Below are 137,420 nucleotides of genomic sequence, written 5' to 3'. Positions count from 1 at the left end.
TGAGGCTCTTGGCAAGGGCAGTCAGGATTTCATGGGGACCCCCAGGGGAGCCCTGGCAGATGCAGCAGCTCAGCCTAACCCTTTCCAGGCTGGTTTGGGGTGAGGTTTGTCTGGCCTGGTCACAGAGGTGAACTGAGGCTGGGGTTGCTGGGGAGGGTCCTCACTTTCTCCATAGCATCAGCACAGGCATCCATAGAATGGTTTGGGTTGGAAGGGACCTCAAAGGTCATCTAGTTCCAAACCATGGGCAGAGACACCTCCCAGTAGACCAAGCTGCTCAAGGCCTTAGTCATTTATCCCATCTTTGGGATGTGATGAGCCTCATAGGATCCCAGGATGTTAGGGGCTGGAAGTGAGCTCTGGAGACCTTCCAGTCCAACCCCCTGCCAGAGCAGGAGCATGGAATCCAGCACAGGGCACACAGGAACACATCCAGATGGGGCTGGAAAGGCTCCAGAGCAGGAGACTCCACAACCTCTCTGGGCAGCCTGCTCCAGGGCTCTGGCACCCTCACAGTGCAGAAGTTCCTCCTCCTGCTGAGCTGGAACCTCCTGTGCTGCAGTTTCCATCCACTGCCCCTTGTCCTATCCCAGGGTGCAGCTGAGCAGAGCCTGTGCCCTCCCTCCTGACCCCCAGCCCTCAGCTATTGATAGACACTGATCAGATCCCCTCTCAGTCTTCTCCTCTGCAGACTGCACAGCCCCAGGGCTCTCAGCCTCTCCTCACAGGGCAGTGCTGCAGTCCCTTCAGCATCCTGGCAGCTCTCTGTTGGACTCTCTCCAGCAGATCCCTGTCCCTCCTGAGCTGGGCAGCCCAGAGCTGGCTGCAAGATTCCAGGGGAGGTCTCAGCAGGGCAGAGCAGAGGGGGAGGAGAACCTCCCTGGCTCTGCTGGGCACACTCCTCTGAATGCAGCCCAGGATGCCCTTGGCCTTCTTGGCCCCCAGGGCACATTGCTGTCCCATGGATGATTTGTTCTCCACTGCTGTTGAGAAGAGCAGCAGTGAAATGGAAATCACTCTTGGGTGTAAAAAGGTGGAGGGTGTGGAGTCTCCTTCTCTGGAGCCTTTCCAGCCCCATCTGGATGTGTTCCTGTGTGACCTGTGCTGGATTCTCTGCTCCTGCTCTGGCAGGGGGTTGGATTTGAGGATCTTTGAAGCTCCCTTCCAGCTCCTAACACCCTGTGATCTCCTATGACCCCCCGAGGCTGCAGTTTCCACCAGCTGGCTGAGAGGTGAGCCAACTCCTGGTTCTGGACTGTTTCCTTTTTCATGCTGCCTTACTGGCATCATCTGACTACAGGGAAGAGTGGGATGTGAACCTCTCCAGGCCAGCCTGCAGAAAGTGAAAAGCCACAGCAGTAACCACAGTCCCTGCCTGCTTCCTTCCCAGGAGGAAATGTTGTAGACTCTGTAATTACTCTGACCTTTAGCTGATGGAATTTGTGGCTTTGTAGAGTGATGCCAACATATTCCTGGCTCAGGAAAGCCAGACACACCTCTGTGCTGCTCCTTCCAGGTCCCTCTCAGTCTCTGTGGTGGCTTAAGAGGACACAGCAGAGCAGGAGGGCACTTCATGCCCAGCCTGAGCAGCTCTCCATCACAGGCACCATGTCCCTTCCCATCCACATGCCCCTCACCTGCTCTGGTGTCCCTGCCCAGGTGCTACTCTTCATACTCTCAAATGAAGCAAGGAAGAGGACTGAACAAACAAACCATTAATTTGATTTCCCAAAGTTCTGGACCACTCAAGGTAGAAAAAAGGAGGGCAGGGATGGGGAGGATGAAGCAAGGCAGAGTAGCCAAATGTTGCTGGTTTAGGCTAGCAGCACAAGGTGCAGCCCAAGTGCCTGAGATTAATGCCTGCTTTTTAATGAAGCTTTTCAGCCTTGCTTCTTGGAATAGCATTTCTGGCTACTTCCAAAGTGCCCTACATGAAAGACAAAAGGTTGCACAAGAGGTGAAACCATTCCAAAGACAAAGGACAAAGCCCTGCAGCTTGAGTGAGCTCACAGTAAATCAGTAGCTGCTGCCTCTCATCAAAACCCTCCCCAAATCCTGCCTCAACTTGACCACAGCAGATTTCTCTTCACTGCCCTGCTCCTCCAGCACTCTCTCCAACACCCAAAATTCATCATTCAACAGTATCTAATTCTAGGTCCATCCTCAAAGGGCACAAGAGTTGCACAGCCGCCTCACATGCAGCAGGAAACTCAGTGGCACTGCCCTGTGCACCACCACCCTCGTCCAGCAAAGCTCCATCTCAGGGCCTCTAAAGACAGAGGGGTTCTGAACTACCAAACAGCACTGGGGCATGGCCTGGGCTGCTCATCCAGCTCCCTGTACCCCCCTGCATCATTCAGTAAGCAACTTTAGCTGAGCTTTCCTAAGCTGGAGTGAGGAGCAAGAAGCTGCTGCTGGGTGCCTGTTTTCATAGGAGCACAGATGTCAGGGGCTGGAAGGGACCTCTGGAGATCCTCCAGTCCAACCCCCTGCCAGAGCAGGAGCATGGAATCCAGCACAGGGCACACAGAACACATCCAGGTGGGGCTGGAAAGGCTCTAGGGAAGGAGACTCCACAACCTCTCTGGGCAGCCTGCTCCAGGGCTCTGGCACCCTCACAGTGCAGAAGTTCCTCCTCATGCTGAGCTGGAACCTCCTGTGCTGCAGTTTCCATCCACTGCCCCTTGTCCTATCCCAGGGTGCAGCTGAGCAGAGCCTGTCCCCTCCCTCCTGACCCCCAGCCCTCAGCTATTGATAGCCATTGATCAGATCCCCTCTCAGTCTTCTCCTCTGCAGACTGCACAGCCCCAGGGCTCTCAGCCTCTCCTCACAGGGCAGTGCTGCAGTCCCTTCAGCATCCTGGCAGCTCTCTGTTGGACTCTCTCCAGCAGATCCCTGTCCCTCCTGAGCTGGGCAGCCCAGAGCTGGCTGCAAGATTCCAGGGGAGGTCTCAGCAGGGCAGAGCAGAGGGGGAGGAGAACCTCCCTGGCTCTGCTGGGCACACTCCTATGTGGGAGTGGGGGAGAGGTGGCTTGGAGTTGGCACTGCGGTGCTGCTCTTAGCTCTGCCAGTGCCACCAGCCAGCTGGGTGTGACAGCACTTGGGCCCTTGCCTCAGCCTAAGAAAGGGACAAAGCCTTCATCATGGTGACCCAGCGCTGCTGGGGTGACACCAGAACCTCACACAGCCAGTGAGCCATCGTAGGACTTGCAGCTGCTTTTCTCCTTTCTTCTCTTGTCCTGTGGTCACAGGGGATAGGGGGAGGAGGGGGCAAAGAGGAGGAAGCTGCTGGCAGCCCCTGGCTTTGTCCAGGGGGGGTTCTTGTGCTGTTTACAGATATGTAAATAGTGTATATTTTGTACATGTTCCTTGCATCCCATGTGTCCACACTGTAGCTGTGCTTGCAAACACAGCTGCACTTGCTTCCACCTGAGCTGCTCTGGCAGTTTTCTTTTGGGGATAGTCTCTCCAAAGCAGCTGGGGGGGAGGGGGTAATTTCAACCCACCACCTGTCCAAAGGGTCCCACTCCCTGCTGGTGGGGGGAGGCTGGATGTGCTGGCTGCCATCAAGGCGTAGAGAAAAGGCCTGTCAGTTGGGTGCCTCCTTTCTCAGCCTTCCTCAGCTGTTAATTTCCAGCCAAGCTCTTTCTGCTGCTTTCGTCCTGCATGACTCAGTTGGCAGTTTCTGGACTGCTTCAGGGGAGGTTCACACAGACACTCATTGTGGTGGGGTCTTTTGCTGGGCTTTGTTTGGTTTTTAGCAGAGGCTGGTGGACCAACTGATGATGGACTTCTGTGTTCATGCAGTGAGGTCTCACTGCAGTCCCTGAATGGCCTTTTCCTCTTCCTCCCTTCCCCAGGTGCACGACCCTGCACTACCGCCAGGACCTTCCACCAACCAGCGTCATCATCACCTTCCACAACGAGGCCAGGTCCACCTTGCTCAGGACCATTAGGAGGTAAGGGCTCCTGGTGTGCTGGAAATGCTCTTCCCTCAGGACAGGGTGAAGGGAGCAGAGGTTTTCCTGGGCACAGGCAGAGCCTGCCAGCAGGGCTGGACCCTACTAGCTGTGGTCTCAGCTGGTTTCCAGGAGAAAGTTCTCCACCGAGAGAGTCATCTGTCACTGGAATCCAGATCCTGCCTGTAGTGGGGTCTCCAGAACTGCACCCAGAGCTCCAGCTGTGGTCTCAGCAGAGTGGAGCAGAGGGGCAGCATCACCTCCCAAAGATAAGGAGCAGGAGGGATTTTGCTCTTCTTAGACTCCTCCTAGCTGCTTGAGGGCTTTAATGCTCAGTGAGTGCTGAGGCTGAGCTGTGCTTCAGGCTCTGCTCTGTGCCTTGTGCATGGCTCCTGGGGAGGCTGGAAGTGCTCTGACTTGTGAAGCAGAGGCACCAGCACGTGGCCTGTGCAGCAGCCCTTACACAAGCCCTGTCAGCAGAGTTAGGGACAGTTTGGTAATGAATGATTTATGCTGCCAGAGCTCTTGAGAAGAGCTGCTGGACTGTGTCAGGTCATGGCTCAGTTAAAAGCCTGATGATCTTTGCACAGAATTATAACATTTGGGGTGTGTGTGGAAAGCTGAGTTAATCAAATGCCCAAACCTCTGTAAATGATCTCTCGAGATCAGGAGGGGCTGAGGGACATGGGACTGTTTGTCCTGGAGAAGTGTAGGCTGTGGAGAGGACCTGGTTGCTCTCTACAGCTGCCTGGAAGGAGGTTGGAGTGAGGCTGGTGTTGGTCTCTTCTCCCTAGTATCAGCTGATAGAAGGAGAGGAAATGGCCTGAAATGGTGCCAGGGAAGGCTTAGGTTGGAGATGAGGGAAAATGTCTTTGCTGCAAGGGTGGTCAGGCACTGGCACAGGCTGCCCAGGGAGGTGTGGAGTCCCCATGCCTGGAGGTGTTCAAGGGGTGTGTGGGGCTGGCACTCTGGGACATTGTTTAATGGCCACAGTGGTCACAGGTCGAGGGCTGGACTCAGTGGTCTCAGAGACCTTTGCCAACCAAACCAATTCAATGATTCTATCATTGTGTAACCAGGCTTGTGAGTGCCTCCAAGGGTCTTGGTCATAGGGCATGGGGGAGAAGAGGCCAGGAAGGAGGAGAGCTCTTGACATTCTTTTTACCTTCTCCACTGTGCAGACAGTGCAGACAAACTGCCACTGGGTGCATGTTCAGCCACTCACTTTCTGAATTACCTTGGGCACATTTCTTATCCCTCCAGGGGCTCTTGCACATCTTTCAAGCTCCAGGGCTGGTGACAGCCCCCAAGAAGACAGGAATTGGATCTCATAGAATCACAGCATGGTAGGGTTTGGCAGGGACCCCTGGAGATCATCCAGCCCACCCCTGCTGCCAAAGCAGGATCGTAGGCTGGACTTAATGATCTCAGAGGTCTTTTCCAGCCTCAATAACTCTGTGGTTCTGTGATCACCCAGAGCAGGTTACACAGGAGCACATCCAGGTGGGTCTTGGGAGTCTCCAGAGAAGGAGACTCCACAGCATCTGTGGGTTTGCATGAGTAAAGGCAAGGAGAGAAGGCAGGAGCAAAAGGAGAAAGTAAGCAATGCAGTGGCATTAACAACAGCAGCAAACCCACACCCATTTATTCTTTCCTCTTTTCCCTTCCTGTGCTGGCCTGGGCTTAGGAAGGGAATCCAGCTCATTGCCCAGCTCTAGCTGCCCAGCTCCTCCAGAGGGAGAGCTTAATGATGTCCCCAGGGCCTCTGCAGTCACTGGAGGGGAAGGAGCTGCAGATGTACTCTCATCACCTGGGGCTGTGCAGGATGCCGGGACTGTGCTTAGGGACAGCTACTCCACGGCTTGTTGATGAGAGTATCATCCCCTTTCCCTTGCAGGCATCAGCATGCTCACCTGCCAGATGAGAGCAGTGCTGGGGAGACAGCTGTGCTTTTAGGCTCGATGTGGTGTGGCATCCATGCTGAGGTCTGCGGGGAGCAGGGCTGGGTGCATGCCCCGTGCCTGGAGCGTCCCTGGGAGCAGCATCGAGACAAAGGGGGGAGGCAAGGCTGCAGGCAGCCTGGACTGACCACCAGAGACCACCACGTGTGACCATGTCCAGCCAGGCCATGTGGGGAGCTTGGGGGGCTGGTCAGCACTGGTGCAGGCTGGGCAGGAGGGGCAGGGAGGGAGGCTGTGGCGGTGCTGGCAGCCTGGTGAGCAGAGGGTGAGAGAGTGCTGTTTGCTCCACTGAGTGGTCTTTATTTATTTATTCCTCCAGCTTGCAGCTGGGGAGCTCAGAATAGGAATCAGGAAAACTTAATTATTTACCTCTTGCTGACAAACCAAAACACATCCTCTGGCAAAAGCCCTGATGTGAGTGCTACGAACACCCACACCAGATACTCAGCTGATAAATTAGCAGGGAGAGTGTCACTGCCCAGGGCAGTGGGGGTTGGAACTGGATCATCTTTAAGGTCCCTTCTCACACCTTGAGTCCAGGTCTGGGCTCCTCAATTTAAGCAGGACATTGAGACTCTTGAAGGTGTCCAGAGAAGGGCAACAAAGCTGGGGAGGGGTCTGGGGCACAGCCCTGTGAGGAGAGGCTGAGGGAGCTGGGGTTGCTTAGCCTGGAGAAGAGGAGGCTCAGGGGAGACCTTCTTGCTCTCTACAACTACCTGAAGGGAGGTTGTAGCCAGGAGGGGGTTGGTCTCTTTTGCCAGGCACCCAGCACCAGAACAAGAGGACACAGTCTCAAACTGTGCCAGGGGAGGTTTAGGCTGGAGGTGAGGAGAGAGTTCTTCCCAGAGAGAGTTGTTGGCCATTGGGATGTGCTGCCCAGGGAGGTGGTGGAGTCCCCATCCCTGGAGGTGTTCAAGAAAGGCTTGGATGTGGCACTTGGAGCCATGGTTTGGTTGTCAGGAGGTGTTGGGTATTAGGTCATAGGTTGGACTTGATGATCCCTGAGGTCTGTTCCAGCCTGCTTGTTTCTGTGATTCTTCCAGAAGAGGTTCCCTGGGGGGAATTCCTCCCAGGCACTGAGTTCCACTCTGAGCCCATTTCTGACCCTACAGCCCAGGGCAGTGGTTCTGGTACCTGCAAAAGCATAGTCAGTCCCTTTGTGCCCATCTAACCCAAGCTGTTGCAGGAGCCGCTCCTAACCCAAACTCTTGCATCCATCTGGGAGCCTCCTCCCTTAGGCAGGGGTGGCACCAGGGAGAGCCTGGCCAGGAGTGAGGCCAGCCTGATGCCCGCAGCGAGGCCAAGGCAGGTGTGGCACAGAAGCTGTGTGATTGGCACTCTGGAGGGTTTGCTTCTCTTGTTTTCATTTAGTTTTCTGCCTTTGGGGTTTTTTTTGCTTAAACCCTGGACTGGTTGTTGTTGGTTTGTTTGCTGTGGGTTCTCCCCCCCCCTTAATTTGCTAATCATCTCTGGTGGTGACGGAGCACAGAGCCCTCCGTGGGCTTTTTACCTTTTGATGTTCAGATGAGAGAACTCTTGAATTTCAAAGAGCTTGGTGGGGATTTGGAAGAATGAAATGTGAAAGCTTGCAGCCTAATCAAAGCTCATTATGATTATTCTTGGTGTGATCTCTCTCTTCCTCTGTAATTAGCCATTTTGGGTCGGTGAAGCAGTTCATTTTGGTGGGCAATTTTTTCCCCTCCCCCTTGCTCTGAGTCTGATTTTCCACAGGGTGACCCCGGTCCCTTTCTGACACTTTGTCACACCCCCAAAGGTGTTAGTTTTGTTTCATTTCTAATTGCTTTTCCCTCCTAACAAGACCAAATATGTTGCCATGGAGAGAATTAATGAGCTTGTGAGTTCCTGAGGAACCCCACAGCCTCCTCTCTAGAGCAGCTGCTGTGCTGGGTGATGACTGAAGACGAACCAACCCTTGGTCAGAAGGCCTGAACTCCTCCCTGCAAACACTTTGTGTGTCCTGCATGTCAGGAGGACTTTTGCATTGCTGCTTCATAGGCTTCTAGGGTTTTTTTCCCACTTAGAAAAGGCCTCTGAGGATCATCCAGTCCAACTGTCCACCCAACACCACCATGGCCATTAAACCATGGCTCAATGTCCCACCCCCACAGGTCTCTTGAACAGCTGCAGGGATGGGGACTCCACCACCTCCCTGGGCAGCCTGTGCCAGGGCCTGACCACCTTTGCAGAGAAGAAATTGTTCCTAGTATCCAACCTAAACTTCTCCTGGCACACTTCCAGGCCATTCATTTGGAGAGGAAATGGCTGGATCCAGTGCTTATCCCTGGCGAGGTAGAAAGGAATCCTGACAGATCATTGAGGAGGATGAAAGGATCTTATGGTGAAAACATAAGGTGAGGTCATCATGGAATGGTGTAGGTTGGGAGAGACCTTAGAGGTCATCTACTCCAACCTCCTTGCCTTGGGCAGGGACACCTCTCAACTCAACTTGGTTGGCCAAGGCTTTATCCAGCCTGGCCTTAAAGATCCCCAGGGAGGAAACATCCACAACCTCCCTGGGAAACCTATTCCAGAGTCTCAGCTCCCTCCTACTGAAGAACTTCTTCCTATGATCCATTCTGACCCTGCTCTCCCTCAGCTTCAAACCATTCTCCCTCGTCCTGCTTCTAGACACCCTTATGCAAAGCCCCTCTGCAGCCCTCCTGCAGGATCCCTTCAGGCACTGGAAGGCAGCTCTAAGGTGCCCCTGGAGTCTTCTCTTCCCCAGGCTGCACAATCCCAGCCCCCTCAGCCTGTGCTCACAGCAGAGCTGCTCCAGCCCTTGCATCATCCTTGTGGCCCTCCTCTGGACTCCCTCTAAGAGCTCTGTGTCCTCCTCCTGCTGGGCACACCAGAGCTGGATGCAGTGTCTGCTAAATCCATTGAAACAAAGCAAAACCTCAGCATTAACTTTTCAGGCTAATTCAGCACAGATCTGGTCCCATGGGGTCGAATTAAGCAGAAGCACTTTGTGGTCTAGAGGCACAGAGTTTCCATTTCAATATTAACAGGTCCTTCTGGAGATTTAAGGCAGAACATGTTGTGATCCCTGGCTCAACAGAACTTCAGAGCTGTTGTGAGTTGTTCTGATGCTCCCATCACTGCACTCTATCTACCTAGGTTTGATTTCAGGGGGGAAAAAATGAATCTAAAAATAACAGAGAGAGTTCAGAGCACTTCTGGTATTAATGGTTCTTCTGATTCTTCCTGTGTGAAAGCACAACAGAAGGCCATGCATGCACAGGGAGGAAGAAAGGATAGGGGGAAAAGGAAATCAAAGCTAAGGAAAGGCAAAAGGAACAGAAAAGCTGGCTTTAATTTGGGGGTTTTTAAGTGCTTTTGTAGTCTCTGCTGCAATCATAGCATGGCTCAGGCTGGAAGGGACCTTGCACCTCACCTGCTCCAACCCCCCTGCCGTGCGCATGGACACCTCTCCACCAGACTTGGCTGCTCCGGGCTTCATCCAGCCTGGCCTTGAACACCCCCATGGAGGAAGCATCCACAGCCTCCCTGTGCCAAAGTCTCAGCTCCCTCTTGCTGAAGAGCTTCTTCCTAAGATCCAGTCTAACCCTACCCTCCCTCAGCTTCAAACCATTCCCCCCTGTCCTGGCTCTAGACACCCTCAGGAAAAGTCCTTCTGCAGCCTTCCTGCAGGATCCCTTCAGGTACTGGCAGGCAGCTCTGAGGTCCCTTTGGAGTCTTCTCCAGGCTGCACAGCCCCAGCTCCCTCAGCCCATCCTCACAGCAGAGCTGCTCCAGCCCTTGGATCATCTTTGTGACGTCCCCTGGACTCACTCCAGCAGCTCTGTGTCCTTCTGCTGGGGACACCAGAGCTGGACACAGCAGAGTTTGGGGTCTCTGTTTCACCTCTCCCCGAGGAGTGCCATGGGGAGAGCTGTTTGTAACCTCCTGGCTTTGGAGCCTGGGTGCCTCACTGTGTGGTTAACAGCACAGGCAGGAAAAGCCTTGAGGATGCCAGTTTGGTGTTGCTGAGGAGCTGATGCACTGGCTCTTGGCTGTGATGGGAAACAGGCTGTGGTCAGGGCACTGCAGCCTGTGCTGGGCATCTCCTTATGGCTGCATCAATAGCCTTGTGCCTGCCCAGTTCGAGGGCCTGCTGGTCACAGAAGCACAGAGTGTAAGGGGTTGGAAGGGACCTGGACAAATCATCCAGTCCAACCTCTCTGCCAGAGCAGCATCACACAGGGCAGGCCACACAGGAATGCATCCAGGTGGGTTTTAACAGTCTCCAGAGAAGGAGACTCCATGAAACCCTCTGGGCAGCCTGTCCCAGGGCTCTGCCACCCTCACAGTGACATTTTGCCTGTGTTCATGTGGAATCTCCTCTGCTTCAGCTTGCATTGCCCCTTGTCCTGATGTTGGGCATCACTGAGAAAGAGCCTGACTCCTCTTGACAGTGAGGGTGGTGAGGGACTGGCACAGGCTGCCCAGGGAGGCTGTGGATGCTCCCTCTGGAGGTGTTTGCAGCCAGGCTGGAGGTGGCTGTGAGCAACCTGCTGTGGTGTGAGGTGTCCCTGCCCATGGCAGGGGGTTGGAGCTGGCTGAGCCTTGAGCTCCCTTCCAGCCCTGACAGCTCTATGGTTCTATGAGTCCATTTCAGAGCCTACAGGCCAGGGCTGTGCTGTTGCTACCCTTTGTGCCTCTGTAGAGCTGAGCCCTGCATTGCCCTCCTGGGGGGAGGCAGCGGGCGTTGAAGTTCCCCTGGCTGCCTTCTGCCTCCTCTCCTCCCTCCAGCAGGTTAGTTATTTATTTCCTTGGCTTTTTCTCCCTGCCTCGTTCCTGCAGGTTTCACCAGGTTAGGTTTGCAGGCAATCAGCACTTGTTAGAGATTCCACTGAGCATGGAATTGCTCTGCTGTCTCTCTGCTGACGCTGGGCTGCCCCAAGCTGCTGAACTCAGCTCCTGCACGTGGGGGGTGAAAATAAATACACAACAACAACAGGCCTATTAATAATCATAATTGGAAAACACTTGACAGGTGGGAACAGCACATCTCAGCTGCTCCCTGTGCCCCAGCAGGAGGAGGGCCTTCAGCCACTGCATTTCACAGAGCCACAGAGCTCTCAGGGCTGGAAGGGAGCTCAAGGCTCAGCCAGTCCCAACCCCCTGCCATGGGCAGGGACACCTCACACCACAGCAGGTTGCTCACAGCCACCTCCAGCCTGGCTGCAAACACCTCCAGCCAGGAGGCTTCCACCACCTCCCTGGGCAGCCTGTGCCAGGCTCTCACCATCCTCCTGGGCAACAACTTCTTCCTCACATCCAATCTCAAGCTCCCCACTTCTAGTTTTGCTCCATCCCCCCGAGTCCTATCCCTCCCTGACACCCTCACAAGTCCCTCCCCAGCTTTCTTGCAGTCCCCTGCAGATCCTGGAAGGCCACAATGAGGTCTCCTGGGAGCCTTCTCCTCTCCAGCCTGCACAACCCCAACTCCCTCAGTCTGTGCTCACAGCAGAGCAGCTCCAGCCCTCTGCTCCTCCCCATGGCCCTTCTCTGGACACCCTCCAGCATGCTTTGTGCAGGCTGCTGGCAAAGCTGTGCTGTCTAACCCTGCTTGGTGCCAGCCTGTAGTGGTGCTGGGGGGGCTGCAGCAGTTTCTGCCTGTCAGGATTCCCAGCTGAAGTGTTGCTTTTGGGGGGATTCCTTTTCCTCCCCACCTCAACCTGAACATGCAAAGCATCTGCAGTGAAGGGGGGGAAATCTTGTCTCCTGCCAGGATCTGCAAGTGGAGGAGGCAGCGAGAGTGTTTCCAGGACAAGGAATGGTTGAGAGTGGTTTTTGAGGAGGAAAAAAGGGAGGTGGCAGCCTTGCCCACTTCAGTCTGAGATACACCTCCTGTTTGCCAGGATTTCTGCTGGGGAAAACAAAGAGAAGGGAAAAAAAAGACTCACAGAAGCAAGCTCAGAAACAAACCAACCCCCAGCAATTCATGAGCACACACAGCCTCCACCACACCAACCCCCAACCAACCCCACACAAAGGGCATGGAGGGAGGATCCACTGCAAGCAGCTGCCTCCTGGGGTCCTACTCTCCTTCCAAAATGATCCAGCTCCACTCTTTCCCCTCTGGATGGGCAGATACTCCAAACCCTCTCCTTGCTGGGACAGCCTTGGAGCTTCATCACAGAAATGCTGAACATTCCCAGGTGATGCCAGGAGACTCCTCTGGGCTCCTGCCAGTGACCACCCAGGGATTCTACCCCTGAGACCCCTCTGGATTGGGGCTTGGAGCAAGGAGGTGGTTTGGGGGCTTGGAGCAAGGAGGTGGTTTGGGGGCTTGGAGCAAGGAGGTGGTTTTGGGGCTTGGAGCAAGGAGGTGGTTTGGGGGCTTGGAGCAAGGAGGTGGTTTGGGGGCTTGGAGCAAGGAGGTGGTTTTCCAGGCTGCCAGGCTTTTTGCCAGAACTTGGGGGGCCTGAGAGACAGGGAAACCTGTCAGAAAACACGGGGGGGTATCAGAGGGCACCGGATTGTCAGCCCACAGGGGGGTTGAAGGATTTTGATCTGCCAGCAGGAGGCCTGAAGGTGTTTTTTTCTCTAACCCTGGGGCTGTGCAGTCTGCAGAGGAGAAGACTGAGAGGGGGGTTTAATCAATGTCTGTCAATAGCTGAGGGCTGGGGGTCAGGAGGGAGGGCACAGGCTCTGCTCACTTGCACCCTGGGATAGGACAAGGGGCAGTGGATGGCAACTCCAGCACAGGAGGTTCCAGCTCAGCAGGAGGAGGAACTTCTGCACTGGGAGGGTGCCAGAGCCCTGGAGCAGGCTGCCCAGAGAGGTTGTGGAGTCTCCTGCTCTGGAGCCTTTCCAGCCCCACCTGGATGTGTTCTGTGTGCCCTGTGCTGGATTCTATGCTCCTGCTCTGGCAGGGGGTTGGACTGGATGATTTCCAGGGGTCCCTTCCAGCCCCTGTGATCTGTGATCCTGTGATTGTAGCTTTCAGCCACACTGCTCAGTGTCTATCCACCTGGAGGGAGCTGTGACCCACAGCCTCCAGCCTGCTCTCTCTCCTTGCCCTGGCAGCTCCCAGGCTGCCCTGATCCTCTCTGCAGCCAGCTCACGGCTCCAAGCAGGGCTGGGTCTGGCCGCAGCTGTGAGCTCGCTAAAGCTGGGCTCGAGCTGGGTAATTTTCCCTGTGCTGGCCTTGCCGGTGCTGGACACCATGTCATTAGCCCCAGGAGAGGGGAGGGGGTGGCAGCAGCTTTGTGCTGAGCCCTGTGAGGAAGCTCAGTGTGATGTGCAGCTTGCTGTAAGGCTGGAGAGTGCTGGCTTCTGGCTCTTTCCCAGTGCATCCTGTCTGGAAATCCAAGCTTGGTCTCCTGCACTTTGGCAGGGACCAGGTGGTACTCACAGCCCTCAGGCTGTGCTGCCATCCAGTGAGAGCTGGACAGGCAAACCTCATGGAGTTCAATAAGGACAAGGGCAGGGTCCTGCACCTGGGGAGGAGCAGCAGCAGGCACCAGGACAGGTTAGGAGCTGCCCTGCTGGAAAGCTGCTCCATGGAGAAAGACCTTGGAGTGCTGGTGGGCAGCAAGTTCTGCATGGGGCAGCAATGTGCCCTGGGGGCCAAGAGAGCCAATGGTACCTGGGGGGCATCAGGCAAAGTGTGGCCAGCAGGGCCAGGGAGGTTCTGCTCCTCCTCTGCTCTGCCCTGCTGAGACCACACCTGGAATACTGAGTCCAGTTTTGGGCTCCCCAGTTCAGGAGAGACAGAGACCTGCTGGAGAGAGCCCAGCAGAGAGCCAGGAGGATGCTTAGGGGACTTGAAGAGAGACCTATGAAGAGAGACTGAGAGGCCTGGGGTTGTTTAGTCTGGAGAGGAGAAGACTGAGAGGGGATCTGATCAGTGGCTATCAATATCTGAGGGGTGGGTGTCAAGGGGAGGGGGCCAAGCTCTTTTGGGTGGAGCACAGTAATAAGACAAGAAACAACAGGTACAAGCTTGAACATAGAAGGTTTCAGCTCAACATGAGGAGAAACTTCTTCACAGTGAGGGTGGCAGAGCCCCGGAGCAGACTGCCCAGGGGGGCTGTGGAGTCTCCTTCTCTGGAGCCTTTCCAGCCCCACCTGGATGCATTCCTGTGCAGCCTGCCCTGGGTGATGCTGCTCTGGCAGGGGGGTTGCACTGGATGATCTCTGGAGGTACCTTCCAGCCCTGTGGTGTACTGTGGTAGCTCCTGGGCTGTGCTGGCCTGTTTGCTGGGCTGTTGGGGTGGCCAAGCAGTGTGATGGTTCTCCCTCTGTCCTGCAGCAGTGTGATGGTTCTCTCTCTGCCCTGCAGCAGTGTGATGGTTCTCTCTCTGTCCTGCAGCACTGTGATGGTTCTCTCTCTGCTCTGCAGCACTGTGATGGTTCTCTCTCTGTCCTGCAGCAGTGTGATGGTTCTCTCTCTGCTCTGCAGCACTGTGATGGTTCTCTCTCTGTCCTGCAGCAGTGTGATGGTTCTCTCTCTGCTCTGCAGCACCGTGATGGTTCTCTCTCTGCCCTGCAGCAGTGTGATGGTTCTCCCTCTGCCCTGCAGCACTGTGATGGTTCTCTCTCTGCCCTGCAGCACTGTGATGGTTCTCTCTCTGCCCTGCAGCAGTGTGATGGTTCTCTCTCTGCCCTGCAGCAGTGTGATGGTTCTCTCTCTGCCCTGCAGCACTGTGATGGTTCTCCCTCTGCCCTGCAGCACTGTGATGGTTCTCTCTCTGCCCTGCAGCAGTGTGATGGTTCTCTCTCTGCCCTGCAGCAGTGTGATGGTTCTCTCTCTGTCCTGCAGCAGTGTGATGGTTCTCTCTCTGCCCTGCAGCAGTGTGATGGTTCTCTCTCTGCCCTGCAGCAGTGTGATGGTTCTCTCTCTGTCCTGCAGCAGTGTGATGGTTCTCTCTCTGTCCTGCAGCACTGTGATGGTTCTCTCTCTGCCCTGCAGCACTGTGATGGTTCTCTCTCTGCCCTGCAGCAGTGTGATGGTTCTCTCTCTGCCCTGCAGCACTGTGATGGTTCTCTCTCTGTCCTGCAGCACTGTGATGGTTCTCTCTCTGCCCTGCAGCACTGTGATGGTTCTCTCTCTGCCCTGCAGCACTGTGATGGTTCTCTCTCTGTCCTGCAGCACTGTGATGGTTCTCCCTCTGCCCTGCAGCACTGTGATGGTTCTCTCTCTGTCCTGCAGCACTGTGATGGTTCTCTCTCTGCCCTGCAGCACTGTGATGGTTCTCTCTCTGCCCTGCAGCAGTGTGATGGTTCTCTCTCTGCCCTGCAGCACTGTGATGGTTCTCTCTCTGTCCTGCAGCGTGCTGAACCGCACCCCAGCGCACCTGCTCCGTGAAATCCTGCTGGTGGATGACTTCAGTGACGACCGTGAGTGACCTCTCTCCGTGGTTTAAAGCTGGGGGAGGCTGGGGTGTGTGCAAGGGAGAAGGGGAGAGTCTGTCAGGGGGGAAGGGGAAACATCAAGGCCTGTAGGTGTGGAGAGCCAAGCCTGCTGTGCTGAGCTTGCCTTGCTGTGTGGAGAATCCCCAACTCCAAAGGATCAGCCCTGACCTCCTGGAAATGATGCAAGAGAACTTCCATGCCCACCAGACCTGAGTCCAACCTCCTGCCCAGCTGATGTGTTGAAGCCATGGTTTAGTTAGTCCTGAAGTCTTGGGTGGCAGGTTGGCCTTGATGACCTCTGAGGTCTTTTCCAACCTTATGGATTCTATGGTTCCATTTGCTGGCTCTCAGCTGCAGCTCTGGCTGGGCACCACTGGAATTGCACAGTGTGATGACAGCCTGGCCCTCCTGATGCATGCATGTGTTCTGCCTCTGCTTATGATGTGGGCCAGCAGCTCTGACAGAGGCTTTGCTCACCTGTGTAAGGAGGATCTGCTGCCTGGAGCGCCCCTTTCTGAGGGGCATCACAAACAGTGCTGCCTGCTGCAGGCAGCCTGTCTCCCCCTGCCCTTCTCCTCCTGCTAACAGCATGACTGGAGTGAAATCAGTGGCTCTGATCTCCAGCAGAAGGCAGCAGCTGAAGCCTCGAGGCTTCCCAGGGAACCACCCCAGCTGAGGACCTTGCCCAGTGAGGAGGGCAAGGGGAGCATCAAGGTGTTGAGGGTGAAGTGCTCCAAAAGACAGAGGCACGACAAGGATGATAAAATGCACCTAGCTGGGGGGATCTGTGGCACTTACATTTCAAGGAGCTGCAAATCAGGGGGGGAAGAGGAGGGAAAAAGGGGAGGGAAGAAGAGGAAAAAAGGGGGAGGGGAAGAAAAAAAGGATGGGGGGGAACAAAGGCAGAGAGGTTTAAAAGAGCCCAACACACCCAACCAAAGGATCTGTGCTTTGCTCTGGGGTGTCCTTTGGAAGTCCTAAACAGGCACTAGGGACAGATTCCACAAGCCCCATTTTTGCCTCCCTGGGGTCACTGGAGCCAGGGGCAAGGGTTGCAGTGGTGATGGTGAGCTCTGGAGCATCTCCAGCATGTGGAAGCCAGGCTAGGTAGGGCTGGGGACCAGCAGAGCAGCTCTGGTGGAGGAAGGGGCTGGAGATGCCCTGGTACAGAGCAGTGGTGTCCCGAGGTGGGGGCAGTGAGTGCTTGGGTGTTTGGCTAACCAGACAAAGCTTTTGCCTTCCTGACAGGAGGGGTTTGTGAGAGTGCAGCTTCCCTGCCCCAGCACACTCCGTGGTGAGGACGAGGAGGAGGAACCAGGGCTGAGTTTAAACTCCTCTGGCTGCAGGGGCACCAGGGGAGAGGCTGTTTCCTGCCTGAGAGCAGCCCCTCAGCTACTCGAGATCAGCACTTCTCAGCTCTTACATCTCCTCTCCCATGATAGTCTGAGCCTCCTGGCATCTCCTCTGCATACATTAGCATAAAATGCATACATTTGCATAATACACACACGGGCTGGGTTCCCCCCCCCGGCCGCCCAGCCCAAGCCCTTGGTGCCTTCCTCTTTGTGCCTGATGGTGTCTCATGTCTCACCTCTGTCTGCCCTCTGACCTTTGCTCACTGGGATGCAGTCATTCTGCACCTGGGTTCCTGTTCTTCCCAGCCAGTTCCCATCGTGGATCTGCAGCCAGCCTCTGCCCCTCAGCTGCCTTGGTGCCACAGCAGCTCCATTCCCGAGCTGGCAGGGTGTGGGTAGGGTGAGGGCTCTCGTGGAGGAAAGCCCTTGGAGGGGTGTGGGGTGCAGAGGGGAGGTGGCTGGCATGGGGCACATGCCTCTGTGTGTATAGTGCCATGGAGGAAGAGGCAGAGACGTGGTGGGAGGCTTAAGGGGATTGTGGAGTGGGTAGGTAGCAGACCCAGCTCTTGCTGGGAGAAATGTGCCCTAAGGAGGGCTGCTGGGGCTAGAGGCCACATCCCTGCAGATATTCAAGGTCAGGCAGGACAAGGCTCTGAGCAGCCTGACCTAGTGTAGGCTGTCCCTGCTCACTGCAGGGGGGTTGGACTGGATGACCTCTGGAGGTCCCTTCCAGCCCAAACCCTTCTGTGGTTCTAGAGCACCATGAACAGCAACTGCACGTGGGCTTGCAGGACCTCCCTAGCTCGGGTGCGGGAGGCTGTGAGGTCTTGCTGCTTCACGGAGCTGCTGTCCTGGGCATGAGGAGCCCTGAGGTGCTCCACAGCATGACCAACCCCCACTCCTCACTCAGGGCTGGTAGACCACCTTGGGAGGCCCCTGCCCCGCCGCGCAGACGGGCAGCAGCCTGTGTGTGGCTTTGCAGCTACCAGAGATGGCCATCTGCATTGCTGTGCAATACCCTGAGCCCAGCTACAGCTCTTCTGCTCTAGCCTTAGGCCACCATCCAGCTGCTCCTGGTGTAAAGCTGCTGGGGGGCTGCACCAGTTCCATGGAAACCGCTGCTCTGCCGCCCGGCTGCCGCCCTGCGAGCAGAGCGCTGCCTGCTGTGCCCCAGCAGCGCCCTAACAAAGCCATTAGCCAGTCCACAACGGGCTCCACATTTCCCCTGGGAGCCCTTCCTGCTGTGGGAGGCAGCACTGAGGGCTGCTGGGTGACGTGTCCTCCCCTTGTGCTTCTTCCAAGCCGATGACTGCCGCTTGCTGGGCAAGCTCCCCAAGGTGAAGTGCCTGCGGAACGGACGGCGAGAAGGTAAGAGCTGCCTGCCCAGCACCCGGCTGGGGGACTTCAGGGGGGTGGCACACCTCCAGGGAGTGGGCTGACAGGAAGGGTAGCAGTTCCTGGGGGTGGGACAACCCTGATAAAAGGAAACAGAAAACACCCAGCTGGAAGAAATCCTCATAGATCAACCTTCCACCCAGCACTGCAGGGTCAGCACCAAACCATGTCCCTCAGCACCAGCTCCACAGGCTGCTGGGACACCTCCAGGGATGCTGACTCCACCTCTGCCCTGGGCAGAACATTCCCAGGTTTGAGAACCCTCTCTGTGAAGAAATCTTTCCTAGCATCCAGCCTGAACCTCCCCTGGCACAGCTTGAAACCATTTCCTCTGCTCCTGTCCCTTGCCACCAAGCAGCAGAGGCTGTCCCCTCCTCCCTCCAACCTCCCTTCAGGGAGCTGTAGGGAGCAGTGAGCTCTCCCTCAGCCTCCTCTGCTCCAGCCTGAACACCCCCAGCTCCCTCAGCACCTCCTTGTAGCCCAGGTGCTCCAGGCCCTTCTCCAGCTTTGTTGCCCTTCTCTGGACGTTCTCCATCACCTCAATGTCCTTCCTGGAGTGAGGAGCTCAGAGCTGAGCACAGCACTCGAGGTGTGGCCTCCCCAGTGCCGAGCACAGGGGGATGGTCACCTCCCTGTCCCTCCTGGCCACAGTGTTCCTAATCCAATATGATGCAGGGCTGGGATTTGAGGTGCATCCTCCCCTCTCTAGCTGCAAAGGAAGGGACTATTAAGATATCCATTGAGGCTCAGCTCTAGCTTATTAGCCAGAAAATTAGAGCAGGCAAAACAAAGCCCCAGGTCTTACTTTTGAAGATGTTTGCTCTAATGGAAGAGATGAGCTCTGCTCCAGCTGCTTGGGGGGGCTGGGGGGAGGTGGGGTTCTGGCTTATTTTAATTCATTGTATTTGAAAGCTGAAGAAGGAGGTTCAAGGTGTGCCCTGCTGGGCTGCTGCTGGAGGCATTCGTGGTTGTGCCCCTGTACGTGGCACTGGGCAGGTCACAGCCTGAGTACTGGGGACAGTGTCTGCAAGAAAGGACACTGAGGGCTGGAGCAGGTCCAGAGAAGGGTCTGGAGAACAGGGCTGGGGAGGAGCAGCTGAGGGAGCTGGGGTGGTTTGTCCGGAGAGGAGGAGGCTGAGGGAGACCTCAATGCTCTCTGGAGCTCCCTGAGAGGAGGCTGGAGCAAGGCTGGGCCACCCTTGTCCCAGGGAACAAGCAACAGAACAAGAGGAAATGGCCTTGAGCTGTGCCAGGAGAGGTTGGGATTGGATATTAGGAATCACTATGAGGAATCAGTGTCTTCCCCATAATGGTCAGCAGGCTGTGGAAGAGGCTGCCCAGGGGAGTGGTGGAATCACCACCCCTGGGATGGTTTCAAGGCCATGAAGATGTGGTGCTGAAATAACACAGTTTAGTGGTGAGCTGCTGGTGCTGGGCTAATGACTGGACTGGATCTTAAAGGTCTCCTCCAGTCATTCCAGTGATTCCATGATTTTCCCAGCCCCTCATAGCCTGGAGAGGTGCTTCCAAGTCCAACAAAAGTTTATTCATGCTGAAAATTGAAGGCAGGAGCCCAGGACTCTGCCAGGCTGGGGACAGTGAGGGACACAGGGTTTGTCCATGGGTTCTTTCAGTACATTTCACCTCCCCAAGTCTGCTGTTTAGGGTAGCACAGAATCACAGAGCTGCCAGGGCTGGAAGGGAGCTCAAGGCTCAGCCAGCTCCAAGCCCCTGCCATGGGCAGGGACACCTCACACCACAGCAGGTTGCTCACAGCCACCTCCAGCCTGGCTGCAAACACCTCCAGGCAGGAGGCTTCCACCACCTCCCTGGGCAGCCTGTGCCAGGCTCTCACCACCCTCATGGGCAACAGCTTCTTCCTCACAGCCAATCTCAATCTCCCCACCTCTAGTTGTGCTCTATCCCCATGTTGGGGTGCATATGTGCTCACCCCTAGCACTGCATGCACCTGGAGGTGTTGATGCTCTTGAGTCAGCCAGGATTTGAAAATCCAGGCTGCAGGACTTGCCTCACTTAGTAGGTTGCTGAAGCTGTGTCCTTGGGACCTGAGAAGTTTTGGGGAGGGCAGAGGAGGATCCAGGAGGCTGTGCCTGCTCAGGAGGGTTTAGAAGTTGAAGAGAGAAAGATGCAGAAACAACCTCACTGCTGGAGGCAACCTGCAGATTGCTCCAGGCTTCATCCTCCTGCTCCTCTCCCTCCTGCTCAGAGGCTGTTTGTTGGCCCTTTTCCTCTAGGGAGTTCTTAAATGAAGGTCACTGACCACCTTCATGGACCAGAGGTGTGGCTGCTCCCCCAGTGCTTCCATCTCTCTTGATCTGCCCCCAGCTCTCCTCATCCTGACACTTTTTCCTCTTCATTGAGCAGCTCTGCTCCCCTTGAGCAGCCTGCCTGGCCTCCTGTCTGCCAAACTCTGTCCTCCAGAGCTTGTTTGTGCTCTTGCCCTGCAGTTCACTGGAGCATGGACTGCTGGCAGGAGTGTTGCAGAGCTGGCTGGCTCCTGTATAAATAGACACAGAGCATCTTTAAAAGCAGTGATCCTTTGTCAAGGAGTCTGGTGTAAAGCCCCTGTGTGCAGCTGTTTTCCACGACCTCCATCTCAGTTCAGCTTCCTCTCTCACAAGCACATGCAGCACATCCATCTCCAGCTCTGAAGGACACTAAATTCACCAGCAGGGCCTTGGTGAGCCAAGCAGGCTCTAAGGACCTTGAGAGATGACCCTCTCTCCTTTGTGGGCAAGGTGCTCCTGCAGAGCTGCAGGCCAGCAGTGCTTCCAGGCTGGGGGGAGGGATCTGGGGGGACCCTGGAGCAGGGAAAGGCAGGGGGACAGCAAGGGAAAGTCATCCTGGTTCTGGCTTGCTGTGATCCCATCCTCAGCTCCCCTGCCTCATGTCTCACTGGCTGTGGTCTGCATTAGATTTATTACCTGGAAGGGGTTGCAGAAGCATTTCAGGTCATGTTTTGCCCCAGAAGGTGACAGCAGAAGTAATTGCACAAATTAAGGATTGGCATAAATGCCATAAATCATTAATCTAATTGGAGCCATTTATTTGCTTTGGTGACCTTGGGAAACAGCTTGATGTGCCTCGCAGTGCTGAGGAGGAGGAGGCACTGAACCCAAGCTGGGCCTCACCCAAACGGGGTTTGGATGGGAGGTGTGCAGGCGAGGAGGCAGTGCTGGAGGAGCCCAGGGACAGTGCCCACCCGGCTGGGGGGCAGCTGATGCGATGTGTCCCTGAGCAGGTCTGATCCGGTCCCGCATCCGAGGGGCGGAGGTGGCGCAAGCAGGGGTCCTGACCTTCCTGGACAGTCACTGCGAGGTGAACAAAGACTGGCTGCTCCCTCTGCTGCAGAGGATCAAGGAGGTGAGTGCTCCGAAGAGAGCAGGGCCACCCCCAGGGGGGCTGTGGCTGGTGCCCAGCTCAGAACACTGTGGCAGAGCACTGGAGCAGGCTGCCTGGGGGGACTGTGGGGTTCTCCCTCTCTGGAGGTACTCAAGACCCACCTGGAAGTGACCTGCCCTGGGTGATGCTGCTCTGGCAGGGGGGGGTCAGACTGTGTGATCTCTCAGGGTCCCTCCCCGTCCCTAGCATCCTGTGATTCCTTTTCCCTCCCGATGGGCATGAGGACAGAGCCTGTGGTCACACAGCTGATCTCCCCACCCCGAGCACAGCATCCAGGACAAGAGGTAAGCAGGCAGAGATGTTTGTTGTGTCACACAGCAAGGTTACAAAGGCTTTGTGGCAGCACAGGTGTCGCATCGGCTATTTCCTGCTGGCAAGTGTGTGATTAAGGTACACAGGAGGTTAAAACAACAGCACAAGATTGCAACACATCCAACCAGGGCCAGCCCTCTCTCTCTGTCAGTTTCAAGGTGTTTGCCTTCCTCTCTCAGCTGCAGACTAAACACAGCTTCCTCTAATCCAAACAAAAGCAAACTGCCCACGGCAGGGGGTTGGAACTGGGTGATCTTTGAGGCTCGGACCAGCAGCAGTGGGGCAGGAACATCAAATACTGGGTTTTGGGGGCCTGCCTTACTACCAAAAAGACATTGAGGTGCTGAAGTGTGTCCAGAGAGAGGCAAGCAAGCCGGGGAGAGTCTGGAGAACAGGGCTGGTGAGGAGGTGCTGAGGGAGCTGGGGGTGCTCAGGCTGGAGCAGAGGAGGCTGAGGGAGACCTCACTGCTCCCTACAGCTCCCTGAAGGGAAGTTGGAGCCAGGAGGGGACAGCCTCTGCTCCTTGGTAGCAAGGGACAGGAGCAGAGGAAATGGTTTCAAGCTGTGCCAGGGGAGGTTCAGGCTGGATGCTAGGAAAGATTTCCTCACAGAGAGGGTTCTCAAACCTGGGAATGTTCTGCCCAGGGCAGAGGTGGAGTCACCATCCCTGGAGGTGTTCAAGCAGCCTGTGGAGCTGGTACCTGGGGACATGGCTTAGTGTTGACCCTGCAGTGCTGGGTGGAAGGTTGGACTGGATGAGCTTGGAGGCCCCTTCCAGCCAGATAGATTCTGTGAGTCAGGAGAGCCAAGCTGTCAAGCACACAAGGACCATGGCACAGGCAGGGGTGCAAGATCTGAACACCTTCTCCTGTGCTGAAGCACAGCCTGCCAGGCACACTCACTTACCCCACTCTGTGTTCTGTGGTCTGATGAGATAACCAACTGCATGCAGGCATCTGAGTAAGAAAGCAGTGAGCTTTCAGGGTGAAGAGTAGCCAGCAGGGCAGGGAGGGGATTCTGCCCCTCTGCTCCACTCTGCTGAGACCACAGCTGCACCTCTGGGGCCAGCTCTGGAGCCTCTGTGCCAGGAAGGATCTGGAGGTGCTGGAAGGTGTCCAGAGCAGGGCCAGGAGGATGAGCAGAGGGCTGGAGCTGCTCTGCTGAACATAGATTGAAAGAGTTGGAGTTGTGCAGTCTGGAGAAAGGAAAGCTCCAAGACTTATCAGCATATTATCAGCTAATTTAAAGTGACTGCGACAAGCCCTTATCAGCACATGAGATCAAAGGGTATTAGTGGGCATGAAGACAAGGAAGGCTTTAATAGAATCACAGAGCTGTCAGGGCTGGAAGGGACCTGAAGGCTCAGCCAGCTCCAACCCCCTGCCATGGGCAGGGACACCTCACACCACAGCAGGTTGCTCACAGCCACCTCCAGCCTGGCTGCAAACACCTCCAGGCAGGAGGCTTCCACCACCTCCCTGGGCAGCCTGTGCCAGGCTCTCACCACCCTCCTGGGGAACAACTTCTTCCTCACAGCCAATCTCAATCTCCCCACTTCTAGTTGTGCTCCATCCCTCCTGGTCCTATCCCTCCCTGACACCCTCAGTCCCTCCCCAGCTTTCTTGCAGCCCCCTGCAGATCCTGGAAGGCCACAGTTAGGAGTTAGGTCTCCTATCATTACCTGACACCCTAGTGAGCCCCTTCATGAAGCCCCATCCTCTGGGCTGAAGAGCTGCCCAGCTTCTCCCCAACATCCAGGCTGAACCCACACACTGCTGGTTGTTTGCCCTGGAGGTGTTCCAGCACTGTGTGGCCATGGTGGTGCTGGGGGGACTGCTGAGCTCAGGGTTAGCTGTGAGAGCTTCCCCAGCCTTTGTGAGTCTGTGGTTTCCCCAGGCCTGGGGGGAAGCTGATAGCTTGTGGAGGGTCAGCAGTGGGGAGCTGTGCCTGCCCTGGCTGTGCTGTACCCCCCTTGCACGACATCCCTCCTCCTGAAGGGTCCAGGGCCAGCCCCAGCAGAGCCAGGGGCAGCTCACTTACCTTGGGGGACTGAGCCAGAGTCCAGGTCTGTTGTGTCCAGCTGGAGGCTGCTCTTCCTCAGGCACTTGGCTGTCTGCTCCATCCTGCAGCCTGCCTGGCAGGTTCTCAGCTAAGTGAAAGGGGCTGCAGCAGCCCTTGGGAGTTCCAAGGGTATCAGTGGGCATGATGAGAGCTCTGCCCCACTGAGGAGCCCCAGCCAGCACCCGTGGAGGGGATGGGGGGAGTCAATGTCGGCCCTAACAACCGGGGGGCCAGCAGGCCCCCCGGCCTTTTGTCACCACCACCATCACCCAGTGTGCACCGTGGGCACTGACCTGAGGTGAGAGGAGGATCCTCAGCCCCGAAGGGCTCAGCTTAGGGCTGCTGCCCTTCCCGGGAGGCACTAAATAGTGGAGAGGGTGGGGAGGGCAAAGTGGCCGCCCCTGGGGTGGGAGGAGACTGCAGCAGAGCCCAGGTGCCCTGGGTTTGAGGGGAAAAAGGGGGAAATTGGGGTGGGAGGAGACCAGCAGAGCCCAGGTGCCCTGGGTTTGAGGGGAAAAAGGGGAAATTGGGGTGGGAGGGGTGGCAAAGGGGCAGGGTGTGAAACCAGTGCTCTTGAGACAGAATGGAGATTAAAATGGCATTCAGGTGTGAATTGTTGGCTTGCAGTGATTGCTGGGTGCTTCATGTGGCTGCTCCCAGGCTGTTGCACTCCTCTGGGAGAGGAGAGAATTCATTGGCAGCCCCAGCAGGGTCTTGAGAGGCCAATGATAAGATCAATAAACAAACCCCACACAGCACAGGAGGTGATTGGGTGCAGTCAGCACAGCTCCACCAGGGGCAGGTCCTGCCTGGCCAGTGCCTGAAGGCCATCCCCATGGGCTGGCTGGCAGGGGTCAGTCCTGGGACCTGCACAGGCTGCAGAGCTGGGCCCAGGACAACCTCATGAGGTTCAACAAGACCAGATACGGGGTCCTGCCGCTGGGTCAGGGCAATCCTGGGCACTAATGTAGGCTGGGCAGGGACTGGCTGGAGAGCAGCCCTGAAGAGGAGGATTTGGGGGTGCTGGGGGATGAGAAGCTCAGCAGGAGCCAGCAGGGAGCACTTGTAGCCTAGATTCTCCCCCTCTGTTCTGCTCTGATTAGACCACAGCTGGAGCTCTGTGTCCAGGTCTGGAGCCTCTGTGCCAGGAAGGGTCTGGAGGGGCTGGAAGGTGTCCAGAGCAGGGCCACGAGGAGGAGCAGAGGGCTGGGGCTGCTCTGCTGTGAGCACAGCCTGAGAGTTGGGGTTGTGCAGGCTGGAGAGGAGAAGGCTCCCAGGAGACCTCATTGTGGCCTTCCAGGATCTGCAGGGGGCTCCAAGAAAGCTGGGGAGGGACTTGTGAGGGTGTCAGGGAGGGATAGGACTGGGGGGGATGGAGCAGAACTAGAAGTGGGGAGATTGAGACTGGCTGTGAGGAAGAAGTTGTTCCCCATGAGGGTGGTGAGAGCCTGGCACAGGCTGCCCAGGGAGGTGGTGGAAGCCTCCTGCCTGGAGGTGTTTGCAGCCAGGCTGGAGGTGGCTGTGAGCAACCTGCTGTGGTGTGAGGTGTCCCTGCCCATGGCAGGGGGTTGGAGCTGGCTGAGCCTTGGGGTCCCTTCCAGCCCTGACAGTTCTGTGGATCTGTGTAAAGTGACTGTGCTGGTCTGGCCCCACCAGGAGCCAGGTGGGGTTGTCTCCTTGCCTGGGGGAGCAGGAGGGGGGTGGGGAGCAGGTGGGGGGGAGCAGATGCCTCCCGGGGCAGTGAGGCACTGCGTGGCCAGCCCAGGGGCAGTGGTGACAGCGCAGCAGCTGGACAGCGCTGCAGCAGAGGTTTGAGCTGGGCTGCTGCAGAGGGCTCGGTGCTGATGATTTAAGGAGGTGACAGCTCCTTGAGCAGGGCCGAATTTAATTTCATGCAAATTAAGTGCTAATAAATTGATTTAATAGGATTTCAACTCTGCTGATTTGGGGAGCAGACAGTGACAGCCGCCCCGGGCGACGTCCCTCACCAGACAGTGTGCAGGCAGCCTCCCAGCCCCTTGGCACTCCAGGCAGAGGGAGATGGGTGTTGGTGACCTGCTGGAATGGTGCAGGGGATGAAGCCCTCAGCTCCAGTGTGGAGAAGAAGAGCAGAGTTAGATCAGAGGTCAGGAACAAGTTGTGCACCATGAGGGCGGTGGAACGCTGCAACAGGTTGCCCAGGGAGGTAGCTGAGGCCTCATCCTTGGGGATATGCAAGGTGAGGCTGGACAGGGCCCTGGGCAGCCTGATCTAGTTGAGGATGCCCCTGACCCCTGCAGAGGAAGTTGGATTAAATGACCTTTGGAGGTCCTTTCCAACCCAAACCATTCTGTGGTTCTGGGGTTCTGTCCTCTTCTGGTTCTCCCATCCTGTGGTTCTCCAATCCTCCCATCCTCTCACCCTCCCATTCTCTCACCCTCCCATCCTCTCACCCTCCCATCCTCTCACCCTCCCCTCCTCCCATCCTCTCACCCTCCCATCCTCTCACTCTCCCATCCTCTCACCCTCCCATCCTCTCACCCTCTCACCCTCCCATCCTCTCACCCTCCCATCCTCTCACTCTCCCATCCTCTCACCCTCCCATCCTCTCACCCTCTCACCCTCCCATCCTCTCACCCTCCCATCCTCTCACCCTCCCATCCTCTCACCCTCCCATCCTCTCACCCTCTCACCCTGTGCTATGGTCCTTTCCTCTTGCTGTACCTCTTCCTCCCCGCCTTGCTACACCTCTGGCTCCTGAGTGCTCCCATTCATTTCTCAGTCATTTTAAAGCTAATGAATTTAGTTGCAGCAAGGGCAAGCTGAGCTGCTGGGCCATGGAGGGACCTGCTTGCCTGCTGTTCATGGTGCCCTCATCCAAGGCATTCTGCTTTTCACACTGCTTTGCCTCCCTGCCAGGTGGAGCTCTGGCAGGAGCAGGGAATTCATTCTGCCCTGTGCTCAGTGCTGGTCAGGCCACACCTTGAGCCATAGAATCATAGAATCAGTGAGGCTGGAAAAGACCTCAAAGATCATCAAGTCCAACCTGTCACCCAAGACCAAGTGCCACATCCAATCTCCTGGGTCCAGTGCCCAGCTCTGGGCTCCTCAGGTTAGGAAAGATGTTGAGATGCTGAAAGGTCTCCAGAGAAGGGCAACAAAGCTGGGGAGGGGTCTGGAGCACAGCCCTGTGAGGAGAGGCTGAGGGAGCTGGGGTTGCTTAGCCTGGAGAAGAGGAGGCTCAGGGGAGACCTCATTGCTCATTGGTGGGGTTGGTCTCTTCTGCCAGGCACCCAGCACCAGAACAAGAGGACACAGTCTCAAGCTGTGCCAGGGGAGGTTTAGGCTGGAGGTGAGGAGAAAGTTCTGCCCAGAGAGAGAGGCTGGCCATTGGGATGTGCTGCCCAGGGAGGTGGTGGAGTCCCCATCCCTGGAGGTGTTTAGGAAGAGCCTGGATGAGGCCCTGGGTGCCATGGTTAGTTGATCAGATGGTGCTGGGTGACAGCTTGGCCTGGATGATCTCTGAGGTCCTTCCCAGCCTGGTCAGTTGTGTGGCTCTGTGAGAAGGGCAGTGGTGGCAGCTGGAAGGGGCAGGCAGAGCTGCTTTGCTGTGCAGCTCCAGGGCTGTGCCCCACCTCCAGTGCCCCTGGGGTGGGGGAATGTAGCTGCCAGGTGTGCTGTGCTGCAGGAGTTTCACTGCATCATGGGCTGAATATAGCATCAAATGTAGGTCACCTCCAGGAACAACTTCTTAATTTGCTCTTCTGGGTTCAAGCTCTCTGCAGCTGGAAGTAGGGCAGGCTGCAGGCTTGCACTGCTGCCCTTCTGCTGCCCTTACCCTGCAGTGTCTCGCGGCGCAGGCAGGGAGGGAGACTGACTGTGAAGAGCACTGAGGACTCCACAGCAAGTGCAGTCCTGCTTGATTGCTTTGCAGCTCCTCGCAGAAGCTGCTGGGTGAGGGCCTCGGGGCTGCTTGGCTTCCTCCTCCATTCCATCAGGGTTAAAATATTGATCATCCAAGTGTAGGAAATGTTGCTGCTGCCACCTTCAGGCTGTGCTTCGGAGGAGGCTGCCCTGTCCCACCGCCTCCAGCACCGTTCGCTGCCCAGGAAAACCATTTCCGTACCAGGTTGCTCCCAGGAGCTGTCAGCTTTGAGCCATTTCAGTTGAAGCTTCAAGCAAAGGAGCAGCAAGTGTCTCTTGCCCCCAGCAGCCATCCCAGACGTTGCTGTCTCTTATTCTCATGGGCAGAGCAGCTCTTCCTCCAGCTTCCCATGGTGGAAAATGCTGGGCCCTGTATGTGCCACAGTGCCACCCCCATGGGCACACGTGGAGGTGCCCCTGGAGCACCACTTTGAACTTCCTTCCCTTCTGCCCTGCTCTGGTGAGACCACACCTGGGGTACTGTGTCCAGTCCTGGGCTCCCCAGCTGCAGAGGGACAGGGAACTCCTGGAGAGAGTCCAACAGAGGATTAGGAGGATGATGAAGGGACTGGAACATCTGTGTGATGAGGAAGGCTTCAGAGATCTGAGGCTGCTCAGTCTGGGGAAGAGGAGGCTGGAGGGGATGTGATCAGCATCTGTGACTGCCTGCAGGGTGGGTGTCAGGGAGGATGTGGCAGCCTCTCTTCACTGCTGTCCTGTGAGAGGACAGGCAGCAGTGGACACAGCCTGGAGCACAGCAAGCTCCACCTCAACAGGAGGAGAAACTTCTTTGCTGTGCTTGTGCTGCAGCCCTGGAGCAGGCTGCCAGAGAGGCTGTGGAGCCTCCTGCTCTGCAGGCTTCCAGCACCCATCTGGATGTGCTCCTGTGTGAACTGCCCTGGGTGATGCTGCTTTGGCAGGGGGGGTTGAACTGGATGATCTTCAGAGGTCCCTTTCAACCCCTACCGTTCACCTCCTGCCTGGAGGTGTTTGCAGCCAGGCTGGAGGTGGCTGTGAGCAACCTGCTGTGGCGTGAGGTGTCCCTGCCCATGGCAGGGGTTGGGACTCGATGATCCTTGAGGTCCCTTCCAACCCTGACAATTCTGTGCTTCTATTCCCTGCAGTGTGCAGCAGGCAGCCAGAGGTGCTCTGCTTAAAACCCTTCCCCTGCCCTCGGTCAGACAAAGGCTGCCCGGGCGGTGGGGCGGTGGCAGTCTGGGGGACGCTGGGCAGCAGCTGCGCTGCTGGGTTTGAGAGGCTCATCCCGCTCGGACGCGGCTGGAGCTCCTCCACGCCTTCGGCTTGTCATGGAAATGCCGAGCCTTTGTCATGCTCATGCGGAGCTCTGCTCCGGCTCCCAGCTCGGGTCCTTTGGTTACTCTTCCTACAGCTGCATTTGAATACTTCTTTGTCAGGGCTGATTTCCAAACCCCAGGTCCTCTGCAGCCCCCTGTGCGCGCTCAGGCGGCTTCCCTTGGCCGGCTGTGAAAGGCGGGTTGATCTGGGGGAGGGGAGAAGCTTGGAGCTTGAGCTATAATTGGAGTTTGGGGGTTTTGAAAGGAAAAAGGGAGATAAGAGAGCAGGCAAAGCTGCTGGAGCCTCTTCCTCCTGCAGCACTTTTCCTTCTTAACTCTTTGTGCAATCTCTTTGCCCCTAACAAGATGTTAATTGAATCACCCCCAAGATAGTCAAGAGAATGCAGATGATTTCTTTTTTAACCCTCTCACACCTTGGACAAAACTGCAATTGTGTCCCAGAGGTCTGAACGCCTGGAGGGCTGCAGCCAGCTCTGGAGCCCTCCACACAGCAAGGACGTGGACCTGATGGAGCTGGTCCAGAGCAGGGCCATGAAAATGATCGGCTGGCTGGGAGCCCTCTGCTGTGAGGACAGGCTGAGGGAGCTGGGGGTGTGCAGCCTGGAGAAGAGAAGGCTCTGGGGAGACCTAACAGCAGCCTGCCAGTACCTGAAGGGGCTACAGGAAGGCTGCAGAGGGACTGTTTGCAAAGGCCTGCAGGGACAGGATGAGGGCAATGGTTTGAAATGAGAGCAGGGCAGCTTGAGATTGGATGTGAGGAACAAGTTCTGCACCATGGGGGTGGTGGAACACTGAAGCACACTGCACAGAGGGGTAGTTTGAGGCCACATCCCTGGAGATACTCAAGGTCAGGCTCCAAAAGGCTCTGAGCAACCTGTTGTAGTGGAGGATGCTCCTGCTGGCTGCAGAGGGGGTTGGATTAGGTGACCTTTGGAGGTCCCTTCCAACCCAAACCATTCTCTATGTGTGACTGACTGTCTTCCTGTATGGCTGGCTGTGGGGGTTGGTCTCTTCTCCCTAATGTCAGGTGATAAGAGGAGAGGAAATGGCCTGAAGTTGTGCCAGGAGAGGTTTTGTTTGGAGATTAGGGAAAATGTCTTTGCTGCAGGAGTGGTCAGGGACTGGCAGAGGCTGCCCAGGGAGGTGGTGGAGTCCCCATCCCTGGAGGTGGTCAAGGAAGCTGTGGCCATGGCCCCTGGGGACAGGGTTTAATGGCCATGGGTCGATAGCTGGAGTTAATGATCTTGGAGGTCTTTTCCAGCAGCACAGTTCTGTGATTCTGAAACCCAGTGAGAAGTATTTAGGAGAGGTGGAAGGGGAACCTGTCAGTGAGTGGATGGAGGGCAGCCCGAGCCTCGTGTCCAGCCCAGTGCTGAGCACATGCACAGCCTGTGGGGGGAGAGACTGGGGGTGAAGCCAGTGCTGGTGAGATGCTGCCTCAGCAGCCCCTTCCTCCTTCCCAGGAGAGATGGTGCCTGCCTCCCCAGGCTCCCAGCACTGTCTCTGCCACTTGGTGCTGCTGTTACTGCCTCGGTTGGATTGATGGCTTCAGGAGGTGGAGGTGGTGATGGGCACTGGTCCGTGACATGAGGAGAGCCTGAGGGAGCTGGGTCCCTTTGGCTTGGAAGAGACTGAGAGGTGACCCCATTCATGTTGATAAGGATGTGCAGGGTGAGTGCCCAGAGGCTGGAGCCAGGCTCTGCTGGGGGATGCCCAGTGCCAGCACAAGGGGCAGTGGTGGAAGCTGAGGCAGAGGAAGTGCCATGGGAACAGGAGGAAAGGTTTTTTCCCTGTGAGGGTGACAGAGCCCTGGAGCAGGCTGCCCAGGGGGGCTGTGGAGTCTCCCTCTCTGGAGATATTCCAACCTGCCTGGATGAGCTCCTGTGTGACCTGCCCTGGGTGATGCTGCTCTGGACTGGATGATCTCTCAAGGTCCCTTCCAGCCCCCAGCATTCTGTGATTCTGGGATCACCCCCAAAGCCTCACCCTCTTCAGTGTGCTCCTGTAGGTGGCATTTTGCCATTTGTCCCAAAGATTTCCAGCCACTTGGTGTCTCCAGGAGCTTAGAGCACCCCTTGTGTGAGCAGCAGGGTCTGAAGTCATGGCTCATGTCTCTTCTGCTTTCCAGGATCCCACCCGAGTGGTCAGCCCCATTATTGACATCATCAACTTGGACACCTTTGCCTACGTGGCAGCCTCATCAGACCTCAGAGGGGGTAAGTCCAAGCCACAGGCTGCCCTGTGGGTGCCCATCCTGTGGGGTGAACCTGCAGTGGCAGGGGAGCTGCTGGCTCCTGCTGCTGCCCAAAGCACAGAGGCAGCGCTGCCTGCTCCCTGCTGGGTGCTTTCAGGCTGTTTCAGAGGCAGGTGAGCCTGGCCTGGGGAGAGCTGTTTGCTCCAGTGGATGGAGGCAGTCAAGCAGCAAAGAAGGGTCATGGTGAAGCCACCCTTGGCAGCACTGAAAGCTGGGCTGCTGGCAAGAGGAGATGGAGGCTGTCACCGTGGCCCCCATTAGCACGCCTGTGCGGCGTGGGGCAGGCAGTAGCCAGGAGTGTGCATGTCCCTGTGCACAGGGGGACAAAGAGAGGCTGCAGCAGCAGCTTTCATCCTGACTTTCCCTGCCTTTGGAGTGTTTGACCTTGCCATTGTCATGCAGTGTGCTGTTCCTGGTCCCTAGGCAGTGGGAAAATGTTAGTCATTAGACCACAGAGCCACAGAGCTGTCAGGGCTGGAAGGGAGCTCAAGGCTCAGCCAGCTCCAACCCCCTGCCATGGGCAGGGACACCTCACACCACAGCAGGTTGCTCACAGCCACCTCCAGCCTGGCTGCAAACACCTCCAGGCAGGAGGCTTCCACCACCTCCCTGGGCAGCCTGTGCCAGGCTCTCACCACCCTCATGGGCAACAACTTCTTCCTCACATCCAATCTCAAGCTCCCCACTTCTAGTTCTGCTCCATCCCCCCCAGTCCTATCCCTCCCTGACACCCTCCAAAGTCTCTCCCCAGCTTTCTTGCAGCCCCCTGCAGACCCTGGAAGGCCACAATGAGGTCTCCTGGGAGCCTTCTCCTCTCCAGCCTGCACAACCCCAACTCCCTCAGTCTGTCCTCACAGCAGAGCAGCTCCAGCCCTCTGCTCATCCTCCTGGCCCTTCTCTGGACACCTTCCAGCACCTCCAGATCCTTCCTGGCACAGAGGCTCCAGAACTGGCCCCAGAGCTCCAGCTGTGCTCTCATCAGAGAGGAGCAGAGGGGCAGAATCCCCTCCCTGCCCTGCTGGCTGTGCTGTTCTTCTCCCAACCCCTGCAGCTGCAGGGCTTCTCATTTGGAAGTGGGGGAGATACTCCATCAAGCATGTCTTCTGCAGCCCATATTGCCTCCCCATGCACACACATTGATTTCCCCATGGCACTTCTCTCCTTTGCTTTCAGGTTTTGACTGGAGCCTGCATTTCAAGTGGGAGCAGCTTTCCCCAGAGCAGAAAGGCAAACGACTGGATCCCACCGAGCCCATCAAGTAAGTCAAGAGGAGGAAGGAGGCACTGCTGAAGCACAGGCTGTGACAGGCCTCCCATCTGACCTCAGCTGTGCCACCATGCAGCATGGCAGTGGGATATTCCCTCCAGGACAGCTCTGAGCTGATGCCTCTGCTCAGCACCTGCCTGGCCTGAGTTTTGCAGTGCAGCTTCTCCTCCCAACACTGAAGGCTGAGGGTGCTGCAAAGACAGAAGGGGAGTGTGTAGGGTTAGAATCATGGAACTGTCAGGGCTGGAAGGGACCTCAAGGCTCAGCCAGTCCCAGCCCCCTGCCATGGGCAGGGACACCTCACACCACAGCAGGTTGCTCACAGCCACCTCCAGCCTGGCTGCAAACACCTCCAGGCAGGAGGCTTCCACCACCTCCCTGGGCAGCCTGTGCCAGGCTCTCACCACCCTCATGGGCAACAACTTCTTCCTCACAGCCAATCTCAATCTCCCCACTTCTAGTTCTGCTCCATCCCCACCTGGCTACAACCTCCCTGCAGGGAGTTGTAGGCAGCAAGAAGGTCTCCCCTGAGCCTCCTCTTCTCCAGGCTAAGCAATCCCAGCTCCCTCAGCCTCTCCTCACAGGGCTGTGCTCCAGACCCCTCCCCAGCTTTCTTGCCCTTCTCTGGACACCTTCCAGCAGCTCAACATCTTTCCTAACCTGAGGAGCCCGGAACTGGACACAGGACTCCAGGTGTGGCCTGAGCAGTGCTGAGCACAGGGCAGGATGAGCTCCCTGCTCCTGCTGGCCACACTGCTCCTGCTGCAGGCCAGGATGCCATTGGCCCTCTTGGCCCCCTGGGCACACTGCTGGCTCCTGTTCAGCTGGCTGTCCACCACTACCCCTAGGTCCCTCTCTGCCTGGCTGCTCTCAGCCACTCTGCCCCCAGCCTGCAGCGCTGCCTGGGGTTGCTGTGGCCAAGGTCAGAGCCATGTAGGGCACTGTGAAGCCAGCCTGGGCACAGCAGCCACCCCAGCTTCTCCCAAGCCTCCACTGAGGCACCTACCCAGTCTGCCAGGGAATGGAGATGGGGCTGGTGCCAGCAAGTCTCCTCTGGCTATCCCCTGGGCCTGCCTTCCCCTCCTCCACGGCTTTCTCTGCCTGCTTTTCGTGGCTGCTCTGCAGGGTGAAAAATAACTCTGCTTTGAAATCCCCATCGCACAGCCAGCCACGGCTTTTCAAAGGCCCTTCTGAATCGGCTCTGCCTTCCTCTCCCCGCTGGAGTGGTCTCTTAATGGGGCTGGCTGCAGGCAAAGAGCCCTTCTGAGTGAACAGCCCCCCCCGAGCGCTAAGTGCCGCTGTGATGCCGAAGCCTACAATCAGGGCTGCGACCTCGGGGCTCGGAGGAGCTGTGCATTAGCCTGGTCATTAAGTGCCAGGCAATGCGGTGACTGACAGCGACAAAATCCCCCAGGCAAGCCGAGAGAAAGGCTCTGATGCTGTCTGCCTGAGAGGTGTGGTGTCCTCCTTTGGTGAGCAGGAGATGCAGAGGTGTCCTCCTTTGGTGAGCAGGAGATGCAGAGGTGTCCTCCTGGGAGCTGCCCAGGGCACACAAGGCAGAGAGGACTTCCCCCAAGGAACTGGAGGTGAAAGGAAAAGTCCTGCAGCAGGCTGCCGAGGGGCTTGGGGAGCCTCCTCCCTGGGGGTACTCAGGACCTGCACAGCAAGAAATCAGTTTGCCAGCCAAGGCTGCAGGAGGCTGTAGGCTCCCTCGCAAACCAAAGGGGTAAGAGTTGTCATGCTGGGAGCAGAGAGGAGGGGGAATGGGCTGTGACCTCCTCTCTGGAGACATTCAAGAGCTGCTGATGGTACCAAGCTGGGAGGCTTGGCTGATAGCCTGAAGGCTGTGAGGCCATCCAGTGAGACCTGGACAGGCTGAGAGCTGGGCAGAGAGGAGCCTCATGAGGCTCAACAAGGAGAAGTGCAGAGCCCTGCCCCTGGGCAGGGAGAATAACCTGCAGCAGTACAGGTTAGGAGGTGATCTGCTGGAGAGCAGCCCTGGGGAGAAGGACCTGGGAGTGCTGGGGCAGAACAAATCATCCATGGGACAGCAATGTGCCCTGGGGGCCAAGAAGGCCAAGGGCATCCTGGGCTGCATTCAGAGGAGTGTGCCCAGCAGAGCCAGGGAGGTTCTCCTCCCCCTCTGCTCTGCCCTGCTGAGACCTCCCCTGGAATCTTGCAGCCAGCTCTGGGCTGCCCAGCTCAGGAGGGACAGGGATCTGCTGGAGAGAGTCCAACAGAGAGCTGCCAGGATGCTGAAGGGACTGCAGCACTGCCCTGTGAGGAGAGGCTGAGAGCCCTGGGGCTGTGCAGTCTGCAGAGGAGAAGGCTGAGAGGGGATCTGATCAATGGCTATCAATAGCTGAGGGCTGGGGGGCAGGAGGGAGGGCACAGGCTCTGCTCAGCTGCACCCTGGGATAGGACAAGGGGCAGTGGATGGAAACTGCAGCACAGGAGGTTCCAGCTCAGCAGGAGGAGGAACTTCTGCACTGTGAGGGTCCCAGAGCCCTGGAGCAGGCTGCCCAGAGAGGTTGTGGAGTCTCCTGCTCTGGAGCCTTTCCAGCCCCATCTGGATGTGTTCTGTGTGCCCTGTGCTGGATTCCATGCTCCTGCTCTGGCAGGGGGTTGGACTGGAAGAGCTCCAGGGGTTCCTTCCAGCCCCTAACCCCTCTCCTGCAATAACACAGATTTCAGTACCCTCTGCCTCCCCCTGGGCTGTCTAGTCCCTGGTACAACACCCAGTCCTCAGCCTGTGACCACAGGTCATGTCCTGACAGTGGGAGGCCAAGAGGGGAGCTGCTTGTGTGCATGCAAGTGCTGCAGCAGTGTCTGAGTGTGCTGCAGCAGTGTCTGAGTGTGCTGCAGCAGTGTCTGAGTGTGCTGCAGCAGTGCCTGAGTGTGCTGCCTCTTCCCTCCCTGCAGGACTCCCATCATTGCTGGGGGGCTCTTTGTGATCGACAAAGCCTGGTTCAACCACCTGGGGAAGTACGACAGTGCCATGGACATCTGGGGTGGGGAGAACTTTGGTGAGTGCCTCCTGCTGCCCTCCTCATGCCTGCCTGTCCTGGCTTCTCTTCCTGAGCCTGCCAGCTGGGTGCAAGGTCACTCTGGGCTTGGCTGTGAATGCTCTGCATGGTTTCCCTCCCTTACACTCAAGCTCATGGCTCAAGTGAGTAAGGAATCCAACAATCATGAAGCACAGAGTGCTCTGGGGTGGCCTCCAAAGCTCATCCAGTCCAAGCCCCTCTGCAGTCAGCAGGGACATCCTCAGCCAGGTCAGGTTGCCCTGGTGAGCCTCACCTTGAATACCTCCAGGGATGGGGCCTCAGTCACTTCCCTGGCAGCCTGTTCCACTCCCCATTGCTAAATGGGTGAAGGACAGGGGGCAGTTGCTGGCACCGGGGTGTCCCCTGCCCTCCCTGCTGCTGTGATTTTCCCTAGGGAAATACCCTAACCCATGGAGATTTCAGCTGGGGTGTTCCCCCCAGATCAGAGAACACACCCTCCCTTCTCCCCCCATCCCTTCCCAAGCTTCCTTTTCTCATTAACATCCTGTCATTAGAGTTCTCATTAGAAATGCTGTCTGATGACAGCAGTTCAAAGCCAGGAGCTGAGCCCTCAGGGCCTCCTTGGATCTGCAGAGTGCCTGCGACAGCAGCTCCCTGGGCACGCTGCAGGCAGGGGACAAAGTGTGATGGCTGCTGCTGCACTCCTGCCTGGCTGCACCACAGAACCAGGGAGATGGCTTGGGGAAGATCCTTAGCCACCGACCCAACACCACCACAGACATCAAACCACCTCCCAGAGTGCCATGTCCACAGGTTTCTTGCACACCTCCAGGGGTGGTGGGACACCTGATGTCCCCAGCAGGGCTGGCATCGTGGTCCCCTCTCTGGGACACCCTCCTGATGTCCCCAGCAGGGCTGGCAGCTTGGTCCCCTCTCTGGGACACCCTCCTGATGTCCCCAGCAGGGCTGGCAGCTTGGTCTCCTCTCTGGGACACCCTCCTGATGTCCCCAGCAGGGCTGGCAGTGTGGTCTCCTCTCTGGGACACCCTCCTGATGTCCCCAGCAGGGCTGGCAGCTTGGTCCCCTCTCTGGGACACCCTCCTGATGTCCCCAGCAGGGCTGGCAGCTTGGTCTCCTCTCTGGGACACCCTCCTGATGTCCCCAGCAGGGCTGGCAGTGTGGTCTCCTCTCTGGGACACCCTCCTGATGTCCCCAGCAGGGCTGGCAGTGTGGTCTCCTCTCTGGGACACCCTCCTGATGTCCCCAGCAGGGCTGGCAGCTTGGTCTCCTCTCTGGGACACCCTCCTGATGTCCCCAGCAGGGCTGGCAGCTTGGTCCCCTCTCTGGGACACCCTCCTGATGTCCCCAGCAGGGCTGGCAGCTTGGTCTCCTCTCTGGGACACCCTCCTGATGTCCCCAGCAGGGCTGGCAGTGTGGTCTCCTCTCTGGGACACCCTCCTGATGTCCCCAGCAGGGCTGGCAGCTTGGTCCCCTCTCTGGGACACCCTCCTGATGTCCCCAGCAGGGCTGGCAGTGTGGTCTCCTCTCTGGGACACCCTCCTGATGTCCCCAGCAGGGCTGGCAGTGTGGCCAGCAGGGTGAGAGAGGCAAAGGAGAGCAGCAGCCAGGCGTGAGGGGAGCTGAGCACAGCATCTTAGAGCGGCCTCATCCTGCCCTAATCTCCTTTCCTGGCAGCTGTGATTAAGGCTGCTCCCAATATAGCCCCAGGAGGTGGCCCAAGGGCACCTCTGGTTAATCCCAGCGCTGGGGAGCCCGGGGAGGCTCCAGCTGCAGCAGCTCCTGCCTGTAAACACAGCTGGGAAGGGCAGGGGATCTCTGCAAACAAATCCCTCTGCTCCCCACTCTGCTTTCTCCCCCCAGCCTTTGCTGGCCCCCTCTGGGGGATGGGCTCAAGGCTCCTGTGAGTGCTCCACCGCCCCAGGCCATACTTTTCCAGCCTGGTGGCCAGGATGTCCTTCTCCTTTGCCCCTTGAAGCTGCTGAGCTGTTTGCAGAGGGATGGCAGCTGGAGGTGGAGGAGGAGGACTCCTGTCCATCCTACCCAGCTGGCCTTCACAGAATCAACCAGGCTGGAACAGACCTCAGAGATCACCAAGTCCAACCTATGACCTAATCCCTAACCCCTCCTGACAACCAAACCATGGCTCCAAGTGCCACATCCAATCCCCTCTTGAACACCTCCAGGGATGGGGACTCTACCACCTCCCTGGGCAGCACATCCCAGTGGCCAGTCTCTCTGTCTGGGAAGAACTTTCTCCTCCCCTCCAGCCTAAACCTCCCCTGGCACAGCTTGAGACTGTGTCCTCTTGTTCTGGTGCTGGGTGCCTGGGAGAAGAGACCAACCCCCACCTGGCTGCAGCCTCCCTGCAGGTAGCTGTAGAGAGCAGTAAGGTCTCCCCTTGTTTTGCCAAGATCCAGCCTGGAGACAAGCAGTCCCTGTGCTGGCTCATGTGAGGGGACTGCCAGCAGCAGGAGGTGACAATGGGGACAGGAGGCCTCTCTTGACTCCTGTGGCTAAGGATGGGGGAGGGGGAAGAGTGAAAAGGCATTGTCACTCTTGGAGTGAATGTATGCTGTGTGTAGCTGTGCACTGAACAGATGGGCAGCCTGAGGGGTGGGGAGAGACTGCTTACACAGGCCTGCAGCCACAGGATGCGAGCAATGGCTTCAAACTAGAGCAGAGCAGGTCCAGATTGATGTAAGGAACAAGTTCTGCACCAGGAGGGTGGTGGAGCACTGGCACAGGTTGCCCAGGGAGGTGGTTGGGGCCCCATCCCTGGAGATGCTCAAGGTGAGGCTGGACAGGGCTGTGGGCAGCCTGCTCTAGCTGAGGATGTCCCTGCTGGCTGCAGATGACCTTTGGGGGTCCCTCCCAGCCCAGCCCATTCTGTGGTTCTGTGGGATGTGAAGAGCCACTGCAGAGGCCTTTTCTTTCTGATGTCCTGGCTTGTCCATGCTGGCCCTGCCTGAGCATGACTTGCTGACAGTGTAGCTGCAGACTCTCAGCTTCACAAGGACCAGATGGAGCCTTTGGATCAGACATTCTGCTCACCTGTCCTGCCTTGCCAGCTAGGCTTTCATCCAGCCCCCTGCCAACAGCCCCGGGACTTCTGCTGTCACTTTTCCTCCAGCAGGGTCCCATGAGCCACCCAGGGAGCAGCTTGGGGCTCCCTGCACTGCCAGCTCAGCAGATGTGGGAGACAATCCTCCCCACCACTGGCCTTTGCTTGAGTGAAGCTGCTGGCGCTCAGGACCCGGAGCATGTGCTCGGCAGGGTCAGCTCCTCTCCGTTGTCAGCCAGGTGATGGGTGCAGAGCTCTCTGCTCCCTCTGGAGAGTCAGTGGTGGCTCCAGAGAGAGAATGACAGGTGTAGTCAGTAACTAACAAGACCCCTGGCCTCCCCTGGGGAGCCTGACATCCCTGTAGAGAGAAGTGGCTCTGGACCAGGCAGTGCAGAGGCAGTTGTGGGAGCAGCAAAGTGGCTGTAAGCAGGGCTGCAGGGAAAGGGACCCTCCTTGCCTCCTCACTCTTGCCACTGTGCTGGCACCTGCTGTGCTGTAGGCAGGTTTCAAGTGCACTGACTTCAAACAGATCACAAGAAGCTTTGAAATGAGCTTTTAAGGCACTTGTGCCTGCTGGTAATTGATTTCCCCCAGTTCAGTGTGGCAGAGGATGTGAAGCGAGAGGTACAGAGAGCCAGGAGGATGCTCAGGGGACTTCAGCATCTCCCCTGTGAGGAGAGGCTGAGAGCCCTGGGGCTGTTGAGTCTGGAGCAGAGAAGGCTCAGAGGGATCTGATCAATGGCTATCAATATCTGAGGGGTGGGTGTCAAGGGGAGGGGGCCAAGCTCTTTTGGGTGGTGCACAGTAACAAGAGAAGGAGCAACAGGTTCAAGCTGGAACAGACAAGGTTCCAGCTCAGCATGAGGAGGAACTTCTGCACTGAGAGGCTCCCAGAGCCCTGGGGCAGGCTGCCCAGAGAGGTTGTGGAGTCTCCTTCTCTGGAGCCTTCCCAGCCCCATCTGGATGTGTTCCTGTGTGGACTCCCCTGGGTGATGCTGCTCTGGCAGCGGGTTGGACTGAGTGATCTCTGGAGGTCCCTTCCAACCTGTAATGTCCTGTGACACTGTGACAAACCCCAGGATCCATCCTGCTGTAGGGCAGAGGCACAAAGAGCTGAAGCTGCTTTCCTTGCAGAGATCTCTTTCCGTGTGTGGATGTGTGGAGGCAGCCTGGAGATCGTGCCCTGCAGCCGCGTCGGCCACGTCTTCAGGAAGAAGCATCCCTACGTCTTCCCAGAGGGCAATGCCAACACCTACATTAAGTAGGTGTTCTCTGCTGGCTTGCTTCTGCTTCAGGGGAACAAGGCTTCTGGGGGGGAGGGAGCTGGGGGGGAGGCAGGGAAGGAGGCAGGGAGGGAGGAGAGAGGAGGGGAAAGGCTGGTTGGGAAACATCCTTGGGCGGGAATCTCCTGTGCCAAAGCAAATGCATTGGCTGTGAGGAAGAAGTTGTTCCCCAGGAGGGTGGTGAGAGCCTGGCACAGGCTGCCCAGGGAGGTGGTGGAAGCCTCCTGCCTGGAGTTGTTTGCAGCTAGGCTGGAGGTGGCTGTGAGGAACCTGCTGTGGTGTGAGGTGTCCCTGCCCATGGCAGGGGGTTGGGACTGGATGATCCTTGAGGTCCCTTCCAGCCCTGACAGTTCTATGACTCTATGATTCTCACTGAGATCCTCACACCCTGCACTTCTTAGCCTTCTGCTGCTCCCCAGCAGCTGATGCCAGTCAGGCCTGGCTCTCTGAGCAGCTTGCCCACAGGATTCTCAGTGAGAGCTGCCCAGGATTTCAGCACATCACAAGCACTCATTTTCAAAGCCATGGCTTGCACCTGAAGGCCATCTGTCCCTTCCAACTCCAAGCCATTCTATGACTCAACCTGTGGAAAATTGTCCTAGGCATCAGCCTTGGTGCCAGGGGAGTGTTGCCCCGGAGGCTGCCCGGCTGTCAGCTGTCTGCCCTCTGCCCTGCAGGAACACCAAGCGCACGGCGGAGGTCTGGATGGATGAGTTCAAGCAGTACTACTACGCAGCCCGGCCAGCAGCCCAAGGGAGGCCTTATGGCAAGTAAGTGGCTTCCTCTGCTGCCCTGTGCCCTGCCTGCTGCCAAGGGTCTTCACCAGGCCACCCCTGCTGGGGCAGAGTCACAGAATGGGCTGGGCTGGAAGGGGGATCTCCAGAGGAGCAGATTTAGGTTGGATGTTAGGAACAAGTTCTGCACCAGGAGGGTGGTGGAGCACTGGCACAGGCTGCCCAGGGTGGTGGTTGGAGCCCCATCCCTGGAGGTATTCAAGGTGAGGCTCAGCAGGGCTCTGGGCAGCCTGCTCTGGCTGAGGATGTCCCTGCTGACTGCAGAGGGGCTTGGACTGGATGAGCTTTGGAGGCTTGTGTGACCCCCCCCAGTGGGAATGTTACCCTGGTTAAGGCAACAAAGAACAATTGCACTGTGTGACCAACTCCTGCTGACCTAAGGGTGTGTTGAGGTGCTCTTGGGAATCAAAGCCTTGGGTGATCTGTTCACTCCAACAGCAGGTATTGATCTCCTCATGTACTAATGGGATGAGTTGATGGTGACTGCATGCAGGAGACAGCACACAGGCTTTAAATAACTGCATTTTTCCTTGAGGCTTTGAGCAGCCTGGGCTGGGGAGAGGTTTCCCTGCCCATGGCAGGGGGGTTGCAACTAGATGATCTTTAAAGATCCCTACCAACCCAAGCCCTTCTATGAGTCCTCATGGCTCTCCCCTCTGCTCAGGGCTCTGCAGACTGCCACACACCCCCAGCCCTGTCTGGTGACAGACACTGACTCCTTGTTTACCCCCAGCCACTTCATCCACCATGCTCCATGGCCAAGTGGCAAGGTGTCACCTTCCTGTCTCACCAAGTGAGAGCTGCAGCCAGAGACCAAAGGGACAGAATCACAGAGTGTCAGAGTTGGAAGGGAGCTCCAGAGATCACCCAGGCCAACCCCTGCCAGAGCAGCATCACCCAGGGCAGGCTGCACAGGAATGCATCCAGGTGGGGGTGGAAAGGCTCCAGAGCAGGAGACTCCACAGCCCCCCCGGGCAGCCTGCTCCAGGGCTCTGTCACCCCCACAGAAGGGAGGGGTTGGAAAGTCCCCAGAGCAGGAGACTCCACAGCCCCCCTGGGCAGCCTGCTCCAGGGCTCTGTCACCCCCACAGTTTCTCCTCATGTTGAGCTGAAACCTTCTCCTGTCAAGCTTGCAGCCATGACCTCCAGGCTCACGCAGCAGACAGCGGAGCACAGAGCTGCTGCTGCTCTTGCATTTGTTGTCTGTGCAGGCTGTCTGCTGGGTGTCTCTCAGCCTCCCTTTGTGGTCTTACCTTCATGATTTCCATCATTCATCTGTGATTGTTTTCTTCCCACAGCATCCAGAGCAGAGTGGAGCTGCGGAAGAGGTTGAAGTGCCACAGCTTCAAGTGGTACCTGGAAAACGTCTACCCCGAGCTTCGGTATGGGTGCAGGGCACCCCCATCCCTCCTGCACCTCAGAGCTTCCCTCTGCACCTCCACCTTCCCCAGCAGCACACTCACTCCTAGAGGGGCACAGTGAATTCTGTGCTGGTTTTACAGAGCCACAGAGCTGTGAGGGCTGGAAGGGAGCTCAAGGCTCAGCCAGCTCCAACCCCCTGCCATGGGCAGGGACACCTCACACCACAGCAGGTTGCTCACAGCCACCTCCAGCCTGGCTGCAAACACCTCCAGGCAGGAGGCTTCCACCACCTCCCTGGGCAGCCTGTGCCAGGCTCTCACCACCCTCATGGGGAGAAGTTTTTCAGCTGTTAGAAGAGCCAGGCAGCCACCTCTGAGTGCTGCTGGCAGCACCCCTGCCCATGCTTTGCTCTCAGTGGTTCAGTGCTCTGGCAGCTCTTGCCCCCCTCATTTTCTGAAGGGGAAATGGTGTGACTGCTCCCTCCCTACTCCCCACTGAGCCTCCCTTGGGGTACTCCACATGTCTGGGGGAGTGGGGATCATTAAAAGCATGATCACAGGATTGGAAGGGACCTCTGGAGCTCTTCCAGTCCAACCCCCTGCCAGAGCAGGAGCAGAGACTCCAGCACAGGGCACACAGGAACACATCCAGATGGGGCTGGAGAGGCTCCAGAGAAGGAGACTCCACAACCTCTCTGGGCAGCCTGCCCCAGGGCTCTGGCACCCTCCCAGGGCAGAAGTTCCTCCTCATGGTGATGTTGATTTCATGCTGTTCCCACAGGATTCCTGAGGAGTCTCTGTACCAGACTGGGATTATCAGGCAAAGGCAGAGCTGCCTGGAGTCACACAAACCTGAAGGCCAAGAGTTCCCCATCCTGAGCTTAAGTCCCTGCAGCAGCAGCAAAGGCACAGCAGCAACAGCACAGGTAAGCTGTGTTGCCTGTCTCCAGGATGGGCTCTGGGGCAGGAGCCACGTTTCCTAGGTGTGCTAAAGCTCTGATAGGGGATTATCCATTCTGCCAGCCCCTTGCCTAAGGCAGCAGGGAACTAAACCCTGGTAAATCCTCCTCACCTCCAGGGGAGCCCTGGGCAGCAGCAGCAGGGGATGGTGCAGGAGCCCCAGCCCAGAGTGGATGGCTCTGGGGTTGCTTAGCCTGGAGAAGAGGAGGCTCAGGGGAGACCTTCTGGCACTCTACAACTTCCTGAAGGGAGGTTGTAGCCAGGTGGGGTTTGGTCTCTTCTCCCAGGCACCCAGCACCAGAACGAGAGGACACAGTCTCAAGCTGTGCCAGGGGAGGTTTAGGCTGGAGGTGAGGAGAAAGTTCTTCCCAGCAAGAGTAATTGGCCCTGGGAATGTGCTGCCCAGGGAGGTGGTGGAGTCCCCACCCCTGGAGGTGTTCAGGAGGGGCTCGGATGTGGCACTTGGAGCCATGTGTGGTTGTCAGGAGGGGTTAGGCATTAGGTGGCAGGTTGGACTGGATGAGCTCTGAGGTCTGCTCCAACCTGGTTAATTCTGTTCTGCCCTCTCTGGGCAGCCTGCCCTGGGGCTCCAGCACCCTCACAGGAAAGAAGTTTTTTTTCCTCCTCTTGGGCTGGAATTTCCTGTGGCTGAGTTTCCATTTCCCCTTGCCCTGTCACTGGGTGTCACTGGGCAGAGCCTGGCTCCATCCTCCTGACAGCCACCCTGCAGATGTTTGTAGACACTGCTCAGATCCCCCCTCAGCCTTCTCTTCTCCCCACTGTGCAGCCCCAGGGCTCTCAACCTTTCCTGCAGTCCCTTAGCCATCCTCACAGCTCTCCACTGAACTGCCTCCCACAGCTCCCTGTGCCTCTGGACCTGGGGAGCCCAGGGCTGTTTCTCAGGTTTTGCAGGGTCAGCTCTGCTGAAGGAAACACACAGCAGAGTTCCAGTGAGAGTGGCAGCTTGCAATTAATTGGATGGGGGGGGAAGAACAAAACCAAGGAAAAAACCACCCAAACCCCCTCAAAGCAGTGAGGAAATACAAGTGGGAAGATGCTGCTGCAGGTGGTGTCAGAAAGGGAACTGGCTTTGGCCTTTCTGAAACAGGCAGCCTGAGATGTGGTGCTTTAGCAGGAGAAGTGTCCTGGCAGCGAGTGGGAGTCTTCCATTCCCCTCAAACATTCTGCCCTGACGTTTCTGTGCAGGAGGAAGCCTGTGGCATCCCTCAAGCCAGGAAACTTCCCATGCTGGCTGCAGCAGTTTGCAGCAGGTCAACACCTCCCCACTGGAGGGCAGCTCCAGTTCTTGGGCACACCCAGGACTAGCTCTGCAGGGGGAAAGGAGAGAGCTGCCTTCAGCTCTGGGCTGCCCAGCTCAAGAGGAACAGGGAGAGAGTCCAACAGAGAGCTGCCAGGATGCTGAAGGGACTGCAGCACTGCCCTGTGAGGAGAGGCTGAGAGCCCTGGGGCTGTGCAGTCTGCAGAGGAGAAGACTGAGAGGGGATCTGATCAATGGCTATCAATAGCTGAGGGCTGGGGGTCAGGAGGGAGGGGACAGGCTCTGCTCAGCTGCACCCTGGGACAGGACAAGAGGCAATGGATGGAAACTGCAGCACAGGAGGTTCCAGCTCAGCATGAGGAGGAACTTCTGCACTGGGAGGGTGCCAGAGCCCTGGAGCAGGCTGCCCAGAGAGGTTGTGGAGTCTCCTGCTCTGGAGCCTTTCCAAAGCCACCTGGATGCATCCCTGTGCAGCCTGCTGTAGGTGATCTTGCTTCAGCAGGGGCTGGGACTAGATGATCTCTGGAGGTGCCTTCCAACCCCTATTATTCAGTGATTCCTTCCCTCACAAGCTGTCACTCTTCACAGGCATGGCCTGCCCTGGCTGCAGGAGCTGAGCTGAGCTGGCAGAGCAGAGAGGGTGCCTGGCAGCAGTGCCACCTCTGCACCCAGGCTGCTGTGGGCAGCTTTTGTCCTTTGCTTCCCCTCTCCTGAGATGTGTTTAAGTGCTAGTTGCACCCCAGGGCCTTTCCTTGAGTGAGGCACTTGAGTGTCCTTAGGTGACCCACGCAGCCAGGTGCCTTGGGAAGTCCTTCCCTGAGATTTAAAACAGATAACTGAGAGCTGAGGTTGTTGCTGGCTTCTTCAGAGACACTTTCCTCTAGCTCCTACCCCAGCCTTAGGGCATGGCTGACCTCGTGAGCAGCAGCTCTGTCCCAGAAGAGCTGGGCTGCCATGGGGCTGGCTCCTTGCTGGGCTGAGGGGCTCCTTCCTCCTTCTGCCAGCCAGGCTGTGCCAATCCAAAGGTCACATTTGAGAGCAGTGTCCTCAGCTCACAGTGATGCTGAGCAGCAGTGACAGGTGCCTGCTCAGATGATGCTGGGGCCTTGTACAAAGCAGTCACAAGGCTCAGAGAGGAGATGCTGTTGTCTGAGGGCTTTGGAGGAAGGGGACTGGGGGTTGTGGTGTGCAGCTGGTAGCTCTGCTCTGCTAGCCCACCCTCTTCCTCCTTGCTCCACCACTACCACTTCATCTTTGAAGATGGGGCTGGAAAGGCTCCAGAGCAGGAGACTCCACAACCTCTCTGGGCAGCCTGCTCCAGGGCTCTGGCACCCTCCCAGTGCAGAAGTTCCTCCTCATGCTGAGCTGGAACCTCCTGTGCTGCAGTTGCCATCCACTGCCCCTTGTCCTGTCCCAGGGTGCAGCTGAGCAGAGCCTGTCCCCTCCCTCCTGCCCCCCAGCCCTCAGCTATTGATAGCCATTGATCAGATTCCCTCTCAGTCTTCTCCTCTGCAGACTGCACAGCCCCAGGGCTCTCAGCCTCTCCTCACAGGGCAGTGCTGCAGTCCCTTCAGCATCCTGGCAGCTCTCTGTTGGACTCTCTCCAGCAGATCCCTGTCCCTCCTGAGCTGGGCAGCCCAGAGCTGGCTGCAAGATTCCAGGGGAGGTCTCAGCAGGGCAGAGCAGAGGGGGAGGAGAACCTCCCTGGCTCTGCTGGGCACACTCCTCTGAATGCAGCCCAGGATGCCCTTGGCCTTCTTGGCCCCCAGGGCACATTGCTGTCCCATGGATGATTTGCCCACTCCCAGGGCTGCTCTCCATCCTTGGTCTGCCACCTCTCTGCTGTTTCTCTTCCCCTTTGCAGGAGTGGACATACACCTACAACCACCACGTCCGGCAGCAGCAGCTGTGCTTGGCTGTGCACACCCTGTTCCCCGGGTCCCAGGTGCTGCTGGCACCTTGCAGAGAAGCTGACAACAAGCAGGTGAGCCTGGATTGACCTCCACCTTCTGTGGTGTCCCCTCTGTTTCAGCATGGGCTGACTGCACATCAAATCAAACAGGCTGCCCAGGGAGGTGGTGGAAGCCTCCTGCCTGGAGGTGTTTGCAGCCAGGCTGGAGGTGGCTGCGAGCAACCTGCTGTGGTGTGAGGTGTCCCTGCCCATGGCAGGGGGTTGGGACTGGAAGATCCTTGAGGTCCCTTCCAACCCTAACAATGCTCTGAGTCTATAAATCTCCTCTGTTCCCTGATCTGATCCCTCTGGGAAGCAAAGGCTGCCTGGGAGCACAGCCCCTGGCCTTGCAGCCCTTTGCCTCTGAAATGAGAGTGTTGATAAAGATGTCTATTAGCAGGGGTGCTGAGCTGGGTACTTAACTGCAGAAGTCAAACCCAACCTGGCAATTTAATTCACAGGGGCTGCCAGTCAGCCAGCAGATGTTAGCACTTCCCTGCAGTTAATCAGCAGGCCGGCATTTGAACCACTGACCTGGGGAAAAGCTGTTAGCAAGATATTATCTGCCTGAAGCTGGCAGAGGCTGAGCTTCCAGGAGTGTGCTTCTGAGGGGAGAGATGCTCAGCATATGCTCTGCCCAGTGTGGGCCTGGGGACCCTGTGCTTCACAGCATCAGGCTGCAGAGCCTTGGTGACCACTGTCCTCTTGATGCTGGAACAGCCCATGAAAAGCATGATCACAGGATTGGAAGGGACCTCTGGAGCTCTTTCAGTCCAACCCCCTGCCAGAGCAGGAGCATGGAATCCAGCACAGGGCACACAGAACACATCCAGATGGGGCTGGAAAGGCTCCAGAGAAGGAGACTCCACAACCTCTCTGGGCAGCCTGCTCCAGGGCTCTGGGACCCTCACAGTGCAGAAGTTCCTCCTCATGCTGAGCTGGAACCTCCTGTGCTGCAGTTTCCATCCATTGCCTCTTGTCCTATCCCAGGGTGCAGCTGAGCAGAGCCTGTGCCCTCCCTCCTGACCCCCAGCCCTCAGCTATTGATAGCCATTGATCAGATCCCCTCTCAGTCTTCTCCTCTGCAGACTGCACAGCCCCAGGGCTCTCAGCCTCTCCTCACAGGGCAGTGCTGCAGTCCCTTCAGCATCCTGGCAGCTCTCTGCTGGACTCTCCCCAGCAGATCCCTGTCCCCCCTGAGCTGGGCAGCCCAGAGCTGGATGCAGTATTCCAGGAGGAGCCTCAGAGCAGAGGGGAGGAGACCCTCCCTGGCTCTGCTGGGCACACTCTGGCTGGAGTTTGTTCACCTCTCTTTCTCCTGTGTCTCCTCAGCGCTGGGGCAAGGTTGGGTCACGCATCGAGCACATCGCTTCCCGCTTCTGCTTGGACACTGAGGCAGTTGGGGACACGAATGAGAGTACCAAAGAGCTTGTCATCAACCCCTGTGAGAGCACAGCCATGAGCCAGCGCTGGGACATGCTGATGTCATGACTCCTGCAGCACTTCCACGGTGGAGGATGGGCACTGAGGTGCTGCTGCCTGCAGCCGAGAGGCACCAGACGGAGCTCCACACCGCTGGGAGCCTTTGAGTGCTGTGGGACAGGAGGGCAGCCCTTGGAATAACAACCAGCACCTGGTGCTCCAGGCTGAGCAGTGGATGTTGCCTGCAGGCCATGCAGCTGGCATTGGACTGGTGGTGGTCAGACACACAAAGAGAAGGGATGGCAACACACCCCAAACCCAGACTGAAGTGCTTTAGAGGCATACCAGGGCTCCTGAGGGGCCCTGCAGAAGCTCAGTGTGCACAGTGTTGTTTCATCTCTGTGGAAACATGGGGTAGAAGAGCCCTGGAGAACAAAAGGAGGCTTGGACTCAGCAAGGGAAGCTTCTGAGGGGTGAGGCAGGTATCAAGGAGGGATGTTCCAAGGGATGCTAAGAAACATCCCCTGGGGCCAAGTGGAAAGCACCAAACTGTCTTTGCCCTTTCCCTTGCTGTAGAGCAGTTTGTCTTCTACAGGCAGCAGGAGTAGAGCCCTGTGCACATCTGAGTTTGTGTCTGATCCACCTACACCTTTGTGTGCACTGAGGCAGGGCAGGCACTTCTGGCTGTGGCCAGGGTCAAACCAGCAAGCACTGGGGGGAGCCCTGCTCTGTGCCACCTGCAGGGGGGACTTGTTGAACAGCCAAAGCCCAAGCAAACAGAGAGTTGAGTGGGTGAGATGAACGGATGCAAAGTGCTGTGAAGCCAGGGGGAAAGGCAGGAATGTGATGACTTTCTTCCCTGAAGGCCCTGGGGTGAGCCTCAGCCACTGCAGAGTCCTCTGTAATCTCACAGTGTCTCTCTCACTGCTTCAGGCCTGGAATAAGTCAAGATTTTCACTTTTCTTCCATAAAGCAATATTTTGGCTAACTGAAGGCAACTGTGTCATCATTCCTCTTCCCCAGCTTCCCAGCCACAGAGGCAGGGGGGACCCCCATGAAGTGCTCTTGCTACAAGAGGAGCAGAGGAGGGAATGAAAACTGGAGACTGCTCTGAGAAAGGGAAAGTGATAGGACCTGGGTCTGCTTCCCAAAGGTGTACCTCAAGATGTGAAGTACTGAAGAAAAGGTTTGGGGTTCCCCCCTGTCAGGAGACCCTGGTCACAAAGGACCTCTCCCAAAGCCATTTAGCTTTAGCAGACATGGCAGGAGTGATTTCTTCAGCCTTTGGAGAGAAGTCATTAACCAGGGGTCAGGGCAGGAGCTGCCCCTGTGTGGGAGTGAGGTGACTGCCAGAGGAGGATGGGACAGAAGAACATGCATAAAAGAGGTCTGGTGAACAGCATATTAACATTCCAGAGGTAATGCAGCACTGCAGGGTGGCTCAGGTGGGAAGGGACCTCAAGGCTCAGCCAGCTCCAGCCCCCTGCCATGGGCAGGGACACCTCACACCACAGCAGGTTGCTCACAGCCACCTCCAGCCTGGCTGCAAACACCTCCAGGCAGGAGGCTTCCACCACCTCCCTGGGCAGCCTGTGTTTTGCTGTTCCAAAGCAAAAGAAACCAGAACCTTGGGGCAGTGAAAGGCAGGCAGTGGGGAAGGTGACATCAGGCATGGTGTGTGCCCTGCCAGAGGGTGGCATCATTCAGGTAAGTCTCTTGCAGGTCCCAAAGCCACCAAGTGTCTAACAGGATCCCAGGATGTTAGGGGCTGGAAGGGACCTCTGGAGCTCTTCCAGTCCAACCCCCCTGCCAGAGCAGGAGCAGAGAATCCAGCACAGGGCACACAGAACACATCCAGATGGGGCTGGGAAGGCTCCAGAGCAGGAGACTCCACAACCTCTCTGGGCAGCCTGCTCCAGGGCTCTGGCACCCTCACAGGGCAGAAGTTCCTCCTCATGCTGAGCTGGAACCTCCTGTGCTGCAGTTTCCATCCACTGCCCCTTGTCCTGTCCCAGGGTGCAGCTGAGCAGAGCCTGTCCCCTCCCTCCTGACCCCCAGCCCTCAGCTATTGATAGCCATTGATCAGATCCCCTCTCAGTCTTCTCCTCTCCAGACTGCACAGCCCCAGGGCTCTCAGCCTCTCCTCACAGGGCAGTGCTCAGTCTCTTCAGCATCCTGGCAGCTCTCTGTTGGACTCTCTCCAGCAGATCCCTGTCCCTCCTGAGCTGGGCAGCCCAGAGCTGGATGCAAGATTCCAGGGGAGGTCTCAGCAGGGCAGAGCAGAGGGGGAGGAGAACCTCCCTGGATGTTCTGGGCACACTACCTGGCACTGGGAATCCGGTGTCTGTGTCTCATGCATCCATATTCTGTAACCCTCAGACTCATTTCGTGGTCTGAGAAAGGAGATTAGCTGTGGGGATCAGCAGTGTTCTCAGAGAAGCCTGAGGGTATCAGCCTGGCTCCTGGCAGCCTTTGTATCAGCAGCCAGATGAGCTGGCAATGCCCATGGGGCTTTGAGCAGATCTGCCGCCTGCAGCCCCAGCAGAGAGACCTTGGATGGTGTCAGGGGAAAGGTTAACTGCTGCTGCAGTCCAAACCTTGAGGGTTCTTTCACTGCTTGGAGCACGTTGCAGACAGAGGAAGGTTGTTTTGGTTTGCTTTGTGTTTGTTCCTTGCCTGGACCTCTCTCATCCTGCTGGGAACAGATGCATGTGGCACCGACAGGTGGATCTGGATGGGCTGCTGCAGCTCCTAAGCCCTGATGTCATTTGGCAGTGATGCTATTCGTGGTGACATTTTGCACTGACTTGAAAGGTCAGAAGTGGGGAAATGAGGTGCCAACCCTGGCTGGGAGCTGTGTGACAGCCTTTGTGACCTTCTTGGAAGTCACTTCTTGTGGCCTTGGGGAAGTTACAGGCAGAGCAGGAAGCTCAGGGCTGGAACCACTGCTGGCTTTGAAAGAGCAACCAAGGCTATGCAAAACCAAACCAACCAAAGACATCAAACCCAAACCCAACCAACCAAACAAAAAGAAAACAACCCAAAAAGGCACCACAGCCTTCCCCTTCTTCCCAAAGTGGCCTTCCAGTGTCTGCAGGGGGCTCCAAGAAAGCTGGGGAGGGACTTGTGAGGGTGTCAGGGAGGGACAGGACTGGGGGGATGGAGCAAAACTAGAAGTGGGGAGATTCAGACTGGATGTGAGGAAGAAGTTGTTCCCCAGGAGGGTGGTGAGAGCCTGGCACAGGCTGCCCAGGGAGGTGGTGGAAGCCTCCTGCCTGGAGGTGTTTGCAGCCAGGCTGGATGTGGCTGTGAGCAACCTGCTGTGGTGTGAGGTGTCCCTGCCCGTGGCAGGGGCTTGGAGCTGGCTGAGCATTGGGGTCCCTCCCAGCCCTAATGATTCCATGATATCTGTGTTCCAGTAGGAACAAGACAGATTGAGAGAGCTGGGGCTGTTCAGCCTGGATTAGTCTCCAGGGAGACCTCACAGCAGCCTTCCAGTACCTGAAGGGAGGCTGCAGGAGAGATGGGAAATGACTTTTCACAAGTGCTTGTAGTGAGAGGATGAGGAGGAATGACTTTGAGCTGGAAGAGGACAGGTTCAGACTGGAGATTAGGATGAAATCCTTTCCAGTGAGGGTGGTGAGACACTGGCACAGGTTGCTCAAGGAGGTTGTGGACAGCCCCCCTCTGGAAGTGTTCAAGGCCAGGCTGGATGAAGCCTGGAGCAGCCTGGGCTGGTGGAAGGTGTCCCTGCCCCTGGCAATGTGGGGGTTGGAGCTGGATGGTTTTTAAGGCCCCTTCCAACCCAACCCATTCTGTGGCTCTATGAATCAGCTTTCCTCACAGCAGTCTGTGGGGTGCCCAAAACATTGGATCCTCTTCATCTTGACCCACAAGTTCTCCTCCCTTCTGCCATTCTGACTCTTTCCCTCCTCCTGCCTGGTGGGAAGGGGCCAGGTTCATCCCACCACAGGGGCTGGAGCATCACAGGCTGCTGTTGCTCATGCCCTGGGCTCTGAGCACAGCTGTGCAGTAGGAACTTCCCTGCTTGATTTCCAGATCTTGAAAGCTTCAGTGGAAAGCCACAGGCTAGAATCCTTTGTAGGAGTGCAAAAGGGAGCAGAAATCAAAGAGATTCGATGGAGGCAGCAGCAGAAGCTGCAGTTCATTAATGTTCTGGCTGAATGAATTTTGCATTAGCAGCCTAGCTCCAGTTTTAACACTGCATGTGTGCTGGAGAGGGCTGAGCTGCTGAGGGGAAGGCTGCTCTGGGTGTCCAGCTTACACTGCAACCCAAGGGCTGAAATCCAGGGGAACTATTCCAGCTTTGGGGGTATTTCTATACCTCTATTCTCCTGTTACTCACTGGGAGTGCCTTCAGAACCCTCTAAGATTAAAACCCTGCTCCAAAGCTACTGCCTCTCCCATTGAGTTTCGAGTTGAGCTGCATTTTGCCTTCCAGCTGAGAGAAAGCAGGTTATTTTTAGGTCAGAAATGCTGCTTTTTGTGCTGTAGAGGGCTGGTTGGTGTTCCCTAGTGTTCCTTGGTCACTGAGGAAATCCAAGCTGCTTGTGTGTGACATGAAAGGATTTCAAAGTCAGGGTTTGTTTGTCTGGTAATTGCCCATCAGCTGTTCTCCACAGGGAGTTCACGTCTCTCACCCTGTGACAGACAAGAGGCTGCTGCCACGCAGGGTTAAGTTCCCCATTAACTAGCAAAGGAGGGGGGAAAGAGAAAAGGCAAGGAAGAGGACGATGGAAAGCTTGCATGCATCCTGAGGAATGGTAGCAGAGGTTTGCTGATGGCAGCAAACTGGAAGGATTGGCTGACACCACCATCAGGCTGTGCAGCCCTCCAGCAAGACCCGAAGGCACTGGAGAGCTGGGCAAAGGGAACCTAAGGAGGTTCAACAAGGGCAAGTGGAGAGTCCTGGAGCTGAGGAGAAACAGCCCCGTGCACCAGTACAGGTTAGGGGCTGCCCTGCTGGAGAGTGACTCTGCAGGGAAGGACCTTGGAGCCCTGGTGTTCCAGAGTCCCACAGCCTCAGACTGAAGAGCTCTCTTCCTAAGATCCAGTCAGAACCTTCTCTCCTTCAGCTTCAAGCCCTTCCCCAGGGTCCTGTTGCTAGGGCTGTGCAGAAGCTCAGGTGAAAGGAGGATTTGCTGGAGGTCTGACAGTGGTGAGAAGTGGCAGGTAGTCTGGAGGACAAGGCAGGAGGGCTCACAAGAGGCACAGGGAGTTGTGTACAGGAGAGGCTGCTGCTGCAGGGGCAGGCCAGGGGGGACTGGAGAGCAAGTAAGGATGTTACAAATCATCTGGGCTCAAAGACTGCAGGAGTGCAGAGAGCCTGGGGGTGGCATCTTCACAGATTGCATTGCCCTCACAGGTCATCTTGTCCAACCCCCCTGCACTCAGCAAGCACAACTCCAGCCAGAGCAGGCTGCCCAGGGACACAGCCAGTCTGATCTCGAATGCTTCCAGTGAGGGGGACTCAACCTGTTCACTGTTTCACCACTCTCACTGTGCAGAACTTCCTCCTGGTGTTCAACCTCAGTCTCCCCTGCTCCACTCTCAAACCATTGCCCCTTGTCCCATCCCCACAGGCCCTTCTGAGCAGTCCTTGGGTCAGCACCCTGCCCCTTCAGGATGGGGCTCCTGTTCTTTTGCCTTGTGATGGCTGGCCCAGGATGCTGCAGGGGCTCACAGGAATTTGCCTCTCTGTTGACAACCTATTTCCCACTCCTGCTGGTGCAACTGTTTGTGAGAGTGGCAATGAATTACTCACTGCCTTGGAAGTGAAACCTTGATGTGGACACGGTGCATTTGCTGATAATGTGCAGCCCTTGTCCTGCCTCTGCAGCTTTGCATTGCCAAACACTCAGCAGCTCGGCAGAATGGGTCCTTAGCTTGAGAGATCACAGCCCTGGTGTCTGGAAATTGATTTTCTTCTGCTGAGAGATGTTTGAAGCAAAAAAAAAAAGCAGCCAATTTTTGGGTTGTCTAAACCACATTAGATAGAAGAAGATATCTCTCAGAGTGTGTGGGATCACCTCTGAAGCCATTCTCACCCTCCTGTGAATAGCAAGTGGCACAATAAAAGGCAATTCTTACAGCTGATCTCTCTCTACCCATCCGTGAGGTGGCTCTGCAATGAGATGCATTCAGCTACTCTGCTCCAGGGCAGCTGGGGGGGGCTCCAGACACTGCAGAGGCTCACCTGGAGTGCTGTGGCCAGCTGGGGGGCTGCCTTTCAGTGCCTGAAGGGGAGCAGGCTGGGGAGGGACTGTTCAGAAGGGCTTGGAGTGACAGGACAAGGGGCAATGGTGTGAAACTGGAGCAGGGGAGGTTTAGGTTGGACATCAGGAGGAGGCTCTGCCCCATGAGAGCTGTGAGACACTGGAACAGGTTGCCCAGAGATCCCATCCCTGGGGATATTCAAGATCAGACTCAGTGTGGCCCTGGGCAGCCTGATCCATTGGAGGTGTCCCTGCTGAGTGCTGGGACATGGTGACCAGGCTGAGGAGCAATGGATATAGACTACAGCACAGGAGGTTCCACCTCAACACGAGGAGGAACTCCTCGCTGCCAGTAGGTAGGTGGTGGCTCTGCAGGGCCAGGTGTGCAGCTTGCTTTTCTCTCTGGAGAGATCCAGTGGCTTGTGTCCTTCCCTCCTCTGGCACATCTGTCCTTCCAGGCTGGTCCTCAGCTGGTGCCTGTTCAGATCCTCCCTCAGGAGGCAAACAGCAAAGCAGAGAGGATGCTTTAAAGGGGAAAAGCAGTGAGAAACAAAGCAAACAATAAAGCCATCACCTTGCCCTCCCTCCTCACTCTTCTCTCTTGCTCTTCCCTAACAGATTTGCCTGTTGAGTGTTAACATCTCACTGTGAGGGTCTCCAGGAGGCAGCAGGCTCAGGGCACTGCTTTGGTGCTGGAGATGTGGAGGTGGTTTTGCAGCTCAGCTCCTCTTGGGAGCCATCCTCTCTCTTTCCTCAGCACCAGGCTGCCAACCCCAGCTGTGCCAAGGCTGGGCACGTCCTGTGGGTCCTGCCTTGCTGCTCTCTGTGGCAGGAGTATCACCTTGGCTGATGAGCAGGCAGAATTCATCACCAAGCAGGGGCAGATAGGCTCTCAGGTTGTCCCTGTGTTGAGCAGGCCTGGAGCAGGCAGTGATTGTTCTGCAGGGCACAGGGTGACTTCCAGAGCTGAGCTTGTTGCCTTCGGTGGCAGAAAGCCAATCCCCTGTTGGCTGGCCTCCAGGCAGCTGTGGAAATGAAAGGTGCCATGTTAATGAATCATGATAATTAATGGTAGCTGTCACAAGGGTCCTGAAAGTGCAAGCACCCAGAAGGGACAGGAGAAGTTCAGGGAGCCTCAACTGGCTATGGTAGAGAGCAGCTGGGCTGAGGGGGGGCAGTGGGAAAGCATCTCCACACAGCCTGACCTCAAACCTCTGCAGCACATGATGAGGGCTGTGGGTGGGTGTGAAGGGACTCTGCACCACCCAGGCTGGGATGGGGAAGGTCAGCCCTGAGCTGTGGTGAGGGGAGGCAAGGAGGAGCTTTCTGAACCGTGTGGCTTGTGTGGTCCAGCGTGCAGGGCTGGGCTGGGGAGCCCTGGCTCAGAGGGGCTGAAGAGCTGCCCAGCTTCTCCCCAACATCCAGGCTGAACCCACACACTGCTGGTTGTTTGCCCTGGAGGTGTTCCAGCACTGTGTGGCCATGGTGGTGCTGGGGGGACTGCTGAGCTCAGGGTTAGCTGTGAGAGCTTTCCCAGCCTTTGTGAGTCTGTGGTTTCCCCAGGCCTGGGGGGAAGCTGATAGCTTGTGGAGGGTCAGCAGTGGGGAGCTGTGCCTGCCCTGGCTGTGCTGTACCCCCCTTGCACGACATCCCTCCTCCTGAAGGGTCCAGGGCCAGCCCCAGCAGAGCCAGGGGCAGCTCACTTACCTTGGGGGACTGAGCCAGAGTCCAGGTCTGTTGTGTCCAGCTGGAGGCTGCTCTTCCTCAGGCACTTGGCTGTCTGCTCCATCCTGCAGCCTGCCTGGCAGGTTCTCAGCTAAGTGAAAGGGGCTGCAGCAGCCCTTGGGAGTTCCAAGGGTATCAGTGGGCATGATGAGAGCTCTGCCCCACTGAGGAGCCCCAGCCAGCACCCGTGGAGGGGATGGGGGGAGTCAATGTTGGCCCTAACAACCGGGGGGCCAGCAGGCCCCCCGGCCTTTTGTCACCACCACCATCACCCAGTGTGCACCGTGGGCACTGACCTGAGGTGAGAGGAGGATCCTCAGCCCCGAAGGGCTCAGCTTAGGGCTGCTGCCCTTCCCGGGAGGCACTAAATAGTGGAGAGGGTGGGGAGGGCAAAGTGGCCGCCCCTGGGGTGGGAGGAGACTGCAGCAGAGCCCAGGTGCCCTGGGTTTGAGGGGAAAAAGGGGGAAATTGGGGTGGGAGGAGCCCAGCAGAGCCCAGGTGCCCTGGGTTTGAGGGGAAAAAGGGGGAAATTGGAGTGGGAGGAGACCAGCAGAGCCCAGGTGCCCTGGGTTTGAGGGGAAAAAGGGGGAAATTGGGGTGGGAGGGGTGGCAAAGGGGCAGGGTGTGAAACCAGTGCTCTTGAGACAGAATGGAGATTAAAATGGCATTCAGGTGTGAATTGTTGGCTTGCAGTGATTGCTGGGTGCTTCATGTGGCTGCTCCCAGGCTGTTGCACTCCTCTGGGAGAGGAGAGAATTCATTGGCAGCCCCAGCAGGGTCTTGAGAGGCCAATGATAAGATCAATAAACAAACCCCACACAGCACAGGAGGTGATTGGGTGCAGTCAGCACAGCTCCACCAGGGGCAGGTCCTGCCTGGCCAGCCTGGTGGCCTTCTGTGACAAGGTCACAACATCAATAGATGAAGGCTGAGCAGCTGACCTCCTTTGCATGGACCTGAGCACAGCCTTTGACACTGTCCCACACCACATCCTGGTCTGCAGCCTGCTGCAGGATGGCTTCCATGGGAGGACCATTCAGTGGACACAGAACTGCCCAGGGGAGTGGTGGAAGCTCCATCCCTGGAGGCCTTTGGGGGCATAATTAGATTGGGGTATGATAAGATTCTTCCCCCTCCCCTTATGAATTTCCTTCTCCCTTCCTTTCCTCCCTTCCTTTCCTCCCTTCCTTTCCTCCCTTCCTTTCCTCCCTTCCTTTCCTCCCTTCCCTTCCTCCCTTCCTTTCCTCCCTGGTAGCAAATCAAGGAGAAAATTGGAGCACTGAGTTCGTCCTTGTGGAGTCAAGAGTGTGGCTGCAGGCTCTTTGCTCAGCAGCCCAACAGGATTACAGCTAAGGGACCTGGCAGGAACGGGAGCAGGAAAGCAGGGTGCTCTTTTGCTGTGGATCCCTCCTGTACATGCCTGGAGAGATCCTGCTGAGCCTTAAGGGTGATTAATAATGAAATCAACTACTAACAAGGTCTGCAAGAGAGGGAGGAAGCTGGCCAGGGCTTTGTTATGGGGAGAAAATGAGCCCAGCAGCAGGGGAGATGCTGCTGGTGCCTGGATTCCTGTGCTCTCCATAACCCCAGCTCAGGTTTCAGCAGCACGGGAAGATGAATTGCTGACTCTCACCAGCACAGGGATCAGCATGGGGTTTATTAGAAGCAGGCTATCATTTAGCACTGTCAGGAGGGTGTTTATTATTAAGCAGCAGGCTCCACAGTCTAAATGGAGAGCCATTGCTCCTCTTTAGACACCAAACAAGGGATGTTCATAAAACCAAGGGCCGAGAGATTGCATGCCTGCGGGGAGGTGAGCACCAGGCCCTCTGTGCTGGGCCTCAGGGCTTCTGTCTGTAGCTAAAGACAAAGAGACCAAATTGGTTTGAAGCTACTGGAGGACAAAGCCAGTTCTGACTCTCAGAGCTGGGAGCTCTGCTGTTCAATATCTTTATCAATGATACAGGCAGGGGGGTCGAGTGCACCAGCAGCAAGTGTGCAGATGGCATCCAGCTGAGTGGTGCTCAGAGGGATGGGATGGTATCCAGAGGGGGCTGGACAAGCTGGAGAGGTGGTGCCCAGGGGAACCTCATGAGGTTCAAAAAGAGCAAGGGCAGGGTTCTGCACCTGGGCTGGAACAATCCTCACTGTCAATACAGACCAGGGGATGAGCCCTGTGGAAAAGGACTTGGGGGTGCTGGGGGATGAGGAGCTGGAGAGGAGCAGACAGTGTGAGCCTGCAGCACAGGAGGCCAATAACATCCTGGGCTGTATCAAAAGAGGCATTCACAGCAGATCCAGAGAGGTGATGCTGCCACTCTGCTCTGGTGAGACCTCACCTGGAGCACTGCATCCAGGTCTGGAGTCATGGACCTTGGTGAGCTGGTCCAGAGGAGGGCCATGAAGATGATCAGGGGGTTGGAGCACCTCTACTACAAGGACAGGCTGAGGGAGCTGGGGGTGTTTAGTCTGCGGAAGAGAAGGCTCTGGGGAGACCTAATAGCAGCCTGCCAGTACCTGAAGAGGCTACAGGAAGGATGGAGAGAGACTGTTTGGCAAGGCCTGCAGGGACAGGATGAGGACAATGGCTTCAAACTAGAGCAGAGCAGATTGAGATTGGAGGTTAGGAGCAAGTTCTGCACTGTGAGGGTGGTGGAACACTGCAACAGGTTGCCCAGGGAGGTGGTTGGGGCCCCATCCCTGGAGATACTCAAGGTGATCCAGGGGATCCAGGGGAGGATGTCCCTGCAGAGGGGGTTGGACTGGATGACCTTCAGAGCTCCCTTCAAGCCCAGACCGTTCTGTGATCCTGTAACTCCCTACTGACTTGGTGAGAAAGCAGTGAGGGGATTCTGGGTTCACAGCAGAGGCATTGGTGAACCGTGATGATGTGTGTGCCATGGTACAAAACTCTGCACCAGCAGCTGGGCTGCTCTCCTCTGTGCTCTGTTTTCAGCTGTGGTGATTGCTCAGAGTCCTTCTCTTTTCCTTGAGACTCCTGTCCTTGTCCATGAGGAGACTCATCAGTGAAATATATCCAGCACAAGCGTTTCCATGTTGTTTATTGCTGCATGAGAGTATCCAATAGGGAGGCATAAATAATCCTGTTCCAGTAAACTACCACTTACTGCACTCATATTTCAGGCTGCATTTGTGGCAAGGGCTTGGGGCTGGCCACGTGCTCAGCCCAGCCTGGCAACTCCAAAACGTTTCTGTAGGACCCACAAACACCCAGCAGTGATGAGCAGAGGGCTTGGAGCACCTCTGCTGGGGGGACAGGCAGAAAGAATTGGGGCTGCTCAGCAGGGAGAGGAGAAGGCTGCAGGGTGACAGCAGAGCTGCATTTCAGCATCTGAAGGAGACCTACAGGCAGGCTGGGTAGGGACTGCTCAGAAGGGGCTGTGGGGATAGGGTCAGGGGCAATGGTTTGAAACTGGAGCAGGGGAGATTTAGGTTGGACATCAAGGAGGAGGCTCTGCCCCATGAGAGTGGTGGAACACTGGAACAGGTTGGGCAGGGATGTGGCTGAGGTCCCATCCCTGCAGATATTCAAGATCAGACTGGATGTGTCCCTGGGCAGCCTGATCCAGTTGGAGGGGTCCCTGCTGAGTGCAGGGGGGTTGGCCAGGATGACCTTTGAAGGTCCCTTCCAACCTGATGCCATCTGTGAGCCTGACTGGTGTTGCTGCCTGTGTTTGTTGCCTGGCACCATTTGGAACATCACCAAAAATGTTTTCTTTGCAATTGATGAAGCCTCCTGGCCACATTTTTTAACATGTCCTCCCTAACAGCCCTGCTGGGAGAGGCCTTGAGACATGACAAGGTGGATTTTCAACATGTAGAAGCTGACTACAGAATGAGCTGAGAGCTGGGTTAAAGGTCCCAGACTTGCTACAGCCAGACCCATCAAATCTGTGGGGAGATCCAGATTGGCTGTGAGGAAGAAGTTGTTGCCCAGGAGGGTGGTGAGAGCCTGGCACAGGCTGCCCAGGGAGGTGGTGGAAGCCTCAGCCCTGGAGGTGTTTGCAGCCAGGCTGGAGGTGGCTGTGAGCAACCTGCTGTGGTGTGAGGTGTCCCTGCCCAAGGCAGGGGGTTGGAGCTGGCTGAGCCTTGAGGTCCCTCCCAGCCCTGAGAGCTCTGTGAGTCTGTGATAAATGACATGGTGGAGTCTCCATCTCTGGAGTCATTCAAGAGCCTGGATGCCATCCTGTGCAACCTGTTCTGGGTGAAGCTGGTCTAGCAGTGGGGTTGGGCTACCTCATGGCCACAGGTCCCTCCCACCCCCTGCCATACTGTGAGAGGTCCATTTGAATGTTTTGGCATCTGAGGCCAACTCTGCATCTGGCTATGTGTGCCAGAACAAGAGGACACAGTCTCAAGCTGTGCCAGGGGAGGTTTAGGCTGGAGGGGAGGAGAAAGTTCTGCCCAGACAGAGAGATTGGCCCTGGGGAAGTGCTGCCCAGGGAGGTGGTGGAGTCCCCATCCCTGGAGGTGTTCAAGAGGGGATTGGATGTGGCACTTGGAGCCATGGTTTGGTTGTCAGGAGGGGTTAGGGATTAGGTCATAGGTTGGACTTGATGATCCCTGAGGTCTTTTCCAGCCTGGGTGATTCTGTGGTGCTGTGATAAGCTCTGCTGTTTGGGGCATGGGTTTGGGTCTGGCTACAGCAAGGCTTCCTCCGTTTGCCTCACCCTCGCTGCTGACTTCACCCAGTCAGCTGTGCAGTCCTTTTGTGTCTCATTGACATTCCCACCAGCTACTGCTGCTGCTGTTCCCCGAATTCCCTCTGACCATTACCCATGGTCAAGTTGGAAAAGCAGACTGGATATCATCTCAACAAGAATCCTTTTCCCCTGGCCGTGATGAATTCCTCTTGCACTCCATCAGCCTGGACTGGAGCCATGCATAATATTTTTGCATTAATTATATCATTACCATTCAATTGCTGCAATTAGCAGCATCACTTTCTCTGAGCCATCACTGTCATAGAGCCACAGAACTGTCAGGGCTGGAAGGGAGCTCAAGGCTCAGCCAGTTCCAACCCCCTGCCATGGGCAGGGACACCTCACACCACAGCAGGTTGCTCACAGCCACCTCCAGCCTGGCTGCAAACACCTCCAGGTCATCCTGTGGCCTCCACATTCTCTCAGACTCCCACTTCTGCAGGCTCCCATCTGTTGGGGCAACCTCTGCTGATTCTCATGCATGAGATGTCCACAGAGAAAACAAACCCAGGATCCCCAGATGACAAATCCAATTGTCTGCTGTAAGCAGGAGGAGGCTTCCACTGAGGATACCAAAGATCTATGTTCAGTGACCAAGAGAAAGCACCAGAGCTGCTGCTAATCCTTTCTGAAGGCAATAACACCCTGCAAGGTGAGTGCAGAGTGTGACCCTCTGGAATGGTCATTTTTTCATGGCCTCTGGAATCAGCTCTCTTTGTGGGGGTTGTGGGTTTAGGACTGGAGGTCTTAACCATAGTGAAGCCATCCAAGGACCAGAGAGGTGCAGGGGGGTGGAGACCCAGAAAAGTGGAACCTTTGTTATTCTGAGCACAGACCTCTGCTTGCACTTGAGGAGCAGGCTGAGGAGGCATCTTCTCAATGCTTATCAGTGCTCTCACAGGCTGGGTGCCAGGAGGATGGGGCCAGGCTTTTGTCAGTGGTGCCCAGTGACAGGGCAAGAGGTAACAGACACCAAGCCACAGAGTCACAGAGTCAACCAGGTTGGAAAAGACCTCAGAGATCATCAAGTCCAACCTATGACCTAATGCCTAACCCCTCCTGACAACCAAACCATGGCTCCAAGTGCCACATCCAGTCCCCTCTTGAACACCTCCAGGGATGGGGACTCCACCACCTCCCCGGGCAGCACATCCCAATGGCCAATTACTCTTTCTGGGAAGAACTTTCTCCTCACCTCCAGCCTAAACTTCCCTTGAACATAAAAGTTCTATCTGTACATGAGGAGGAACTTCTTTAGTTTGAGGGTGGTGGAGCACTGGAGCAGGCTGCCCAGAGAGGTAGTGGAGTCTCCACATCTGGAGTCATTCAAAGCCCACCTGGATGCTTCCCTGTGCAACCTGCTCCAGGTGGTCCTGCTCTGGCAGGGGGCTGGACTGGATGATCTCCTGAGGTCCCTTCCAGCCCCTATCACCCTGTGATTCCTGTGTGAGTCATTCCCATAAGCACTTCTGGCTGTTCTCCCCCTTTTCCTCTTCCTCTCTTCCCCCAGCACTCTGGGCTGTTCTCTCTCTGGTCTGGATGGGGGAGTTGTGGCTTTTGACCTTGAACAGCCAGGCAAAATTTTCCTGTGCCATTCTGGCCTGGCTGGGGGGGGTGGAATCAGAGAGGTATGGAGAGGTGGAGCATTGAGGTTGGCATTGAGTCCTGGATAGAGGGGAGGTTTTGGAAGGCTTTTGGCTTAATGAGGTTGTTGCAAGCCCAGGCTGAAGGATTTGTCCTTGGCTGAATGTGAATTTGGGTATTTTGTATGGGTGAGAGACCACCAGGAGGGGGTTGGTCTCCTCTCCCAGGCAACCTGTGACAGAAGGAGGGGACACAGTCTCAAGCTGCACCAGGGGAGGTTTGTGTTAGGAATGATGTTAGGTTAGGAATGGATGTTAGGAAGAAATTCTTCACAGAGAGCTTGGCCATTGGGATGTGCTGCCCAGGAAGGTGGTGGAGTCCCCATCCCTGGAGGTGTTCAGGAAGAGCCTGGATGAGGCCCTTGGTGCCATGGCTGAGCTGATCAGATGGTGCTGGGTGAGAGGTTGGACTTGGTGATCTCAGAGGTCTTTTCCAACCTGTTCAGTTCTGTATTCTGTAGCTGCCAGTAACATTTGCCAGCATTGAGCACCTGATGATAACTGCTGCTTGTCTGACGTGGTGAAGGAGTGCAGAAAGGGAGAGGAAGCACCACACACACACACACACACACACACCCCCCCTTTGCTGCTGGCTGTTAAGTTGCTCGATGCAGAAGGTGGGGTGGGCTTGGGCTTCCCAGGTGTATTTCTGGGGGTGTCACCCAGCCTCGTAGTGCTGCAGAAGGCTCTTCCTCAAGTGCAGAAACCCAGCTGAGCCAACAGGTACTGGAAGTGGTGGAGAGGAGAATTGATTCTGGTTGATGCTGTGTGTAAACATGTCTGGGTGGCCTTTCCATCTGACTTCCCAGCCCTGTGTGTGGATCATCCTCATTTCACTCCTCTGGGAAGGGGTAAGGCAAGTTCCTGTCTGCCCCAAAACCGAGGCACTGGTCAAAGCCCAAGCTGCTGCGGCTGCAGGCTACAGCTCCTGAGCCTCTGGGCTGAAGTCTTCAATGTGACCTCGTGTTAGGCTTCTGCACTAAGTTACAATTCATTTTAGATAGTGTCAGGAGGATGCTGCTACAACAGGATATTAATCCTCCAGCTCTAGCTCCTCGAGAAGCTGCTGGGACTTGAGTGCCCTCTTGGCAGTAGCCAAGGACCACAGCCCCACACCTCCGTTCTGAGGAGGAAAGGCTTTCTCCCTCTGAAGTAATCACTCTGCCAGCGATCTGACCAGCCCTGCGGAGACTGTACAGAGGGAAACCACACTCTGCTAGTCAGAAACAAGATTAACTCTTGAGGAGAAGCCATCCTTTGTACCCTGCTCGTTGGGCACAGGAGGCTTCTGACTGACTCAACCCCCCTCCGTCTCCCACTCAGCCTTGTTAAGCTCTCTGCTAACAGCACTATCAGCCAGCAGTTACTGCACAGCACAATATCCATCAGGCAACGAACCCTGCTATTTATTTAGCAGCAGGAGATCGTTATCCAGGAGAAGTGTTCTTCCTGCCTTTCGCCTGTGCTGCCTTAAATAAGGGTCAGCCATCCTCTTAACTGCACACAACTCTCTCTCCCCCGAGTATCAACACTTCTATTTCGAGTGAAGCAGAAGGGAAGGCAACTTCCTGGGCTGGGTTTGTTTTCATTCTCAGTGATTTTGTTGTTGTTGCTCTTCTTTGTTGGTTTATTTTGTTTGTTTTTCTCCAATCCTCTTTTTTCTGGTGTGGGCTGCATCAAAAGATGCATTGAGAGCAGAGCCAGGGAGAGGATTCTGCCACTTTGCTCTGGTGAGACCTCACCTGCAGTACTGCATCCAGGTCTGGAGCACTCAATATAGGGAGGACACGGAGCTGATGGAGCCCAGCAGGGCCACAAAGGTGATCAGGGGATTGAAGCATCTCTGCTGTGAGGACAGGTTGAGGGAGCTGGGGGTGATCAGCCTGGAGAAGAGAAGGCTCTGGGGAGACCTAATAGCAGCCTGCCAGTACCTGAAGGGGCTACAGGAAGGATGGAGAGAGACTGTTTGCCAAGGCCTGCAGTGGCAATGGCTTCAAACTAGAGCAGAGCAGAGTTACACTGGGTGTTAGGAACAAGTTCTGCACTGTGAGGGTGGTGGAACACTGGCACAGGTTGCCCAGGGAGGGGGCTGAGGCTCCATCCCTGGAGACATTCAAGGTGAGGCTGGGCAGGGCCCTGGGCAGCCTGATCCAGTTGGAGATGTCCCTGCTGACTGCAGGGGGGCTTGGACTGGATGAGCTTTGGAGATCCCTTCCAACCCAGACCACTCTGTGATTGGCTTTTCTTGGCATGTGAGCCTCTGGAGAGTTTTGGGGGGGTTGGCAATGGCTCTGCTGAGAGTTGTTCTTGTTTCACTCATTTGAGTTTGCTCACACAGGCAAAAGAATCACTGAAGCAGAATCACTGAAGCAGAATCACTGCTGGCCGCTCTGCAAGCAGGAATGGGGTTTGGGGTGACAGCTACCTGGGCTCAGCTGCAGGGATGCAAACCATCCAGGCTGCTTGGGAAAGGAGCTGCCTTGGGAAGGGCTCAGCCTTCTTTGTGTTTGCTTTCAAGCACCTGGGAAGAAAGGCAGCAATTAGAGCTCGTGGCTTTGGGTCACATTAAGTCAGCCCGGTGATGAACATTTATGGCACCTATTGCCAGCTTCTTAAGAGGCACTGTTCTGTGCCAGTGGTTAGCCACTGTACATGTAATTGTAAAACAAACTCCACACTCCAGCTGACACCCTCTCCAATTACACCTCACCTTCATTAGGCTATTAAAGTGATGAATGCTGGCAATTACATTGAACTCCAGCGAAAAGCCTCTGTCTGTGGCATCTACAGACTGGGGGGTGAGTGACTGGCCCAGGAGCCCAGCAGAACTCTGCCAGCAGAGTGAGGGCCTGGACAAAACAGCCCCAAAAAGAGGAGGGAAAATGAGGAGAAAAAAAAAAAGGGGGGGGGGGGGATGGAAAAGAAAGGAAAGGAAGGAAAGGAAGGAAGGAAGGAAGGGAGGGAGGGAGGGAGGGAGGAAGGAAGGAAGGAAGGAAGGAAGGAAGGAAGGAAGGAAGGAAGGAAGGAAGGAAGGAAGGAAGGAAGGAAGGAAGGAAGGAAGGAAGGAAGGAAGGAAGGAAGGAAGGAAGGAAGGAAGGAAGGAAGGAAGGAAGGAAGGGAGGGAGGGAGGGAGGGAGGGAGGGAGGGAGGGAGGGAGGGAGGGAGGGGGAGGAAGGGGCCTGCAAAACAGCTCAGGTGATTAGAGAGCATCTGAGAGTATCACAGTATCACAGTATCACTTAGGTTGGAAAGGACCTCGAGGATCATCGAGTCCAACCTATCAGCACACACCCCATGACCAGACCATGGCACCAAGTGCCACATCCAATCTCCCCTTGAACGCCTCCAGGGTCGATGACTCAACCACCTCCCTGGGCAGCACATCCCAATGACGAACGACTCGCTCGGTGAAGAATTTCCTCCTCACCTCGAGTCTAAACCTCCCCTGGCACAGCTTGAGACTGTGTCCCCTTGTTCTGGTGCTGGCTGCCTGGGAGAAGAGGCCAACCCCCACCTGGCTACAACCACCTTTCAGGTAGTTATAGAGGGCAATGAGTTCTCCCCTGAGCCTCCTCTTCTGCAGGCTAAGCAACCCCAGCTCCCTCAGCCTCTCCTCACAGGGCTGTGCTCCAGACCCCTCCCCAGCTTTGTTGCCCTTCTCTGGACACCTTCAAGTGTTTCGATGTCCTTCTTAAACTGAGTAAAGTCTGTACCCAGCACCAAAGCTTGGTGTGCCATGGTCCTTGTGTGCTTGGCAGCTTGGCTCTCCTGAGTCACAGAATCTATCTGGCTGGAAGGGGCCCCCAAGCTCATCCAGTCCAACCTTCCACCCAGCACTGCAGGGTCAACACTAAGCCATGTCCCCAGGTACCAGCTCCACAGGCTGCTTGAACACCTCCAGGGATGGTGACTCCACCTCTGCCCTGGGCAGAACATTCCCAGGTTTGAGAACCCTCTCTGTGAGGAAATCTTTCCTAGCATCCAGCCTGAACCTCCCCTGGCACAGCTTGAAACCATTTCCTTTGCTCCTGTCTCTTGCCACCAAGGAGCAGAGGCTGTCCCCTCCTCCCTCCAACCTCCCTTCAGGGAGCTGTAGAGAGCAATGAGGTCTCCCTCAGCCTCCTCTGCTCCAGCCTGAGCACCCCCAGCTCCCTCAGCACCTCTCTGTAGCCCAGGTGCTTCAGACCCTTCATCCCTTGTTACCTGTGACCCTTGTTACCCTTCTCTGGACATGCTCCAGCCTCTCAGTGTCCTTCCTGGAGTGAGGAGCCCAGAGCTGAGCACAGGGAGATGATCACCTCCCAGTTCCTGCTGGCACAGTGCTCCCAATCCAGGATGCCATTGGCTTTCTTGGCCACCTGGGCACATACTCAGTCAGCTATCAACCTGTACCCCCAGGTCCCTCTCTGAGTCTCAGCTTTCCAACCACACCTCCCCAAGCCTGTAGCTCCCCATGGGGTTCTTGTGACCCAGGTGGAGGACCTGGCACTTGGCCTTGTTGAACTTCATGCAATTAGCCTTGGCCCATGGGTCTAACTTGTCTAGGTGCCTCTGCAAAGCCCCCCTACCCTCTAGGACCTCCTTGCACACACCATCTCACTCGTGTGGAGGCAGCTTGCCTGGGGCTGGTGGAGATGGAGATCTTTGCTCCATGCCTGTGACTTGAATGTGTGCAGTCATCTGTACCCTACCTCCTGTGAGAGGGACGTGGGTGGGTAAACAGAAAGTCACTTTCCTGGCTCTAGGAAGGGCTGTGGGGTGTGTGGCAGTTGGCAGGGGCTGGGAGGGTGCTGCCCTTGAAACCATGGGGATCTGTAGAACCAGAATGGTTTGGGCTGGAAGTGACCTCAGAGATCATCTAGTTCCAAACCACCTGCCATGGGCAGGGACACCTTCCACTAGAGCAGGACTCCCAAGTGTTGAGCTACCCTGTGGTGGGAATGCCCTGGCCTCCCTTCCTGCCAGGCAGTCCCTCCTGGAGAGCCAGAGGTAGATTGGACTTTGGCTGCTGAAGGACTTTCTCCCTGCTGAGTGATCTGGGAGAGCAGCAGGAAGGGGAGCAAGGGAGGCAGGAAGGGGGTCCAGAACCTGCAGCATTTCCTCCCTTCCTCTGGTCATGTTCTGCAGGGGCATTTCTCTCACTTTTGTGCTCACTTCTCTCTGTGTTTGTGGCATTTCACCCTTCCTTCAGCATGTTTTGCCCCAGCTGCCACCAGCATAGCTGAGAGGCTGCCTGGGTCCTGTGGGTGGCACCAGCTGGAACCAGCCCTGAGTGGTGCAGGACAGCCTGGTGCTCTCCTCGAGGCTGGTGGCTGCCTGCCAACAGCTCTGTGCCCCAGGCACAAACCTGGGGAGGTGATCTCTCCCAGGTCAGAGGGAGCTGATTGCTGGAGCTGCTCTCTTGGCTGCCCACAGGCTGCTTGGGGAAGCAGGAGGAGAAGCTGGGTGCTGGATGGTACTCAGGAAGCACAAGGCTGGTGTGCACCAGAGCTGCTCTGTCACACAGTCACAGAACTGGGGCCAAGCTCTTTTGGGTGGTGCACAGTAACAAGAGAAGGAACAGTGGACACAAACTGGAACAGAGAAGGTTTCAGCTCAACATGAGGAGAAACTTCTTTACAGTGAGGGTGCCAGAGCCCTGGAGCAGGCTGCCCAGGGGGGCTGTGGAGTCTCCTTCTGTGCAGACTTTCCAGCCCCACCTGGATGCATTCCTGTGCAGCCTGCCCTGGGTGATGCTGCTCTGGCAGGGGGGTTGGACTGAGTGATCTCTGGAGGTCCCTCCCAGCCTCTCATGCTCTGTGCTTTGGTGGTTCCTCTGCAGCCAGGGAGGAGAGCTGAAGACTGGGAGTCCCCTTGCAGGGCTTGTGCTGGGAGTGCTGGTGGCTGGCTGCTCACTGAGGGTACCCAGCTTTGCAGCAGCTGCTGCTGAGGGGCTGCCTGACTTCACTCTCTCAGCAACTTCAATTGCAAACCTCATAATGCTTTGCTGCTGCCACGGCTGAGGTCCAGCAGAGAGACCTGGCAGACACTGCAGGAGCAGATGTTTCTTTTCCTGATGGATTGAGCCAACACAGGAGATGGAGTGACAGAGATTCCCTGGTTGTTTTTCTTTCTAAGTAAGCAGGAGAGCTCCCACCAAACTCCTCCTGATGCTCTCTGCAGGACAGCTCCCACTGCTGCCAGGAGCAAGCCCTGAGCTGGAGCCAGGCTTGCCCAGCTGCTCAGGACCGGTGTGCTGGGAGCCAAGCAAGCAGAGTTTCTCATGGGTGAATCGTTTCCCAGAGGACAGCCAAAGTCACCTACCCCTACCTTACCATCTCTGATCTTGCTCTGGACAGACTGAGGGCTGCTCAAGTGCATCCTCTGCCTGAGCTGAGCTGCTGAGCAGGGCCATCAGTCATCTCTGGCTAATGGATCTGGGTGCTTTTCTCAGCCTGTGAGCAGCTGGGAGTGAGGTGTTTGGGATTCAGAGCCCTGGCTGTGCTGATGTGTTGATTAGCTGGCTGGAAGCTATTCTGGTGGGTGATGTGTTGCTATTTTCTGAGCCTGACCTTTAAATGTTTTGTGCTACTAAAAGTGAGAAGTCAGTGAAACCCTTAGTGCTGGGCCTGTGCCTTAGGAGCATGATCCAGAATTTGGCAGGAGCAGCTGTGGGCTGCTTATTGATCAATGCACAGTGCAGAATCAGCCAGGCTGGAAAAGCCCTTGGAGATCATCCAGGCCAAGCTGTCACCCAGCACCATCTGATCAACTCAGCCATGGCACCAAGGGCCTCATCCAGGCTCTTCCTAAACACCTCCAGGGATGGTGACTCCACCACCTCCCTGGGCAGCACATCCCCAGGGCCAATCTCTCTCTGGGAAGAACTTTCTCCTCACCTCCAGCCTAAACCTCCCCTGGCACAGCTTGAGACTGTGTCCCCTTGTTCTGCTGCTGGGTGCCTGGGAGAAGAGACCAACCCCCACCTGGCTACAACCTCCCTTCAGGTAGTTGTAGACAGCAATGAGGCCTCCCCTGAGCCTCCTCTTCTCCAGGCTAAGCAACCCCAGCTCCCTCAGCCTCTCCTCACAGGGCTCTCCCCAGACCCCTCCCCAGCTTTGCTGCTAGCAGTGGACTCTCCTCCAGCTTCTTTCAGCAGGGGACAGCATTTTCCATCCCTCTGTTGCCTTGCCATGTCTGAGCAGCTTGCAGAAGCACCCTGAGCTCAGTTGCCAACCTCTGCCACGTGCAATTCCTTCCCTTTGAACAGCAGCAGAGGCAGGTGGAAGGGGCTGCTTTGGTTTGCTGTGAATGCCTGCTCTAATAAGGACTGCTCCCAGCAAAGCTTTCTGCAGCTCCTTAGCTCCAGGCTGGACACTGCAGCAGTCTGTGGTGTGGAAACTCTGTGTGTTTTCACTCAAGTGACAGAGTCTCAGCCTGATTGCAGGGATTCTGCACAGCAGCCAGGCTGAAAGCCTTGCTCAGGGTCTTCTTTTCCTTTGTTTTGAGTGTGTTCCTGCCAGCAAAATGGTTGAGGAGCAGATTGGTAGACAAGTGAGAAGAGAGCTGCAGGAACCTGGGAATAACCCACACCCAACACAAACCCAACAAAGCTTCTGAGGGGGAAAAAAAAGAGAGAATGAAGCTAAATCCTCAGAAAACCAAGGGGGGTGTAAGCCTCTTGCACTGAATGCCACCCAGTGACCCATCAATAAGGGCAAGGGCAGGGTCCTGCACCTGGGGAGGAGCAGCAGCAGGCACCAGGACAGGTTAGGAGCTGCCCTGCTGGAGAGCTGCTCCATGGAGAAAGACCTTGGAGTGCTGGTGGGCAGCAAGTTCTGCATGGGGCAGCAATGTGCCCTGGGGGCCAAGAGAGACAATGGTACCTGGGGGGCATCAGGCAAAGTGTGGCCAGCAGGGCCAGGGAGGTTCTGCTCCTCCTCTGCTCTGCCCTGCTGAGACCACACCTGGAATACTGAGTCCAGTTTTGGGCTCCCCAGTTCAGGAGAGACAGAGACCTGCTGGAGAGAGCCCAGCAGAGAGCCAGGAGGATGCTTAGGGGACTTGAAGAGAGACCTATGAAGAGAGACTGAGAGGCCTGGGGCTGTTTAGTCTGGAGAGGAGAAGACTGAGAGGGGATCTGATCAGTGGCTATCAATATCTGAGGGGTGGGTGTCAAGGGGAGGGGGCCAAGCTCTTTTGGGTGGTGCACAGTAACAAGAGAGGGAACAATGGACACAAACTGGAACATGGAAGGCTTCAGCTCAAGATGAGGAGAAACTTCTGCACTGTGAGGGTGACAGAGCCCTGGAGCAGGCTGCCCAGAGAGGTTGTGGAGTCTCCTTCTCTGGAGCCTTTCCAGCCCCACCTGGATGCATTCCTGTGCAGCCTGCCCTGGGTGATGCTGCTCTGGCAGGGGGGTTGCACTGGATGATCTCTGGGGGTCGCTTCCAGCTGTGACACTGTGACCCTGTGACCGTTCAAGCAGGGATGGCCTCAGCCTTGAACTGCCCTGCTGTTGCCGTTGCAGAGGGCACTCCCAGCCTGGCACCACCCAGCTGTCGTCTCTTGGTCACTGGGGAAGTGATAGAGAAATCAGTGGGAGATGACTGGTGCTGTGCAAAGGTGGGGTGTAGACCTGGAGCACCTCTCTGTGAGGTCAGGGGTGCTGGTGTGACTGAGGCAGAGCCCTGCCTGGCCCTGCCCTGCCCTGCTCTGCTCTCTGGGCTGCAGGGCTGTTTGGAGATGTTTGTAGGAGGTTTAACAACCAGGAGTAAACAGATGGGGGTGTGAGTCAAACCTGAGGTCAGGCTGGAGCCTGAGTGCTTGCCTTGGTGCCAGTGAGGCTTTCTGGGTGTTGCATGAGCTGTCAGTCTTCGTGCAGCACGGTCCAGGCTCTGCTGCAGAGGATGAGAGCACACAAGTCAGCTCTGGCTGTGCCGCGGTGCCACTGCCTCGGTGACCAAGAGGAAGCAGCCCAGCAGGCACAGTCACTGCTCCTGGACCTGCCAAATACTGACTTTTCCAGCATTACCTTTTTTTGCCTCATTAAACCTCATTCATATGGCCTGGACCCCTTGACCTAACCTATCCAGACCTCTCTGCAGAGCTTTCCTACCCTCGAACAGATAACACCCCCACCCCATCACCCCATTTAGTGTCATCTGCATACTTACTGAGGCTCACTCAATTCCCTGCTCCAGATCATTGATGCAGAGGTGAAAGAGAAGTGGCCCCAGCACTGAGCCCTGGGGGACACCACTAGTGACTGGTCACCAGCTGGGTTTAACTCCATTCCCCACCACTCTGAGCCTGGGAGCCAGCCCTGAGCCCAGCAAATCCTCCACCCATCCAAGCCATGAGCAGCCAGGAGGATGCTCACAGGGAAACTGTGCCAAAGGCTTCACTGAAGTCCAGGTAAGCAACATCCACAGCCCTCCCCTCATCCACCAAGGGGATCACCTTCTTGCAGGAGGAGATCAGGTTCATTAAGCAGGACCTGCCCCTCATGAACGTGCCCATGCTGATCATCTGTCCCACTGACCAAAGCCCTTTGGGTTAGCTCCTGAAAGCAGCAGTGCATCATTTCCTCTGGAAATGCAGGCCTCCAGCCCACCCCTGCTTGGGGAATCTCAGGTGTGCTTCTGATGTGGACTCCTGAGTTATGGATAGGAGTTCATTTTCCAGCTACATGCTTTCTGGGTTTGCTTTAGATTGCCTCTCTGTGAAGGCTTCACCAGTAAAATCTCTCTCCCAGGAGAGTTAACAACCACAAAAGGATGTAAAGCCCAGAGCTCAAACTCCTTGCAGTTGCTGAGGTGACAAACAGTGGTAGGCAGCCCTGGGAGCCACAGTGATGAGGAGCTGCTGAGCTCTGCTCTTCACTCACGGCTCAGAGTCGAGCGAGGCAGCAGGGTCTAACCTGCCTCTAAACTTGCCACAGGTGGTAAGGACAAAAGTGACAAAGGGTTTGGACTCCAAAGGAGCAGGAGGTACAAAGGTGACTGCACAGCTGTGCTGCAGCTCTGTGTCACAGGCCTGGTAGCACAGGGAGTGAAACAAAGGCTTAGTGATCTTCATAAAGCATAATCTTTATGATAATCACTTGGCTGCTCCCCAGCACTGAGCTCTGCTCATTAACCAAATGCTTCGGGGTTTATTAAGTCAGTTTGGTTAATAAGGAAAGAAACCAAAACACAAAAGCAAAGCAAAACCAATTAAAGATTAACTGTTCTGAAACTTCCTCGTTGGTTTCTATAGGCACACACAGAGCTACCAAAGGGCCAACACACAAGGAAATGCTTCTAACCAGTCACTGCTCTGACACAATTGTTTGCTGGTACTGCTTGGACTGCAGAGCTCCTAGGAGCAACACTCAGGGACCAAAGTCTTGTTGCATGAGGCATGGACACATGAGAAATAGTCACAGAGCTGTCAGGGCTGGAAGGGACCTCCAGGCTCAGCCAGCTCCAACCCCCTGCCATGGGCAGGGACACCTCACACCACAGCAGGTTGCTCACAGCCACCTCCAGCCTGGCTGCAAACACCTCCAGGCAGGAGGCTTCCACCACCTCCCTGGGCAGCCTGTGCCAGGCTCTCACCACCCTCCTGGGCAACAACTTCTTCCTAATCTTTAATCTAAATGTCCCCTCCACTAGCTTGGATCCATCCCCCCCAGTCCTATCCCTCCCTGACACCCTCACAAGTCCCTCCCCAGCTATCTTGCAGCCCCCTGAAGATCCTGGGAGGCCACAATGAGGTCTCCTGGGAGCCTTCTCCTCTCCAGCCTGCACAGCCCCAACTCCCTCAGTCTGTCCTCACAGCAGAGCAGCTCCAGCCCTCTGCTCATCCTCCTGGCCCTTCTCTGGACACCTTCCAGCACCTCCAGATCCTTCCTGGCACAGAGGCTCCAGAACTGGCCCCAGAGCTCCAGCTGTGGTCTCAGCAGAGTGGAGCAGAGGGGGAGAATCCCCTCCCTGCCCTGCTGGCTGTGCTTCTCTTGCTGCAGCCCAGGCTCTGCTTGGCTCTCTGGGCTGCTCACTGCTGGCTCCTGCTGAGCTTCTCATCCACCAGCACCCCGAAATCCTTTTCTTCAGGGCTGCTCTCAAGCCAGTCCCTGCCTACAGTAAAGCTGGGAGAGACTTTGAGGGTATCAGAGAGTGATAGGACTGGGGGGGGATGGAGCAGAACTAGAAGTGGGGAGATTCAGATTGGATGTGAGGAAGAAGTTGTTCCCCAGGAGGGTGGTGAGAGCCTGGCACAGGCTGCCCAGGGAGGTGGTGGCAGCCTCCTGCCTGGAGGTGTTTGCAGCCAGGCTGGAGGTGGCTGTGAGCAATCTGCTGTGGTGTGAGGTGTCCCTGCCCATGGCAGGGGGTTGGAGCTGGCTGATCCTTGGGGTGCCTTCCAGCTCTGACAGCTCTATGGTTCTGTGCTGCATTGTTCTCTGCAGCCCATATTTAATAGGACTGTCTCCAGTGATTTGAGAAGAGGATATGAAGGGAGTGGAGCAGAGGAAGGTAATTCTTTGTTCCACAATCTGATCTATCACAGCCTGCAGTATTTCCTGCTCAATACCAGCCTCTGTCACTCAGGAGGACGTATATTGGGTCAAAGACATTAAAGTTTGATTCTCCAGCTAATGGCTACCCAGGCTTGGTCTCAGTGCACTGCAACAAGCTCAGTAATTGCAATTCAGACTGCAGGAGAGAAATAGCTTAGTCTTCTTTTCAGCACATCACACACATCCTCAGAGCTTTGTCTTGGATGCAGGCAGCAAAGGACTTGATTCAATATTGCCTCACAGTCCTGTCCCTCATGAGTGAACAGCATGTGGCAGTACAGAGAGGCTTTGAGCTCCAAGCATCTCCTTGCTCCGGAGGACAAACTTGTGATGGTTCACTGTGGTGCTGTCTAGGTCTCTCAGGTGGTCTTTCAGAGCTGCTAGGATGGTGTTGCCCTTGGTGAGTCAGGAGAGCTGCCTTGGTGAGCTCTGTTCCATGCTTGCTCCCTCCCTGCCCCTCCATGGCTCAGCAGCATCAGCACAGCAGCTGGAGGAAAACAGGGGACTGGGTCAGAGCTTGCTCACCAGGTGGGCTGAGGGCAGTGTGGCAGCTCCCATCCAAAATTAAAGTTCACCTCTTCAGTTCCAGAGGAAGCAGAGACTAAATCCACACCACCAAGTGAGGCACTTTGAGCTTGCCTCCCACTCTATTTTCAGACTCTCCTGGGTGCTGCCCAGCTGATCGTAGCAGGTTTGCTCACCTCAGTGGGCAGCAACCATTTCTTTTCCCACAAGGGCCTGCAGTGAGCAATATCTGTGAGCTGGAAGAGGGCAGATTTAGCCTGGAGATTAGGGAGAAATTCCTTACTGAGGGATGGTGAGCCACTGGAACAGGTCACCCTGGGGAGGTGTTCAAGACCAGGTTGGATTAGGCCTTGAACAACTTGGGCTGGTGGGAGGTGTCCCTGCCCATGGCAGTGGGGTTGGGACTGGATGATCCTTGAGGTTCCTTCCAACCCAAACCATTCTCTGATTCTAGGATTTCCAGGTCTGTCTCACCCCTGGGCCACTCCTGCTGAGCCTTCTCCACTCCTGCAGTGTCCCTCTTCTCTTGCAGCCATCGCCTCACATTTTCCACTCTCTTGCTGGAGGGAATTCTTTTCACAGAGTGATCCTCTGTGCAGTCCCTGAGGCTTTGCCCTTCTCTTACATTCTTGGTCTGTATTTCACACAATCACAGAAACAGGCTGGAACAGAGCCTCAGCATCACCACATCCAGCCCAGAGCCCTCCTCTGCAAGGCTCTCCCCTAAGCCATAGCCCCAAGCACCACATCCAAACCACCTTCAAACACATCCAGGCTTGGGGACTCCACCACCTCCCTGGGCAGCACATTCCAGTCCCTGACCACTCTTGATGGGAACAAATGTTTCCTGATGCCCAGTCTCCTGGTTGTTTCCTGATGTCCCTGGTGCAGCTTGAGGCCATTCCCTCTTGTTCTGTCACTAATCACCTGGGAGAAGAGACCAGCAGCAGCCTCTCACAAGCTCCTTTCAGGTAGCTGTGGACAGCAATGAGGTCTCCCCTCAGCCTCCTCTGTTTCACACTGACCATCCCCAGCTCCTTCAGTTGCTCCTCATCAGATTTATTCCCCAGGCCCTTCCCAGCTCCCTTGCCCTCCTCGGCATTGGTTTGTGACTGTTACCTGTAGCCTCCTGTGCCTGGCCACATTTCCCAGGGCTGAGTCCTCCCCTTCCTCCTCTCCCAAGCAGCAGCAGGTGCTCAGACACAGAGAGCAGCTTGGATGGAGAAGTTCAATGCAACCTGTGCTGTGCTTCCCTAATCCAGTGCAGGATAGAAGCAACCCAGGAAGCACGTTAGTTGAAATGTCAGTGAAAAGTGTCAGACACGTTCACTGGGGCCCATATGCTGTTCCCTGCACTGCTATCTTGCTCTCCCCACTCGTGCTGAGCCCTGGCTAAATGCCTTATCTATCTGTTTGAGGTATTTAATTAATAGCTCAGATCCAGCAGCAATCCTCTTTGTTCTGCAGGCCGATAGCGCAGAGCCGGCACAGCAGCCCTGCCTTATCAGAGAGCCTTCCGCAGCTCTGAGAGGAGACTTTCATCCTGACAAAGAGGAGCTCAGGGCTGGAGCTGCTCTGAAGCTGCTCATGCACACAATAGGAGCCTGCTGCCAGCACAGGGCAGGGAGAGAGTCAAGGCCCAGGGTGGGGAACGGCGAGGGCCAGCCAGCGTGCCCGGTGCTGTGTGGCCGCGGGCTGGGGAATCAGGACAAGTCCTTCCTCTTCAAGGCTGCTGCAGTGGCATGTGCTGAACAGAGAATCATGGCATGGCAGAGGTTGGAAGGGACCTCTGGAGATCATAGAATCATAGAATGGTCTGGGTTGGAAGGGAGCTCCAAAGCTCATCCAGTCCAACCCCCCTCTGCAGGGACATCCTTCACTAGAGCAGGCTGCCCAGAGCCCTGTCCAGCCTCACCTTGAGTATCTCCAGGGATGGAGCCTCAACCACCTTCCCAGGCAGCCTGTGCCAGTGTTCCATCATGGTGCAGAACTTGTTCCTGATATCCAACCCAAATCTGCTCTGCCCTAGTCTGAAGCCATTGCCCCTGGTCCTGTCACTGCAGGACAGCAAACAGTCTCTCTCCATCCTTCCTGTAGCCCCTTCAGGTACTGGCAGGCTGCTACTAGGTCTCCCCAGAGCCTTCTCTTCTCCAGGCTGAACACCCCCAGCTCCCTCAGCCTGTCCTTGCAGTAGAGGTGCTCCATCCCCCTGATCATCTTCATGGCCCTCCTCTGGACCTGCTCCATCAGGTCCATGTCCTTCCTGTACTGAGGGCTCCAAACCTGGACACAATACTCCAGGTGAGATCACTGAGTCCAACCCCTTGCCAAAGCAGGATCACCTAGGGCTGGGTAGTCCTGATGCTGTCCTGCTCAGGATTGCTGCCCTAGGGAGGGCACCAGCAGGTTCTGTGCCTCAGTTTCTCCCCTTGCTCTCTAGACCTTCATCACATGGTCTTTCCTTCTTTCAGCAGGGGTGGGCTCCAGTCTTTCTTGTGTCCCAGGCCCATAAGCAGCTGCCACCTCTCACTCCAGCAGCTTTGGAGCTGCCTTTATGAGCCAGTGACTCACATGTGAACATGGCAATGTGCTGCAGCTCCTGGGGGGTTGCACTGAGGGGCAGCTTGTGGGTGAGGGCTGGGTAGAACCAGGTGTTGAAGGAGGACTTTGCTATTTGCCTAATAGTTTATGTGGCCATAAAAGTCTGTGCTTTGGAAGGGCAGGTCCTGCCAGAAACATGAGGGCATAAAGACAGAACAAGGGAGGTTGCCTATGAATAATGCTCTTGAGGGCCTGCCCTGCACCTTCTTGAAGGGAAGCAAATAAAGGGCAACCCCTGACCTGCACACTGATGTGGGTGAGGAGCCCTGAATGTTGTGCTGCTGTCCAAGGGGCTCTGGGCAGGCTGGAGAGCTGGTTGAAGGAACATCATGAATCACAGAGCTGTCAGTGCTGGAAGGGAGCTCAAGGCTCAGCCAGTCCCAACCCCCTGCCATGGGCAGGGACACCTCACACCACAGCAGGTTGCTCACAGCCACCTCCAGCCTGGCTGCAAACACCTCCAGGCAGGAGGCTGCCACCACCTCCCTGGGCAGCCTGTGCCAGGCTCTCACCACCCTCCTGGGGAACAACTTCTTCCTCACATCCAATCTCAATCTCCCCATTTCCAGTTCTGCTCCATCCCCACCAGTCCTATCCCTCCCTGACACCCTCAAAAGACCAACCCCCTCCAGAGGGGCTGTGGAGTCTCCCTCTCTGGTGACTTTCAAAGCCAACCTGGGGGTGTTCCTGCATGACCTGCTCTGGCAGGGGGTTGGACTGGATGATCTCTGGAGGTCCCTTCCACCCCCTGCACTCTGTGGTGCCCTTCTTCCTTTCATCCCGTGGTGCAAAAGCCGTGGGGCACACAAGCACTGCAGCAGTCGTGCAGGCGATGGAAGGAGGATTCCTGCTCTGCACAAAGCCTAACGGTGTGTGGGGAACTTCCCAGCCCGTTCCTTCTCTTTATCACGGCGTCAAGGAGGAGGATTTCTGCTGCGAAGGAAGGTGACCTTCGCAGGGGAAAGGCAGTGGAAGTCAGCAGTGAAGACGTGTGTCTGGAACGTTGCAAGAGATAGCAGCCCGGAGCCTCGGGCACAGCAGCTCCGTGGGTGCAGCCAGGGGAGCTGCCTCTCTCCATGCCAAAGCGAAGCTCTCCACCGCCTCTTCTCGGGCAAAGTTTCCCCCTCCTCCCCCAAGAGAGGCTGCAGAACTGCAAGAGTTTGCTGCCTTCCCCTCCTTCCCCCAGCCCAGGACACAAACCGGCTGCCCCGGAGGCTGCTCCGCTGGCTGCGCGCACCGGCAGCCTGCCCCGAGAGAGCTGAGCAGAGGCAGGAGAGAAATAGGTTCAGTGTTTACACTTCTGCTTCCCTCCACCCCCTGCCCCTATCCCCCTTCCCCCCTCCATTTAAGACAGACACTTAAAGGTGTCCAGAGCAGGGCAACAAAGCTGGGGAGGGGTCTGGAGCACAGCCCTGTGAGGAGAGGCTGAGGGAGCTGGGGTTGCTTAGCCTGGAGAAGAGGAGGCTCAGGGGAGACCTCATTGCTCTCTACAACTACCTGAGGAGAGGTTGTAGCCAGGTGGGGGTTGGTCTCTTCTCCCAGGCACCCAGCACCAGAACGAGAGGACACAGTCTCAAACTGTGCCAGGGGAGGTTTAGGCTGGAGGGGAGGTTGAGGCTGGAGGTGAGGAGAAAGTTCTTCCCAGACAGAGAGATTGGCCATTGGGATGTGCTGCCCAGGGAGGTGGTGGAGTCCCCATCCCTGGAGGTGTTCAAGAAAGACTTGGATGTGGCACTGGGAGCCATGGTTTGGTTGTCAGGTGGTGTTAGGGATTAGGTGACAGGTTGGACTTGATGATCTCTGAGGTCTTTTCCAGCCTGGTTGAGTCTATGATTCTATGAACCCCCCTGCCAGAGCAGGAGCATAGACTCCAGCACAGGTCACACAGAACACATCCAGATGGGGCTGGGAAGGCTCCAGAGCAGGAGACTCCACAACCTCTCTGGGCAGCCTGCTCCAGGGCTCTGGCACCCTCCCAGTGCAGAAGTTCCTCCTCCTGCTGAGCTGGAGCCTCCTGTGCTGCAGTTGCCATCCACTGCAGAAAAAGCTGCCAGTCTCAAAGTGGTCTCATGCTGGAAGGACCCAGACCTCCTGCCAGGCTGGGGGTGGTGCCTGCTAATCAACTTTGCAATGAATATTTCTTAACCCACGTTAATCCCCCGTTTAAGCAGAGATATCAGTTCCAGACAATGAATCATTGTGCCTGGAGGGGAAGCTACCTGCTGCTTCCCCAGAGAGGAGGGACGAGCAGCGTGCCTGCTGCCAGGGCAGCCAGCAGCACTGGCATTTATCACAGCTCCCAGCCCGGGATGAAGGAAGCCTTTGCCCCCTGCTCCCGGTGCAATCAGCTCTTATTTATGTAGCAGTTGTAGCAAACAGCTCTTAAAGGCAAACTGCCCCTGCTCTGCTCTCCAGGGCAGGTTGTGCTCTGATTTACACCCATTAGAGTTTGCTAAATCATGAGGGTCCCACGAGGGAATGAAAGCCCTGAGGTGTCAGCAGGCAGGAGCCTTCTCCAGCCTGCACAACCCCAACTCCCTCAGGCTGTGCTCACAGCAGAGCAGCTCCAGCCCTCTGCTCCTCCTCCTGGCCCTTCTCTGGACACCTTCCAGCACCTCCAGATCCTTCCTGGCACAGAGGCTCCAGAACTGGCCCCAGAGCTCCAGCTGTGGTCTCAGCAGAGCAGAGGAGGAGAATCCCCTCCCTGCCCTGCTGGCCACACTTCTCTGATGCAGCCCAGGATGTGTTTGGCTCTCTGGGCTGCAAGTGCTGACTGCTGGCTCCTGCTGAGCTTCTCATCCCCAGCACCCCCAGGTCCTTTTCTTCAGGGCTGCTCTTAGTTCAGAATGAGTTGCAGATAAGATGACCAGCTCTGGAAGCAGTACTGGGAGGACCACAAGCTCTGCCCTGCACAGCACAGGAAGAGTCTCAGATGCACCCACAACCTGAGCTGGTTTTCCATTTGCTAGCTCAGGGGGTGAGAGCAGTGGGGCCTCAGCACAGTACTTGAAGTGCACTGACCATGCAGGGCTTCCAGGTGACCTCTGCAACAACCACTGTGGACTTCTGTGATGGAACTGCTGTGTCCCACTTGCATACTACCCAGCTGGCCTGAAGCCAGCCTGGATGCTGATGCATGAGCTCCATCAACAGTGAAACAAGAGAGACAGAGGCCTGCTGGAGAGAGGCCAGCAGAGAGCCAGGAGGAGGCTTAGGGGACTTGAGCATCTCCCCTGTGAAGAGAGACTGAGAGCCCTGGGGCTGTTTAGCCTGGAGAAGGGAAGGCTGAGAGGGATCTGATCAATGCCTATCAATATCTGAGGGGTGGGTGTCAAGGGGAGGGGGCCAAGCTCTTTTGGGTGGTGTGCACTGATAAGACAAGAAACAGCAGGTTCAAGCTTGAGCAGAGAAGGTTTCAGCTGAACTTGAAGAGAGGTCTTGGGTGACAGGTTGAACTTGATGATCTTTGAGGTCTTTTCCAACCTTATTGATTGTGTGATTCCTTCCAGTGAGGGTGACAGAGCCCTGGAGCAGCTGCCCAGAGGGGCTCTGGAGTCTCTTTCTGTGCAGACTTTCAAACCCCACCTGGATGTATTCTGTGTGACCTGCCCTGGGTGATGCTGCTCTGGCAGTGGGGTTGGACAGGGTGATCTCTCCTGTCCTGTGACACTGTGAACAGAGACAGTTCTCTGACAGGTCTTTGACTCCCTGCAGCTCAAACAGGGTCGACTTCCAAGTTAGATGATGTCCTCACCCAGCTGGATGTCTCCCAGGCTGGAGGTGCTGCAGTCTCTCTGAAGATCTGCTCCTGGGCTGGACCACTCTGAATGATTTTTGCCCTTTCCAGCCATGTGCAGCTTCCCTTGCTGCAGCTTGCACCCAGTGTGAATGCTTTGGCCTGCAAGCGTCTGCTGCTTCTCCTGCTGCAGAGGGAATCACACACAGCTCTGACAGCTTGCCTGGAGGTGAGTCCTGCCAGGCTGTGCAGGGTGGATCCAGGGTGATGGCTGGAAGCAGTGTGAGGAGGGGAAAAAACCACCAAGGAAAAGATAATATGGAAGAGTGGGAGGTGCAAGGAGAATTCCTGCGTTGTCCTGGGGACATCTGAAGCCACAGCTGGCTGCAGGAGCTCCCAGCCGACCTTGAGCAGCAGACAGTTCAGGGTGGGTGAGGCTCTGGGTGCCATGGTTTAGCTGATCAGAGGGTGGGGGGGGGCAGGTTGGACTGGGCCATCTCCAGGGGCTTCTTCCAGCCTGGCTCACTCTGTATGCTGGGGGCTGACAGAAGGCCAGATGCCTCTCCACGCTGTGGTACCTGTGTGCAGCTGTGGTGCCTGAGTGAGGCTTGAACCCTGCTTCAACTCCGCTGCAGCCTGGCTGTGTTTCCTGAAGGCGTGGCAAGAGCTGCCCTACAAAGGAGGGCAGGGGGCAGGTGCCAGCCTCTCGCCCTGCTGGCACAGGCTGGAGGCTCGCACCGGAGGCACTGCAGGTAAGAACAGCCCTCTGCTCTTTTGCTACGTTCACGGGGCTGGGAAGGCACCACGGGCACGTGGAGAGGGACTTGTCCTGGAGAGACAGCATGAATTAAAGCCCTCATCCCTCAGTGCTGCCGGGAGGGGAAGGAAGATGGATTGGCTGTCCCACAGAGAGCCTCCCAGGACAGTGGTAAGTTGTCAGGGGTAATTGGATCAAGTGGGAGTGGAGATCCGAGGAGGAGGAGGAGGACTCTGTAGTTACTGCAGGCTGCTGTTAAATGAGGCACAAGCAAACAAACAAATCTCTGGAGCTGTCCTGTGCTGTGTGTGCAAAATGAGGAGAAAATTGGCTTCATAAAGCGCCAGCAGGGAGTACCTCACGGGCTGTCTGGAGCAAAGTCACACAAGAGGCCACCGGGACAGCGATCTCCTGGGGGGCTGCCAGGGGGCCTGGCTTTGGGTCTGACTGTCTGAGCTACTCAAGGCTTTCACACACACAAGGAGCTGTTGTCCCCCTGGGGCTTGGGACACCCAGGTTCAGGTCCCTGCACTGCCTCTGCAGCCTTCTCTTGCTCGGTTCTGTGTCTGAATGCAAGGGGCAGCTGATAAACTCACACTTCCTGCCTTCCAAGACAGTTCTGGAGCTATTCCCTGCAGCTCTGGGATGTGGGCAGGGGAGTGGCACAGCTGGGTGTGGGAAGGACTTTTGAGGTGGTGAGAGCCTGGCACAGGCTGCCCAGGGAGGTGGTGGAAGCCTCCTGCCTGGAGGTGTTTGCAGCCAGGCTGGAGGTGGCTGTGAGCAACCTGCTGTGGTGTGAGGTGTCCCTGCCCATGGCAGGGGGTTGGAGCTGGCTGAGCCTTGAGCTCCCTTCCAGCCCTGAGAGCTCTGTGATTCTGTGACTCTTCTCCCAGGTGATTAGTGACAGAGCCAGAGGGAATGGCCTCAAGCTGCCACTGGGGAGGTTTAGACTGGAGAGTAGCCAGAGTGGTCAGGGACTGGAATGTGCTGCCCAGGGAGGTGGTGGAGTCCCCAGTCCTGGATGTGTTTGGAGGAGGTTTGGATGTGGTGCTTGGGGCTCTGGTTTAGGGCAGAGCCTTGCAGAGGAGGGCTCTGGGCTGGACTTGGTGATCCTGAGGCTCTTTCCAACCTGGATCTTTCTGTGGGTCTGTGATTCTGTCACACCTGATCTCTTTCTCTCCTCCTCTCTGCAGCGTTTCCACTGCTCCCCTTTCCTCCCTCACTCTTCATCATTTGCCTCCCCCACTGAGGCAGACAGCGAGAAAAGGGTTCCCTGAGAGCAAGGAGAGGAAGTTCTCTGCTGGAAAGGAATCTGCAGTTGTGTGCAGAGCTGGGCATGGCTCCTCTCTCTGTGGCAGAGAAGCAAATGTGTTGGAGGATATCCCGAGACCAAGGCCATGGATGTTTAACCCCTTCTGAAGAGCAATCTCTTTCCTCAGCTGACAGTCAGGCTCCTGGCTTCTCCCCAGTGTTTCCCACTGTGTCTGAACCAACTTCTGTGTTTGAAATCCCTTCCTCTCTCCCCATGGCAGGGAGCAGGCAAAGGCAACACCTCTGACACCCTCTGCATTACAACTGTGTCTCTTATGACAAGAAGGTCCCCAGCCAGGCAGGAGATACTCTGCTCCAGAAGCTGCTCTCACCTCTACTGCTGCTGATGTACCTGTGAAAGCCAAACTGTGCCCAGGGCTCAGGATGCTGCTGCCAGAGGGGCAGAGGGGTGGCCAGGGCTGAGGATGCTGCTGCCAGAGAGGCAGAGGGGTGCCCAGGGCTCAGGATGCTGCCTCCAGAGGGGCAGAGGGGTGCCCAGGGCTCAGGATGCTGCTGCCAGAGGGGCAGAGGGGTGGTCAGGGCTGAGGATGCTGCCTCCAGAGGGGCAGAGGGGTGCCCAGGGCTCAGGGTGCTGCTGCCAGAGAGGCAGAGGGGCAGAGGGGTGGTCAGGGCTCAGGATGCTGCTTCCAGAGGGGCAGAGGGGTGCCCAGGGCTGAGGATGCTGCCTCCAGAGGGGCAGAGGGGTGCCCAGGGCTGAGGATGCTGCTGCCAGAGAGGCAGAGGGGCAGAGGGGTGGTCAGGGCTCAGGATGCTGCTTCCAGAGAGGCAAAGGGGTGGTCAGGGCTGAGGATGCTGCTGCCAGAGGGGCAGAGGGGTGCCCAGGGGTCAGGATGCTGCTGCCAGAGAGGCAGAGGGGTGCCCAGGGCTCAGGATGCTGCCTCCAGAGGGGCAGAGGGTGCCCAGGGCTCAGGATGCTGCTGCCAGAGAGGCAGAGGGGTGCCCAGGGCTCAGGATGCTGCTGCCAGAGGCAGAGGGGTGCCCAGGGCTCAGGATGCTGCCTCCAGAGAGGCAGAGGGGTGCCCAGGGCTCAGGATGCTGCCTCCAGAGAGGCAGAGGGGTGCCCAGGGCTCAGGATGCTGCCTCCAGAGGGGCAGAGGGGTGCCCAGGGCTCAGGATGCTGCCTCCAGAGGGGCAGAGGGGTGCCCAGGGCTCAGGATGCTGCTGCCAGAGAGGCAGAGGGTGCCCAGGGCTCAGGATGCTGCCTCCAGAGAGGCAGAGGGGTGCCCAGGGCTGAGGATGCTGCCTCCAGAGAGGCAGAGGGGTGCCCAGGGCTGAGGATGCTGCCTCCAGAGAGGCAGAGGGGTGCCCAGGGCTGAGGATGCTGCCTCCAGAGAGGCAGAGGGGTGCCCAGGGCTGAGGATGCTGCTGCCAGAGGGGCAGAGGGGTGCCCAGGGCTGAGGATGCTGCCTCCAGAGGGGCAGAGGGGTGGCCAGGATGGCTCTATCCAGGTGGATGTGGCCCCATGGGCTGCCTGCAGAGTGCCACAGAGGCACTGATGGGTGGGAGCTCCTCTCCCGGTGCGTGTGCCCCCTCCAGGCACGGTGCTGATGAAGTCGTGGCTGCCGGGGCAGAGCAGAGTGCTTTGCTTCCTTCGGGCTGGTGCTTCATTTACTGTGGCTGTGTTAAACAACATAATTAAGCAGTCTCAGAGGCTGGGACTCTTGCTCTCTGTCAGAGGAGAGGCAGCTCGTGTGTCAGGCCCAGCCTTCAAGCTCTGTTAGTTTTAATTTGAGTTTGGAATTAGCAATCAGTTTGGGTGCTGGGTTTTTTTCCTCTGGAATGCTGTTGCAGGAAATGGATCTCAGCGCTGCACGGGGCCTGGGCAGGCTTTCAAAGGAGCATTTGTTGGGAAGGAGCCCTCCCCCTGTCTGTCCTGCTGCATTACAGCAGCTCTGTTCCCTCTGTGGCACAGCGGTGGGGAAAAGGCAAGCCCCAGGGGGAACCTCCTCTCCCCTGCTGTGCCTGAGGGTGATTGCTGAGTGCCATCTCAGCTTGCTTCCCTCCTCCCTCCCTCTCCCTTTCCCTCTCCCTTTCCCTTTCCCCCTCCCTCCCCCCCTCTCCCCCTCCCTCTCCCCCCCCTCCCTCTCCTCTCCCTCTCCCCCTCCCCCTCCCTCTCCTCTCCCTCTCCCCTCCCCCTCCCTCTCCTCTCCCTCTCCCTCTCCCCCTCCCCCCTCCCCCCCTCCTCTCCCCCTCCCTCTCCCCCTCCCTCTCCCCCTCCCTCTCCTCTCCCTCTCCCTCTCCCTCTCCCTCTCCCTCTCCCTCTCCCTCTCCCTCTCCCTCTCCCTCTCCCTCTCCCTCTCCCTCTCCCTCTCCCTCTCCCCCTCCCCCTCCCTCTCCCTCTCCCCCTCCCTCTCCCTCTCCTCTCCCTCTCCCGTTGCTGTAGTGTCAGAAGGCCTTGAAGCACCAGCAAAGGTGATGACCTTAAGTAAAATTAGCAACCTGACTTCTGCCCTGCTCTGGTGAGACCACACCTGGGGTACTGTGTCCAGTCCTGGGCTCCCCAGCTGCAGAGGGACAGGGAACTCCTGGAGAGAGTCCAACAGAGGATTAGGAGGATGATGAAGGGACTGGAACATCTGTGTGATGAGGAAGGCTTCAGAGATCTGAGGCTGCTCAGTCTGGGGAAGAGGAGGCTGGAGGGGATGTGATCAGCATCTGTGACTGCCTGCAGGGTGGGTGTCAGGGAGGATGTGGCAGCCTCTCTTCACTGCTGTCCTGTGAGAGGACAGGCAGCAGTGGACACAGCCTGGAGCACAGCAAGCTCCACCTCAACAGGAGGAGAAACTTCTTTGCTGTGCTTGTGCTGCAGCCCTGGAGCAGGCTGCCAGAGAGGCTGTGGAGCCTCCTGCTCTGCAGGCTTCCAGCACCCATCTGGATGTGTTTGGGGGCTGGAGGGAGAGGCTGATGAGGAGAGGCTGGGGGGCTGGGGGTGTTCAGCCTGGAGAGGAGGAGACTTAGAGGAGACCTCATCACTCTCTACAGCTACCTAAGAGGAAGGTGCAGTCAGGGGGGGGTCAAGCTCTTCCCCCAGGCAACTTGTGAGAGGACAAGAGGGCATGGCCTGAAGCTGCCCCAGGGAGGCTTAGGCAGCACTGCCTCCCAGCAAGGCTGATGAGGCACTGGGATGTGCTGCCCAGGGAGGTGGTGCAGTCCCCATCCCTGGAGGTGCTCAAGGAAAGCTTGGATGTGGCACTTGGTGCAGGGTTGAGCTGCTGTGGGGTGTTAGGCCAGAGGCTGGGCTTGATGATCTCAGAGGCCTTTTCCAGCTTCCCTAACTCTCTGCTTCTCTTGTAGAAGAAGATGTGTGGAGGGTGGGGGCGTGGGGGGCACACTGCATCACCCCTTCAGAGTGGCTGCTTGGTGCTTTGCATGTGTGCAAATGATTTATGAGAAGGAGCTGGGGCTTTGCTCTTCCTGGAGCAGTCTGCTCTCATTCTATCACACCAGGCACCTACCAGCTCTGCAGGGAAGTTGCTCTGCTAAGAAAGAGGCCTTTCATCTGCCACAGATTAGAAGGAAAAGGGGGGGAAAGCCTGTAAACATTTAAAGCAGCTCTAGGATGCTGTGGCTTGACAGGGAGGCTGACCTCATGCTAGAAATGAGCCCAGCAAAGTTAATTAACTGTAGGAGTGGCTCAGCCCAGGGCTTGTGGTGGATTTTCCACTGCTGCTTTCTGAGAAGGAACAACTTCAAGTGGAAGCCAGGAGCTGGGGGCAGGAACTGCTGGGTCAAGAGCAGTGGTGCTGGGCGTGTAGGAAGAGCGAGGAGGTGATTCTGCCCCTCTGCTCTGCTCTGGTGAGACCTCACCTGCAGAACTCTGTCCAGCTATGGGACCCCCAGCACAAGAAGGACAGGGACCTGCTGCAGCAGACCCAGAGGAGGCCACAAGGGTAATCAGAGGGCTGGAGAAGCTCTCCTGTCCAGACAGGCTGAAAGCATTGTGGCTGTTCAGCCTGGAGAAGAGAAGGCTCTGGGGAGACCTTGGAGCTCCATTTCAGTATCTGCAGGGGAGCTGCAGGCAGGCTGGGGAGGGACTGCTCAGAAGGGCTTGGAGTGATAGGGCAAGGGGCAATGGTTTGAAACTGGAACAGGGCAGAGTTAGGTTGGACATCAGGAGCAAGTCCTGCACCATGAGAGTGGTGGAACACTGGAACAGGCTGCCCAGGGCTGTGCTTGAGGCCCTGTCCCTGCAGGCATTCAAAATCAGACTGGATGTGTCCCTGGGCAGCCTGCTCTGGCTGGAGTTGCCTCATCCCTGGAGGTGTTTGCAGCCAGGCTGGAGGTGGCTGTGAGCAACCTGCTGTGGTGTGAGGTGTCCCTGCCCATGGCAGGGGCTTGGAGCTGGCTGAGCCTTGAGGTCTCTTCCAGCCCTGACAGCTCTGTGATTCCTCCTGCCCTACATCTGCAGCTCTTGCTCCATCCCCTGGGCTCTCTTCTGTGGCAGAGGTAGCTCAGTGCTAACGCAGCAGCTCACTGACAGCTTTGCTCTGTGTCCTCAGGGAAGAGTCCAAATTGAATTTGTAGCAGTGACAGCCCTGGTTTGAGATAAAGCAGCTGGGATTTGACGACTCCTCTCTCCAGGCATTTCCAGCTAATAAGGATTTTGTCACTGTGGCTGCCCTCAGCCTTGCAAGCTGTTGCTCCACAATCCTCTCAGGGTGGAGGGATGGGGGGTGGGAGGTGGTTTTGGGCTCCCACTTGCCACTAAGGCACCACTTGGGATGGGGGGAAACTAATGGCAGTCTGCATCTCTTCCTGCCAGGAGAAGTGCACGATGCTGGCCCCGGGCTCTGCCCTGCCTTTGGATCAGGGCTGGCAGGCAGCAGGGGACACAGGAAGCTTCCAGAACCTGAAGAAATTCAACAACCAAGACTTCACCCAGCTGAGAGCCTTGTGCCTGAGCCAGGGGCTGCTCTTTGAGGACAGCACCTTCCCTGCTCACCTCAGCTCCATCGGGCACAGCGTGCTGCCCGAAGAGCTGCTGCGGCGCATCCAGTGGAAGAGGCCAACGGTGAGCCGGGCACCGGCTGGGGGCTGCACAGCCCCCTGCTGAAAGGGGGCACTGATGGCCAGGGGAAGGACAGCTGTGCTAAGCAGGGAAGTGGATGCCAAGGGGAACACTGGGAGTGCAAACTGCAAGCAGGGAAGGTGTCCAGAGCAGGGCCAGGAGGATGAGCAGAGGGCTGGAGCTGCTCTGCTGTGAGCACAGCCTGAGGGAGTTGGGGTTGTGCAGGCTGGAGAGGAGAAGGCTCCCAGGAGCCCTCCTTGTGGCCTTGCAGGATCTGCAGGGGGCAACAAGAAAGCTGGGGAGGGACTTGTGAGGGTGTCAGGGAGGGATAGGACTGGGGGGGATGGAGCAGAATACAAATGGGTAGATTGAGATTGGCTGTGAGGAAGAAGTTGTTCCCCATGAGGGTCAAATCCCACCTCAGGCTTCCAGCTTTGCACAAAGCTGCCTGCCTGTGCCCTTTGCATGTCTGCATGGGGCCTGCATCTGGGCTGCTTCTGGGGATCTGTTCCTCCTTAGAAGTGCCAAGCAATTACCAGAGGCATTTCAGAGGCAGATGCATGTAGAGGGCTCTGTCCTTCCACCTCTCCAATTAATTCTCCATCCTGCCTTTGGATAAGCAGGGCTGGTGTGCAAAGCCCACTCTCTGGAGGATGAATTGGCTTGAACTGCAACTTCCCTTTCACTCTGCATGCATAATGAAGTCTTCAGTGGGCCAGGGCAGTCAAGTGATGATAGCTTTGTCCTGGGGGGATGAGTTCTGGCAGCACACTTGACTTGCAGTCCATATGGTTGCCTTCACTGCTAGATTTGTAGATGCTCTGAGAAGAGCCCATGTGCCTCCTCGAGATCCTTCTTCTCTTTCCCCTCCAGCCAAAACTGAAGTGTTGGCAAGCTGCCACAAAGCCTCAGCAGAGCTGCTCACTGGGAGAGGGCTTCTGGGCAGGCTTACAGTTAAATCTGGGGATTCTCTATTTGCCAGGCCAGATCACAGGAGGTGAGGGGTTGGAAGGGACCTCTGAAGGTCATGGAGTCCAACCCCCTGCCAGAGCAGGAGCATGGAATCCAGCACAGGGCACACAGAACACATCCAGATGGGGCTGGAGAGGCTCCAGAGCAGGAGACTCCACAACCTCTCTGGGCAGCCTGCTCCAGGGCTCTGGCACCCTCCCAGGGCAGAAGTTCCTCCTCATGCTGAGCTGGAGCCTCCTGTGCTGCAGTTTCCATCCATTGCCCCTTGTCCTGTCCCAGGGTGCAGCTGAGCAGAGCCTGTGCCCTCCCTCTTGGGAGGGAGGTTGTAGCCAGGTGGGGGCTGGTCTCTTCTCCCAACACCCAGCACCAGAACAAGAGGACACAGTCTCAAGCTGTGCCAGGGGAGGTTTAGGCTGGATATTAGGAAGAAGTTCTTCCCAGCAAGAGAGATTGGCCCTTGGGATGTGCTGCCCAGGGAGGTGGTGGAGTCCCCATCCCTGGAGGTGTCTAGGAAGAGCCTGGATGAGGCACTTGGTGCCATGGTCTGGTTGATCAGTTAGGGTTGGGTGATTGGTTGGACTTGGTGATCTTGGAGGCCTCTTCCAGCCTGGCTGGCTCTGTGATTCTGTATCTGCACCAAAGCCTCCTGCCCAGGAAGCCTCCTGCCCAGGCTGCTGTCCCCGGAGTCAGCGGTGCTGGGGAGCCTGATCTGCCTGCCAGCCTGGAGCAGTGACCTGCAGTGCATCTTCTCCTGACAGGGAAGCTCCTTAGAGGGGTTTGATCACCACGAGGCTGTCTGAGCACCGTGAGAGGGCTCGCTGCTGCTGCTGAGCCGGGGCAGCCGTGCGAGGCACCAGCCCTGTTGTGAGCTGCTCTCATTTCAGTGCAGCATGGCAGGAGCAGCTGGGCAGGAGGAATGCCAGGGCCTGCTCAAGGAAGAGCTGCTGCGTTGTTTTTCCTTGCTCAGTTGCTTTTTCTCCCTTTTATCTCTTCATTGTCTTAGATGTGCAGGGACTTCCCTATTTAAAGCTGATTGCTCCTTCAGAATAGAGCCTCACCCAGTGGGGAGGTGCCAAGGACTACTCACAGGGCATTCCCACACCTTTCCTACCTGAGCACTCAGTGTCTCAGACCAAGAGCCAGATGAGCATGTCCAGAGAAGGCCCACGAGGAGGAGCAGAGGGCTGGAGCTGCTCTGCTATGAGAACAGGCTGAGAGAGTTGGGGTTGTGCAGGCTGGAGAGGAGAAGGCTCCCAGGAGACCTCATTGTAGCCTTGCAGGATCTGCAGGGGGCTGCAAGAAAGCTGGGGAGGGACTTGTGAGGGTGTCAGGGAGGGATAGGACTGGGGGGGATGGAGCACAACTAGAAGTGGGGAGATTGAGATTGGCTGTGAGGAAGAAGTTGTTACCCATGAGGGTGGTGAGAGCCTGGCACAGGCTGCCCAGGGAGGTGGTGGAAGCCTCCTGCCTGGAGGTGTTTGCAGCCAGGCTGGAGGTGGCTGTGAGCAACCTGCTGTGGTGTGAGGTGTCCCTGCCCATGGCAGGGGGTTGGAGCTGGCTGAGCCTTGGGGTCCCTTCCAACCTTAGGAATGCTGTGGTTCCATGGTGGGAGAATGTCTCACATTTCTGTGGCACAGCCAGGCTCTGAAGTGTTTCTCCCTTCCCTGCCCAAGCAAGGCTCTCAAGGAATGCAAGGAAAATTCTCCCTGAATTAAAGATGTCAGCCAGGCCTGTGGGACATTGCAGCCAGAGATTAAACTCTCTCTCTGTGAGCAGCCCAGGCTGATCTGTATTAGTCCTGCATGGAAACACAAAAGGCTCAGAGAGTATCACACTCCCAGAGCTGGGCTGAGCTACAGACCCTGATCCACTTGCTTGGGAACCTCTGCTTGTCTGCCTTGCTGTCCCCCAGAATCTGCATGGGTTTGCAGCCCTGCAAGTTGTTGATGACATTAGAGAAGCCCAGATGAAAACTCAGTGAGAACAGAGCCACAAATCCCCATCCCTGGGAGCAGACTGGAAATGAATCACAGAACATTAGGGGGTGGAAAGGACCTCCAGAGGTCACCCAGTCCAAGCCCCCTGCCAGAGCAGCATCACCCAGGGCAGGGCACACAGAACACATCCAGGTGTGTCCTGAAAGGCTCCAGAGAAGGAGACTCCACAGCCCCCTTGAGCAGCCTGCTCCAGGGCTCAGCACCCTCACAGCAAAGAAGTCTCTCCTCACGTTGAGGTGGAATTTCCTGTGTTCTGTCTGCATTGCCTCTTGTCCTGTTGGGCACCCCCAAAAAGAGTGCATCACCTTCCCCTTGACACCCACCCCTCAGATATTGATAGGCATTGATCAGATCCCTCTCAGCCTTCTCCTCTCCAGACTAAACAGCCCCAGGCCTCTCAGTCTCTCTTCATAGGTCTCTCTTCAAGTCCCCTAAGCATCCTCCTGGCTCTCTGCTGGGCTCTCTCCAGCAGGTCTCTGTCTCTCCTGAGCTGGGGACCCCAGAGCTGCACTCAGTATTCCAGGTGTGGTCTCAGCAGGGCAGAGCAGAGGAGGAGCAGAACCTCCCTGGCCCTGCTGGCCACACTGTTACTAGTGCCCCCCAGGATGCCATTTGCCCTCTTGGCCAACAGGGCACATTGCTGTCTCATGGATAACTGACTGTACACTGGGGCTCCAAGGTCTTCCTTCATGGAGCTGCCTTCCAGCAGGACAACCCTTAGCCTGGCCTGGTGCCTGCTCTTATTCCTCCCCACATGCAGGGCTCTACACTTACTGAACTTCATGAGGTTGCCCTTTACCCAGCTCTCCAGACAGTCCCTGGGTGGCAGCACAGCCTGGCAGGGTGTCAGCCAGCACTCCCAGCTGGGCACCAGCAGGGAACTGCTAATGGGCATCTCCTCTGGTGGGAGGCAACAAAGGAGCAGGGACCAAAGGAAAATGGGTTTCAGTTGTAGTGAGGGCAGGCAAGCAAGGGTCTGCAAGGGGGGAGCACACTGTGGGCACAGGCTGGGCACTCACACTGCTCTGCTCATTGCCTTCCCTCCAGGACCTTCAGAGAAACCCTCACCTGGTGGTGGATGGAGTCAGCAGATTCGATATCATGCAAGGGGAAATAGGTAAGGTCATAATGGTGTTTTGGGAAAGGCTGGCACAAAGCAGTGCCAGTGGGTGGAAACTGCAGCACAGGAGGTTCCAGCTCAGCATGAGGAGGAACTTCTGCCCTGTGAGGGTGCTAGAGCCCTGGAGCAGGCTGCCCAGAGAGGTTGTGGAGTCTCCTGCTCTGGAGCCTTTCCAGCCCCATCTGGATGTGTTCTGTGTGCCCTGTGCTGGAGTCTCTGCTCCTGCTCTGGCAGGGGGTTGGACTGGGAGCTCTCCAGAGGTCCCTTCCAGCCCCTGACACCCTGTGAGCCTGGGAAAGCAGTAACCCTGTGACTGCTTTGCTGTGTTCTGTTTGGTGGACAGACCTGGACCATGGTAGCTGCAGTGAACAAGCAGTGCAGGTCAACCCAGACCCAGACAAATCTTCACACCATTTATTGGAGGTATTTAGCAGGGGTCCCAAGGGCAGCAGGTCTAATCTCTGTCACTTACACGTGACACTTGCCTTCTGTGTGAGGACAAGCCTGGAGCAGAGGTCCCACTGGGATCAGGCTGGTGCTTCGAGCACAGGAGTCAAACACAGCTCTCCAGGGTGGGAAGGCACAGCCCCAACAGGCAGGGCTGAATGTTCTTTACATAGAATCATAGAATTGCTGTGGTTGGAAGGGAGCTCAAGGCTCAGCCAGCTCCAACCCCCTGCCATGGGCAGGGACACCTCACACCACAGCAGGTTGCTCACAGCCACCTCCAGCCTGGCTGCAAACACCTCCAGGGATGAGGCTTCCACCACCTCCCTGGGCAGCCTGTGCCAGGCTCTCACCACCCTCCTAGGGAACAACTTCTTCCTCACAGCCAATCTCAATCTCCCCACTTCTAGTTCTGCTCCATCCCCCCCAGTCCTATCCCTCCCTGACACCCTCACAAGTCCCTCCCCAGCTTTCTTGGAGCCCCCTGCAGATCCTGGAAGGCCACAATGAGGTCTCCTGGGAGCCTTCTCCTCTCCAGCCTGCACAACCCCAACTCCCTCAGTCTGTCCTCACAGCAGAGCAGCTCCAGCCCTCTGCTCCTCCTCCTGGCCCTTCTCTGGACACCTTCCAGCACCTCCAGATCCTTCCTGGCACAGAGGCTCCAGAACTGGCCCCAGAGCTGCAGCTGTGGTCTCAGCAGAGCAGAGCAGAGGGAGAGAATCCCCTCCCTGCCCTGCTGGCTGTGCTTCTCTTCATCCTAATGTCTTCACCTGCCCCTCAGTGTTTGCTTCCCTGTGGATCTTTCTGTCCCTCTCTTCTGACACTTACCCAGTCACATATCTGCACTCTGTACAGGTTCCTTCATCTTCTCCTGGCCCATAGCTCTCTGTGTCTTTGGGAGCAGCTCTGCTCCCATGTAGGAAGAGATCTCTTCCCTTTTTCCACCCCACTGAGGGTCTTGAGGAGTTCCTATACACTGCTCTAGGCTGCAAGTCTCAATATGAGCAGAAAAGACAGGAGGAGCATGAGAGTGGAGGATGGCTGGGTGGGCTCGGGGGTCCCAGAGGACAATGCTGTTGACAGCAGGTGGTGGTTCAGCACTGTGGGGGAGGCACAGGGAGAGGGAAGAACATTGGGTTCTTTGGGCAAGCTGGTTCCTAGATGTCTTAGATGTTGAAATCCACTCTTCAAAGAGTCAGCTGTGCTCCACAAGAGTGGCTGAAGGCACTGCTCTTTGCCCTCCCCTGAGGTGACTGCTGGATGCTGGCTGCCCTGGGCTCCCTGACACTGCAGAAGAAATTCCTGGAGAATGTTTTGCCAAGGGACCAAGGATTCCAGGACCAATATGCTGGGATCTTTCATTTCAGGGTATGTATTCTCTGCCCTATTGGCACTGCTTGGGCTTGGCTGCTTGCATTACACAGGGCTCCCAACTGCACTCCCAGATCTCAACACCCTCCAGTGCTGCTGGTTCTTCAGTGCTGCCTCCCAGCTCAGAGCTGGGCAGGAAATGACAAAGTGTCAAATGATCAATGGAGTCATGGAACTGTCAGGGCTGGAAGGGACCCCAAGGCTCAGCCAGTCCCAACCCCCTGCCATGGGCAGGGACACCTCACACCACAGCAGGTTGCTCACAGCCACATCCAGCCTGGCCTTAAAAACCTCTCAGTCTGTGCTCACAGCAGAGCAGCTCCAGCCCTCTGCTCATCCTCCTGGCCCTTCTCTGGACACCTTCCAGCACCTCCAGATCCTTCCTGGCACAGAGGCTCCAGAACTGGCCCCAGAGCTCCAGCTGTGGTCTCAGCAGAGTGGAGCAGAGGGGCAGAATCCCCTCCCTGCCCTGCTGGCCACTCTTCTCTTGCTGCAGCCCAGGCTCTGCTTGGCTCTCTGGGCTGCAAGTGCTCCCTGCTGGCTCCTGCTGAGCTTCTCCTCCCCCAGCACCCCCAAGGCCTTTTCCTCAGGGCTGCTCTCCAGCCAGACCCTGCCCAGCCTATAGCAGTGTTGGAATTGCCCTGACCCAGCTGCAGGACCTTGCCCTTGATCTTGTTGAACCTCATGAGGTTGTCATGAGCTCAGCTCTCCAGCCTGTCAAGGTCCCTCTGGATTCCTTCTGTTCCCAGTGGTGCAATCACACTGCAAGGACTTTGAAGCCCTTACCTGAACCTTCTGGCTCCAGCTGTTCAGACAGATGTGTGTGCACACATGTTTCAGCTGGCATTCTGTTTTGTGTGACATGGTTTGTCATGGCTGCCAGCGCTCCTGTGCTCTTCATCTAGTTGGACTCCTTTCCCTTTTCCTCACTTTGCTCTTTGAGCTCATAGAAGAGAAGTTGTTGCCCATGAGGGTGGTGAGAGCCTGGCACAGGCTGCCCAGGGAGGTGGTGGAAGCCTCCTGCCTGGAGATGTTTGCAGCCAGGCTGGAGGTGGCTGTGAGCAACCTGCTGTGGTGTGAGGTGTCCCTGCCCATGGCAGGGGGTTGGGACTGGCTGAGCCTTGGGGTCCCTTCCAGCCCTGACAGCTCTGTGACTCTATAAATGGCTGCAAATCACAGATCCTGGGAGACAGATCAGGGGAGCAGGCTTTTGATAGCTGGAAAAGGGAGTTCACAGGTTCAGAGGATTAACCTGGTTGGAGAAGACCTTGAGACCATCAAGTCCAACCTATCACTCAACACCATCTCATCAACCGAACCAGGGCACCGTGTGCCTCTCCGGCTTGTTTCAGAGGAGAGGAGCAAGGCTTTTCAGTAAACCTCACTTCCCACCCCCTCTTGACACCGTCCGAAACGCCTTGGGCTGGTTACTGGCAGCCCTGCTTGCTCGTGGCAGCGTCAGCCCTGTGGGAATTAGAAGCACTCGCAGTCCCATTAAGCTCCAGGAGCCAAACTGAATGGAGAGGGGATCGCTAAGTACTCAGCCATTCATCATCTCCTTCACTCTCAAATCGCTTCTGTTACACTCGGCTCAATACCGGGCAAAGAGCTCCGGCTCAAGTGAGACCTTTTCGACCTTCAGAGGTCTCCCCGAGCAGCAGCAGGAGATTACCTTGCAGGCAGTCTGGATGCTGCTCTGCTCTCTCCCTCCTCAGGGCACCAGCTGTTTGTTTCTGTCCTGGCCCCTTTCCAGCATGCAGAGCTGCGCTGTGTGAGACAGAGCAGGCGAAGGGACCCCAGCTCTTCAAACACACGCAGAGGGTGCGAGCCCGATTGCTTTCGGGAGGGAGCTGAGCAGATCCGTTAGGGGCAGAGCTGAAATCTGCAGCCCTGTGAATACCTTGCAGTGCTTGAGAAGGTTTCCCCTGCCATCTCATCTGCAAATCAATGCAACTCTTTCTGGCTTCCCTTGAGCGATAAAGCCCGGAGAGAGACACTCGGAATGGGAATGCAGCTTGCCTCTGCCTCCCAATTATTCCATCACAGATATTTTACTGCCATCCACAGGCTAAGCCACCAGCCCTCAGCTCACTGACGAATCACAAACAAGGCATCTCATATGCTAACAGAAACACTTCAGCTGGGAACTTCTTTTGCTCCCCCCCAGCCTCTTGGGGTCTGGAGCACACTGCCTCCGATGGAGCTGCTTCAGCCTCAGAGTCATGGAGTCATGGAATCATAGAAGCAGAGGAACACAGAACCGTAGAGTGGTCTGCTTTGGAAGGGACCTCCAAAGGTCATCCAGTCCAAACCCCTCTGCAGTCAGCAAGGACATCCTCAACTGTGCCAGGCTCTCACCACTCTCCTGGGGAACAACTTCTTCCTCACAGCCAATCTCAATCTCCCCATTTCTAGTTCTGCTCCATCCCCCCCAGTCCTATCCCCCCCTGACACCCTCACAAGTCCCTCCCCAGCTTTCTTGCAGCCCCCTGCAGATCCTGGAAGGCCACAATGAGGTCTCCTTGGAGTCTTGTCTTCTCCAGCCTGCACAACCCCAACTCCCTCAGCCTGTCCTCACAGCAGAGCAGCTCCAGCCCTCTGCTCCTCCTCATGGCCCTGCTCTGGACACCTTCCAGCCCCTCCAGACCCTTCCTGTGTTAGGGGCTCCAGAACTGGTCACAATTCTGGGGTCTCAGCAGAGCAGAGCAGAGCAGAGGGGGAGAATCCCCTCCCTGACCTGCTGGCTGTGCTCCTCTTGCTGCAGCCCAGGCTGGGATTTGCTTTCTGGGCTGCAAGTGTGGCCATTAGGGAGAGTGCCATGCAGGAGAGTGAGAGTTTGGGGGTGAGGCAGAAGGTGAACAGGGTCAGGCATGCTCCTGGCTTAGCAGACTGTAAGCTGCTTTGCTGCTGGCCAGATACCTTCTTGTGCTTTTCTAGCAGAAGAGCTCATTTTGGGGCTTTCATTGAACAGAGCTGCTGAAATTAAACCATGCTAGACTAAATCTATTGCTGGCTTGCTTCCACTGGAGTCCTCAGCATTACTGCAAATAAGAGCTTGGCCTCTTATGATTGTGAATCATGGTAAGCTACATTAATCTGCTAATGACTCTGGAAATGGCTCCTTTAGTTCCTCCCCACAGATCTCTTTCCCTGTCTTCTCCCTTGGAAGGTTTCATCAGCTGGATCAGCTGGAGAAACACCTGCTCTGTCCACATGCTGGAGGGACTGCCTGCATCCTCCTCATCTATCAAGGAGATGGATAACACCTCAGAGCAGTCTTTAGTCACTACACCATCTCTGCCCCTGCACGGCACAGCAGAGTCTTAACTGAAACACAGAGGAAAACTAATCCAAAGCCTGGATCTTGCCCAGAGGCTCTCTGGCCAAGAGCTGTGCTGCAAGGGAAAATCCAAGGGCAGCTGAGTGAGGCTCACTGAGCCACAGAAGAGAACCACAGAAGGGTTTGGTTTGGTTTGGTTTGGACCTCCAAAGCTCATCCAGTCCAACCCCCTGCAGTCAGCAGGGACATCTTCAGCTAGATCAGGTTGCTCAGAGCCTTTTTGAGCCTCACCTTGAGTATCTCCAGGGATGGGGCCTTAACTACCTGTCTGAGCAACCTGTTCCAGTGTCCCACCACCCTCATGCTGCAGAACTTGTTCCTTACCTCCAGCCTAAATCTTCTCTAATTTCAAACCCTTTCCCCTCATCCTGTCCCTGCAGGCCTTTGCAAACAGTCCCTCTGCAGCCTCCTTGTAGCCCCTTCAGGTACTGGCAGGCTGCTCTTAGGTCTGCCTGGAACCTTCTCTTCTCCAGGCTGCACAAGTCCATGTCTCTCAGCCTGTGCTCACAGGAGAGGTGTTCCAGCACCCCAGCCATCTTTGTGGCTCTCCTCTGGACCTGCTCCTTCAGGTCCAGGTCCTTGCTGTGTTGAAGGCTCCAGAGCTGGACACAGTACTCCAGGTGAGGTCTCAGCAGGGCAGAGTAAAGCATCACTACTGCATGAGTGTTCTTTATCTCCTTGACTACTTGCTATTGCCCAAGGGTGTCAGCCTACTGCCTGTGTTGAATCCTTCCTCCCACTGCCTGCAGGACTGTTCATATTCCCAGGTGATTTCCCATGGCACTGGAAGGTCCAGCCACTTGGCAGCCTGCTCAGCAACCTGCCTGAAACAATTCAGGAGAGGCTTTGCTACATATCCATGCTTTAAATGAGTTCCTGTGCCACTTCAGGAGGCTGCTGCTTGGCAGGATCATGGATCCATGGAATGGGTTGGGTTGGAAGGGACCTTGAAGATCATCCAGTTCCAACCCCCTGCTGTGGACAGGGACACCTCACACCAGCCCAGGCTGCTCAAGGCCTCATCCAGCCTGGCCTCGAACACCCCCAGGGAGGAGGCATCCACAGCCTCCCTGGGCAGCCTGTGCCAGAGTCTCACCACCCTCACTGGGAAGGATTTCTTCCTGATCCCCAGTCTCAGTCTGCCCTCCCTGCTCAAGCTGGCAGTCATTCCCTCTTCCTAAAAGGTTCATTTTTCCCTCTCTCCTGTTTCTGCTTGGTTTTGTGTTTGTGTTTGTCCCATCTGCAGTTCTGGCAGTGTGGAGCCTGGGTGGACGTGGTGATCGACGACCGGCTGCCACTGCTGGACGGCAGCTTCCTCTCTGTGCACCCCCGGACCTCCAACGAGTTCTGGCCAGCCCTGCTGGAGAAAGCATATGCCAAGTAAATACCCCTGCTCTGCTCCTCCTCAAAGCTGAATGCTTCCTCTGCCTGCTGGCACACAGTCACACAATCAACATTCAGGCTGGAACAGAGCCTCAGCATCACCAAGTCCAACCCAGAGCCTTCCTCTGCAAGGCTCACCCCTGAGCCATAGCCCCAAGCACCACATCCAAACCTCCTCCAAACACATCCAGGCTTGGGGACTCCACCACCTCCCTGGGCAGCACATTCCAGTCCCTGACCACTCTTGATGGGAAAATGTTCCCTGATGTCCAGTCTAAACCTCCCCAGTCCCAGCTTGAGGCCATTCCTTTTCTGTCTCTGTTTTCCTTTCCATGTTCCTCTCTGTTTGCAACTGCAGACTCTAAGCAGGGATTACTTCTGTTTACAGGCAGGGCCCATGCAGATATTTGGAGCAGGCAGTGAGAGGAAGCATGACTGAAGAACATGCCCAGGCACAACACATGCACTCCCATGAGACTCTGGTCAGCTCTCAATTCACACAGAGAGCTCTGACTCCTGACTGGGGTCCCCAGAGCACTGTAGGGTTCAGAATGCTTAATAAGGAGTTAATAAATTCAAACAAATCCTCTGAGAAGTGAAGCAGTCAGAGTGGTCCTCAGCATCTGTAAAACCACAGCTCACAGGATGTGAGGGGTTGGAAAGGAACTCCAAAGATCTTCCAGTCCAACCCCCTGCCAGAGCAGGAGCATGGAATCCAGCACAGGGCACACAGAACACATCCAGATGGGGCTGGGAAGGCTCCAGAGCAGGAGACTCCACAACCTCTCTGGGCAGCCTGCTCCAGGGCTCTGGCACCCTCACAGGGCAGAAGTTCCTCCTCATGCTGAGCTGGAACCTCCTGTGCTGCAGTTTCCATCCATTGCCCCTTGTCCTATCCCAGGGTGCAGCTGAGCAGAGCCTGTGCCCTCCCTCCTGACCCCCAGCCCTCAGCTATTGATAGCCATTGATCAGATCCCCTCTCAGTCTTCTCCTCTGCAGACTGCACAGCCCCAGGGCTCTCAGCCTCTCCTCACAGGGCAGTGCTGCAGTCCCTTCAGCATCCTGGCAGCTCTCTGTTGGACTCTCTCCAGCAGATCCCTGTCCCTCCTGAGCTGGGCAGCCCAGAGCTGGATGCAAGATTCCAGGGGAGGTCTCAGCAGGGCAGAGCAGAGGGGGAGGAGAACCTCCCTGGCTCTGCTGGGCACACTCCTCTGAATGCAGCCCAGGATGCCCTTGGCCTTCTTGGCCCCCAGGGCACATTGCTGTCCCATGGATGATTGTTCTGCCCCAGCACTCCCAGGTCCTTCTCCCCAGGGCTGCTCTCCAGCAGATCACCTCCTAACCTGTACTGCTGCAGGTTATTCTTCCTGCCCAGGGGCAGGGCTCTGCACTTCTCCTTGTTGAGCCTCATGAGGCTCCTCTCTGCCCAGCTCTCAGCCTGTCCAGGTCTCTCTGGATGGCCTCACAGCCTTCAGGTGTATGCCCATGGCTAGAGACACTGCAGAGAAGTTCCTGTGCAGGGTGTTGGGTGCAGGGCTGGAACCTGGCACACATCCTCTCCATCAGGCTGGGCAACATTTGCCATGCAGTTTGGAACAGCTGATGAAGAGAGCCAAATATTTTGGCTGGTTTGGTCAGGAAGGAACAAATGTCCAAGCAGCACCTGAGCAAGCTGAGGAGCAGGATGCATTTTGCCCTGAGGCACTCAGAAAAGTCGACTGAAGGCTGAGCAGCAGTTTGCTGTGTCAGATGTTCGTGACAAAGCCAATCCAGCCCCTGTGGCCCCGAGGCTGCCAGCGATGCTGCTCACGGCACTCCCAGCTGAGCAGCCTTCCTCTCTTCCCCAGTGCCCATGACAAATTCTTTTCATCAGTGGAGGACAAGGACAACCCTTCAGAACACAATTAGCTGCAGACTTCATTTGATTACATTCATTAAAGGCAGCAGCTATGGCGGGGTTTAACAGCATGCTCTACCTGCTCTAAGTACAGCATGTTCCAGCTTATTTGCTGCCTCAATAAAGAGCACACAATAAACCCAACAAGGGCTGTGTTAGCAATGTTAAATTATCATCCTGTTACTGCACTCCAGCACAGTGAACTCGGAGGAGTGATGAGAACTTTGAGTCACAGAGCTGCCAGGGCTGGAAGGGACCCCAAGGCTCAGCCAGCTCCAACCCCCTGCCATGGGCAGGGACACCTCACACCACAGCAGGCTGCTCACAGCCACCTCCAGCCTGGCTGCAAACACCTCCAGGCAGGAGGCTTCCACCACCTCCCTGGGCAGCCTGTGCCAGGCTCTCACCACCCTCATGGGCAACAACTTCTTCCTCACAGCCAATCTCAATCTCCCCACTTCTAGTTCTGCTCCATCCCCCCCAGTCCTATCCCTCCCTGACACCCTCACAAGTCCCTCCCCAGCTTTCTTGCAGCCCCCTGCAGATCCTGGAAGGCCACAATGAGGTCTCCTGGGAGCCTTCTCCTCTCCAGCCTGCACAACCCCAACTCTCAGTCTCTCCTCATAGCAGAGGGTTTGTTGTGGGGTTTTGGTTTTGCTTTTCCTGAGGGGTCCTTTGGGCTTTTCTTTCAGGCTGAGGGGCTCCTACCAGCACTTGCATGGAGGATACCTTTCTGATGCTTTAGTAGACTTCACAGGAGGAGTCCAAGTGCAGTTCTCCCTGAAGGATCCCCCTCCTGACCTGGAGGAGATACTGAAAGCAGCTGACAGATCTCAGTGTCTGATGGGGTGCAGCACCTCAGGCCAGGTGAGTCACAGGGCTGGCAGCAGGGCTGGCAGCAGGGCTGGCAGCAGGGCTGGCTTGGTTTCTCCTGTTGGCACAGAGGTTGAGGGGCAGAGGGAGCCCACAGGCACTCACAGAGCACAACAGTTGCAGTTCATGGGTACCTGAAGAGATCCTGGCAGCAGAACACAGAGAGGGTTATGCAAATAGGAATTGTCATGCTCTGAACCCAGCCAGCAGCCAATGCTCAGGCTGAATCCAGAGCACAGCACTTTTCTTGCTAGGAGGAAGAAAAATTAGCTCCAGCCCAGCTGAAAGTAGGACAGGAATACAAAGGCTTTGGGGTAGATGTAGATGGATTGGGCTGTCAGGAAGCAGCCTGTGGCTTCTCTCCTGGCTAACTCCACTGCAATAGAGTGGTCTCCTCCTGCAGCAGTGCTGATTTTGGCCTCAGAGCTTTGTGATCAGTTCTGGCAGGGCCCAAATGCATCCCTGCCTCTTCTGTGAGAAAATGCCAGGATAGCATTATGGTTTGCAGGCTCCTGGGGTTAACAGTGGGAAACTGCAAAAGGCTTTGTGATGCTCAGCAGGTGTCTTGCTAAAGGGCTGCCAAGGCTTCCTGAAGGAAGGCTTCAAAGGCTGTGAAATTGCTTCTCTGGAGCCTGGTTCATCAGGACACACAGCTTGGCTGGGGAAGGCATGCCAAGGACTGGCTCCTCAGCTGGGTGGCTGGTGCTGAGGCGTGGGTGGCAGGGCAGTCCTGCCAGTGACACAGTCCAGGTCACTCAGAAGCTTTATCAGCTCTGGACCACTGAGGACCTTGCACACAAGTGAAGGTTTGGAGTTCTGGCAGATTTCCTTTTCCTGGCCTGCCAGGGCTGCAGTGGGAGCAGGCACAGTCCTCTGCAGCCAGCACAGCTATCACAGGAGCACAGGAGGTGAGGGGTTGGAAAGGAACTCCGAAGATCCCCCCCCAGAGCAGGAGCATGGAATCCAGCACAGGGCACACAGAACACATCCAGATGGGGCTGGGAAGGCTCCAGAGCAGGAGACTCCACAACCTCTCTGGGCAGCCTGCTCCAGGGCTCTGGCACCCTCACAGGGCAGAAGTTCCTCCTCATGCTGAGCTGGAACCTCCTGTGCTGCAGTTTCCATCCACTGCCCCTTGTCCTATCCCAGGGTGCAGCTGAGCAGAGCCTGTGCCCTCCCTCCTGACCCCCAGACCTCAGCTATTGATAGCCATTGATCAGATCCCCTCTCAGTCTTCTCCTCTGCAGACTGCACAGCCCCAGGGCTCTCAGCCTCTCCTCACAGGGCAGTGCTCAGTCCCTCCAGCATCCTGGTGTCACACCTGAGCTGCTGCTGTATTGTCTGCCAAAGGACAGCTCTGGGAACTGGGAACTGATGGCCATGCCTTTGCAGTGTGCAGAGAGCTCAAAGCTGTGCTCTCTCCCTTCTGCAGTCCAAGAGGAACATCGAGCTGAGAAATGGGATTGTACAGGGTCATGCCTACACCGTCACAGGAGCTGTGAAGGTAAGATCAGAGTCATGCTCCTGCCTGGTGGTCTTGTACTGGTGATCCCCCCACAGGGCAGGCACTCTGCTGCTCCCTTCAGAGCAGCTGTAATTAGCTTCATGCTGAGGAGGGGTTGCTGAAAGCAGAGAGTTCAAGTTCCAGGAGATGGAAGGACTCTGGCACATACCTGGCAGGATGCCTGAACCCTGTAATGTTCAGGTGGAGAAGTGCAGTGTGAATTCCCTTCTGTTGTCACAGGGTCACAGAAGCATTCAGGTTGGAAAGAGCCTCAGCATCACCAAGTCCAGCCCAGAGCCCTCCTCTGCAAGGCTCTCCCCTAAGCCATAGCCCCAAGCACCACTTCCAAAGCACCTTCAAACACATCCAGGCTTGGGGACTCCACCACCTCGCTGGGCAGCACATTCCAGTCCCTGACCACTCTGGCTAATGTCCAGTCTAGACCTCCCCAGTCCCAGCTTGAGGCCATTCCCTCTGGCTCTGTCACTAACCACCTGGGAGAAGAGACCAGCAGCAGCCTCTCCACAAGCTCCTTTCAGGTAGCTGTGGACAGCAATGAGGTCTCCCCTCAGCCTCCTCTGTTTCACACTGACCATCCCCAGCTCCTTCAGTTGCTCCTCATCAGATTTATTCTCCAGGCCCTTCCCAGCTTCCCTGCCCTGGCTCCAGCACCTCCACATCTCTGCTGTGCTGAGGTGCTGAGCATTTTGGACACTTCAGCAGCACATGCAGCATTCCTGGGGCTCTTCCACTCCATTCTGCTCTGTTGGAAGTTTGCTTTCCTGTTTGAAATGGGAACAGAAGCCCTGGCTGAAGCTGTGGGATTTGTCCTGTGGTGCAAACTTGAGTTTGTTCAGCTCCATCACAAGCTGCCAGAGATCACTGTGTGAAAAGTACATAGCCCTCTGGTTCAAGACCAGCACTTTGCCACCTCTTTGGAGGCTGTTCTACTCCTACAGAGCTGCTCCTGGCTGGATGTTGATACTGCAGGGCTGGAAACAGGATCAGTTTACCACACATCAAAAACAAAGCCACCAGAACAGGGATTGCCCTGGTAAGCTGTAGTGCACACAAGGGAGAGGCAGCAGTGAGCAAGGCCAAGAAGGAAACCAAACAAAGGCTGTGCTACCAAGCAAGATAACTACAACACATTTTAACCTCAGAGCCTAAAGTATGTTGGAAAAGGAGTGGTTTGGTTTTCCCCAAGCTGTTTTCTCTCCTCTCTCTTTAGAGGTTTCCTGCATGAGCCTGGCTTTGATTCATAGCCCCTCGTGCCAAGGCATGCTTGGTCCTGCCCATGACAGGGAGCTGGAAGCAGATGATCCTTGAGGTCCCTTCCAACCCTAACAGTTCTGTGATTCTCTGCCCACAGCCAGTGTGAGGATGCTTGGCTCCAAAGCTAAAGGATGGGGGGAGCTAGGCTACAGAGAAGGCCCTAGCTGGTGTCCCCAAGGCAAGGTGGAAGGATCCTGAATCCCACTGGAGAGGGAGCAGGCTGCTTCAGCTTCCTAGTGAGGGGAAATGGTCTTTGCCCCACCTTACAGGACTGCCAGGGCATCCAGGAGGGTCCCATGGGGAAGTGGTGTGAAGAAGCTGGGCAGAGGCTGACATGAGACTGCCATGGCATTTGCTTCCAACACTGCCTGCGTGCATGAGGGGAGCCAGAAACCAAAGGTTTCCTCCTCCTTTCCACTTCCACCACTTGGCCTTCACTGGCAAAAGTGAGCTGCCTCCTGCTTTGACCAGGAACTGCAGGAGGAAGGGAAACACCAGGCAGGCCAGCTGCTGGAACCCACAGCGCTGCAGACACAGAGCCACAGCTGCTGGCTGTCATCCTCTCTCCCTGCTGACTGCTGGCGTTCACGCCAGGCAGGCTGCTGACCTCATTCTTCAAAGCCTCTTGCCGTTGCTGACTCACAGCATCAGATGTGCAGAGTTGGATCTGGACCTTCCCAGGGCTGTTGAAGTCCTGCAGCGTGGCAGGAGTGCTGCTGCTCCCCTCCCTGGCAGCGACTCAGCCTCGTCAGAAGCACAATGGGCTTTGGGCTCCCCACCTCACCCCTTGCAGGCTGGCAAAAGGCACTACTGATTTGTAGCTGCAGTCACATGAGACCAGAAATGGAACCAGGTCCCCAGGGCACAGGAGGGGATCTTTTTTTATAGCCTCTCTCTTCACTTAATGTTACAACTGCCGGGGCCTGGGGCTGAGTTCATGTTTTCCTTCCCTCTTTACAGATACCTTACCAGAATGGCTGGAAGCACATCATCAGGATCTGGAACCCCTGGGGCCATGGGGAGTGGAAGGGGCCCTGGAGTGATAAGTATGCACTTAAAGCCTTAATCTCATAAGGGGAATCACTCTTATCATAGAATCAACCAGGTTGGAAAAGACCTCAGAGATCAACCTATCCCCTAACACCTCCTGATGACTGCACCCTGGCTCCAAGTGCCACATCCAAGCCTTTTTTAAGGGCTTATGGCAGAGGACCTCTGCCTTGCACCCACTAGAATGAAGCAGGCATCTCTAGATCAGTTCATCACAGCAAGTGTTTCCCTCTGCAGAGCAGCTGCCCACAGCCAGGGAAAGCCAGTGGAGCACTGATTTTGTGTGTGCTCTTCACTGGGCCTGCCTCAGGGATCCTCTCCTTGTCTCTGCTTACCTCTTCCTCGGTGTAATTCCAGAGCAGTGATGGATGAAAGAGTTGCTGCTCCCCAGAGGAAGCTCTGGCTGTGCCCCTAGTCACTGACTGGCTGCTGAGATGCAGTTAAGCCCCAGCAGTCTGGCACCCACCTTCGTGCTGCCCCCACCAGTCTGAATCAGGGATGGGGATGGTCAGCAGAGCCCACGGGGGGAGGGCAGCACTTTGAGGCAGCATTACAGACTCACAGCAGCACAGCATCAGCCAGGCTGGAAGAGACCTTGGAGATCCTCCAGGCCAAGCTGTCACCCAGCACCATCTGATCAACTCAACCATGGCACCAAGGGCCTCATCCAGGCTCTTCCTAAACACCTCCAGGGATGGGGACTCCACCACCTCCCTGGGCAGCACATCCCAAGGGTCAATCTCTCTGTCTGGGAAGAATTTCTTCCTAACATCCAGTCTAAACCTCCCCTGGCACAGCTTGAGACTGTGTCCTCTTGTTCTGGTGCTGGGTGCCTGGGAGAAGAGACCAACCCCCACCTGGATACAACCTCCCTTCAGGGAGTTGCAGAGAGCAAGAAGGTCTCCCCTGAGCCTCCTCTTCTCCAGGCTAAGCAACCCCAGCTCCCTCAGCCTCTCCTCACAGGGCTGTGCTCCAGACCCCTCCCCAGCCTTGTTGCCCTTCTCTGGACACCTTCCAGCAGCTCAACCTCCTTCCTACCCTGAGCAGCCCAGAGCTGGACACAGTGCTCCAGGTGTGGCCTGAGCAGTGCTGAGCACAGGGCAGGATGAGCTCCCTGCAGCAGTGTCCTGTGAAGGAGGAGGTGTTCATTTTCCTGCTGTGATCGCCTCAGTGCTTTCCTGAGGAGGGAGAGCTCTGCTGCTCTGAAGGGATTTAACAGCATCCCACCTCTCCCTGTTGCTAGGATCACTCCCTCTCCTCTCTGCTGAGGGAGGCCAAGCTGCTGTGTTGTGTCTGGATGGGCTGGTGGGCTGTGCAGAGATGGCTGAGGCTGAGAGCACAGCTCCTGCTCAGCCAGCATCCTCCCAGGGCTGCGTTTGGAGGGCTGAGTGTAGGAGAAATGCCAGTGCAAGACATTCACAGGTAAGCTGCAGAAATCAATGAACTATTGATCCCTGTCCTGTTTGCTGATTTCAAAGCCTGCAGGAAGTACAATTAGCACTTCACTGCACACAGGCTGCTGGGAAGCTGCACACGTGAGTGGTTCATGTGCCCTCTCCAGGGTACTGTCAGCACCTCAGAGTGCTGGATGCCTCGGTACCCTCATTAACCTTCTCAGCCTGGGGAAAGGCTGCCGGAGCCTGGAGGCAGAGAGAGGATTCCCCATGCTAGGGTGGGCAGCTCAGGAGGGCACAGCAAAGGCACCGAGGCTCTGTTGGCTGGCCTTGGCTGTGAAGGTATCAAGCATAGTCCTGTGCCCAGGGTAAAGGGTGCTCACCCCCTCTGATCCTTTATGACTTGCCAGGCACCCAGCACCAGAACAAGAGGACACAGTCTCAAGCTGTGCCAGGGGAGGTTCAGGCTGGAGGTGAGGAGAAAGTTCTGCTCAGAAGGAGTAATTGGCCATTGGGATGTGCTGCCCGGGGAGGTGGTGGAGTCCCCATCCCTGGAGGTGTTCAAGAGGAGCTTGGATGTGGCACTTGGTGCCATGGTTTGGTTGTCAGGAGGTGTTGGGTGAGAGGTTGGTCCTGATGATCTCTGAGGTCTTTTCCAAGCTTGTTGATCCTGTGATTCTATAGGGTGGCTGGGGGAATGGGCTGGCCAGGGGAATGGGAAACTGTGCCTCATGGCTGCCTGTTCAATTGTTCCTCTTTGCAGCTCTCCTCAGTGGGACCACGTTGAGCCTCAATACAGAGAAGCCCTGCTCAGAAACAAGGATGATGGAGAATTCTGGTATCTCCCTACCAACCTTCCTGTCTGTCAGGCTGTCTGCTTGAGTGCATTATGGGGAAAAGAAAGAGGGGAAAAAGAGTGATTTAGGCAGCTATCTGCTCCTCATGATGGCTCAGGGCACCCCGAGTTAGCTGTGTGCAAACAGCAAAGGGGAGGCTGTCCTGAGCCCATGGCTTCAGAGGATACAGGATGTAAAGAACAGAGGTGGCCAAGAGAAAGCAACAAGACAATGAGAGAAGGGAAGAGAAGAGAAGCAAAGCTGTAGTTCCTTGAGGCCAAGGAGTTCTGTCACACTGCCCTTTCCCACTTCTAAGGAGGAACAAATCCTCAGAAGCAGCCCACATGCAGGCCCCATGCAGACATGCAAAGGGCACAGGCAGGCAGCTTTGTGCAAAACTGGAAGCCTGAGGTGGGATTTGACCCTCATGGGGAACAACTTCTTCCTCACATCCAATCTCAATCTCCCCATTTCTAGTTCTGCTCCATCCCCCCCAGTCCTATCACTTCCTCACACCCTCAGAAGTCCCTCTCCAGCTTTCTTGCAGCCCCCTGCAGATCCTGGAAGGCCACAATGAGTTCTCCTTGGAGCCTTCTCCTCTCCAGCCTGCACAACCCCAACTCCCTCAGTCTGTGCTCACAGCAGAGCAGCTCCAGCCCTCTGCTCATCCTCCTGGCCCTGCTCTGGACTCCTTCCAGCACCTCCAGATCCTTCCTGGCACAGAGGCTCCAGACCTGGACACAGAGTTCCAGCTGTGGTCTCAGCAGAGCAGAGCAGAGCAGAGCAGAGCAGAGCAGAGCAGAGATCCCTGCCCTGCTGGCTGTGCTTGTGGCATCTCACCCCTTCTGATGCCCTCAGATCCGGTTCAGCCATGTGTGAGCCATGCTCTGGGAGGGCTGTTGGTAGCTGCTGCGCTCCTGGGGCTCTGAGGAAAGCAGAGGAACAGCAGGCTGGGCTGAGAGAGACACTGAGCTAGAGCAAACCTTGAGTGTGGGGCAGCACACTGTGGAGGGGCAAAGCAAGGTGCAGGGCCCCAGTGGAGACGACAGAGCTCCAGCTAGGCAGTGCTGAACGTGGCCTGCAATTTCCCTGGGGCTTTAAGTGCAAGGTGAGCTGACCAGCTCTGCAAAGTACCATCCAGTTCAGCTGCAGCCTTCAGTGCTCTCTGGAACCTCCCTTTGACACAGGGGTGGGTGAGGGTGAGAGCCTTGTCTCCAGACGCCAGGTGAGAGCTTTTCCTCCTTCTCTGCAGGATGTCCTGTGAGAGCTTCCAGGAGCAGTTTTCCTGGCTGTACATCTGTAACAGCACACCAACCTTCCTGGACTTTGGGGAGCAGCACTGCACCAGGTGGTGCATGGACAGGCACAGCAGTCTGTGGAGCCCAGCCCTGGCCACAGGCAGGAGCAGCTCCTCCCCAGGTAACGAAGGCTCCCTGCGGCCAGCCCGGCCCCCGCTCTCCATCGGTGCTGCCGGTGCTGCATTCCCTGAGCATGGAACTGCAGATGGATTGGCTGCCAGCTGGTGATGGCTGCCAGCTGGTGATGGCTGCCAGCTGGTGATGGCTGCCGGCTGGTGATGCCTGCCTGCCCCACTACAGCACCTAGCAGGGTACCAGGCAGAAACAAAGCAGCAGCAGCAGCCCTGGCTGCTGACTTACAGCAGGTCACACAGGAACACGTCCAGGTGGGTTTGGAGATCTCCAGAGGAGACTCCACAGCCTCCCTGGGCAGCCTGCTCCAGGGCTCAGCACCCTCACTGGTCAGAAGTTTTACCTCATGGTGAGGTGGGATTCCTGTGAGTGAGTTTACATCCATGGCCTCTTGTCCTGTCACTGGCTATGCCTGGAAAGAGCCTGGCTCCTTCTTGACACCCACTCTCAAGATATTTGCAAGCATTGGTCAGATCCCTCTCAGCCCTCTCTCCTCCAGAGCAAACAGCCCCAGGGCTCTCAGTCTTCCCTCCCAAGAGAGATGTTCCAGTCCCCTCAGCATCCTGGTAGCCTCTGCTGAGCTCTCTCCAGTATTTCCCTCTAGAAGTGGGGAGCCCAGAACTGTACACAGCATTCCAGATGTGGTCTAACTAGGCTTGAACAGAGGGGGAGAAGAACCTCCCTCGAGCTGCTGGATGCTTCCTGTTAACCAAGACCTTGGCCTTTTGCCTCTGGTGCTCACCAGCCTGTTTTGTCCACACTGACAGAAGGGAAAGAGGAGAACAGCTCTGGAGCATTTTGTCCTTCTCTTCTCTGTGGTTATGATCTCCAAGCCACAGTCACTGGGTGGGGTGGCTGATTAAGAGTCCCTGCTTGTCTCTCCTGGGGTAAGTGTGCCATGGAGGTAAAAGACTCTGCCAGAATGATCTAGAGTGATTAGTGTGCAATTAGTTAATTCCTGATGCCTCAGCTGCTGCTGGTAACGTGGGGAGCCTGCACTGCTCTGCTCCATGGAAAGCATCTTGGAGCAGTGCCTACTTCTGGCACCACACAAGCAAGACCTAACCAGGCTGCTCCTGGGACATCTGTGTGGCCACTCCTAACCTGGTACCACTCTCTTGGCAGGGGGAGTTTCAAGCCACCCTCAGTATCTGTTCAAAGTGCCAGATGATGACCCCAAACCCTACAATGTGCTCATTTCACTCATGCAAAAACACACTGAGGAGGATGCAAAAAACCTGAAGATTGGCTTTGTCATCATCAAGGTAAGCACCAGGAGCTGGGACAGCCAGCAGCAGGCACTGAGCCAGCTGGGGCTGCTTGGCCTGGAGCAGAGGAGGCTCAGGAGAGACCTCATTGCTCTCTGCAACTACCTGAAGGGAGGTTGTAGCCAGGTGGGGGCTGGTCTCTTCTCCCAGGCACCCAGCACCAGAACAAGAGGACACAGTCTCAAGCTGTGCCAGGGGAGGTTCAGGCTGGAGGTGAGGAAGAAATTCTTCCCAGCAAGAGAGACTGGCCCTGGGGATGTGCTGCCCAGGGAGGTGGTGGAGTCCCCATCCCTGGAGGTGTGTAGCAAGAGCCTGGATGAGGCCCTTGGTGCCATGGCTGAGCTGATCAGATGGTGCTGGGTGACAGCTTGGCCTGGATGATCTCTGAGGGCTTTTCCAGCCTGGCTGATGCTGTGTTCTGTGTGCAGGCATTCCAGGAATGGCATAACAAGAGGTTGCACTTTCCAGTCCAGCCCTGGACCTACCTAGCCTCTGGAGGTCTCTGCTCTGTGGTTTAAGACATCCCAGTTCCTTAAACCCAAACCAATGTGCCAGGTCAATGTCCTCTGTGCCCAGTGGTCCTGGTGGCATGCCTCCCTGGCCTGGCACAAGCTGTGAGAGCCTGCACTAAGCACAGCACTCCAGCAGCACTCCAGAAGCACTCCAGCAGCACTCCAGCTCTGAGAGGGAAGCAAATGACCTCTTGTCCTCCAAAATGAGGCTGTCTGCCTCACCTCCCTGTTCTGTCACAGACATGCCATGCAAAACCCACTGGCAAAGTCCAGGGGAGGCTTTGCTTAGCTCACCTGGGGCTTCCACTGCAATTTCCCTGGGGGTTTTGTTCTGCTTTCCTCTCCTGGTGGCTGTCCAGGGGGTGCCATCCCCAGGGCAGCTGTTGTCAGTGGAGCCCCAGGCCTCTCCCTAAGTGTTTTTTCATGTTGGCTGAGGAGGGTGGGAGGGGATTGTCCTTAACCTGGAGAACAAAGGGAAGCAGAAATTGCTCTGACCCTCCCTTCACATTCTCCTGATCACAGTGGAGAGGTTTGCCCTAGTCTCAGACTTTGAATAATTGATGCCATGCATCTAGGAGCTCTTCATCAAGGAGGAGTGTGGCTTTGTAGCTCGTAAAACACAATGCCTGAGACATAAAAGGTGTAATAAAAACAGCATCACAGTACCACAGCGCATTAGAGGCTGGAAGGGACCTCAAGAGCTCATGGGGGCCAGCCCCCCACCAAAGCAAGATCACTTAGGGTACTCTGCACAGGAGTGCATCCAGCCAGTGGAACTCACAGACCCTGCACAAGGAGATGCTTTACCCAGTGGACTGCAGGGCCCCATGGGGCCACCTGTGCCATCTGGGAAGAGATGCTGCTCCCGGTGAATAGGGACCTCACCCCTCCCAGCCTCCTCATCAGCCCCCCCACAGTTACCAGACTGGAGGTCCCTGCCTGCTCTTCACCATGCATGCCCACCTTAAGTAGCCATCACCTTCTCTGGGAGAGGGCATGGTCCTGGCTCCCTTGAGAAAGGGTGTTCAGTCAGGAAGCAGCCTAGGGGACAGCCTGGCCCTGCTCCTGCTTTCTGTCTGCAATGTGGCTGTGAGCAACCTGCTGCGGTGTGAGGTGTCCCTGCCCATGGCAGGGCGCTGGAACTGCCTGATCCTTGGGGTCCCTTCCAGCCCTGACAGCTCTGTGTCTTTTCCCCTCCAGTGGATGCTCAGGGGGGGTCACTTATTCTTTTCCTCACTCTTGGTGTGCTCCCAAAGGTGGCTGAAACTCAGTTAGTGTGTCAAGCCTGGATGGCATGGCTGCTACGAGCTGCCAGCCCACAGCTCACTCAGGCTCAGTCTGGGCTTTTGGTCTGAGGTGGTCTCCTACACCAGAGCTGAAGGGCAAGACCAGGACAGGCCATTGCTTAGAGGCATCAGGAGTGCTGTGGAGCACCTGGTCAGTGAGGGAAAGGGGAGAGTTAAGCTGCTCTGTCGTGCCAGAGCTCACAATGATGTAAGGATATTGGTACAGGACCAAGCAGCAGGTTCTGTTGCAAGGGCTTGCAGTGCCAGGATGAGAGGGAATGGACTGAAGCTTGGGGAGGGCAGATTGGGACTGGAGGTCAGGAAGAAATCCTTTCCAGTGAGGGTGGTGAGAGCCTGGAGCAGGCTGCCCCGGGAGGCTGTGGATGCTCCCTCCCTGGGGGTGTTCCAGGCCAGGTTGGATGGGGCCTTGAGTGGCTGAGTCTAGTGGGAGGCATCCCTGCCCATGGCAGGGGGCTTGGAACTGGATGACCAGACTGGATGGACACAGACCAACTCCTCCACCGTGAGAGCTGATTTAGCAGCTCTCAGAGCCAGCCCAGCGTCCTGCCCTGGCGAGTGCAGAAGCAGCACTGCTCCCTCAGTTCATGTCCAGTGCCTGGCCACAGTGTGTGAAGGCTTACAAGGGTTTGGCCTCTGTGCAAGCAGAGTGCAATTGCTGAGCTTCAGGTGGCTTCACCCTCCCTCCCTGGCCTGGCTTCCCCTGCCATCATTCACCAGCAGGCTCAGTCTGCCTCCGGTGCCTGTCGAGGTGCATCAAATTGCTGCTGTGAAGCACAAAAGAGGCAGGAGGGCAGGGGGGATGCAAACCAGAGTGGACAGATCTGATAGCTCTGGGAAGCCTCTGATTAAAGGCAGAGGTGGGACATTAATAGGTGGCTGTGAGGGAAGTTTAATGTTGTGTGATAGAGCTGAGCAGCGCAGAGAGGCTGATTCTTATCTCCCACTTTGCTTTGGCTCTGCTGAGATATTAATCTGCCTCTGCTTTTCACCAGAAGGAATGTGGAATGAGCCCCACCAGTGAAAAAACACCCAAAAAAGGATGGCACCATTTATCTCTCTGCTGCTCTGCTCAGGATCCGACCCACAACGCTTGGCAGCCCCAGGTAGCTCCCAGCTGTCTGTGGCAGAAGTCATTTGGGGCTTTCTCTCCTTCCCCAAACAGGAGTTTTCTGTTATTGTCTCCCAGAGGCATGGCTCATAAATAACTCTGCCATGCTGTATCACCATCCCAGATGGGATTTATACAGCCTGATGTCTTTGGGTGCAATGTGTTTAGGGAGAGTTTGTTATTATGCTATCTTTACATGTCACCTCCTAATAGCTGCTGCCCAGGTTTGGTTCAGCTCAGCAAAAAGTACTGCAAGAACAGAGCAGAATGTTTTAGACTCACAGAGCTGCCAGGGCTGGAAGGGACCCCGAGGAGCAGCCAGCTCCAACCCCCTGCCATGGGCAGGGACACCTCACACCACAGCAGGTTGCTCACAGCCACCTCCAGCCTGGCTGCAAACACCTCCAGGCAGGAGGCTTCCACCACCTCCCTGGGCAGCCTGTGCCAGGCTCTCCTCACCCTCATGGGGAGCAACTTCTTCCTAGAAGCCAATCTGGATGGGAACTGGAGGTAAAGGCTGATGGGGAGAGGCTGGGGGGGCTGGGGGTGTTCAGCCTGGAGAGGAGGAGACTTAGAGGAGACCTCATCACTCTCTACAGCTACCTAAGAGGAAGGTGCAGTCAGGGGGGGGTCAGGCTCTTCCCCCAGGCAACTTGTGAGAGGACAAGAGGGCATGGCCTGAAGCTGCCCCAGGGAGGCTTAGGCAGCACTGCCTCCCAGCAAGGCTGATGAGGCACTGGGATGTGCTGCCCAGGGAGGTGGTGCAGTCCCCATCCCTGGAGGTGCTCAAGGAAAGCTTGGATGTGGCACTTGGTGCAGGGTTGAGCTGCTGTGGGGTGTTAGGCCATAGGCTGGGCTTGATGATCTCAGAGGCCTTTTCCAGCCTCAGTAGTTGGTTCAGTGACTCTGTAAGGCTGCCCTGGGGGCACTGGCTGATGTCCTTAGGCAGAAGGGGAGGTAAGCAGCTCTGCTGGGTCTGGCTTTTGTTTTGCAGGACCACTCTGAAGTTCTGGAACAAGTCTTCTCCCTGGCTCGAGATGTGACCAGCTACTTCACCCTGAGCCCAGGGACCTACGCTGTCCTGCCTGCTGCCGCGGAGGAGCAGCAGTTCCAGTTCCTCTTACGAATCTTCACCAAGCACAGAGGCAACCAGGAGTAAGTTGAGGGTTGCTCAGGGTGCAGAGTGTGTGCCAGCAGTTCACAGTTCCATGTCAAGACAACCAATGTGGCTCATTTGTCTCTAGCATGCTCTGGAAGCTGCTGGGAAGCTACAGCCCAAGTGCCCAGCACTGGTTGAGGGACACCAGTCGGATGCACAGGGGGTGGCCCCTGCAGGGCAAGGCAGCAGCAGCTCTCCAAGGTCTCAGCTCTGGTACAGAGCAGGAGGTACTCATGAGAGATGCACTTCTCCACCCAGCCCTGGCTGTGGGGGAGTCTGACTGCACTGAAAGGAGGACTGAGAGCTTGACTTCCTAGCAGCTGTTGGGTAGCTTCTTCCAGGCCAGGGGGACACCAGCTGCCTCAGGCCCCATCCTGCTCAGACCAGGGCTCAGGGAAGCAAGGAGCAGTGAAAAGCCTGATCCCTTCACCCAGCCAGCCTGGCAGGGCTACTTGTGATTAAGAGAGGGGCCTTGAGGGTAAGTTCAGTGGAAGAAAGGGTATCATAGCTGCTGAGAAGGCAGCTGGTATCACATGTTCATGTGAACACCAGGGCAGAGGGCAAGCCCCAGCATTCAGCCTTACCAAGTGTCCTTCGAGCATCAGATGTGCTGTGGCTTTCCTTCAGAAGACTTCTTAGTGGAGCTGATTGCAGCTCTTGCCTCTCAGCCCCATATCTTACTAATGAGATTGCTTTCTAGGCTTGGGCCCCTGGCAACAGTAACCCAGAGCCAACCAAGGCAACCCCTTGGTTATGGAAAGCAAACATGAGAAGTGTGCCCTGGGCTTGACTGCCTCCAGCATGACAAGTCATGCCCAGGACAGCTCAGCCGTGGGAGGCAGCACTTCCCAGGAGACCCTCACAAAACCTCCTGAGCTGGGGGGTCCCTGCAGCACTCAGACAGCACCTGGCTTGCTTGATGTCCCTGCCTCAAACAAAACCTGGAGAGCAAGCAACTGAAGGAGCTGGGGATGGTCAGTGTGAAACAGAGGAGGCTGAGGGGAGACCTCATTGCTGTCTACAATTACCTGAAAGGAGCTTGTGAGAGGCTGCTGCTGGTCTCTTCTCCCAGGTGATTAGTGACAGAACAAGAGGGAATGGCCTCAAGCTGGGACTGGGGAGGTTTAGACTGGACATCAGGAAAAGGTTTTTCACATCAAGAGAGGTCAGGGACTGGAATGTGCTGCCCAGGGAGGTGGTGGAGTCCCCAAGCCTGGATGTGTTTAAGGTGGTTTGGATGTGGTGCTTGGGGCTATGGCTCAGGGGTGAGCCTTGCAGAGGAGGGCTCTGGGCTGGACTTGGTGATGCTGAGGCTCTGTTCCAGCCTGTTTCTGTGATTCTGTGACAGCTCAAGCATTGAATCTTGCTACCAAGCAAGCCTCAAGAGGGAATGGTGACCCCAGCTCCAATTCAGACAGCCATAGGATCACAGAATTGCTTTAGTTGGAAAAGACCTCTGAGGTCATCCAGCCCAGCCATCAGTGTGACACCACCATGGCCACTGAGCCATGGCCACTGAGCCATGCCCACACACCTCCTGGACAAAAGGTGCTGCCTTCTCGCAGCCCAGGTGCTATTGTCACTCCTGGCCTCTTGACTAGGCCAAGGTGAGCATTTTCTGTGAGTCAAGGCCAGGCAGCCTTAGCTTCTGTGAGGTGAAGTTAGTCTTGGCATGCTCAGAGTGAGACAAGTTAGCCTTCCACTGCTGCTGGTGCCAGCAGGGCCAGCTGAGGGGAGGCAGTGGCCCCAGAGCAGCCAGTGACTCTGACCTCCTTGCACAGAGAGACCCAGAGCTGTTGCAACAGCCCTGGCTGTACTGGGACAGACTGGTGGTGTGAGTGTTGAGCATCCTAGCATCCTAGAATCAATTGCCAGGGCTGGAAGGGACCCCAGGGGTCATCCAGTCCCACCCCCCTGCCATGGGCAGGGACACCTCACACCACAGCAGGTTGCTCACAGCCACCTCCAGCCTGGCTGCAAACACCTCCAGGCAGGAGGCTTCCACCACCTCCCTGGGCAGCCTGTGCCAGGCTCTCACCACCCTCATGGGCAACAACTTCTTCCTCACAGCCAATCTGATCCTGAGGGGCTGCAGGCTGGGTGAGTGCTCCTGTTGGTGCCTGCCTTCTGCCACAGCTGCTCTCAGGAGGCCTTTTCTCACCCAGTTTGCCTCTTGTACCTCTTTTCTAGGAGCTCCAACCCTCCGCCCAGCCCAGTGCTGCCAATGGTAAGATTCTGTGAAGCCCCAGGTAGCCTCTGGCAGCAGGGAATGCTTGCCAGAGAGCTGAGCATCCTGCAGCCAGCTCTGCTGACTCCTCTTCTTCTTTCCCCCACACTAGACACCACTCTGCTCTTCTTTCCTTTCCCCACCCACTGTCTGTGCCAGAGCTCAACTCCAGCACCCCATGTCCTTGCTTGGAGAGCAGGTGCCCAGTGGGGTATCTCCCAGGAGAGACAGGAGTGACAACCAAGCCTTTCCTCTCCACCTGCCTCTCTTCCAGAGCCTGACTGTTGAAGCAAACAAGCCTCACACAAGCCCTCTGCCAGCCTGCCCATCTGTCCTTTCCACCTCACCACCTCCAACCCTTTGGCCAACCAAACAGAGCAGGGAGGAGGCCACCTCAAAGACAGGAGAGAGGGAGAGACATTGATGAAGAAATCACACTTTGAGTTGGACCTCACCCCAAGGAGTGGGGTCCTATTGCCTTCTCCATGGCAAGGGCTTCATTTTGAGCTCTTGTACCTTGCAAGGTGCAGGAGACCACAGAGGTGAGGCCCAAAGCAGATTCCTCCTGATTTTCATCAGGGTGAAGTGCCACTTCCAGGCTGGTTATGCCTCTAGTTCCATCCCATTTCAGCTTGTCTAGCCCAGCTGCCATCTCTTGCTAGATACCAACTCCAGCACAGGAGGTTCCAGCTCAGCATGAGGAGGAACTTCTGCACTGTGAGGGTCCCAGAGCCCTGGAGCAGGCTGCCCAGAGAGGTTGTGGAGTCTCCTGCTCTGGAGCCTTTCCAGCCCCATCTGGATGTGTTCTGTGTGCCCTGTGCTGGAGTCTGTGCTCCTGCTCTGGCAGGGGGTTGGACTTGGGGATCTCCTGAGGTCCCTTCCAGCCCCTGACATCCTATGAGCTGTGATCTTGTGAAAGCAGCAACCCTAACAATTCTATGATTCTATGATCTCCAGAGGTCCCTTCCAGCCCCCAGCACCCTGTGATCCTGTGATCCTGTGATCCTGTGATCCGGTGGCTTCCTGGCTGTGCAAACCACCAGAGCTGCTCCAAGCCCCCGCTGTTCTCACCCCAGTTGCCTGCAGACCCCTGCTGCTGAGAGGCTGTTATCTGTAGGAGTGCAAGCTCAGTGCAGGCTTTTGAAGCCAGAGGTGTAAATCTGCCTCAGGAGAACACCAAGCAAGGTCCTTTCCTCCTGATTCCTTTTCCAGCCCACAATTAAGCTGGCTTGTGGGGGCAGTGTAAGTGATGGCTTACTTCCTCTTCCCCTGACAAGCTGTCCATGTATTCATCTGTTGGCATTAGCCAAGCCTGGGACTTTGACAAATGACAGCACCCACACCTTCTCCCTTTGTTCAGTGGTGTGAATTACCTCGCTGGGGCTCAGGCTGGGAGCTCTGGGGGAGCTGTAGTGCCAGGGATAGTTGCTGTTAGTGCCTGGTGGATCCTCTCACCAGGGGGTTAGAAACAAACAGGAATCACTTAGCCATTGGAATTGCTCAGGCACAGTCAAGCCTGTCTTGAGGTTGAGAGGGTGCAAGAGAAAGGGAAAGTCAGCTCTGTTTTCTTGGTTCACATGGATCTTCATGTGTGCTAAGCCACAGGTTTCAGACAAGGGTCAGCGATAAGGATCAGGCTTTGTACCTCCTCTGTTCACACACTGACTGCACTGAACCACAGAGCTGTCAGGGCTGGAAGGGACCCCAAGGCTCAGCCAGCTCCAACCCCCTGCCATGGGCAGGGACACCTCACACCACAGCAGGTTGCTCACCGCCACCTCCAGCCTGGCTGCAAACACCTCCAGGCAGGAGGCTTCCACCACCTCCCTGGGCAGCCTGTGCCAGGCTCTCACCACCCTCATGGGCAACAACTTCTTCCTCACATCCAATCTCAATCTCCCCACTTCTAGTTGTGCTCCATCCTCCCCAGTCCTGTCCCTCCCTGACACCCTCAGAAGTCCCTCCCCAGCTTGTTGAACTGCATGCTGGATTTACTCTGTTGTCTTCCTGAGCTGCTCCTTGCTGGCTCTGCTGTGTGCTGGCACCCAGACCATGCTTCCTCCCTCACTGCAGTAGCTGCTCCTTGCTCCACATCCCCCTTCCTCTCGGGGTCACAGGCAGCTGCAGCCTGTGCCATGCATTCCCTGCCCTCTCTGAAGTGCTGTCTGGGGCTGGCTGCCTCCAGTTGCTCTGCAAGTGAATTGCTGCTGTGTGCACTGTCTCTGATGCAGGCCCTGCCGAGACAGAACGAGGACAGCTCCTGCAAGGCTCTCTTCCTACGCTATGCTAAGCAGGTATCCGAGCTAAAGCCATCTCTCTGACAAACCAAAACCCACCCCCAGACCCCTCCCAGGTCTATGACTGTGGTGTTTAGGCTGTGCCTGTGAAAGCTTGTTGCAGATTTACAGACCAGCCGAGCTGGTCTGACAAAGTTTATGTTGGGAGGGAAAGCTCAACCCACCACAAGGATCTGGATACAAACCCAGTCAGAGAAATGGGATGGGGTTGGTTGGTTGGGTTGGGTTTGCTTTGTTTGGTTGGGGTTTGGTTTGTTTGGGTTTGGTTTGTTTGGGTTTGGTTTGTTGGGGTTTGGTTTGTTTGGGTTTGGTTTGTTTGGGTTTGGTTTGTTTGGGTTTGGTTTGTTTGGGTTAATTTGTTTGGTTGGGGTTTGGTTTGTTTGGGTTAATTTGTTTGGTTGGGGTTTGGTTTGTTGGGGTTTGGTTTGTTGGGGTTTGGTTTGTTTGGGTTTGGTTTGTTTGGGGTTTGGTTTGTTGGGGTTTGGTTTGTTTGGGTTTGGTTTGTTTGGGTTTGGTTTGTTTGGGTTTAGTGGGGTGGGGATTTTGTTGCTGCTGTTGTCTGTTTGTTTTGCCTTTGCTTGGGGGGGATGGGGAGTGTATCTCCATCCTCAAGTGGATAGCCTGAAAGCAGCGTGGACTGGCCTGCCAACACTCCCCCAGACAATAGGGCATTCGGCTGGGGTGGGCTGGCCAGCCCCATGTCCAGCAGCAGGGGAGGGAGGGTTTGTGGTCGTGCTGCTGCTGGGCCTGCTGGTGTCAGTTGCTTGTTTATGTATCTGTCCCTTTTGGCCTTTGCTTTGTTGAGTTGCTGAAAGCAATCAGAAAGCCTTGGGTGTCCCAGCACCCCCACCCCTGCCTCCCTTCCTTCCCATCAGCATCATTCTCCTTTTGCCCTGGTGGCACTGGGTAACCAGCCATCAGTCAGCCCCTTCTGAGTCACTGACTCCTGTTCTTTCAGGGCCAAAGCTCTGTGTTCATGGAGATGCTCTCAATGGTTAATAAAGTGTGACACAGAGCTTCAGGCTGAGCCGGGGCAGGGGGAGGGGGCAGAAATCTGCCTGCCAAAAGCCTTTGCACCGCGGCAGTTTATGCTGTTATCTGTGCATGGAGGTGCAAACGAGCACAGCCCGAGTGCTGAGTGCCCTGGCAACGTCCCAGGAGGCAGGCAGGCTGGCTCTGAGGGGAGCGAGGCAGCAGTGCCTGTACTCTCAGCCCACCCGCAGCTCCCCAGCTAGGGGCTGGTGGAGTCAGCCAGCTGCTGAAAACAGCCCATGGTGAGGGCAGCAGCTGCGTCTCCCCTGCAGACCCCTGCAGGGAAGGATCAGGGGTGGTCCAGCACTGTGGAGGGCTTTGATGGTTCCAAGGGCTTGCTGCTGGTCCTCTGCTAGAAGCAGATGTCCTTCTTCTGCCACTGGGGATGATCAGAGGGCTGGAGCAGCTCTGCTGTGAGGACAGACTGAAGGAGTTGGGGCTGTTCAGTCTGGAGAGGAGAAGGCTCCCAGGTGACCTCATTGTGGCCTTCCAGGATCTGCAGGGGGCTACAGGAAGGCTGGGGAGGGACTGCTCAGGATCTCAGGGAGTGATAGGACTGGGGGGAATGGAATGAAGCTGGAGGTGGGGAGATTGAGGCTGGAGGGGAGGAGGAAGTTCTTCCCCATGAGAGTGGTGAAGCCCTGGAATGGGTTGTGCAGGGAGGTGGTTGGGGCCCTGTCCCTGGAGGTGTTTAAGCCCAGGCTGGCTGAGGCTGTGGCCAGGCTGATCTAGTGTGGGGTGTCCCTGCCCATGGCAGGGGGGTTGGAGCTGGATGATCCTTGTGGTCCCTTCCAACCCTGACTGATACTGTGATGCTATGAGGGGAAACATTTTGGGCAGGAGTGACAGAGGAGCAAAGCTTTATGCTCACAAGCCTCTCTTTGCATTCTGCCCTGCATTAGGACTCTGGTCTCGATGCCTTGCAGCTGCAGCAGCTGCTCAATGAGGTGATCCTGCAAGGTAAAGCTTCCACAGCCCAGCTTCTGCCTTCGGTGCTCCTCTGGCCTTAGTCCAGTGTAAACCAGAGGATTTAGTGGTGCTCCCCCCAGATCCTCAGCCTGGCTGACTGCACTGTTATGCCTTGCAGAGTGAGAAGTGCCTCCCCGAGGCTGCTTTACACTCACAGCAGTTCGGGTTTGTTTCTTTAAGGACATTCGAAGCCGTGTTTAGATGGGAGGGCAATACCACCCGGAGCTGACGCTGATGCATGGCCATCAGCAAAGCCGGGAGGGCTGATGTCCACCCTGCCCTTCTCCTCCCCGTTCTGCCAAGGGATAGCCTCTGCTGCTCAGCCCTGCCCTCCCCCATGCTGCTCTGCTGGCTGTCCCTGCACCCCCAGGAGCATCTCTTGCTCTGTGCCCCACCAGCTGCAGCAGGAGCTCAGTCCCTGGCTGGGCTGCACCGATGAGCACCCCAGGGAGCTGTGCCTGCTGCTCTGCCCACTGTCACCCAGCTTCTCCCAGTTCAGCCCTGGCCTGCATTGCTGGCTTTTGGCATCTCCCAGCACTCCCAACTTGCCCAGCCAGAGGGCTTGAGCCAACTCACTCATGCACAAGGCTCAGAACTCTTAGAACTGACTGTCAGTGGCCTCTCTCGTCACTGTCATTGCCCTTACCCTTATTTCAAGAGGGAAGAGTTTGCAGCAGGGCAGGGAGAGGGGCAGAGACTGTGCAGAGTAGCTACCTGAGAGCCCAAACAGGACACTTGTGCCTGGGGAAGGGAGCAGTGGAGGTGGAGATGTCTGAGACTCATCAGACAGCCTCAGTGGCCCTCAGCCTGGCACACAGTCCCTGCTGCTTGTTTGAGCACCTGAGACAGATCTGGGGCTTTTTAGCTGTGTGAGGCTTCAGGGCAGTGTCCTCCTTCCCCCTGCATGGTGACCTGGTGCCTCTGTCAGCCCTCTTGTCCTTGCTAACTCCTCCTGTTTCCTCAACCCTTGCAGATGAGGTGACCAGCCTGGGAGGAAGATTCAGCTTCGACTCGTGCAGAGGCATTTTGGCTCTGATGGATGTATCCTTTCAGCAGAAGCAATAAACTTGCCTGGTGCTGCCCATCCCTGCCTTGAGTTATGGCTGAGCTGAGCATGCCAGTGTAAGAACCTGAAAACAAATATTAGCCCAAATCCTCCATAAATACTGCCACAGAGTTTGCAGGACTTGGCCACGCAAGCCCTGGCTCTGGTGTCCCTGCTGAGAGGTGAGGATCAGCCCTCTGCCATCAGCTAGCTCTTTGCCTTCATCTTCCCCCCATGCAGGGCCCAGGGCATGGCTAAGCTTCACCTTTGGGTGCAGGGCCCAGGGCTTGGCTAAGCTTCACCTTTGGGTGCAGGGCCCAGGGCTTGGCTAAGCTTCACCTTTGGGTGCAGGGCCCAGGGCTTGGCTAAGCTTCACCTTTGGGTGCAGGGCCCAGGCAAAGTGCAGGGTGAGGAGCAGCCCAGAGCTCAGGCATAGCTCTGCTCTCCATCATGGCTGCAGCCACAGTGTCTCTGGTGCCAGCCAAAGCTGCTGCCAGAGGGAGGGCTGGCACTGCCAAACCCCAGGCACTTGCTTGGCAGCCCAACCACCCTTTCCACTCTGCCTTCCTTGGGTAGATGTGTCACAAAGTCTTGTGGCTGTTAAGACAACCATCACAAAGCATTGCTGGCCACTGCAGGACAAGAAGGCTCCTTGAAGACAGGATCCCAGGATGTTAGGGGCTGGAAGGGACCCAAAGGGATCCTGGAGCCTTGTAGCCCCCTGCAGCTCCTGGAAGGCCACAACGAGGTCTCCTTGGAGCCTTCTCTTCTGCAGATTGAATAGGGAAGCTCTTGGTGTTCTCGACACAGAAGCTCAGGCAGAGGCTCTTGTGTCTGCCCCTGTGTGCAGGCAGCCTCCTGGGGAGCAGAGGCAGCCAGGCTGAGCTCTCCTGAGCTGTTGAGTCCTTACCCAAGCCCACAGCTCCACTCCAACGGCCGCCTGACGCTGCAGGAGTTCAGGAGCCTCTGGCGAAGCCTCACCGAGTACCTGGTACAGGAGGGCTGCTCTCTCTTCTGGGCTCTTCAGCAGCAGGCTGCAGATGCTCTGTGAGGAAAGGCTTTGCAAAGGCTCCATGCTCAGCAGATCAGCCTTTCATCCTCTCAGGCAAAGGCTGGGCCCTCGGGAAGCAGCAGTGTGTGGTGGAAGTGCTGCAAACCAGCAGCCGAGGGTCTCGAGTGCAGGGGATGGTGAGGGGCAAGTGGGGCAGGGCAGGAAGGGCACTGAGGCTCAGACTGGATGGAATCTCTCCCTGTGCCACCACTGGCAGCTTCTCTTTTAGAAGCCTTCTGTGGTTGGAAGGAGTTCCTCAGTGGTCATCCAAAAGCTGTCACCTCCTGGCTGCTGCAGTTTGGAGTGGAAATGCTTGGGGCCAAGGGAATTTATCTGGGAGAAAGGTCTCTGCTGCAGGCTGAGCATTAGGCTGAGGGCAGCAGCCTGGCATTTGGGGTCCCACCTGAATTCAGAGCCAGGTCACTGAATCACAAGGAGGGATCTTGGAAGGTCATCAAATCCTCCCCCTCCACTAGAGCATGATTCCTCTCCCTCTCTCCTGGTGCAGGACAGGAAGGCTTCCTGAAGCCTCAGGGCGGGGTGGACTTGGCTTCTCTTCATCCCTCCTGGGAAGCCTCCTAGCACACAGAGTCTCAGCTGCCCATCTAGCAGCACCCCAGCTGTGGCTGGTGGGATTTGCACTGAGTTGGGAAAGATGACCCCACAGCGTTGTGGGATTCAGGACTCCTGGCTCCTTGCAGGGGCTGTAGACAATGTGGCTTTTATCAGTGCAGGTGTGAGAGAGTGAGCAGGAAAGGCTTCCACCCCCCCAGACCTGTGGGATGCTTTGCCCAGTAGCACACTCTCTGAGCCCCCTGGAGAGGGCTCTGCCTTATCATGGGCTCCCTGTGCCCCCTCCTGAGCTTCTTTGCAGCCTGTTTGTTAAGGAGGGAAAGCATAAACAGACCCAGAGGTGAACCTGAGGGATGCTCATGTGGGCTTGAAATCTGCCTTCTCCCTGGTCTTGTTTTGCAGGATGTTTTCAGCAGGGCAGACAGAACTCATTCTGGATTCCTTGATGTGTCTGAACTGAAGAGAGCAATACAGATGGCAGGTATGTCCACAGGTGCTGAGCAGCTCCCTTGCTTGTCCCTCTGGCGGGGAAGGAAAGGCTGGAAAAGAGAGAGGAAAGAAAAGAGAGCTTCAGGGAGAATCACAGACTGGCTTGGGTTGGAAGGTTACTATCCAGTCCCAGCCCCCTGCCATGGGCAGGGACACCTCCCCCCAGCCCAGGCTGCTCAGGGCCTCATCCAGCCTGGCCTGGAACACCCCCAGGGAGGAGGCACCCACAGCCTCCCTGGGCAGCCTGTGCCAGAGTCTCACCACCCTCACTGGAAAGGATTCCTTCCTCATCCCCAGTCTCAGTCTGCCCTGCTCAGGCTTCAATCCATTTCCCCTCATCCTGGCACTAGAAGCCCTTGCAGTTAGTCCCTCCTTGGCTTTCTTGTAGCCCCTTTCAGGTACTGTGAGGCTGCTCTAAGGTCTCCCCAGAGCCTTCTCTTCTCCAGGCTGCACAGCCCCAGCTCTCTCAGCCTGTCCCCATAGGGGAGGTTCTCCAGCCTTTGATCATCTTTGTGGCCTCCTCTGGCCCCCCTCCTGCAGCTCCAAGTCTTTCCTATCCCGGGGCCATCAGAGCTGGATGCAGTGCTCCGGCTGGGGTCTCACAAGAGCAGAGTGGAGGGGCAGAATCCCCTCCCTTCTCCTGCTGGGTTTGATGCAGCCCAGTGCCTGGGATTGTAGAGCTGCTAATTAGGACACAGCTCTGCCCAGAGGTTTGCTCTGCTTTAGGGCACTGGGACAGAGAGCTCACTGCAGGGAGAGCTCCCTTGTGGTGCATGTGGGGAGCCAGCAGAGAGATGCAGAGAATCACAGGATCAGCCAGCTTGGAAGAGACCTCCAAGATCATCAAGTCCAACCTATCACCCAACCCCATCCCATCAGCTAAACCATGGCTCCAAGGGCCTCATCCAGGCTCTTCCTAAACACCTCCAGGGATGGGGACTCCACCACCTCCCTGGGCAGCACATCCCAAGGGCCAATCTCTCTGTCTGGGAAGAACTTCCTAACATCCAGCCTGAACCTCCCCTGGCACAGCTTGAGACTGTGTCCTCTTGTTCTGGTGCTGGCTGCCTGGGAGAAAAGACCAACCCCCACCTGGCTACAACCTCCCTGCAGGGAGTTGCAGAGAGCAAGAAGGTCTCCCCTGAGCCTCCTCTTCTGCAGGCTAAGCAACCCCAGCTCCCTCAGCCTCTCCTCACAGGGCTGTGCTCCAGACCCCTCCCCAGCCTTGTGGCACTGGCCAGAGCCGGCAGAGTGGCTTAGCCACAGTGTCTGCAGGCCATGGGCAGGGGATCCAAGAGAGGAAAGCAGCAAGGAGCAGCCCCTGCAGCTTCTCTCTCCAGGGCAGGGACAGCCTGCAAGCAGAGCTCCAGCGGCAGACATTGGTTTGGTTTGCACTGACCTCTGTTGGCTGCACGAAGGCTGAAACCTGCCGTGGGAGCCTGGGAACCCTTCCTTCGAGGGAAGCGTTTCGGATGGGTCACCTCTCCAGCGATTTTGTGCACCACATGCAGCTCCCAGGGAGCGATGTTCTCCTCCTACGGTGGAGAGGGGGCCGTGTGGCTGGCTGGAGCTTGGAGGGCTCTTGCCCCCAGGAGGACCCTGATGCAGAATTGCTGTCTGTGCAAGCCCCAGCTCAGGGGCTGGATGGGTCAGGGTTTTGTTGTGGCTGCTGAGAGGAGCTTGTGGAGAGGCTGCTGCTGGTCTCTTCTCCCAGGTGATTAGTGACAGAACCAGAGGGAAAGGTCTCAAGCTGTGACTGGGGAGGTTTAGACTGGACAGTAGGAAGCATTTTCCCAGCAGGAGTGGTCAGGGACTGGAATGTGCTGCCCAGGGAGGTGGTGGAGTCCCCAAGCCTGGATGTGTTTGAAGGTGGTTTGGATGTGGTGCTTGGGGCTCTGGCTCAGGGGTGAGCCTTGCAGAGGAGGGCTCTGGGCTGGACTTGGTGATGCTGAGGCTCTGTTCCAGCCTGAATGTCTCTGTGATTAGCAGCTGCCTGAGGAGCACAAGGACTCCTGTGCCAAATGGCAAAGGATTTGCTGCCAGGTCCCTGCTGTAAGCAAGGCACTAGAGTGTAAAACTAGGAGGAAAACTGTACATTGAGAAGGTCCTGGCAGCCAAACCCAGAGAAGCTTTTTGAAGGGATGAAAGGGCCAGCAGTGTGCTCTGGTGGCCAAGAAGGCCAATGGCATCCTGGGGTGGATTAGAAGGGCTGTGGTGAGTAGGTCCAGAGAGGTTCTCCTCCCCACCTCCTCTGCCCTGGTGAGGCTGCATCTGGAATAGTGTCCAGTTCTGGGACCCTCAGATCAAGAAGGACCTCAGGGAACTGCTTGAGAGAGTCCAGCACAGAGCCACAAACATGGTTAAGGGACTGGAACATCTTCCTCATGAGGAGAGCCTGAGGGAGCTGGGTCCCTTTAGCTTGGAAGAGACTGAGAGGTGACCTCACTCATGTTGATAAGGCTGTGCAGGGTGAGTGCCCAGAGGCTGGAGCCAGGCTCTGCTGGGGGATGCCCAGTGCCAGCACAAGGGGCAGTGGTGGAAGCTGAGGCAGAGGAAGTGCCATGGGAACAGGAGGAAAGGATTTTCCCTGTGAGGGTGACAGAGCCCTGGAGCAGGCTGCCCAGGGGGGCTGTGGAGTCTCCCTCTCTGGAGACATTCAAACCCCACCTGGATGTGTCCCTGTGTGAGCTGCTCTGGGTGATGCTGCTCTGGCAGGGGGGTTGGACTGGATGATGTCTCAGGGTCCCTTCCAGCCCCTCACATTCTGTGATTCTGGCATGAGAGGCAGGGCCTCAGCACCTCTGCAAGGCCACCAGAGCTGGTCCCTCCTGCTGCAGCATGTCCCCACCCCGGTCCTTCCTCTGCCCTCCCCAGGCCTGGCCGTCGACGAGCAGCTGCTGCGGCTGCTGGTGCTGCGCTACGGTGACACCGCCGGCAGGGTTGGCTTCTCCGACTTCTGCTGCTGCCTGCTGCGCCTCCACACCATGACCTGTGAGTCCCAGACCCGGGGGGCTGCGGGGCAGCTGGAGGGGAGAGAGTCTTCCACAGATCTTGAGCCAGATGTGGTGGGATGTAAAGAAATTGCCACTGGATGCAGAAGGGAAAGGAATGACTGAGTCATCCCACTGGAGTGATTCTGTCACAGCATCAGCCGGGCTGGAAGGGGCCTCCCAGTCCAAACAATCACCCAACCCTAACTGATCAACCAGACCATGGCACCCAGTGCCTCAGCCAGGCTCTTCCTAAACACCTCCAGGGATGGGGACTCCACCACCTCCCTGGGCAGCACATCCCCAGGACCAATCTCTCTTGCTGGGAAGAATTTCTTTCTAACCTCCAGCCTAAACCTCCCCTGGCACAGCTTGAGACTGTGTCCTCTTGTTCTGGTGCTGGGTGCCTGGGAGAAGAGACCAGCCCCCACCTGGCTACAACCTCCCTTCAGGGAGTTGCAGAGAGCAAGAAGGTCTCCCCTGAGCCTCCTCTTCTCCAGGCTAAGCAACCCCAGCTCCCTCAGCCTCTCCTCACAGGGCTGTGCCCCAGACCCCTCCCCAGCTTTGTTGCCCTTCTCTGGACACCTTCCAGCAGCTCAACATCTTTCTTAAATTGAGGAGGGGCCCAGAACTGTTTCTGTGATTCTATGATTCCAAACCAGGCTGGGTGTTAGGAAGTTCTTCCCAGCAAGAGAGATTGGCCCTGGGGATGTGCTGCCCAGGGAGGAGGTGGAGTCCCCATCCCTGGAGGTGTTTGGGAAGAGCCTGGATGAGGCCCTTGGTGCCATGGCTGAGCTGATCAGATGGTGCTGGGTGACAGCTTGGCCTGGATGATCTCTGAGGGCTTTTCCAGCCTGGTTAATGCTGTGATTCTGTGAGAGCTTCCTGCAGGGTGGTGAGGAGCTGCTGGTACCACTGAGGGGAGGCTGCAGGCATTTAGGCCCAGAGAAGAGGAAGGAGGAAGGAGGCAACATATCTCAAGTGGAAGGCTTTCTGTTTGGGTCAGAAGTGAGGTCTTTGGGTTAGAAGCCAGAGAAGCCCTGAAATGCAGCAGGGGAGGTGCTTTGCTGTGGCTAGCTGTGAGGTGGTGTGGTGCTCTGTTGTGGTTGGGGCTGGTTGTTGTCTTTTCACCACCTTCAGCAGAGCTCTCTTCAGTTCGTTGGTGGATCTGAGACGCTCCTCAGTGGATAAACAAACTCATGCCCTGTGCTGCACCCAGCCTGGCAGCTGCAAGGCCAGAGTGCCTGTAAATAAGCCTTTGCCTGCAAGTAAATGGGATCCTGGTCTGCACAGGCATTGTATTTACCACTCTAATGACAAGCATTTGGACTGCAGATCCTGGCAGCTACAGCCAGCAATTGCTGCCCACGTGCCAGAGCATTGCTGCAGCAATTTAGCTCATCTCTGGGATGAGCTCATGGAAAAAAGGAAACCCAAACAACACACAAAGTGTTTTCAGCTCCTCCCCTGTGCTCTTCCCACTGCTGTTTTTATGGTCAGTGGATCTGCCTGGGTGGCACTGCCTGGAATCCCATTTCAAGCAGCTCAGAAAGTCAGAGCATCTCCTGGCACTAATGCTTTTCATTACCAAAACAGATAACTTGTAAACACCCATTTAGGGCTGGTTGCTACACACACCACCTCCTCCAGAGGGAAAGTCCTGTGCCAGAATTAGTACCATGGATTTGTTTTCCTCTTGTATTGCAAGTGTCCACGTGAAGCCAACTCCTTTGCATCCCTGTGGAAAGGAATCTCTGAGAGTTTCATCCCAAGCACAAATCCAGGCTGGGTGAGGAGTGGCCTGAGAGCAGTCTGGAGGAGAAGGACTTGGGGGCTGATGAGAAACTCCCCAGGAGCCAGCAGTGGTCCCTGGCAGCCCAGCAGGCAGCTGTGTGCTGAGCTGCACCCAAAGCAGCAGCACAGGGAGGGGATTCTGCCCCTCTGCTCTGCTGAGACCCCCCCTGCAGCACTGCCTCCAGCTCTGGTGCCCCCCAGCAGTAGAGGGACACAGAACTGCTGGAGCAGGGCCACAAAGCAGGGCTGGAGAACCTCCCCTGTGGGGGCAGGCTGCAAGAGCTGGAGCTGTTCAGCCTGAAGAAGAGAAGGCTCTGGGAAGACCTTGGAGCAGCCTTCCAGTGCCTGCAGGAGGCTACAGGAAAGCTGGGGAGGGACTTTTGACAAGGGCTTATGATGATAGGATGAGAGGGAATGGACTGAAGCTTGAGGAGGGCAGATTGAGACTGGAGATGAGGAAGGAATCCTTTCCAGTGAGGGTGGTGAGAGCCTGGCACAGGCTGCCCAGGGAGGCTGTGGCTGCTCCCTCCCTGGAGGTGCTCAAGGCCAGGCTGGATGAGGCCCTGAGCAACCTGGGCTGGGGGCAGGTGTCCCTGTCTGTGGCAGGGGGTTGGACCTGGATGATCTTTAAGGTCCCTTCCAACCTACACCATCCCATGGATCAATCAACCTTAAAAGGCTCTCAGCTCTCATTTCCCACTTTCCAGCAGGTGTTACAGGGGAATACATTTCTCAGGCTGTTCAGGTCATTGTGGAGAGGAATGCTAGAGGGGAAGATAAGGGTGCCAAGTGGGAATGAAAGGCAGCCTACCTTTATGTGGATGCAGCAGGGGAGATAAAGTCAGCCCCATTAAATCATTACTCATCTCCTCTGAAGATAGCCAGAGATGAGCCCCAGACCAAAAGCAGCCAGCTCCTTTGCCAGCCCTATTCAACTGGAGTTAATGGAGCAGTGAAGGGGCACTTAGCTCTGCCCACAGGAGACAGCTTCAGTGCTGCCATTTGGTGCCAGGAAGACTGCAGGGTGCAAGCCCAGCCCTGTAAACAGAACCCTGACAAGCAGCTGGGTGCAGCCTGGGGGCTCCCTCCTGCTGTGCCTTTCTTCAGAGCAGTGCAGGCTGGGGCTGCTTCCTTGTGCCAGCTTTGCTCTCTGCTTCCCTCTGCTCTGCCTTCTGCAGGTAGCCCTCCCTAGGGGCACAGAAGCAATGTGCCCTCCTGCCCTGCTCCCACACCCTCCTAACAGCCTGGCACTCTTGCTTAAAGCTGGGCAGGTTTCAAAACATTCATTCTAAAACCCACCTGCAGCTCTGTGTCCAGTTCTGGAGACCCCACTAGAGGAAGGACCTGGAGGTGCTGGAAGGTGTCCAGAGCAGGGCCAGGAGGATGAGCAGAGGGCTGGAGCTGCTCTGCTGTGAGCACAGACTGAGGGAGTTGGGGTTGTGCAGGCTGGAGAGCAGAAGGCTCCCAGGAGACCTCATTGTGGCCTTCCAGGATCTGCAGGGGGCTGCAAGAAAGCTGGGGAGGGACTTGTGAGGGTGTCAGGGAGGGATAGGACTGGGGGGGATGGAGCAGAACTAGAAGTGGGGAGATTGAGATTGGCTGTGAGGAAGAAGTTGTTGCCCAGGAGGGTGGTGAGAGCCTGGCACAGGTTGCCCAGGGAGGTGGTGGCAGCCTCCTGCCTGGAGGTGTTTGCAGCCAGGCTGGAGGTGGCTGTGAGCAACCTGCTGTGGTGTGAGGTGTCCCTGCCCGTGGCAGGGGTTTGGGGCTGGCTGATCCTTGAGCTCCCTTCCAGCCCTGACAGCTCTGTGCCTCTCTGATCTCACCCTGGCTGTTGTTCTTTGCCCATCCAGGACAGGAAAGAGGCTCCTGGAGAAATGTATTATTCAAAGATAAGGCTCAGATGTGTTTCAGCTCTTCATTGCTGTTTATGGCAGCACTTTTCTAGGAGCAAAGTAATTTCAAGATAAATAAAAGGAGCTCAAAGTGCTGTGTTTTGACTTCATCCCCACACTGTGGCTCTGAGTGCTTCTCCCAGCCAAGCTGCAGTGGGGATGTGCACAGAGAATATCAATATTTGAAGGGGTTTCAAGGTTCTGGTGGCAGAGTGCTCTGTCAGAAAAAAACCTCAGCAATGTTAATTTCCAACTTCAGCTGAACAACAGCAGCAGCAGCAGCTGCAATTACAGTCCCTGGGAAAAGCTTTCCAGGCATACTAATGACTTGGGGAGAATGGCTTTCGTGAGGGCAGGCTGTGATCACTCACTGCCAGGGAGCAGGGAGGAGGACCAGGAGGAAGGTTCCCTGTGGGAAGATGTGTTTCATTAGTTCTCCATCCCCCTGTCAGTCACTGGGCAGGAGGTACAGCTGCAACCAAGTATGAGAGGAGGTGGAAGCAGTCACCTTGAGCAGCTCCTGGTCCCCACACTGCTGCCAGAGGCTGGCCCTGCCGTTGGGATCTCTTCTCAGGGCCAAGGCAAGAGGGGGCACCCAGCACAGAACTGAGAGGAGAGAGCAGATAGGCACCAGGCAGAGGAACTGCAGCTCTGCTCCTCAGCTGCCACAGAACCACAGAATGGTTTGGGCTGGGAGAGACCTCAGAGGTCATCCCCTGCCACGGGCAAGGACACCTCCCACTAGAGCAGGCTGTACAAAGCCCCAGCCAACACTTCCAGGGGTGCTGCATCCACAGCCTCTCCTGGCAACCTGTTTCAGCACCTTACCCCCACACAATAAAGCATTCCTTCCTTCCAGCTAATCTAAACCTACCCTCTTCCAGCCTAAAACTGCTGCCCTCCCTCCTACACTAAGGAATCCTTCCCCATCTTTCCTGCAGGCCCCCTCCTCAAGCACTGGAAAGCCACAACAGGGTCTCCCCTGGAGCCTTCTTCTCCCCAGGCTGAACAGCCCCAGCCTGGCCTCGCAGGGGAGGTGTCCCAGTCCTCTGACCATCTTTGTGGCCCTCCTCTGAACCTGCACAAGCAAGCCCATGGCCTTTGTACGCTGGGGGCCCCAGAGCTGGAGGCAGACCTCCAGCTGCAGTCTCAGCAGAGCAGAGCAGAGCAGAGCAGAGGGGCAGAATCCTTCCTCTCCAGCTCTGGCCACACTGCTTTTGGTGCAGCCCAGGCTGCCCTTGGCCTTCTGGGCTGCCAGTGCCCACTGCTGGCTCCTGCACAGCTTCTGCCCCACCAGCACCCCCAAGTCCTTTTCCACAGGGCTGCTCTCAACCCTCTCATCCTCCAGCCTGCATTTGTGCTTGAGGTTGCCTCCCCTCAGGTGCATGCCTGTGTTCTTTCCTGCTGCCTCTCCATGATGTAAGATTTCCTCTGCTCTACCCCTAGATGCATTTCAAAACCTGGCAGAGGGAGGATCACAAATTTCAATGACATCCATGGAGGTAAGGATGCTGCTTCCCTCTCTCCAGGGCCCAGGTGGGACCACTGTGTGTGGCAGCAGTGATGGTGATAGACTCAGTCTGAGAGGAGAAGGCTCCCAGGAGACCTCCTTGTGGCCTTCCAGTGTCTGCAGGGGGCTCCAAGAAAGCTGGGGAGGGACTTTGGAGGGTGTCAGGGGGGATAGGACTGGGGGGGATGGAGCAAAACTAGAAGTGGGGAGATTGAGATTGGCTGTGAGGAAGAAGTTGTTCCCCATGAGGGTGGTGAGAGCCTGGCACAGGCTGCCCAGGGAGGTGGTGGAAGCCTCCTGCCTGGAGGTGTTTGCAGCCAGGCTGGAGGTGGCTGTGAGCAACCTGCTGTGGTGTGAGGTGTCCCTGCCCATGGCAGGGGGTTGGAGCTGGCTGAGCCTTGAGCTCCCTTCCAGCCCTGAGAGTTCTGTGACTCGGTGTTGCTGGGGGGTTGCCTCTGACACCAGCACTGGTCAGGGTTTTGCCTGGCAGGGTGCCCATGCTGGGTGCTGGGTGCTTCACAGAATCACAGCATTTCAGGGGCTGGAAGGGAGCTGGAAAGATCATCCAGTCCACCTCCCCTGCCAGAGCAGCATCACCTACACCACATTACAAAGGAGGTTCTCTGCCCCCAGTCTTGCAGCCTGGTGGAGGTGAGCACAGCTCAGTGGTGCCCACCCCTGCCCAAACCCACAGAGCCTTCCCTCACAGATGCCAGCCTGTCCTGGCTGCAAGCATTGCTCAAAGTGACTTTGAGCAAGTGAATGGAAAGACCACCACCCAACCACCCCCCCCCCCAGTTCCTGCCCTCATTTCTCCCTGCCCCATCTGTTGATGCTGCCTTGCAAAGCATCTTGGTTGTGAGAAGGCATCAGCAGACAAATGCTTGCTGCTGCTGTCTGTCTTGGGAGCACAGCCTGGAGGGGATCTGGCTGGCTTGGGGATGCATCAAGCTTTATGTCAGTGAGTCTGAAGCAAGGCTCCTGCTGTGCTCCATGGTGATGTGCCTGAGTGCTGCTTTTCATCAGTCTGGGGACTGCTCCTTGACAGCACAGAGCTTGCAGAGAACTGGGGGTTGGTTTAGTTATTTGTTTGACAGTTTACCTTTCTTTTCCCCCCAAGAACATTTTCCACTCCTGCTGGCTCCTGCTTACACTCTGTGGTTAGTTCAGTGCCTCATTAGCTATTTTTGCAGACCAAGCCCTCAGCAGTTTGCAAGCAGAGGCTCTGACCCTGTTGCCACAGGGTGGTCCCCAGGAGAGCCACACTCCCAGAGCCTGCTGTCCCCTCCAACCACACAGCTCCATCCCCCCCCAGCAGCTGCTCCTGCAGTGGTTTATCCTGGGCAGGAACCAACAGGGAGTGTGCCTGGGTCTGAAGTGTAAGGAGGAATAAAGGCAGTTCCAACCCCCCTGAACTAACCTGTGCAGGACAAGAGCACCACAGTCACTGGGCCATAGGTTCAGGGAATTGCTTTGGTTGGAGAACACCTCAAACATCATCCAGTCCAGCTGTCAACCCTCCACCACCATGGCCATTGAACCATGGCCCAAAGCACCATCTCCACACATTTCTTGGCCACCTCCAGGGATGGGAACTCCACCACCTCCCTGGGCAGCCTCTGCCAGTCCCTGACCATTCTTGCAGCAAAGAAATGTTTCCTAATCTCCAACCTAACCCTGGCACCATTTCAGGCCACTTCCTCTCATCACCTGATACTAGGGAGAAGAGATTGAATCATAGAATGAAGCAGGTTGGAATAGACCTCAGAGCTCATCAAGTCCAACCTGTCACCCAACCCCTCCTGACAACCAAACCATGGCTCCAAGTGCCACATCCAATCCCCTCCTGAACACCTCCAGGGATGGGGACTCCACCACCTCCCTGGGCAGCACATCCCCAGGGCCAATTACTCTTTCTGGGCAGACCTTTCTCCTCCCCTCCAGCCTAAACTTCCCTTTCAATGACCCAGACCTCCTTCCAGCCTCCTTTCAGGGAGCTGTGGAGAGCCATGAGGTCTCCCCTCAGCCTCCTCTCCTCCAGACTGAAGGTACCAAGATACATCTGGACACTTATTGCAGCACCCCTGCCTAAACACACTTCTCCTTCTCGTTCCCCAGTGGCTGACTCTTGTCATGTACACCTAAAGGGATGTCAGAGCTCCACATGGCTGGTAAGACATTGATCAGATCCCCTCTCAGTCTTCTCCTCCCCAGACTAAAGACTCCATGTCCTCCAGCTCTGGTGAGAGGTGTGACACTCCCCTAGGGACAAAGCAAGGTGGACTCAGCCCCCATGCAGGGGCAGCTCCATGCCCTTGGCTCCAGCACAGCATTTGTGCCCAGCTGCTCCTCTACCTTGTCTGCTGGCTGCACCCAGCTGTCTCGCTGCAGGAGGAGCACTCAGCCCCTCTCTGAGCTGTGTCTGCACACAGTTCTTTGCAAGCCTGTCCTTGGTATTCAGGCAGCACCTTCCCCTGGCACAGCAGAGCTGTGTCTGGATGTGTTGATGTGCTGCAGCAGATTACTCACAGCACAGCACCCAGCCCCTGCGCCGCAGGCTCTCACTAGGTGGAGGTGAGGCTGGAAGGACCTCGCTGTGGGGGGATGCAGCTTGGTTCAGTCTTTGCTTGCAAATGCTATTCACAGCCTGCTTAGGCTTCTCCTGCTGGGAATCACTCACAAACTGATCAGGACTTCTGCAGGCCATCATTTGCTCGGAGCAGGCTGGAGGGGAGTTCTGCCTGGGGGCGTGGGGGGCTGGGGGCTGTTCAGAAGCTCTTCCACTTGAACAATTCAGCAGCCACTTGCAGCTGAACACTGGGCAAGCATCCCAGGGGAGCCTCAGAGGACTAGGGTCTTTAAACTGGCGCCTAACAAAGCGTGAGTGAGGCGGGGGAAGGACACTTGGCTGCGGGCTGAAGGGACTCTGTTGGACAGAGCTTCTCGTTGGCGCTTTCCGAAGGCAGACCTCCAGCTGCCGTGCTCTGAGCGAGTCTCCTTCCCTCTGCCTTTAGGTGGCTTTGCTGCTCCTCAGCACGGCACAGCCCAAGGCCATCTCACAGAAGAGACATCCATAAGCTTCTTGAAAAACACCTACTGTGAAGGAGTGAGGCCAGGACTGCCCTGGGCATTGCTGATGGTGCTCAGAGGTCGAGATGAGGAGTCCCTTGTCAGCCCGACTGGACCTGCTCTGAAGAGAGAAGAGGAGCTGGGGAGGGACTTGTGAGGGTGTCAGGGAGGGATAGGACTGGGGGGGATGGAGCACAACTAGAAGTGGGGAGGTTGAGATTGGCTGTGAGGAAGAAGTTGTTCCCCATGAGGGTGGTGAGAGCCTGGCACAGGCTGCCCAGGGAGGTGGTGGAAGCCTCCTGCCTGGAGGTGTTTGCAGCCAGGCTGGAGGTGGCTGTGAGCAACCTGCTGTGGTGTGAGGTGTCCCTGCCCATGGCAGGGGGTTGGGACTGGCTGAGCCTTGAGCTCCCTTCCAGCCCTGACAGCTCTGTGATTCCATGACTCTATGTTGAGGAACATTTGTGGGCAAGCTGATAGCATTTAATAGGGCAGGCTAGGAGTGCTGAGCCTAACCTCCACTCCTCTCTGTAAGCAGCATGGTTAGCTCTGCCACTCAGTGCACAGAAAGCAGAAACAGCTCCATGAACCTGCCTGGATGTGTTCCTGTGTGACCTACCCTGGGTGATCTCAGCATCACAGGATGTGAGGGGGTGGAAGGAATCCAAAGAGGTCATTGAGACCAACCCCCTGCCAGAGCAGGAGCAGAGACTGCAGCACAGGTCACACAGGAACACATCCAGGTGGGGCTGGAAAGGCTCCAGAGCAGGAGACTCCACAACCTCTCTGGGCAGCCTGCTCCAGGGCTCTGGCACCCTCACAGTGCAGAAGTTCCTCCTCATGCTGAGCTGGAACCTCCTGTGCTGCAGTTTCCATCCACTGCCCCTTGTCCAATCCCAGGGTGCAGCTGAGCAGAGCCTGTGCCCTCCCTCCTGACCCCCAGCCCTCAGCTATTGATAGCCATTGATCAGATCCCCTCTGCAGACTGCACAGCCCCAGGGCTCTCAGCCTCTCCTCACAGGGCAGTGCTGCAGTCCCTTCAGCATCCTGGCAGCTCTCTGTTGGACTCTCCCCAGCAGATCCCTGTCCCTCCTGAGCTGGGCAGCCCCAGCCTGCAATATTCCTGCTCTGGCAGGTGGGTTGCACTCAATGATCTCTAGAGGTCCCTTCTAACCCCTAAATATTCTTTGATTCCCATTGCAACTAAGGACAGAATCAGGAGGGGGGTGGGGGGTGGAAGCAGAGTCCTGGCAGAGTGCAGTGTTGGTTTAGGCAGGGCTGGAGCTCACTCTCTTCACAGCAGCTCATAGCTTGTGGCAGACACTGCTCACCATTCATCCACACCACCACAGTCTCTGTGTGGTTTGTGGTTGGTTTCTGTTGTTGCTGCTTGTTTGTGTCCTTAGCTTTGTGTTAATAAAGAGCATTGTCACAAAGGAAAGGTTTGGGGCATGTCTGAGTTCATCAGGGGCTGCATTGCATCTGCTATGGCAGTGAAGGGACACAGCTGTGCAACTGATTGCTCAGTGCTGCTCCTGCCTTCATTCACAGAATGGTTTAGGTTGGAAGGGACCTTAAAGATCATCCAGCTCCAACCCCCTGCTAAGTGCAGGGACACCTCCCTCTAGACCAGGTTGCTCAAGGCCTCATCCAACCTGGCCTTCAACACCTCCAGGGAGGGAGCATCCACAGCCTCCCTGGGCAGCCTGTGCCAGTCTCTCACCACCCTCATACTGGAGAACTTCTTCCTAAGATTCAGTCTAGAAGAAGGACCCTGGAAACTCCTGCCCTGCCAGCCCCACCTCTGTGCCTGGGAACACCATGGGACAGATCCTCCTGGAAGCTGTACTTGAACACACAGCAGACAGAAGCCAGCATGGCTGCACCAAGGACAAATCCTGTCTGCCCAACCTAGCAGCTGTCTACAGTGGTGTAGCTTCCTCAGTGGGCAAGGGGAGACCCACAGAGGTCATCTGTCTGGGTTTCTGCAAAGCCTTTGACACAGCCCCCCACAACATCCTCCTCTCTAGGCTGGGGAGAGATGGATTTGATGGGTGAGCTGTCCAGGGGCTAGGGGATTGACTGGGGAGTGGTCAATGGCTTGATGTCCAGATGGGGCTGGCTGACAAGGGGTGGCCCTCAAGGGTCAGTACTGGGAGCAGTGCTGTTCAACATCTTCATCAGTGACACAGTGAGATGAAGGCACCCTCAGCAAGTCTGCAGATGACACCAAGCTGAGTGGTGAAGGATGGGGTGGGTGCCATCCAGAGGGACCTGGGCAGGCTGCAGAGGTGGCCTGAGGAGAATCTCACGAGGTTCAATAAAGCAAAGGGCAAGGTCCTGCACCTAGGCTGGGGACCCTCGATATCAATCCATGCTGAGGGAGGATGCAGAGAAGGACTTGGGGGTGCTGGTGGGGCAGAAGCTGTGCACTGGCAGCCCAGAAGGCCAAGGGCAGCCTGGGCTGCATCACAAGCAGTGTGGCCAGAGATGGAGAGGAAGGATTCTGCCCCTCTGCTCTGCTCTGCTGGGACTGCACCTGGAGTGCTGTGTCCAGCTCTGGGGCCCCCAGCACAGGAGAACCTTGGACCTGCTGGGGCTGGCTCAGGCTTGTTGGGAACAAGCTCCTTGTAGCCAGCCTGAAGGGACTCATGGCAACAATGTGAGGCCAAGTCACAAGGTGT

The 137,420-nt window shown here is 56.5% G+C and overlaps 2 protein-coding genes across 8 annotated transcripts in view; both read left to right on the top strand.

Moving 5' to 3' along the window:
* The window catches only part of GALNT14 (polypeptide N-acetylgalactosaminyltransferase 14), a 98,366-nt gene extending 49,641 nt beyond the window's left edge, over positions 1-48,725 (top strand). The window contains exons 3-15 of one of the 2 annotated variants that reach the window (XM_068153715.1): positions 3,861-3,959; positions 15,225-15,292; positions 17,965-18,030; positions 21,320-21,441; positions 31,201-31,288; positions 32,500-32,584; positions 35,515-35,618; positions 39,817-39,943; positions 40,643-40,735; positions 42,058-42,141; positions 42,902-43,046; positions 46,224-46,343; positions 47,643-48,725. In XM_068153715.1, coding sequence (XP_068009816.1) covers positions 3,861-3,959; positions 15,225-15,292; positions 17,965-18,030; positions 21,320-21,441; positions 31,201-31,288; positions 32,500-32,584; positions 35,515-35,618; positions 39,817-39,943; positions 40,643-40,735; positions 42,058-42,141; positions 42,902-43,046; positions 46,224-46,343; positions 47,643-47,801 — 1,360 coding nt within the window. In that variant the 3' untranslated portion in view covers positions 47,802-48,725. The remainder of the gene's footprint in view (positions 1-3,860; positions 3,960-15,224; positions 15,293-17,964; positions 18,031-21,319; positions 21,442-31,200; positions 31,289-32,499; positions 32,585-35,514; positions 35,619-39,816; positions 39,944-40,642; positions 40,736-42,057; positions 42,142-42,901; positions 43,047-46,223; positions 46,344-47,642) is intronic. The other variant, XM_068153716.1, reaches the window with a different exon arrangement.
* A 32,459-nt stretch (positions 48,726-81,184) lies between these two features.
* On the top strand, positions 81,185-137,089 carry CAPN13 (calpain 13). 6 transcript variants are annotated; one of them, XM_068153710.1, is made up of 23 exons: positions 81,185-81,213; positions 87,313-87,561; positions 91,575-91,644; positions 93,344-93,462; positions 98,052-98,185; positions 100,778-100,952; positions 102,391-102,462; positions 104,698-104,783; positions 106,945-107,019; positions 108,270-108,436; positions 109,573-109,712; positions 112,527-112,637; positions 113,637-113,797; positions 115,992-116,028; positions 118,260-118,322; positions 120,260-120,317; positions 121,300-121,367; positions 122,294-122,362; positions 123,398-123,476; positions 126,359-126,475; positions 131,607-131,662; positions 133,789-133,841; positions 134,685-137,089. In XM_068153710.1, the coding sequence occupies exons 2-22, from the start codon at positions 87,325-87,327 to the stop codon at positions 133,813-133,815; spliced, it is 2,121 nt and encodes a 706-aa protein (XP_068009811.1). In that variant the 5' UTR covers positions 81,185-81,213; positions 87,313-87,324; the 3' UTR covers positions 133,816-133,841; positions 134,685-137,089. The 6 variants fall into 6 exon arrangements, with proteins under 6 accessions (XP_068009811.1, XP_068009810.1, XP_068009809.1 ...); XM_068153709.1 differs by lacking the exon at positions 81,185-81,213 and adding an exon at positions 81,289-81,389 and having other exon boundaries at positions 112,530-112,637; XM_068153708.1 differs by lacking the exon at positions 81,185-81,213 and adding an exon at positions 81,289-81,389.
* The last annotated feature ends 331 nt before the right edge of the window (positions 137,090-137,420 follow it).

This window comes from Melanerpes formicivorus, unplaced genomic scaffold, assembly GCF_026170545.1.
Source record: "Melanerpes formicivorus ecotype bairdi unplaced genomic scaffold, bMelFor1.0.p_v2 SCAF_26, whole genome shotgun sequence".
NCBI lineage: Eukaryota > Metazoa > Chordata > Aves > Piciformes > Picidae > Melanerpes > Melanerpes formicivorus.
Note: the sequence above shows the minus strand (reverse complement) of the source record. Positions and strands in the feature narration are given on the sequence as shown.

Coding starts and splice junctions, on each gene's coding strand:
- CAPN13 (XM_068153708.1), top strand. CDS start 81,351: ATGGATTGGCTGTCCCACAGAGAGCCTCCCAGGACAGTG. Junction 100,953..102,390: donor GGTGCAGCACCTCAGGCCAG/GTGAGTCACAGG, acceptor TCCCTTCTGCAG/TCCAAGAGGAACATCGAGCT. Junction 123,477..126,358: donor GAGAGCAATACAGATGGCAG/GTATGTCCACAG, acceptor TGCCCTCCCCAG/GCCTGGCCGTCGACGAGCAG.